Source organism: Pipistrellus kuhlii, unplaced genomic scaffold (assembly GCF_014108245.1).
Source record: "Pipistrellus kuhlii isolate mPipKuh1 unplaced genomic scaffold, mPipKuh1.p scaffold_m20_p_10, whole genome shotgun sequence".
NCBI lineage: Eukaryota > Metazoa > Chordata > Mammalia > Chiroptera > Vespertilionidae > Pipistrellus > Pipistrellus kuhlii.
The window spans coordinates 304,356-448,534 of NW_023425405.1; the positions used below are offsets into that span (position 1 = coordinate 304,356).

The window sequence follows — 144,179 nt, forward strand, 5'->3', positions numbered from 1 at the left end:
TATATCTTTTTCTTTGCCCTTAAGATAGTATTTAGTCAAATCAAAGAAAACAGTATGGTAAAAGAAGTATTACTAAAACACATGCTTTTTTCTTTCTTTTAGGGGAGCTACAAAACTTGACCTGCAGTGCTTAACTGGAAAGAAAAGTCAATCTTAATTATTAAAGAACCTATTAAAAGCTATTGAAAGTAAAGGAAAAATTTCAAGTTACTTCTTGCATATTTGAGCAACCAATATTTATTGCATTTAGTTAACTGACTTTTTTAGGTTAATTACAATCTTATTACTTTGATTCAGAATGTGAAATTTAATTTGAAATATCAGATACACACATTCAACCATTTGTATCTTAAAAGATACATTTGTACTTCTAAATAAAGTTTGACATTCAAAATTAACTATGGCGATTCACAATAAGCACAAAAACATCAGTTTTATCAGAATCAAGAAGTGCATTTTATGAAATTTAGGATTAACTATTGAAAATACAAGTTTCTTTAAACACAAACACACACACACCCACAGGCACACACACACACACATACATTAACCATGAAATCTGAAACTGATATTTCAGTGCAAAAACCTCAGTATGAGGTAATTTTAATGTAAAAACCACTTGAAAAAAAATCCACACAGTGGCACTCTTAAAAATGATAATTTACATGACAATTTCTGGCTGATAAGACAACATAGACTAAATATTCTTATCTATTTAAACTAAATCTTGTCTTGTTTGGACATATATTTCTCCTTAACCATTTGCTTCTGATTCAGAAACACAGAAAGATTTATCAATGTGGAAAGGGCAAATTTCCACAGCCAATGAATGATTTATATTTTCAAAGGAAAATTTTAGTTAGCATTTATATAGAAATGCTATATAAGAATACCAAAAGCTCAAAACCATTTTATGAGACTACCAGCAGAGGTTACTTTTGATTTTTTTTTTTCTATATAATTTCAGACTTATAGTGCAGTATACCTCCTTAGTGGAAAGGTGAGGACCCTTTACAAAAAGTTAGTCTAGATAAAACATAAGCTCTCTTACAAGTGCAAACCCTTTCATAAAGGTGTTTTAGGTCAATATTGAATATTATATTGTCCCTTACTTAAATAGAATAATTTGTAAATGAATTCTAAATTTAAAAAAACAGAAGTGAACTTGCACAGTTAAATATATTTAACACCAAAGTTCAAATCAACAAGAAAGTTATGAAAACTCTACTTTGGCAATGGTTTTTGTACTGTGCTAATCAAATTACAATACATATTTAGGGGGAAATCTCTCCCCCAGAGTCTGATGTTGCCAAATGAGCAAGAACAAGGACAAAAATTACTGTCAATTCCAAAAAGTTCAGGAAATATTGGATCACCAGATAAAACTGAAAAAAGAAAAAAGAAAAAAAAAAAGGCTTTATGTAACAAAAATTTAGTTAGAAAAAAGAATAAGTGCATCACAAAACAACTACATCAACCTATTTCTGTGATACACTTAACTGGTTAACCATCAAAGTGCAATCTATCAATACAATTTTCTACACATCTCAAAGTTTCATATTGCAATGGTTTAAAGTCAACATTGAAAATATGAAAAAAATACATAGCAAATTATGCTTCATTTTTCACAATACTAAGAAAAAGATATCTTTCTATGATTGACATCTGAGTGCTAAATGCTAATGTAACAGTGGTTTCTGCTATGGCAAGAGTCACACTCTGCATGAAACTTTAAGATTTTTATATAAGAATAAATTTTAAAATCCAAAAGTAGAAAAAAATAGCAAACTCTGTCAACCTTTGCATTTCTCCTTTGCAAACCAGGTTTTAAGTACTGAGTTCATGCTAGTATTTCCCATTAGTGTAAGCAAATAGTTTAGGAGTCTGGAATGAAAGGTTTTCTGTTTATATATTAACTTAAAAGCAATATGGGATCTTCTAGCTCATAGAAAGGAATGGAGCTGGCTTGACTTTCTCCAGAATCTGAGTCGTAGGGAGCATCAGGGAGCTCTGTAAACCCATATGCCAGTTGTTCATCTTCTATGTCTGACCGAACATAGCAGGAAGTGTTAGAATAGTCCTCATCTTCTATACTGTTGAAATCTTGAGGAATATATAACATCCCAGGGTAGTTCCTACTTACCAAGTCACTTGTAGTTTTTAGGGATATTTTTCTAAATGCCATCAGATGCATATGTGAAAACTTTGAATACTTGAAACGTTTAAAGCCCAGGGACTCTATAGCAATCTTCCAGCTTTTCATCATCATGGCATGACGATTCTGATGGGAGGAATCAGGTGTGATGATAAGCAATAAACCATTTAACATTAACAGTTCATGGGCTTTCTTGCAACAAATCCATCTCTGGTAAGGTGATGGGAAATAAGAAAGAAGGAGAGAGAAAACAACCACATGGAAAAGTTCTCCAGGAAGAGAATCGATAGGGTTTTTCAGCTGCTTCAAGAAGGCATCTATAGCATCCTGCGCAAGCTGGAGTGGTTGCTGAAGCTGCAAGTTGAGGAAGTCACATTTGTATACACTCTGCAGAAGGAGAAAAACAAGGCACGTTAGAATTCCAAAATTACTTCCACCTTATTACATAGAGTTTATACCAAACTATTTCAAAGCATTTCTATAATTCAAACTTTAGTTATGTACCTTTCCCTTCTAAATTATTCCATCTGCACAGTTATTTAATCAAAACTTTTAGTCAAAATAATCACAGAGTAATGCATCCTAGATAATTTCTAGTTGCCATTTAAAAACATGTAATTTGAAATCAGAAATATTTTAAATATACATATCTTTAAAAAATAAGGGCTTATTTGAAATTTAATTGAGGTAAGATTTAACAGAAATGTTTTCTTTATGTTAAGTACTTTTTTACTTTTCAATTACAGCTGACATACATTATTATATTAGTTTCATGTATACAATGCATCAATTAGACATTACATAATTTATTAAATGATCACCCCAATAAATCTAATACCCACATAACACCATACTTATTAAAATATACTGGCTACATTCCCTAGGCTGTACTTAATGCACTCAGCACAATAACCTCTAAGTCCATCCATGTTGTTGCAGATGGCAAGATTTTATAGTTTTTATAGTGGCAGATGACAAGATTTTATACGTTTTTATGGTGGAGTCATATTCCATTGTATACAAGTTGGGGCAAAAGTAGCTTTACAGTTGTTCGTATAACAATAATACAAGAATTAATAATATACGAATAAACTGTCTCACGTACTCACATCTGTAAATCTACTTTTGCTTTACCGTGTATATACACACAATTTCTTCTTTATCCATTCATCCACTGATGGACACTTAGGTTGTTTCCACATCTTGGCTATTGCAAATAATGCTGCAATAAACATATGGCTGTCTCTATCTTTTCGATTTAGTGTTTTGCTTTTCTGTGGATAAATAGCAGAACTAGAATTGCTGAGTCCTTCTTTGTCTCTTATTATATAGCCTTTGGTTTAAAGTCTATTTTATCTGGTATAAGTATTGCTGTCCAGCTTTTCAATTGTTTCCATTTGCATGAAATATCTTTTTCATCTCTTTATTTTCAATGTGTGTGTCTTTTGATCTGAAGTGAGTGTCTTGTAGACAGCATATATAAGGGTCTTATTTTCTTATCTATTCAGCCCCCATATGCTTTTTGATTGGAGCATTTAATCCATTTCACTTAAAGAAATTGCTAATAGATATGTACTTATTGCCATTTTATTATTCTTTGTCTTTAACCTCTGCCATTTTAACTACGATGTGCCTTGGTGTGGGCCTCTTTGAGTTCATCTTGCTTGGGATTCTCTGTGCTTCCTGGACTTGTATGTCTATTTCCTTCACCAGGTTAGAGAAGTTTGCTGCCATTATTTTTTCATGTAAGTTTCCAATTCTTTGCTCTCTCTCTTTACCTTCTGGCACTGCCATGATATAAATGTTGATATGCTTGAAGTTATCCCAGAGGACCATTATACAATCTTCATTTATTTGGATTTTTCTTATTTTTTGCTGTTCTGATTGTGTGTTTCTGCTTTGTTATCTTCCAAATATATGATTTGATTCTCTGCTTCATCTACTCTACTATTACTAGTAATTCCCTATAATACATTCTGCATTTCAGTTAAGGTATTCTTCATTTCTGACTGGTTCTTTTTTATACATTCTCTTTGTAGAAGTCCTCATTGAGATCACTGAACATCCTTATAACCGTGTTTTGAACTTTGCATCTGGTAGATTGTCTTCATTTTGTTTAGTTGTTTTATTGGAGTTTTGTCCTATTCTCTCATTTGGGACATGTCTCTGTTTCCTCATTTTGGCAGCCTCCCTGTGTTTGTTTCTATATAACCTCCTGTGCTTGGTAGAATGGCCTTATTTAATAGGTATCCGGTAGGTGGCACAACATACCCAATCACCTGAGCTGGACATTGCCAGTATTTGAGTTTTGGCCTGTTTCTCCCTTTAGTTCTGTTAGTAGTTGCTTTATATATTTCAGTGCTCCTAGATTGGGTGCATATATATTAAGAAGTGTTAAGTCTTCTTGAAGTCTTGTCCTGTTTAACAGTATAAAAGTAAATATTTGTCTCTTTTTACTCTTATCATCTTGAAATCTATTTTGTCAGATATAAGTACAGTGATACACACTTTTCTCTGGATACCATTTCTTGGGTTATCATTTTCCACTCCTCATTCTGAGTCTACGTTTGTCTTTGTAGCTGAGATGTGTACCCTGAAGGTTGATAAACAGAGTTCTTTCTTGTTCTCCAGTACACAGTGCTACAGTGCAAATTTTGTTTTCTCTTATCTGCAGTACTGCAACTTGTGGGACTCTGTGGGGCGATGCTGCTTCAGTGTGGAAAATGGCCTGTGTTCTCCAAGGAGGTGGGCATCCCTTCTACAAATAGTTGCCCGAGTCCTGGGCAACACATCTGTGGTGGTGTGTGGCCAGTGATGGGAATCCAGGTCTGAGTTCCCCGCTGTTTTCCTGCAGCCAGAGGCAGTCAGCTGCCCCGCACTCTTTGAGGTGTCCTGTCTGCCTTTACCAGGTTCCACCGCAATGGGTGGGGTGGCTTAGGTAGGGAAGGTGGGTGGGTTCATTTGGAAATGAACATCTGCAGCTTTATGCTTTCTACTGGGTTTAGCTCAATGAGAATAGGCCACTCCTTTAAAACGTTGCCTCTGCTCCTTCACAACTTTCTTCTGCTGCTGCCTCCGCTGGAAACGGCAGGCTACAGGAGGGCGGGTGCCGGGGGGGCTTTTTACTTTTCTTTGGTGATGGTGGCTGCTTGACAGCAGTGCTACCCTTGGCACCATTTCCCCACTGTCTCTATCCCGGGGCTCAGCATCCATGTGCGCCAGCCCCCAGCCCTCAGAGAGGAGGCTGCAACCCTACTGCACCTCTATCCCACCTGCTGCGGCTGCTGCAATCGCCGGCCTGTTTCTGCAGCTCCCGTCTCTGCCCGCCCTGCCCCCATGCCCCTCCTGCTCCCTTTACAGCCCGCCTTCAGGTGACTCAGTGTGCGGTCACTCAGACATTTCGTATTGATCAGGGAATCCTTTCATGAATTACAGTTGTCCAGCCTGCTGTGCCTTTAAGAGAGGAGACTAAGAGGTTTTCTCATGCTGCCATGATGCTGACATCACTCTCAATTTCCCCCCCCTTTTTTTTTTTTCCATCTTAACATATTTTTTTAAAAATCATTTTCAGAGAGGAAAGCAGGAGAGAGAGAAATATCAATGATGAGAATCATTGATTGGTTGCCTCTTGCATGCCCACAACCCGGGAATGTGTCCAGTCTGGGAATTAAACTGTTGCAACAGTGGTTCACAGGCTGACTCAACCATTGAGCCACGACTTGCTGGGCTGTTTTCTCTTCTTTTTCTGTATTTTCCTATTTCATTCATTTAGATAAGATTTCTGCTCTGATTTTTATTATTTTCTTTCTTGTTCTTTGGATTTAGTGTGGTTTTTTTTTTCTAGTTGAAAAAACTGATCTCATTGCATTGAGATTTTCCATATTCTATCTAATAAAGAGGGAATATGCAAATTGACCATTATGCTATAACAAGATGGCTGCATCCACAACAGAGGTGGGGATACAGTAACACAAGATGGCTGTGCCCACAGCAGAGGTCGAGTTCCCATAACGAGCCATCAGCAGGGAACTGAGGCTGTGCCTCCTGCCTCTGGGGCTTGACAGGAGACCTCAAGCCGCACCTCCTGCCCTGGTGCCAGGCCAAGGGGCCTCAGGCGGTGCCCCCACCCCGGAGCCAGGCTGGGGGACCTCAGGCCACACCCCCCGCCTGGAAGGGCTTGATGGAGGACCTCAGGCCACGCTCTGTGTCCCGGCACTGGGCTAACGGACCTGAGGCCACGTTCCACACTCTGGCACCTGGCTGTGGAACTTGAGGCTGCACCCCCCCCCCCTCCCGCCCTGGTGCCGGGCTGGGAGACCGGAGGCCGCGCCCCCTGCCCAGTGGGGCTTGATGGGGACCTCAAGGCATGCCCCTGCCCTGGCCTGGGGGCCTCAGGCCATGAATTCCACCCTGGTGCTGGGCCAGGGGACCAGAGGCTGTGTCTCCTGCCTGGTGGTGGGGCTTGATGGTGAACCTCATGCTGCGGCCCCTTCCCCTCTTCCCCCCACGAGGGGCTTGATAGGGGTGGGGCTGGCCAGGTCTGGAGCTAGCCTAATGGGGGTGGGCCAGCCAGGTCTGAGTCGGACGCAATTTCGAGACACGTGGGTGGGCAGGGACTTGACTCTGGGTCCCGTGGTGTGCCCTAGACTCTGACAGGAGGATAAATTTCATATACATTTTACTAATTTTCTTTTATTTCTGACACTTTTATCATAGAGAAAGGGCAAATACTAATATTAAAATATTTCCTCTAATCAATTCCCTCTCAATGTGCACAAATTTCATGCATGGAGTCACTAGTTTTCTACTAAAGGTGTTTAGTACTGAAAAGTTTCCACAAAGTGCTACTTTAATGATTTCCTCAGGATGTTAGTATCTTATGCTTCTGTTTATCTTCATTCCAAAATGTAGTCCAATTATCCTGGTGAGTTCTTCTTTGACTGATGTTCCAACTGTTCTATCAATTATTGAGAGAAAGGTATTAAAATCTCAAACTATAATTTTATAAATATCTATTTTTCCTTACTATTTTTGGTTTGTGTATTTTGAAGCTGGTATCGGATGCCTAAATGTTTAGGATTGGTTTGTACTCTGGATGAATTAACCCTTTTATAATTTTGAAATGAACATCTTCATTGCTATTAATATTCTTTATTCTGAAACCCATTTCGTCTGCTTATAATATAACCATACCAGCTTTCTTTTACCCATTTTCCTGCTTTCAATCTATTTGTGTGTTTATAATTGAAGTGCATCTCTTATAGGCAGCATACATTTGGGTGATGAATGCTTTTTTATTCAATCTGACAATCTCTGCCTTTTAATTGAGGTATTTATGCCGTAGCTTTACAGTGATTATGGATACACTTAGGTTTAAGTCTATAACCCTGCTATTTATTTTCTATTTGTTCCATCTGTTCATTGTTTCCTCCCCCTCCCCCCCTTTTTTTTGCCATCTTTGGAATAAGTTGAATTTTTTATGATTTGAATTTATCTCCTTTGCTGGCTTTAGGACTTATAGTGTATATCTTTAATGTATTATAGTATACCTTCAAATAATATTTCATGTATAAGAATCTTAAAATAGTATATTTCCATTTCCCTTTCTTATTCTTTGGGCTGTTGTTGTTATATATTTTATTTTTACATACAGTATAAACCTCACTCTGTATTATTTTTGTATAAATGGTTATATTAGTTTGCTAGAGCTGCCATAACAAAAACTGGGTGGCTTAAATGACAGAAATGTCATAGTTCTAACAGTTAGAAGTCAGTAATCAAGCTAACTGCAGGGTTGGTCCTTCTAAGGATTGTGAGGAAGAATCTGTTCCATGCCCTACTTCTAGCTTGTTTGCTGGCAATTTTTGGTGTTCTTTAACTTGTAGATGCATCGTCCCACTGCCTTCATCTTCACAACATATTCTTCCTGTGTGTGTATTTCTATGCCAAAATTTCTTTTCATAAGGACACTCAGTCATCAGGGCGTACCCTAACGACCTAATTTTAACTTGATTACCATTTAAAAGATCCCATCTTCTAAATAAAGTCGCACACCAGGGGTTACAACTCTTTCACATTTTTGGGGGGGATAGAATTTGACCCATAACAATGGACAGTTACCTTTTAAAGACCTTATATGATTAAAAAAAAATTATATATATATTTTTTTGATTTTGTACAGAGAGGAAGGGAGAGAGATAGAGAGTTAGAAACATCGATGAGAGAGAGTCATCGATCAGCTGTCTCTTGCACACCCCCTACTGGGGATATGCCTGCAACCAAGGTACATGCCCTTGACCGGAATCGAACCCGGGACCAACACTCTATCCATTGAGCCAAACCGGTTTAGGCAAGATTATATCTTTTTACTACCTATAAAGTTATTCTTTCCTATACTCTCCATTTTTGTGTGTAAATCTATATCTTCATCTGGCTGAAGCACTTCTTTAATATTTCTTGTAATGTAAGCTTGCTGATAGTCTTCAATTCTTTCAGCTTTTGCTTGTTTGAAAAAAAATATTTTGTTTTATTTTTGAACAATATTTTCTCGATTTGGGATTCTAGGGGAGAGATTTTTATCTTGTAGTCCTCTAACATGTCTTTTTCCAGAGTGGCTATTTCCAGCCTGAGTGAGTGCCAAGCACTGTAACCTCTAGTCCTTTCAGGTGGTGCTTCCTCCAGTCTCGGTTAGTTTTCTGCACACACACTGGCAGAACTCCACCGTGTACTGAAGGCGGACTCTGCAGGCCTTGGAATCTTCCCTATGTGCAGCCCTCCTTTCTCTGGAACTCTGCCCTGGGAATCCTAGCTGTTTCAGTCTGCTGGAACTCTCAGCTCGTTCTCCACAACTCGGGAGGATCAGCTGGATTGTGATCAACTCTTTGTGCCATGTCCTGAAAATGATCTGGAGGCTATATACTGGTGCAATTTTAGGGCTCATATAATTTGTTTCAGTCCCTTGGGGATCACTGTCCTTTATTATCTAGCATTGTCTAATGTCTTATAAATTATTTTGAATATTTTGTTCACGTTTTTATTGCCTAAGGCAGGGGAAAAAAGGATCAGTCTGGTCCCCGTTACTTCATCTTGGCTGGAAGAGCAAGTCTCTTCCTTTTAATTATAGGGTTCTGAAACTGTGGAAGTCTGATTGTACTACTAAACTTACGTACAGCAGTTGTTTTAGTTGAAAGTTTATAGCCCCTCTGTAAACAAATAAAGATATTTTAAGAATAATATTTAAGCCTGAGGTTCAGATCAATGGTTGTCATGTCTTAGCAGTCCCTGAAGGTCAGCTCTAGCAGTAGTATGTGTCTTGAGGAAGGAAGGCCAGAGTCACCAGCTCTTTAAAACTATGGCTCCTTAGAGCACCTGCAGTGAAAAGCTAAGAAGAACTATTTTAATATAAAGCAAACATTTGTCTATCTGTAGGAAATAGAGATAACACTAATGGTTTTAGAATTTCCTTGTTCCTCAATGTTAACTCATAGAGATCTAATCATCATAAAGACCCATACAAAAGTTAAATCTTCAATTACAAACATTTCAATAACGACAGAATACATTTCTTTAGCATTCACTATTTAACAGGTATTTTGCTAGGTGCTTTAAATATTTTTCCTCAAGTAACATTAAAAAATAAATAAATAAAAAGGTACTTAATGTACCAGGCATGTTTCCAGGTGCTGATAACATAGTAGTGAGAAAGGGGGGGGGGGGAATTCCTAAGCCAAAGAATTTGTATTCTAACAAGTATTCTCTTTATAAAAATAAAAAGTTAATTTGTAATTTTGTTTGTGCCTGGTGTTGCTTCAAAAGTAAAATGGAAGACATTTTAAATTTATGTCACTAAAAAAATTCTCCTGTTAAAAGTAGAAGATACATTCTATGTAAAGGTAAGCAGTTTCATTTACTAAGTACATATAGTGGAATTAAATAAAGTTTTGGTTAACCCCAAAGCCCTTGCTATTTCCACTATTCCATAATGGCTCTACATCACAATACATTTTAGAAAGAGATGCATTAAAAAATAAATCAATCAAAAGCCCAAACACTACAGCTATCTGAAAATCTGTCCAATTTAATAAATATTCTTTTTTAAAAAATATATTTTATTGATTTTTTACAGAGAGGAAGGGAGAGAGATAGAGAGCCAGAAATGTCGATGAGAGAGAAACATTGACCAGCTGCCTCTTGCACACCCCCTACTGGGGATGTGCCTGCAACCAACGTACATGCCCCTGACCGGAATCGAACCTGGGACCTTTCAGTCCGCAGACCAACGCTCTACCACTGAGCCAAACCAGTTTCGGCTTAATTTAGTAAATATTCTTGATTGCAAAAATAAATTATAAACAGGGAATAAAAACTGAGAAAATAAATACAAATATGGTATACGTCAAGTTAATATTGGTTAAATAAATGCTAAAAATTTTTAATTGAATGTATATTTATTTTTGAATAGAAAAAAATATCAACATGTACACACTAAATATATTTCAAAAATGTAAAGACAATGCTTTTCCTTTGTAAATATGCATGTAAAATATTCAAGTCTCAAAACAAAATAAAACCTAATTATACATACCTCTACGGCAGGTACAATGTCTATGCCAACAGTTAGAAATTCTTCAAACTTCATAAATGGGTTAAAGCAGCTGCCAACATCAAGTAATCTGATCTTCCCTGAGGTTTGTAGTAACCTAAAAACAGATTATTTTGTCTCATAACAAGCAAAATAAAATAAATTATAAGCAAAATTCAAACATCTAAAAATTAAGAAGTTCATATAGATTTTTAGCTTTTCTTTTTGGTCTTGAGATGCTTTTAACACATTTAAAAATTACTGAGGACCTTAAAGAGTTTTTGTTTATGTGGGTTATATCTATCAATATCACATTTGAGAAAAAAAAATATTTGAAATTAAAGCCAAATAGTTTAAAAAACACTTATTTATATAACAATAAACCTATTGTATATGATATTATAAATTTGATATTTATAATAAAAAATCTAGGTTAGAAAGACAATAAAAAGTGAGGCATTAGTTTACATTTATTCAAGTCTCTAATGTTTGGCTTAATAGTAGAGTGATGAATTTTCATTATTGCTTTTGTATTCGAACTGTTCCAACATCACATGCCATGCAGACTCTAAAAAAACCTACACTGGCCTAAAACCAATAATTCTAATATTCAGACAATACAGCAATAATAAAAATCAACTTCAGACATATGCCATTTCACTAACTTAAAAAAAAAAAGATTATAAGTGGATGTTGGAAAAATAAAGAAAATGTAGAAAATAATGGGGTAAAAACACAATCCTAGCTCCTTAAATTCTACAGAGCAGAGAGAACCTGTCTAGTTTCTCTCCTTTATACATTAGTAGAGGCCCAGTGTACGAATCTGTACACCAGTGGGGTCCCTCAGCCTGGCCTACGGGATAGGGCTGAAATCAACTCTTTGACATCCTCTGAGAGGTCCCAGATTGTGAAAGGGCACAGGCCAGGCTGAAGGACCCCACAGAAGCTGTGGCTAAACAGAGCAAAAGACCAGTAGATAGGGCCACAGAAATGGCTGGCATATGGCTGACATTTGCTGCTGAATTAATACAAATTTGAATACCAAGTGGTAACCAGTTATGATAAATTAGAATTTATAACAATATGTAACACTATATACACTACTAGATTGTCATTCTATTTCTTACTTGGGATTAAAAATGAGAGTTCTGGCATTAGAGAAACTGGCATCAAATCCTTTACTTGTAATGTGGGGACAATAATGGCACTCACACTTAAGAGTTGTTTTCAGGACTAAATGAGATAATGCATTAACACTACTTGACCCAATATCTGGTCCATGATAAGTGTTTAAAATGTGCTAAATATTATTGCTAGTTGTTAAAATCATTTTATAAATAAAACCGTTTTGTGGTTCATTTATTAATGCTCTTCCTGAGCACAATAAAAGCAGAATTTGCCTCACACTAAATTCTATACCAGTAATCTGGTTAGCAAAAATTTTATGATAGTCTTGATTTTTAAAAGTGCATATTACAAATGAAAGTTTCTATGTAGATGGAGTATTTTAATCATTCAACATAATTCAACATCATGATACAATCACCGATAGCTTAATATCATGGACTAACTAGAAACATTAATTCTTAATATTACTAACAATACTTAGTCCATTTCAAAATCTTTGGTTTAGCTCCTAAATTTTCTATTTATACCAAGCATATATCTACAGTTTAAAGAGAAATTACAGCCCTAGCAGAGCTGGTCTGACTCAGTGGATAGAGTGGTGGCCTGCAGACGTAAGGGTCCCAGGTTTAATTCTGGTCAAGGGCACATGCCAGGGTTTTGGGCTTGATCTCCAGTGGGGAGCGTGCAGGAGGCAGCCAATGTACTGATGTTTCTATCTCGCTCTCCCTTCCTCTCTGAAATCAATAAAATAAATAAAATAAAGACTAATTACAAAGTAAACAAAGTAATTAGTACAAAGGCCAAGAAATATATCACTGCCTGCACTCTGGAAGCAGGACCCTCCCTGCTGACATCCACTACCCCTATCTGTAATTGTATTCACTAACTGATTTAAATGATAATGATGTCCTTTTATAGTCTTACTACCTATGACTGAGTGCTTAAATAATACAGCTTTGTTTCACATACTATACATTTGCTTTTGTGACTTTCTTTTTTCATTTAATATTAATTTTGTGAAAGTCATGTGTTTGTATACAATAATTGCTATTAATTTGCATTCATTGCTGTATAGTATTACCTTTATTTAACACATTCCATTGGGATTTTAATTATAGTGGCATTGAGTCTAAAGACCATTTGGGGAGAATATCTTTACAACACTGAATTTTCCAGTTCACAGAAATGGCATAATTGTCCATCTGTTTAGGTTTTCTTTTTTTTTCTTTCTTTCTTTTTTTTTTAAAATATATTTTATTGATTTTTGTACATAGAGGAAGGAAGAGAGATAGAGAGTTAGAAACATCAATGAGAGAGTCATTGATCAGCTGCCTCTTGCACACCCCCTACTGGGGATATGCCCGCAACCAAGGTACATGCCCCTGACCGGAATCGAACCTGGGGCCCTTCAGTCCCCAAGCCGACGCTCTATCCACTGAGCCAAACCGGTCCCGGCTAGGTTTTCTTTTAATTAGTCTTCCAATAACTCTATAATTCTCTCTTGAATGGTTATACATCTTTTGCTGGCAATATGTTATTTTATGCTATTATTGCTTCCCCCCTATGGATAAACTTATTAAAATTTCATTTTTCATTGTTGGTTACAGAAATGGAATTGATTTTTATATAATGATTGTATATCTAGCAACTTGACTAAGTTCCTGTTACCTCAACTGATTAACTGAGTATTATTTTGGGTATTCTAATCTAGATATATAATTATAGAGTCTGTGAGAAACGACACCTATATTCATCCTTTCCTGTCTTATCCACACATCCAAACTTCCATCTACTTTTTGCTTCACTGCTTTGCCCAGGAATTCTAATACAATGTTCAACAGAAAACTAGCAGTCCTGCTATTTTGTCCTCCTCTCTCTCAGAGAGATCATTCCAGTGTTTTACCATTAAATATGACTGTTGTAGGTTTTGTATACTTGTTAAAGTTTGAAAAACTTTTTATATTTTAGTGTTTTTTTTTTAATTTAACACAAATCTATTGGATTTTATCAAATGCATTCTACTCAGCTATTCAGATAATGACTTTTTTTAAAATCTGTTTATATGGTAGAGTATACTCATTAATTGTGTAGTGTTAAATCAACCTTACATTATTGGGAAAGATCTAATTTTGTTTTGATATTTTATACTTTTCTTAAGAGTATTTGTTTTATGTATGCATAAATAGTAGTGGCAGTTACTGAAACATGGCACCTAAAGGATATATAGGCCTAGGCTTCTGGTTACAACATTTGTCAACGGATCAACACATAACTTGGATTTATGTGTGTTTTTGTTTATAAAGATATTTTATTTAGTATATATATTATGATGCTTTAATGCTGAATTCATAGCCAATACCGCTATAGCTCTTGTCTAAAGGAAGTTTATCTAACACTGGTATTTTTTCTGTAAGGCATTAATAGCATATGTGCTTAAGACACCAGACAGAACTTCAACACTAAGTTTAGAGACCATTTTAAAAGTGAAATCATAAACTAAAATGCAAAAACTATGACACTAAATAGACTGAAAATGGCTTCCGTATACAGCCATGCTCTACATGACATTTCAGTCAAAGTTTGGATTTTTATATATGACACAAATCTATCCCATATGATTATAATGGAGCTGAAGAATTCCTATTGCCTAGTGACATCATAAAGTAGCAATGCATTACTCATGTGTTTGTGGTGATGCTCGTATAAACAAGCCTATGGTGCTGCTAGTCTTATGAAAATATAGCACATACAACTATGCACAGCACGCCATACTTGATAATGATAATAAACAATGGGTGCTGGTTTATGTATTTACTATACTACACGTTTTATCATTATGTTAGAATGTATTCTTTCTACTTATAAAAAAATAGAATGGTATACTGAATTATAGTGGTAGCAGCTGACAGCAGGCTTATATGTCCGCCTTATACATCTCATGCTGTTTTATACATAAACATCCGGTACAGGCTTGTAGCCTTGGTGTGTAGTAGGCTATATCATCAAGGTTTGTGTAAGTGTACTCAGTGATGTTTGCACAATGAGGAAATAACCCAAGAATGCATTTATCAGAACGTAATCCTGATATTAACTGGTGCATGACAGGAGAGCTGAAATAAGACAGCTTACCTTGTTGACTTCAATTGGGAAAGTTTGTGTCAGACAACACACTCTGAACATGTCCACAAATAACTCTAAAAATGCCATTAATACCGATATTGGGGTTACAAATACATTTTAGTGAATGGGTGAATTTGCAGATATGTGAATAATGATTGAGTGTATATATATTTTATGATGTTTGCATCTCTTCATGAGTGACCAGACTATAATTTTCCCTTCATGTACTGACTATAAAGAGTTATATCAAGGTCATGCTAAACTACTAAAATGACTGTGGGAAATCTCCTTTAATTCTGTTTTCAAAGATCTTTTAACAGGGAATATCTGACTAATCATGAAATGGAATTAGAATAAAATGTGCTAACAAAGAGATAAAAGGAACTCATACTGACAGTTTCCTTATAAGCATATTGCAGGCATCAGCAGTTTCAGTTCCTGCTTGTACAAGAAACAGTCTTGACCATGACTTCAGTTGACGCAGATGGGCCAACTGCAGGAATTTGGCTAGCAGTGACCAGTTCCAGCATGCTGACATTACAGATCCATATCGGGACCAGCGAGGACACTGCCTGCATGATCTCAGCCCCTCCTCCTGATGATGGCTTTGTTCTGCTTCCCCCCTCCCGCCCATAGAGATCCCTGCCTGCACTGAGGTGCTGAGATGGGCTCTGGTCAAGAGTCCCTGAACTACTTAAGAAGCAGGTGCTCAAATAAAACATTCCCTTTCTGCCAGAATCTGTCTCAAGACTTTGGTTTTCATGGTGCAGGCAGCAAACCTTGGTTCCAGTTACAGTTTGTGTACAAACATAATCATTTTTGCTGATGAAGCCATTGGGACCTGTCCTTTTATTTTTGAGATTTTAAACCACTGATTTAATTTCTTTAAAACTATACTATGTTGTTGTGTAAAATTTATGAGCACAAAAATATTAGTTTTACTTTTGTTATCTTTTAAGTGTCTTCAATATATATAGTTCCATTCCCCTTTATAAATTCTGAAATTATTTGTGACTTTTCCTTTCTGAGGTTTTAAATTTTAATGGTTTTAACAATTCTAACTTTTACCTCTGTTGATTTTTGTTCTTTCCTCCTACTCTTATCTTTATTATTTTCTTTTCACTTTTGTGGATGGGGTGGAGTGTGCTTATTTGCTGACTTACATTCTCGTTCATTGGTTTCCAGCTTTTCTTCTTGATAATATATGCATTTAACCTAAAAATGTCCCTCTAAGTGATGCTCTAGCCATATCCACAAGTGTTAATATAAAGCTTTTTGGTAACATGTTTTTAAAAGCTTCACTCAAGGATATGCTTTCATTGATTTTGAGAGATACTTAAAATTAAAAATAGAGAGGAGGAAAAGGGGAAAGTTCTTTACAGAAGAATGCTTCAGCAAGATAGGAAAAAAAAAAAATCACCATTTCAAACCAGAATAGTAAAAATGAAACAAAATTAAAAAAAATAGATACCCTCTATTCTGGGATGACCATTAATGGATGCTAAAGCCACAGGGGGTGGGGGTGGGGGAAGTCAAGGAACAGGAAACTCACTCAGTCTTCATGTATAACCCCACAGATTAAAGATTAAAAGTACCTTTTACAATGGAGGAGTCTGGTAGACACCATTTTCGTAAAAAAAGAAAAAATGAAATTTAACATTGCCAATAATGAGATTAACTGTCCTTTGCCTTCATAGTGATACACGAAGAACATGACATCATCTATTTATTATAGAACACCTATCAAAAGTGTTTAATATGGCCTGGCCAATGTTGCTCAGTGGTTGAGCATTGACCTATGAACCAACAGGTCACTGTTAGATTCCCATTCAGGGCACATGCCCTAGTTCCGGGCTTGATCCCCAGTTTGGGGTACACAGGAGGCAGCTGATCAATGATTCTCTCTTGTCATGGATGCTTCTCTCTCTCTCTCCCCTCCCTTTATCTCTGTGATCAATAAAAATAAGTATAAAAAATGTTTAACATGAATCTGATGACAGGAATTTTCTAGATTATGAAGCCTATACAACTAAATACAATTCATAATTTTTGAATGGACCTTGAATCAATGGAAAGTCTGAGTAAGAACTGTGTATAACATAACTATATCAGTTTCTCGAGTATAACGAAAATTGTATTGTCGCTATTATAGGCAAATGTCCTTGATTTTTGGTGATATATGCTAGAGTATTTAGGGTTAAACTAAATCAATTGGTTCAGAAAATAAACAAAAAGTATACACACACACACACACACACACATAGATGTGAAGCAAAGTAGCAAAATAATAACTACTAATGAATCTTAGATGATGAATATAAGGGTATGGATTATATTACTCTTAGTCTACTTTCTCATGAACTTTTGAAATTTATTCAACTATTTTGGGAAAAAATAAAACAAATCTTCCACCAAACTACTGTAGACTTACTATCTGTCAGTTTTGCTTTATATGCATTGAAGCTATACTAGTAGGCATATATAAATTAAACATTTTATTTTCTTGTTAAGTCACACCTTTTATTGTTATGAAAACTCTTCCTTTACTTCTAGAACTGATATTTATTCTAAAGTCTTACATTTTGGATATGTCTCTCATAAGCAGCATAATATGGAGTTTTAAATACAGTCTGACGATCTTTTAACTAGAGTGTTTAGATCATTTACTTTTAATGTGATTTAGTGATATATTCTGATTTAGTGCACTTTGCACTATCTGCTCCATATGTTCAATGTTTTCTTTTCTCCCTCCTTCATACTTTCTTTAGAATCACCTTAGGAGCTTTAAAATCACTCAGACATTCTGATTTAATTGGTGTGGCATGAAATACAGTTCCCTAAATAAGTGTATTGTATAGCCAAGGTTGAAAGCCAGTTTTAGGTTTTTTGTTTTATATCTTAATAATTCATGTTTTTCCATTTTATTATTTGAAAATTTAGTATCCTTTTCAAAATAATGCTTTTAAGTGAATAAACTTAATTATAAAAAGAAATACAATTATCAAAATAGTATTTTTTTAAAGTTACAACATAGTCACATGTGTTTCTTTAAGTAACACAATAAATAATGAGGATCTAGCAATGAATCTAGTAAGATAATTTCAAAGTAGTGATATGAATCAATGTTTACATATATAGAATCTATAATATAATACCTAAGTACCTATGACTCCTATAAATGACCAAGTCATAGATACTGAACTTTGATACCTAAATTCCTAAAAGAGGGAAGTGCTACACTTTAATTAGAAGTGAATTTATAAAAGATTATTTTTATCATTCAAGTCTATAAATTCTCTAAATTCTATTTTTGGGTCTAATATCATGTAAAGAAATAACTGGTGGCTGCCAGAGGGAAGGGAGGGGAGGGTGTAAGGGGTCCTAATAAATGGTGGCAGGCACACAATGCAATAGACCGTTCTTGTAACATAAAAACCCACACTTGAAACTTACATAATCATATTCACCAATGTCACCCCCAATAAATTTAATTTAAAAAAGGAAAAGAAAAAAAAAAAGATTTGTACCTGAGTTCTGCCATTGTGGGGAGGGAAAGTCGGGTACAGTAAAAAGGCTTCGGAGATAATCAACAGAACTCTATCTTGACTTGTGCTTTACTACCAAGTAACCTTACAAATTATATTTATCCTTTTTTTTGTCTGCTTCCTCATCTATATACTGAAGAAGTTGGAGTAGATGTACTCTAATGTCAATTATAATCTTAAAATTTTAGATCAGTCCCTGACAGAATAAAATACCACTCTCTTACCTAATTCAAACCTGTCTATATCAACTTCCAGCTGGACATACTCAAATGAATAAAAGTTACTACCTAGTAAATTTTCTCAATGGCCATATTTCATGAAAAATGTTTTTCTGTCGGATTGTTAATATATATTTAACAGCAGAAAGCTCTAAGGGACACCTTTTTCAATGTGCCACATACAGGATAAAAACTGGCATAGTCATGGGGCTGTGACATATCTGATAAAATCTATGGCCCTTTCCAAGTAGAAAGCAATGCACATATCACATACAAATCAAAATTTTATGTGATTTGGGATGGTTCACATAACCCACTTGAAGCATCTGACTTCCCCTGTATAGGCAATAATGATAAAGACAATGCTTTATCTTAGTCTGGTATAGTCTAGTTGCAAGAGAAAAAAAAATCACTTAAAGTAGCTTAAGAAAAAGGCAGATTTCTTTTAAATATGAAACGATATCTCATTGACTTCAATTTTAAGAAGTACAGCTTGTCCTCATGGGAACAAAAGTTAACTAGCAGACACTCTTCTGCTTACCTCCTTTACAGAAAGCTGCTTCAATTGTCTGCCCAAAATCCTAGACTCTAATAACCAAAAATAGATACAGTCCTGTATCCCTGGACTATACTATCAAAGTAAAATTACCTATTAATTCCGTTTAGGTATTAGTTAGTAATTACATACACAGGACACAAACTAGAAATATCCTATCTAATAAAAAAGTAGTATGCAAATTAACCATCACTCTGTGACAAAATGGCAGCACCCATACCCACTAGATGGCGGCGCCCAGTCCTCTCAGCCCCACTGGAGTCCCCCAGTCTCAGGGAGGGCTGCTGCTGAGAGCCTGCAGAGTAAGCGGCCTGGTGAAATGCTGTCCAGAGGCCCTCCTGACCCTTTATAAAAAAACAAAAACAAATTCACTCCCCATGGCCTGATCCCCTCCCAGCGGCAGCAGGCTGGGATCTCAGCCTGGGAGGGGTGTGCACCCCCATGGCGTGATCCCCTGCTAGTGCACCCCCACAGCGAGTTCCCCTCCCAGCTATGGCACCCTGGGGTCTCAACCACTGAGTCACACCAGCCAGACAGATATGGAGGAATATTAAATGTTTCTTTTTTAAAAATAATATATTTTTATTGATTTTTTTTACAGAGAGGAAAGGATAGAGAGCTAGAAACATCTATGAGAAAGAAACATCGATCAGATGCCTCCTGCACACCCCACACTGGGTATGTGCCTGCAACCAAGGTACATGCCCTTGACCGGAATCAAACCTGGGACCCTTGAGTCTGCAGGCTGATGCTCCATCCACCTAGACCACACGTGTCAAACACAAGGCCCACGGGCCAAAGCCTTGATAGCATGTGAGTTGGTTAACAGCACTGTTAAGGAAAAGATTGTTCCACTCATTTTAAATTCACATTTCTGGTTAACATTGTCAGTTTATGACTGTTCAGTAAACCATTCGGCCCGCGATTTAGGCTGGATTTTAGATTTTGGCCCCTTCTCTGATTGAGTTCGACACCCCTAACCTAGACAAACCAGTTAGGGCTATCCAATACGTTAAAGAAAAAACCCTATCTAATAAAGAGGGAATGTGCAGGGCAGGGCATTTGTGGGTGACTGGGTTGTCAGGGGAAGGCAGTTGGGGATGATGGGGCTGGCAGAGAAGCAATTAGGCATCGATCAGGCTGGCAGGAGAGTAGTTAGGGGGTGACCAGGCTGGCAGGCAGAAGTGGTTAGGAACAATCAGGTAGTCAGGTGAGCAGTTGGGAGCCAGCAGTCCTGGATTGTGAAAGGAATGTCGACTGCCTGTTTAGGCAGGGATCGAGCCTGGGTTATAACAGCCATTTTCTATTAGAACATTTCTCCAAAAATTAACATCAAATTAAAGCACAGTTTGCCACCATTAAGAATGCTCAAAAGGAATGTGGTGTAGCATTAAACTTCATTAAACAGTTTGAATAAATTTTGTGTTTTATGGCAGCACTGTTGGAATGTTTGTATTTTTCTGGAGAACACTCTGGGGCACTTGAACATATTTTTCTAAATGTGCACTAGGCTGTCATTATACTTTATAAGAAAAAAAATGACTGAATTTACTAATGTTGGTAAGGCAAATATTTGGGAAAATTCGTTTGTTCTAATAAGGAAAATCTATATAATAGGCCAAAAAGCTGATGAGTAAGAAAGCCATTCTGTAAAACGATAAAACAAAATTTGGCTAAAAAGGTTCTTATGCTTTCTCTACATTTTAGTGACTCTTTGATATGTTCATTTACAATCTTTTGCAAATTTTAATTCTTTTTCTTTAGATAAATTTACACACAGAATCTTAAAAGTTTTATATAAAAATTTTTAAAACTTAAGAACTCATTGTCTTTTTTCTAACGTCACTTGCCAGTTTTTCCTTCTTTAGATAATATAAAAGTGTTAGGAAAAAACCCATATTATATGTAAAAATATATAGGCTGTTCAAATAGCACAGAAAATTTAAGTAGAAAATTTTTCACTCAATACTGTCTTTGTTCTCTTTTCCAAAACAGTTACATTATAAGATCATATTTCTTTCTTCTCCCCTCCATCTCACCCTACTGGTAACTAGTTTAGTAGAAAATACAAGATTTTATTTCCTCCATAATTTCCTGTCTGGTATACTGCCAGTGTAAACAACAGCATCTTGAACTTCTCAGGACTTATTAAAAGAGCTATAAACTCAAAGTAAAATTTTTTACTCATTACATAAAAAACTTGGCAACATTTGCCCAAGTGTGTAGTTTACAACAGTGGTTTTTAAAATGCTTTCTACAGAAATTGGTAGAGTTCATTCAAGGGTCAACAAAGGCAGATATCTTTATACTGGGAGGCTGCACTTCTATACCCTTAACCAGACCATAGAATGTTTCCTCTGAAGAAAAAGTCCTATCGTTAAAAAGGTTAAAATCAGTAATCTAAGCCTTATTTATTAACCCTGATAGTTTGAAGGGGAAAAATAGATTTCCATCTAATCTTTTTGAGGAAAAATTTTTTTTTGCTATCCCTGAATTAATTTCTTTAAAGAACAGCAAAAAACTAGTTAAAACAGAATCTTCTGACTTCGATTGAAGACTTGGCCTTTAATCATTTTACTTAGCAAACCATTCTTAGTACTTTTCGTATAATTCATGTAGTTTTTATATGTATCACAAATCCCTGAAGTTCTGAGCGCTAAACACTATTGATTTTGATGGCAAGAGCCTTCCCCTCCACATATTAATAAAAAAACAAAAAATGTACTGGAAAGAGATTAAATGTGGTGAGTAAAGGTTATTTAATCTTCATCATCTAGATCACATGTGTCAAACACAAGGCCCGCGGGCCAAATCCGTCCCGCCAGGCCTTGCAATGTGGCCCGCACAGCGCTGTCATCACTGCACTCCGCTGCGTTTCCATCACAATGACAGTTTATGACTGTTCAGTAAACCATTCGGCCCGCGATTTAGGCTGGATTTTAGATTTTGGCCCCTTCTCTGATTGAGTTCGACACCCCTAATCTAGATGAAGTTAAGCTTTAACAAGTAAAATATAGGCATTGGCTCATGGAATTAATGATTTATATCTGAAGAGAGAGTTTTTTTCCAAATGCATTTCACAAGAGTCTTACAGGATGCTCTTGTTAGCAGGTCAATGAATGTGAATAATATAGTTTCTTTTTGAAGAGCTGCAGGCATGTAATCTATTGTATATATATAAAAGCCTAAGTGACCATCACAACCAAACGGATGACCAAATAGGCTGCTTGGGACAACCAGGACGGCAGGGGGGTTAGTGAGGGGCGATCAAACAATTGGGCAGCAGGCTGTGTGAAGCAACCAGGCTGGCAGAGGGGGGCAGTGAGGGGTGATCAGGCCGGTGGTGTGTGGGACAGTTGGGGGCTACCAGGCCGGAAGGGGAGGCAGAAAGGGGCAAGCAGGCTGGCAGGGGTGGGCAGTTGGGGGTGAACACGTCAACAGAGGCGCAGTTAGGGGTGATCAGGCAGGCTGGCAGGCAGGTGAAAAGTTAGGAGCCAGTGGTCCCAGATTGTGAGAGGGATGTCCTCCAAGGGGACCTGAACTGGAGAGGGTGCAGGCTGGGCTGAGGGGACCTACCCCGTGCACGAATCTCGTGCACTGGGCCTCTAGTCATATAATAATAGCTCTATAATTAGGAAACTCAATTTAATTTTTTTCATTCAGTGTTTTCCAAAATTAATTTTACTGTCAAACTTCTTTTTTAATTACGTATTATTTTATAGAACTTCTCTGGGAAACACAAAAAGGGAAATAATGGATGAGAAACTAGAGAAAGGCATGGATATATAGTTTCTAAGCAAAGTACCTGAAAAACCTAAATGCATAATTCTAAAACTCCACATATAGAGATCAGAGAAGGGTATAAAGAATTAAGTGAAAAGATCTCACCCATGGCTTCACACGAATGCCCAGATCCCTGTTCTTTTTGTTTGTTTGTTTTAATATATTTTTATTAATTTCAGAGAGGAAGAGAGAGGGGTGAGAAATAAAAATATCAATTATGAGAGAGAATTATTGATCAGCTGCCTCCTGCACATCCCCTACTGGGGATGGGACCCATAATCCAGGCATGAGCTCCTGACCAGAATCAAACCCAGACCCTTAAGTCTATAGACTGACACTATCCACAGAGCCAAACCGGCTTGGGCCAGATCCCTGTTCTTAATAACAACATTCTTTGTGTTGCCGTGACGGTGATGGTTGTAATCATGTAATAATGGGGCACTCCGTTTTCAAAACCAACAGCAGCACGTTGAGTCCTTATGCTTCAAACCTTCCTGAACCTTCTTTTACTACTCTCTTCTGTAGCATTTAGAGAAAGCTCTCCACTTTTAAGAGCTCATGTGTTTGATTAAGCCCACCCAGATAATCTCCCCATTTTAAGGGCAGCTGATTAGTAGCTTTAATTGTATCTTCAGAGTTCCTTCATAGAAGTACATAGATTAGTATTTGAATAAATAAGGGAATGGAAATTTTGGGAGCAAGTTGTAGGTGGGCATCTTCACAACTCTGCCAACCACATCATACTTAGGAAAAAAACACTTTTATATTAGACACTAATTTCAGACGTTTATTCAGAATATTTGCTTGTATGGTTACAGAGAGGTATGAGAAAGTAGAGTTGTGTGTCCGTATGTGTGTACGTTTGTGTACCCAATGGCTAATGATCACTTCTTTGTGTTCTAGTTATTTATTTTTAATTGAATTTAGTGGGGTGAGATTGGTTTGCAAAACCATACAGGTTTCAAGTGTACAATTCAGAAAAAAATTATCTCCACAATGCACCAAGCGTCCACTGCCCCAAGCAAAGTCTCTTTCATCTCCATATCTCCTATTTACCCCTTTTTGTTTTCCTGCAGCCATAAAAAATAAATAATTATATAACTAACTTGGAAATTCAGTTAATATGAATGCTCTCATTTTCATTACTGTTTTAAAAAATGAAGAAAAATCATAACGGTGGTAGAAATTATTAATACCTGAATCATGGACTTTGTTAAAAAGGAAAAAAATAGTTTGTTGCTTTTAAGAATACAAAGGAACAAAAACCAGCATGGCAAAACTGGTCTCTGTATGACAACATATTTTTTATCAAAGGATAGTTTTAAAGTATTTGGAAAAGTTGCATTCAAAGTTAATTGTGTTTGCATAGAAGGAATAGAACACATAATGAAAAACTATCCTATTATCTAAGAACAAAACGCTTGACAAAAGAAAGCCAAAAACTAGATTATGACTGTCTCAATATGCTGCTACACAGGAAAACTAAGCGATGTAAAAATGTTTGTTGTCCAAACTTAATATTTAATCCAATTGAAATCAATACCTCACAAAAAGATTCTTTTTGAACTAAAAGGGGGGCGAGAAAATGAAAACTTAACTAATTACTATAAATTAAAACAAACAATAATATTCAAAATTACATGAATAGACATTTCTCCAAAGAGGACATATAGATGGCCAATAGACATGAAAAAATCTTGGATGTCACTAATTATCAGAGAGATGCAAATTAAAACTACAGTGACGTATCACCTCACACCTGCCAGAATGGCTACCATCAATAAATCAATGAACAACTGCTGGCAAGAATGATGGCAAAAGGGAACTTCAGGGCACTGCTGGTGGGAATGCAGAGTGATGCAGCCACTGTAGAAAAACAGTATGGAGTTTCCTCAAAAAGTTAAAAATGGAACTGCCTTTTGACCGGGTGATCCCACTTCTGGGAATATAATCTAAGAATCCTGAAACATCAATCAGAAAGAATATATGCACCCCTATGTTCATGGCAGCATTATTTACAATAGCTAAGATCTGGAAACAGCCCAAGTGCCCATCAGTAGATGAGTGGAATGCTATGCAGCAGTGAAAATGAAAGAACTCTTACCCTTTGCAACAGTATGGATGGATTTGTAGATTGTTATGCTAAGCAAAATAAGATAGTCAGAGAAAGACAAAAACCATATGATCTCACGTATATATGGAATCTAATAAGCAAAATGAATTGATGAACAAAATAGAACCAGAGGCCTGGATACATAGAATAGACTGACGTATCAGAGGGGAGTGGGAGTGAGAGGAACTGGACAAAAGAAGATGAAGAGATTAGCCAAAGGACATATGTGCATAGCTCAAGGACACAGATAATAGTATGGTGAGGCCTGAGAAGAGGGGGAGGGAGGCGGGCACCGAGTCGAGGTAGACAAAGAGGGAAAAGATGGAGGAAATCTCTAACAGTGTCAATAATCAGAAAAAACAGTAAATAAATACTGAATGAAGAACAAAGAAATAGACTAGCTTTAACTACATATAAAAACTTATTTAATGTTAGATTCATTCCTTGAATCAGATTTTTAAAAAACACACTCAGATCAACTGTCACTGAATCATATATAATATGAATCCCACCCAGGTAGGTTAGATCGAGTTTGTATTAAAAAAAAAAAAGCTGAAAATAATCTAGTTTGAAGAAAGATATCTTTTTAAAAAGCTCTGAAGTACTAAAAAAATCATAAAGAAAATAATGATTTAAAAAAATGTAAACAAAGAATGAGAAGAAAACAAAGGTCAATAATAGTCTATAGGAAAATGACATAACATTTTATAACATTAGGAGAATACTAAAAATATACAGAAACTTAATTTAAAAGAAAAAAGTCAAGACCTTTACATATAAATGAGAAAATGATATAGAGAGATGAGGACAATGCTAAAAGTAAACTAAAAGCCATTAATATTAACACATACTAGCAATCACACAATATACCCAAGTATACACCTAAAGTTGCAAATTGAAAAAATATTATTTTATTTTTACTGAGGTCAAAGTAAACTTTATGAACACAAATGTCACACCAATGACAATGAAAACATGATAAAATTCCAGAGCTATACTAGTGTATATGGTGTCTTTGCAATTTAGAGAAAAGGTACCCATTCTTCAAATTAATAAAACATTAAGTTAGTATATTACTGCATATATTACACAACTGAATGCCGGCGGTGGCCCAGCCTGCCTCTCCTCAGAGAGCTGTTCAGAGCCCATGAGAAAAAACCTGGCTGTGCATGTGGGTCACACATATCCTAAACCCTGAAGTGCACACACTGCTAGCCTCATACTACAACCCCTAGAGCACCTCCAGTGAGATGAACTTATCAGTGTCAGAGTAGGAAGTGAGCAAACACTGCGCCTCCAAGAACAGCATGTAAACAAGGGGAATGAGGGAGTGACTCAAAGGATGCCCAGTAAGGCTGGGATGGAACAAACAGGAGTGGGTACTGTTCTATGAATGATGATATTCTCTCTTGCTGCTCTAAGATAGGCAAGAGACAAGATTTACATTATCTGACTCTTCCTGATTCAGCTTTGGAAGACCGTATGTTTGTAGGAATTTATCCATATCTTCTGAATTGTCCAATTTGTTGGCACATAGTTGTTCAGAATATTTTCTTACAATCCTTGGTATTTCTTTGGTGTCAATTGCTACTTGTCCTCTTTCATGTCTGATTCTATTTATTTGGGTACTCTCTCTTCTTTACTTTATAAATCTGGTTAAAGGCTTGTCTTGTTTCTCTTTTCCAAGAACCAGCTCTTCCTTTCACTAATATTCTGTATTTTTTTTGTTTTGTTTTGTTTTTAGATTCTATTTCTCCTTGATCTTTAATATTTCATTCATTCCATTTTGGGTTTTTGTATATTGTTCTTTTTCAATGTATTTTAAATGTAAAGTTCAATTTTTAAAAAACTTTTTATTTGTTGATTTTAGAGAAAGAGGATGGAAGAGAAAGAAATACATCTATTTGTTGCTTCACTTTTGATGCATTAATTGGTAGATTATTGCATGTGCCCTGACTAGGGATTATTGCATGTGCCACAACTTTCACATATTGGGACGATGTTTTATACCAACTGAGCTACACATCTAGGGCCTAAAGTTAGATTTATTTGAGATTATCCTTCTTTCTTGAGATAGGTCTGTATTACTATGAATTTCACTGTGTCCCATAGGTTTTGGGTATCATTTGTTTCAAGGTATCTTTTGAATGCTTCCTTGATGTCATTGCTAACCCAAGCATTGTTTAGTAACATGTTATTTAGTTTCCATGTCTGTGTGTTTTTCTTCTTTTAATTGATTTCTAATTTTTCACAATTATGTCAGAGAAGATGCTTGATATGACTTCAATCTTCTTGAATTTATTAAGACTTGTTCTGTGTCCTCTAACATGTGGTCTAATCTAGAAAATGTTCCACATGCCCTTGAAAAGAATGTATATTCTGTTGCTTTTGGGTAAAATACACTTAAGATATCAATTAAATCCATCTGATCTAATCTATAATTTAAGGTCACATTTTTTTAATTGATTTTTAATTGATATCCACTGATGTCAACGGTGTATTAAAAATCTCCTACTATGACTGTATTACTGTTCATCTCTCCCTTTATTTCCATCAATGTTTGTTTTACATATATAGTGGTTCCTATGTTGGGTGCATAAAATATTTACAAGGATTATATCCTCTTATTAAACAGTGCTCCATTTATCATTATGTAGTGTCCCCTGTCTTTTACTATAACCTTTGTTTTAAAGTCTGTTTTGTCAGATATAAATATTGCTACCCCAGGTTTTTCCCCCCTCTCCATTTACATGAATTATATTTTTCCATCCCATTACTTTGTGTGTACGCCATGCTTCTCAGGGGAAAATCTCACAGCTGAGATATTCTTTCAGAACCTCAGATGCTGTCCATGGGAACGGGGCCTACCCCTTTCATGCCTCCGCCCTTTTTAGCAGTTCTTCTGTAAATCCTTCATTATAAGTCTTCTCTTCAGCTAGTCTTCTATTGATTATCAGGATGATTGTTCTATATATAATTTAGTTCTAATTCCAGTTTGGTTTTGGGAAAAGTGAGTGCAGCTTCCATCTACTCTGCCACCATCTTGGATCTCATAAGAAAGTTGTTTTAAATAGTAAATTGCTAATAGATGTGAACATAGTACACAGAACTACATTAAGATCTGATAAACTGAGGTCAACAAATAATTTTTTGGGAGTGCTTTAAACCTCAATAAAGAAAAGAAAGTACATTTACTTTAAGAATACTTCCAGGCAGAATTTCTTTTGGTAGAAAGTTTTTTGCAGTTATCATTTTCCTTTGTCACATTATAGAAGCCTGGATCATGGTATTCTTCTCATGACCGTCTGCTCACTGAGCTTTTACCCAAATGATGTTTGAATCTATATAATCATCACTACTTTCATTATCAACATCTAGTACTTTGAGTCACTATCTGAAAATTCAGAGCTGTGGAGCTTTTACACATAGTTCTATTTTTTAACACCTAGAAGACTATAAATTATTATTTTTAATAAAGAAGAGATTCAGGAATATTAGTTATTTCACCAAGATTATTCCCAGAACAAGTATTAAAACTGAAACTATCTTTCTCACTTATTAGAAAGTAGTAACTGCTAAGTATGGATTATTTGCAGTTTGTTCATAATTTTCTGTATTTTAAACCAAAAATACTTATAAAGCAAAACGTTATATTTTGAAATTGGCAATATATATTGTTTCTGTAGAAATAGCATTTAAAAATTACAATATAGATGGCTTAAATGGGCCTTAATATCTTAATAATATCACTAAAACTCCAGACCTGATATTTGTAAACATAATTTCATTCTATTAACATTTCAGAAGAATACATGAAAAACTTTATTCATATTTATACATATAATTAGAATAATCAGTACATTTAAAAATATGTTTTTATTGATTTCAGAGAGGAAGGGAGAGGGAGAGACATAGAAACATCAATGATGAGAAAGAATCATTGATCGGTTGCCTCCTGCATGCTCCCTACTGGGGATCGAGAGCCCACAAGCTGGGCATGTGCCCTTTACCAGAATCGAACCCGGGACCTTTTGGTCTGCAGGCTGATGCTCTATCCACTGAGCAAAACCAGCTAAAGCAGAATAATCAATATATTTAAAACTAAAAGTAAAACACTATTGAAAACCACTGTCATATATACTGAATTATGTTCAAAAGATTTTCTCTTTTACAACTGTTAATATTTTTTAGTTACTAGGATAATCTTTAATATCAAAAAGACTGAGAAAATATAAAGAATACAAAAACTGAATAGAAATCAACTGCTAACTAATACTTTAAACTAGAGAACAAAAATTACATTCAAAATCACTGTTTGTTTATTATAAACTGAACTGTTACAACTGGCATTAATGCCCTAGTCAGTTTGGTTGAGTAGATAGAGTCTTGGTCTGCAGATCAAAGGGTCCTGGGTTCGATTCTGGTCAAGGGCACATACCTTGGTTGTGGGCTTCTCTCTGGTCTGGGCCCTGGTACAGTTTGTGCAGGAGAAAACTGATCGATGTGTTTCTCTTACATTGATGTTTCTCTCTGTCTTTCCTTCTCTCTTCCACTCTCCCTAAAAATCAGTGGAAAAAATATTGTTGGACGAGGATTAACAAACAAAAAACAAACTGGCATTAATATGTCTAATTAGGGAAGTTCAATATGAAGGAGGATGCTGAAATCAACCCTTCCCATGATCAAAATAAAAAATAAAGTATATAGGTAACATTTACACCTGCAAGAACTGAGTATGGGATGAATAGCTTTTAATACCAAATAAGAGAAGAAGAAGAAAGAGAGAAGGCTGGGAAGCTGGGGGACCCTCCTGGAGCAGCAGGAACTCTCCAGGTCCAAGGAACCTGTGAGCAACATTGTTTGTGTTCCCCTCCTCTTTAACAGGCGGGCAGGAGCTGTGTGTGGGTGCTCTGGCTTACCTGCAAGATCAGTACAGTGCTTTCATAGCTACAGTGTCTGAAAACTTTTGCCTCAAAACAAAGGGAACAAACAGGAACAATAGGGTGCCACCACATCCACCTGGCCTCCTGGCCAAGAGCTGCTCAGGGCCCTGTAGGCTAGGGCCCCAGGTGCCATAACTGTCTTCTGGGCTTCAAGCCTCTTCCCAAAACTTTCAGACACATGGAACCTACACAAAGGTCACTTCTATACAAGACTACTTTCAGTACAACAAAGAGACTGTTCAGTGAAGAATGGTGAGTCACTGGAGCTATATCGGGCGGTGGGAATTCTCCAGGGTTAGAAGGGTTGGTGAACACAATTGATTAAGTCTCCTTCCATCTCCATAGAGTGTGTAGAGGCTCTAGCCAGGTGATCTGGACTGCCTGCCAGATTACGGCAGTATGTTCCTCAATACATTGCCCAAGCCCATTTTGGTCCAAACAAAAGAAGCAAGCAGGATCAAGTACTGCATTATTACACACACCCGGCCTTCCCAACTGAAAGTGCTCTGGTTCAGTAGACCAGTGCACCTTAAGCAACTGCTTAGCACCTTGCCAAATGGCTTGTCAAAACTAGCAGGCATAATTTATGTAGGGTCTACTTCTATATAAGGCTGCTTTTCCAAGGCTGGAAGAGAACCTACTTTGTCTAATTCATATATACAAACATAGAAAATCAAACAACAAGATAGAAGAATATCTCTCAAATGAAGAAACAAGAAAAAACTCCAGGGGAGAGGGGAAACCTAAGGAAATAGAGATAAGTAATTTCCCTGATAAACAATTCAAAGAATTGTTAATTATAAGAATGCTCACCAAATTTGAGAATTGAATAGAGGAACTAAAGAGAACTTGAACAAAGAATTAGAAAGCATAAAAAATAACAAAGCAGACTTGAATAAAACAATAACTGAAAGAAAAAGCAAATTAGAAGGAATCAATAGCAGATTACATAACAGAGAATAAGAGATTGGTGGCTTGGAAGACAGACAAGTGGAAATCAATAAACAAGAATGGCAGGGGGAAAAAAGAATTTTAAAATGAGGATAATTAGAGGACTTCTAGTATAACATCAAGCAAACATCCATGATATGGGGATCTCAGGAGGGCAAAAGAGAAAGGAAAAGAAACTTTATATCTAAAAAAAAAAAAGGAGGGGTGGAGGGTGAAAACTTTCCTAACCCAAGGAAAGAAACAGATATCCAGGTCTAGGAAGAACAAAGAGTTCCAAACAAGGTGAACCCAAAGAGACCCACACCAAGTTAAAATGGCCAAGTTTAAGGATAAAGAGACAATCTTGTAGGAGGCAAGAGAAAAATGAGTTACATACAAAGGAAATCCTAAAAAACTTACCCAATGATTTCTCATCAAGAACTTCTCATGCTAAAGAGAATGGCAGGATAGCTTTACAGTGCTAAATGAAAGAAATCTACAACCTAGAATTGAATATTTATAGTTAAAAGTAAAGAGTTTCCTGGGCAAAACCGGTTTGGCTCAGTGGACAGAGCATTGGTCTGTGGACTGGGGGGGTCCCAGGTTCGATTCCGGTCAAGGGCATGGATATTGGTTGCTGGCACATCCCTGGTATGGGGTGTGCAGGAGGCAGCTGGTCAATGTCTCTCTCATCAATGTTTCTGACTCTCCCTCTCTCCTCCCTTCTTCTCTGTAAAAAATCAATAAAATATATTAAAAAAAGAGTTTCCTGGACAAGCAAAAACTAACGAAAATCATTACCATTAAACCAGCTTTAAAAGAAAGGTTAAAAGATTTTCTTTAAGTAGATATGAAAATGCCAGGAACAGAAGTAAGTAGATAGGAAATATCCATTGCAAAAAAAAAAAAAATCTAAAATGTGACATAAATAACATAAAACATGGAGGAAAAAGTAAATATGCAGTTCTTCTGGAATTTATTCAAACTTAAACACCTATTAGCTTAAAATAGACAGCTATAGATTAAGAATGATACACACAAACCACATAAAAACCACAAACAAAAAACCTATAGAAGCTATACAAAGAATGAATTTCAGTCAAGATGATGACATACATAAACACAATACTTGAATCCTTCCACAACCACATAAAAAATACAACTAATCTTCAAAAACCATCATTCAGAACTGTCTGAAATCTACCTGAATGAAAGTCCTACGACTAGAATTTAAAAGAAGTCACTTAGCGAGTGGTAGGAGGGGTGAAGGGATGAATGGGCTGATCCCACACCCACATGTGGTGGTTTTTAATCGGGAGTAATATTGTGGCTGCAGACATCCCCCACCTCAGGAGGGGTGAAGGGCCCGAGCTCCATACTAGACCCCTCAGCCAAGGGTTCCAGTGCCAGGAAGAGAAGTTCCTGTAAATTTGGTCTATAAAAACCAGCAGGGATTGTGCCTGAGTAACATGAAGGCTGTTGGAGTCCCAGGCAGTTCCTTTTAAAGCAGTGGTTCTCAACCTTTCTAGTGCCACAACCCTTTAATACAGCTCCTCATATTGTGGTGACTCCCAACCATTAAGTTATTTTCATTGCTACTTCATAACTATAATTTTGCTACTGTTAATGGATTGTAATGTAAATATCTGTTTTTTCCGATGGTCTTAGGTGATTCTGTTAGCGGTTCTCAATCTGTGGGTCATGAAACCACTGCTGTAAATATCACTTAATTAGAGAACCAAAAAGATAAAACAATTAAAAAACAGGAGGACAGCTTAAAGGAGCTGTGGGACAATGTGAAATGTAACAATATTGGAATAGTAGGTGTGCCAGAAGAGTCAGAAAAGAATAGAGAAGGTGTTTGAAGAAATAATGGTAGAAAACTTCCCTAACCTGGTAAAGGAAAACGTCACACAAGTTCAGGGGATACACAAAATCCCAAAAGAAGAACCTAAACAGACCCAAGGCCAGACACATCATAATTAAAGTGCCAAAAATTAAAAACAAAGAGAGAATCTTAAAGGCAGCAAGAGAAAAGCAAACTGTTACCTACAAAGGAGTTCCCATAAGGTAGACACCTGATTTCTCATCAGAAACTCTATAGGCCAGAAGGGAATGGCATGAAGAACTGAAGGTAACGGAAAACAAGTATCTGAGACCAAGATTACTATATCTAGCAAGGCTATCATTAAAAATAGATGGTCAGGAGAATCCAAGATGGCTGCTCGAGTAGGCAACTAGCCGCAGCCGCACACAACAATTTCAATAAAATACAACTAAAATATAAAATGGACATTACCCAGAACTACAGGAAAGTTGACTGACTGGAAATTCTACAACAAGAAGCAAGGAGAAAACCAGAAGGAAGCGCGGAGGAGCTGTAAAAGCCCAAGGTACGGAGACACGCGGCGCGCGCCGAGAGGACAGAGCCGGAGAGGAGGGAGGCCGAGTGCCCGGCTGGCGGTCCCAAGCGGGAAGGAGAGAAAAGCTCTGACTGTGCTGGGCCCAGCACCAACTGCTCTGAAGCACCAACTGCTCTGAACCCCAATTCTAGACCAGACCCCGGAGACCCAGGCTCATCCATAGGGAGCTGGGCTGTAAGGCGGGACTCCGGGGAAGTGGCGAAAGAAGGTCCCGCAGGCTCGCACACTGCGCGCAAGGAAGGGCCGGCCGGCTGTGCCGCGGGATTGCCCTGACGGGAAGGAGACAGGGGCTCCAGACTGCTCTGAACGCCACCTCCAATCCCACTACCAACTGAACTGAACCCCAATAACGGACTCATTGGGGGAGAGCATAGACAGTTGGCAGCAGGCGAAAATCGAGGGCACCTTTCTCTCAGAGGCACTTGCAACAAGTACTGAAGGACCCTGAGTCTCAGGAGTCGCATAGGGCGGGGCTGATGGAAGCCAAGGCTGAAGGCTCCACCCTGAAACCCCGCCCCATCAGGAAAGCTGCCTGCGAAAATGCCTAAACCAAATAGATCACAAACGAAAGAAATGGAGGACAAAAAGCGACTGGATATAGAGTTCAAAACCACACTTATAAGGTTTTTCAAGAGTTTCCTCGAAAAGGCCGATAAAATAAATGAGACCTATGAGGATATGAAAAGGGATCAACAAGAAATAAAGAATACATTGTCTGAAATAAAAAATATTATACAGAGTCCTAAAAACAGAATGGAAGATCGCAAGAATCAAGTCAAAGATTTGGAACATAAAGAGCCAGAAGACACTCCTCTGCAGAAGCTAGAAGGCAAGAGAATCCAGAAAACTGAAGATGATGTAAGAAACCTCTGGGACAACTTCAAACGATCCAACATCAGAATTATGGGGGTCCCAGAAGATGAGAGAGAGCAAGATATCGAAAACATACTGAAAGAAATCGTGACAGAAAACTTCCCCCACCTGGTGAAAGAATTGGACTTACAAGTCCAGGAAGCACACAGAACTCCAAATAAAAGGAATCCAAAGAGGACCACACCAAGACAAATCATAATTAAGATTCCAAGAGCAAAAGACAAAGAGAGATATTAAAAGAAGCAAGAGCAAAGAAGGTAGTTACCTATAAAGGAGCACCTATACGATAGTCAGCTGATTTCTCAACAGAAACCATGCAGGCCAGATGAGAATGGCAAGAAATATTCAAGGTGATGAATAGCAAGAACCTACAGCCAAAGATAATCTACCCAGCAAAGCTATCACTCAGATTCGAAGGTCAGTTAAAGAGCTTCACTAATAAAAAAAAGCTAAAGGAGTTCATCACCACCAAACCAGAATTATATGAATTGCTGAAGGGGGTTCTTTCAGAAGAGAAAGTAAATAAAGATAAAAATTATGAACAACAAATACGTAACTATCAACAAGTGAATCTAAAAACCAAGGAAACTAAAAAAAAAAAAAATCTGAGGAACAATATTAACTGTTGAATATAATAGAATCAGTAGTATGGAAGGGGAGTGAACTGTTTATTCTTGGGTAAAAGGGGAGAGGGGGATGTGGGAAGAGACTGAACATAAACTGTGCACCTATGGATGAGGACAATGGGGGGTGGGGAAAGGGCAGAGGGTGGGGTGATAAGGGGGGGGAAAGGAACATTTGTAATAATATGAACAATAAAAATTTATTTAAAAAAAAATAGATGGTCAAATAAAGGACTTCCCAGACAATAAAAGGATAAAGGAGTTCTCACCACCAAGCCTGCATTATAAGAAATGCTAAAGAGACAGCTGAGAAGAAGAAACACAGAGAGAAACCTAGCCATACAGAATTAAAATAGCTATAAGTACCTCTCAATAATAATCCAAAATGTAAATGGATTAAATGCTCCAATCAAAAGGTGTCAGGTAGCTGAATGGATACAAAAACTATATGCTATCTATGAGAGATCCACCTCAAAACAAAAGACACACAGGATGAAAGTGAAGGGATGGAAAAAATTTTCCATGCAAATGGGGGAAAAAAGCTGGAGTAGCAATACTCATATCCAACAATATAGATTTTAAATGCATCATGCTAAGTGAAATAGGCAAGTTGGAGAAAGATGAATATCACATGACCTCACTCATTTGTGGAATAGAAAGAACAACAAAACTGATGAACAAAAATAGAACTAGAGAGGAAAAAATATTCTAAAATATAATAGAAGTAATCCTGTTATTTTCAGATTTTTAATATTTCCTATACTTTTGTAGTATATTAGTACAGTTTTGGTAATATTATACTTAAAATCCTTTTATTCTTGAAATATTAATGTTTATTGCATGTAATATTATTACATGTAAGATCATTTTTCTTGAATGATTGGTTTATTGCATGTAACATTATCATATTTAACATAGTTTTTCTTAAGATATTAATGTTTATTGCATGTAACATATTTAAATCATTTTCCTTGAAATTAAAAAAAAAAAAAACCTGGAAAAATATTGACAGGTAAGGCAATGTCCTCTCAATGCATGTGTGACCTCCAAAATAGGTTAATAGCTGGCATGGCATGGGCACTGACCAATCGGAACATTGGTTGATGATTGTAGCAGTGGCAACTATCTAAAAAGTAGCCTGGCCTACCCCCACCTCAATGGTAGCCATACTTCTTGATAGTCTTTCTGCCAAAACCCTTATATAAATCACCTCTTAGCAATCCAAACCCACCAATTTGCCAGATATGCCAAGACATGTTTGAACCCAGGGGTGGACAGAGCTTCCCAGGTTGCGATCACCCCAAGTTGCGATTGTGTTATATTTGAATACATCTAATTTGAAAAAGTAGATATGCAAATAAATTGTAGCAATAATGGAAACATTTTAAATGTAAGAAAAAACATTCAGAAAACCAACAAATGAATAAAAACAATTATTTGTATTTTTGGACATTTCCTCTGAGTCCTTATCCATATGCAAATATTTTATAAAGTTGTCATTATAATGGTATTAATTAGGTTTTTAATCTTTCAGTTGCAATCATATTGTTCATTTTGCCAACATTTACTGAGTTCCTACTATATGCCCTGCATCAACTGAGATCAAGAGAAACACTTTATATCTCTATGTAATTCCATGTAAGCAGGAAGAGAATTAGAGATAAAGGCAAACTAAAAAAAAACACACCCAAAAAACAAAAAAAAAACAACACTCAATGAGAAACAAGAAAACTCAGGAAGGCAGTTCAACGAGTTCAGGAATAAAATCAATGAACAAAGGAGAACTTTACCAAAGGAACTATAAAACAGAACCAAACTTAAATTGTGGACCTGAAGAACTCAATAAATAAGAGAAAGGAAGAATTAAAGAGTACAAGAGAGAGTTGGGAAGCCTTTAGTCAGAACTCTAAAAATGACTCAGGAAGAAGAGAGGGAAGGGAGAATTAAAACAAAACAAAACAAAAAAATGAACAAATGCTATCAGAACTATCTGATTTTCCATTAGAAAGGTCAATACAAGTATAATTGATATATAAAAAGGAGAAGAGTAGAAGAATGGAACAGAGAGTCCATTCAAACAAATAAAGACATTCTTCAATACATTAAAACTGTTAAAAGTTAATGATGAAAAAAATTCTCAAGGTAGCCAGGAAAAAATAAAGACTATAACATATAATCATTACACGATCATCAGATATTTCAGCAGAACCTTACAAGTTAGGAGACAGTGCAATGAAATATTCAAAATATTGAAAGAGACAACTCACCAGCCAAGATTAGTATATCCAAAAAGTTATCCTCTAGATATGAAGGAGAAATAAAGGCTTTTCCAGACAAATAAAAGATAAAGGAATTTACCACCACAACACCTGTAACATAAGAAATGTTGAAAGGAGCTCTTCTAACTAAAACAAAATGGTAAAATTGTATAAAACTGAGTAAGATGACTAGCAGAAAGACAGAAGCAAAAAACTGCAATTCTAATTCAGAATAAGGTATTAAATCCTTAATAATAACACGAAGGATAAAGAGGCAAAAAGCATTTAAAAAATTATAACTTCTGTGATTTGGAATCACATACAAGCCAAAAAAAGCACCCAGAAAAACAAAACATAAGAGATGAAAGAGGACAAAACTTGCATCAGTGACTGCAGATGCAATTAGAAGAATAAGGACTTTCTATGTATGAAACCAAATTTTTACAGGAACATAATAGTAACCATGAAAAGAAAAAATTTAGAAATGAGATATGTAACATAAAAATAGAGAAAAATATCTTAGAAAACAACAAAAGTAAAATAAAAAATAAAAACATAAAAGAATATAAATACAAAACAACCTGAAAATAATATATAAAATGACTATAATAAGTCCTCATGTATCAATAACCACCCTCACTCAACACAAATGGACTGAACTCAATAATTAAAAGATATATTTTGTGGTGGGAAAATAATGCAATATCACAACATGTACAATATAATAGAAATGTAGCCTTGAAACCTATATGATCTTATTAACATGTGATCTTATAACAATGTCATCCCAATACATTTAATTTAAAAATAAGAAAATATACATGGAAAATTAATTTTCAGAGAGGAAGGAAAAGAATTGTGAAATATTTTTATGATTGCAAAAAAAAGAAAGAACTCTTACCATTCACATAACAGCATGGATGGACCTAGAGAGCATTATGCTAAGAGAAATAACACCTTTGGAGAAAGATAAAATATTACATGACCTCACTAGTTTGTGAAATAAAATGAACAACATAAAATGATGAACAAAAATAGATCCAGAGACAGAGAAGCCTGGAATAGACTATCAAACCTCAGAGGGAAAGGCAGGGGAAGATGGAGATGCGGGGGTAAGAGAGCAACCAAAGGAGTTGTATGCATGCATATAAGCATAACCAATGGACACAGACAATAGGGAGATGAGGGCCTGTGCTGGGGGGCAGGAGCAGATGGGGAGAGGTCAATGGGGGGAAAAGGAGACATAAGTAATATTTTAAACAATAATGAATTTAAAAAATATATATTAGCAAATTGCATCCAGCAATATATTAAAAAGATCATACACCATGACCAAGTGGATTTATTCCAGGGATGTAAGTCTGGTATAATACTCGCAAATCATATAAACATAATACACCGTATAAGCAAATGCAAGACAAAATTCACATCTTCATATCAATAGATGCAGAAAAAGCATTCAACAAAATCCAACACCTATTTTTGATCAACATTCCCTGCAAAGTGAGAATACAAGGATTATTTCTCAACCTACAGCCAACATCACACTCAATGGTCGAAAACTAAAACCATTTCCCCTAAGGATAGGAATAAGATAGTGATGTCTGCTTTCACCACTCATATTAAACGTAGCACTGGAAGTCTTAGCCATAGCAATCAGACAATAAGAAAACATAAAAGGCATCTAAATTGGAAAGGAGGAAGTTAAAACTCTCATTATTTGCAGATGTCATGATATTGTACATAGATAACCCCAAAGACTCCACCAAAAATACATAAAATTTAATAAATGAATTTGGTAATGTGGAAGGAAAGAAAATGAACACCCAAAAATTGATGGCATTTTTAAACCCTAATAATGAATTCTCAGAAAGAGAAACTAAGAGACGTCATTTTCACACAACTAAACCAAAGGTAAAAGACTTGTATTCAGAAAACTATAGGATGTTGGGAAAAAAAAAAAAAAAAAAGAGAGAGAGAGATAGAAGATATAAACAAGTGGAAAATATACAGTGTTCATGGATTGGCAGAATGAACATAATAAAATGTTCATACTACCCAAAGCAATCTATACATTCAATGCTATCCTTATTAAATATCTACAGAATATTTCACAGATCTAGAAATAACACTCCAAAAATTTATATGGAAATAAAAAGACCCCAAATAGCCACAACAAATTTCAGAAAAAATAACTAAGTTGGATGGATCACAATACAGACATAAAGTTATACTACAAAGCCACTGTAATCAAAATAGCCTGGTACTGGCACAAGAAGAGGCACCTGGGTCCAGGGAACAGAACAGAGAACCTGTAGGACTCTCTTTCATGACCCTCATGGAAAGAGTTCCAATTCAGGTTCGGGTTCTGGAGAAGGGCCGCACACAACTGAAAAGACTTGAGACTTGAAGAAATTCAACTTGGTGATATGGGGGGCCAGGCGGTAGTCCAACTCTAGTGGGAGAACTACTGCTCTGGCCCTGCCATCCCCTTTTATTGAGGCTTTGGGGAAACATCTTAGGCAACATAAACAGAAATTTACATGTAGCCCTTAGGCAGGAAATAACAGAAACTTACACGGGACAAACATGCTGGTAATCATTGCTCCTTGTTCCCCACTGGGCTGATCCACGTCTTGGGCCACTGAAGAACCTCATTCTCCGCAGGCTAGGCAGATCCCGGCCTGCCAGACCCCGGCCCCTGTCCAAGCCCTCTTCAGTGCACCCTGCCTTGGCGCTGCTCTGCACCCCCTTGGCTGCCTGCCTCCTGGATGGCTACTTCACTGAAGCCACGAAACTCACCCGGGAGCCACCCACAAGCAGAGGCCTCTCTGCGCACCTGAGGACCCCTGGCTAGGGCCATTGCCCCGCCCCCACGCCCGATGCTACAAGTCCTGCCCATCCGTGCCTGCAGCCTGCTGATCAGTTGTTACTGTGACAGCGTCCCAACCAATTTGCATATTATTCTATCTACCTATTAAAAGAATAACATGCTAATTGACCATACCTTTGTCCCACCAGCCAATCAGGAGTGAGTATGCAAATTAATCCAACAAAAATGATGGGATGATTTGCATACTTAGGTGCCAAATGGCTGAGATGGGATGGGACACTTGCGTCATTACCATGGTGACAACACAGGTATCCTGCACCACCCCAGCCATTCCAGAGCAGAAAGGCGGTTCTGGGCTGGAGGGGAAAGGCAGTTCTGGTCAGAGCGAAGGCGGTGCCAACTGCCTAGGCGAAGGAAGGCCCATTCTTGCATGAATCTTCGTGCATCAGGCCTCCAGTTATTATATAGGACTAGTGGCCTGATGCACGAAATTCGTGTATTTGGCGGGGGGGTATTCCTCAGCCCAGCCTCCACCCTCTCCAATCTGGGACCCCTCGAAGGATGTCCTACTGCTGGTTTACAGGGATCGAGCCTAACCCAGCAGTCGGACATCCCTCTCACAATCCAGAACTGCTGGCTCCTAACCACTCACCTGCTTGCCTGTCTGCCTGATTGCCCCTAACTATTCTGTCTGCCAGTCTGCTCGCCCCCAACTGCCCCCTGCCACCAGCCTGCTCACCCCCAAATTGCCCCCCTGCCAGCCTGATCACTCCTAACTGACCCCTGTTCCAATGTGCTTGTCCCTAACTGCCTCCCCTGCTGACCTGCTCACCCCCAACTGTCCCCTGTGCTGGCCTGCTCACCCCTACCTCCCCTCCCCACTGGCCTGCTTGCCCCCAACTGCCCACCTGCTGACCTGCTCACTCCAAACTGCCCCCCCATCCTGATCACCTCCAAATGACCACCACTGACATCCTGCTCACCCCCAACTGGCCCCTCTGTTGGTCTGCTTACTCCCAACGGCCCTGCCCCCTACCAGCCTGATCACCCACAACTGCTTTCTCATTCTGGCCTGATCACCCAAAACTGCCCTCCCCTCTTGGCCTCTAACCACCTTTATCTCGACCCCACCACCATGGCTTTGTCCAGAGGAACATCCAGAAGATCTCCTGGAAGGTCTCCCAGTCTAATTAGCATATTACCCTCTTATTAATATAGAGGCCTGGTGCATGGGTGGAAGCTGGCTGGTTTGCCCTGAAGGATATCCAGGATCAGGGTAGGGGTCCTACGGGGGTGCCTGGCCAGCCTGGGTGAGGTGCTCATGGCTGTTTGCAGGCTGGCCACAGCACCTTCAGGGTGGGAAGATCCCTCTGGAGTCCCTGGCCAGCCTGGGTGAGGGGCTGATGGCTATTTGCAGGCTGGCCAAGGCTCCTTGTGACCCAAGCTTCCAAACCCTCCATTTTTGCTTTTTTTTTTTTTTTTCAGTGACTCCTTGAGTGGAGGCCAGGTCCAGTTAGAAGCAGGTATTGGGATTTATTTATCTCCTATAATTGAAATGTGGTAGCCTTGAGTGGAGGCCAGCGCCAGCCAGGGCAGGCGGAAAGCCTGGCTTCTTCCATCACCAGGGGCAACCCAAGACTCCTGCTTGCTGCAGCTCTGTGGCTACCACCATCTTGGTTGGGTAAATTTGCATACTCATTCCTGATTGGCTGGTGGGTGTGGCTTGAGGGTATAGCAGAAACATGTTTCTGCTATATTAATTTGCATTATTCTCTTTTATTAGATAGGATAGTTAAGATCTGGAAACAGCACAAGTGCCCATCAGTAGAGGAGTGGATAAAAAAGCTGAGTTACATTTACACAATGGAATACTATGAGGCTGTAAAGAAGGAGCTTTTACCCTTTGAGATAGCATGGAGGGACCTAGAGATTATTATGCTTAGCAAAATTAGCTAGAGAAAGACAAATATTATATGATCTCACTAATATGTGGAATCTAATGAACAAAATAAACTGACAAACAAAATGGATGCAGAAGCATAGATTCGTGGAACAGACTGACATACCTGAGAGGGGAAGTGGTGGAGAGTATGGGAAAAAATTAACCAAAGAATATATTGGGTATAAGCATGTATGCATAACCCATGTTTATAGATAATAGTGTGGAGAAGGCCTGGGGTGTGTTGGGGGTTGGGTGGAGTGGGGCAAGCAAGGGGAAAATGGTGATATTTGTAATACTGTCAATAATAAATTTTTAAATAAAAGCTGTCTTTTGTGAACATCAGAACTTCACATGCAATCTTTTTAAAAACAAATTTAATAAACTTTATACTGTTTGTAACACTTAATAAAAAGAAATTCTTGAGTTGATATTTTCTATATTTATCAATTTTTTAACCAATATAACTAATTTCTTATGTTGGTCAACATTTATAAATATTCATAATGCCTGAATTACAGAATATTTAGTTTTTATGCTATCTAAGCTTTGTAAATAAAAGTCAAGATGTGCTATCTTCCTTCTGAACTAATAAAAAGGTTTGTTAATTTTTCAATACAGTTGCTTTTAAGTAAATAATTTCAAATTGTGTAAAATCAAAATAACCAAAGGCTATTTTGTTAATATCTACAAATTTCAAACTATTTTAAGAGGGTACTTTAATTTTATTTTCATGATTATCTTTCAGTGTCTATCAAGAATATTTCTAGAATTACTCAAGTTTTGCATCTTCAAGAGATTAATAAAATATAACTTGAAACCACAAATGTATTCCTGTACTAGAGTGTTTAAATAATTATTACACTAACTGGATGATAATACTCGTGTACTTACATGTGTGTATATATCAATATATACATACTCTACAGAGTACTATTTAGCCATTGAAAATACGATTATCCTACATTTGTGATCACAGGGATGAATCTTGAAGGCATTATGCTAAGTAAAGTAAGTCAGACAGAGAAAGACAAATACTGTATGATCTTACTTCTATGTGGAATCTAAAAATATTAAACTCAAAGAAACAGAGATCAGATCTGTGGATGCATGAGACAGGGGGTGAGGGATGTAAAGAACAGATGGTGAAAGGTACAAACTTTCAGTTTTAAGGTAAATAAGTTCTGGGGATGTAATGTACAACATGACTATAGGTAACAAATATTACATATTTGAAAGCTGCTAGGACAATAGACCTTAAAAGTTCTCATCATATGAAAAACATTTAAAATTATGTGAGGTCAGGAATATTAATTATTTTAAGAGATGGATGTTAATTAAACTTATTGTGGCAATCATCTCTCTCTCTCTCCCCCCCATACACACACACACACACACACACACACACACACACACTAGAAGCCCAATTCATGAAATTTGTGCAAGAGTAGGCCTTCATAGCTGTGGAAGCTGCCTCGATCCCTCCCTTGCAGCCAGGATGGCTGCCTCGATCCTGTGGCTGCAGCCCTGGCTTTGTCTGGAAGAATGTCTGGACGGTTAATAGGCTGATCTGCATATTATGCTTTTATTATTATAGAAGATAGCTATTATGTCATATACCTTATCCTATATAATAAAAGGCTAATATGCAAATTGTCCCCTTGATCGGGAGTTCAACTGGTAGTTTGACCAGGGGGTAGGGCCAACCACCCACAGCCCCTCCCCCTGACTGGCCCTGCCCTTGATCAGCCCCTCTCCCCACACCTGATTAGTACAGGCCAGTCTCATGCACCAGGACTTTAGTACTTATATGCCAATTATATCACAATAAAACTAGAAAACCACTCATGTACTTAATAAATCATTTTTGTACCTTTACGCATACATTGATTACTACCAGATTTTCCTACAAACTGTAAAATAACAACAACTGGTTCTATTAATAATCTTTCATTATTCCCTGTGATCTTTTAATAGACAGCAAATTTAAACATAACTTAATTGGATTTTCCTGTTTTGCCTCTGTATTACCAAATTATCATTATACTATTTAATAAACTAGTCTTTCTCATTTTTGGTGAGGACAACCTATGTTACAGAGTCATTAGTTTCCCAGATATCCTTTACAACAAAATCCTTTACAATTTTATGCCAGTTTTCTACCTAATAATATTACAAATCTGCACTTCTTGACCTAATATATTACTAGTGGAGCAAGTGTAAACCATCACACTATTTTACAATATTTGGTGTAAACCATCACACTATTTTACATAATGAACACAGTTACCCAGGATAATGTTTGCAATTGAAGTAGAAAAAGCATACTTACTCAGTTATAATTTCAGAATCTGTAAAGTTGAGGTTGGTTAAATGACCTTCAAGTTTCGACTGTTCATGTGCATTTAAGGCTGGAGCGGTCTTAGTGGCAAGTACAGCTCTTTTTTTATCTTTTTCAAGCGCTTTTCTCTTTCCACCATTCTGAAAATATTCTCTGCATATACTACAAGGAAAATAAAGTTATATTTAAAAACACTGAGTACAAATATAAAACAAAATTAAAAAATTAGGATTTATTACTCAAAATGGGACTTTTTAAAATTACAGATTACTATTTTTAAAATGCCACAGAGAGGTTAAGTTTGAGAATCCTGTCGTAATTTCACATTTATAAAATTGCCATATACAAAGCACAATCATAGATTATGTTGAATACATAAAAAGTATGCTTGCCCTGGCTGGTTTGGTTCAGTGGATAGAGCGTCAGCCTACAGAGAGAAGGGTCCTTGGTTGGATTCTGGTCAGGTACATGCCCCAGTTGCAGGCTCAATCCTCAGTGGAGAGTGCACGGAAGGCAGCCCATCGATGATTCTCTCTCATTATTGATGTTTCTATCTTTCCCTTCCTCTCTGAAGTCAATTATACACACACACACACACACACACACACACACACACACTAGAGGCCCTGTGCACAAAATCCGTGCACTGGGTAGGGGGGGTCCCCTCAGCCAAGCCTGCACCCTCTCGCAGTCTGGGAGCTCTTGGCGGATGTCTGACTGATGCGGAGCAGGCCTAAGCTGGCAGTCAGATATCCTTATCACTGCTGTGGAGGCAGTACAGGCTTGCCAGCCGTGAGCCTGGCTTCTGACTGATTGGCGCTCCCCCCCCCCCCTTTGGGAGTACACTGACCACCAGGAGATAGTTTCTGCATTGAGTATCTGCCCCTGGTGGTGAGTGCATGTCATAGCGACTGGTCGTTCTGCCATTAGGTCAACTTGCATATTAGGCTTTTATTATACAGGATACATATATATATATGTATATGTATATGTATATGTATATGTATATGCGTATGTATATGTATATGTATATATGTATGTATATATATTTATATAAAGTATGCTTTTTAGGAACACAGATGTGTCATATATATTGCTGAACTTTATTCTTAACTGAAACATTAAGTTCTTCCAGAAAAGCTTAAATAATTCCACTATTCACGCTATTAAAAAAAAAAAATAGTAGTCACAGTTAATTATGAGCCAGTTATGCTGGTACTAGACAAATATCCCAACAGTTATTTTTCAGGTTCCTTCTGGTTTATGACAGTCAGGCTGTTAACACATTCAGAATCACTTCTTATTTGCTCTGAAAGGAGGGTATAAAAACCTGGTTTAGGAAGAATAGCATCATTTCATAAAGGTATACATTCAGAGAGAACAAAGGCTTAAACACAGTAGTGGTTTTTATAACACTTGAAAATTATTTCTGTGTATCAAGAGACTATTCCTGATATTTCCAATTCCTATACTATTAAAATGCAGACTTTCCAAGACGCATCCTTTTAAACTCATATATTGTAGTATAGCCATATCAGGTTGCTATCCAAAATCAGAAACTGGTGACTGACAAACCTTAAACAACTTTTTGTATCTAATATAATTTTAGGGTGAATACAGTAGGACACCATGCCTGGGCATATAATAGAATAACAAACATGAACCAGAAGAACAACTCCAACACTTATTAGCTATTAAAGCCAAGAAATCTAACAGAGGGGAGGAAAAAAGAGTAGTAAGACTTATTTGACAGGAGATACACACTTAAAAACAACTAATACATATACTTATCAAAGCTATTTAAGTGAAGGAGCATGGAACCTACAATATTCTTTCTTTTTAATTTCTTAAAATAAGTCACATTATAGCTACTATAGCTCATTCTTTGAACAATGCTGGACTTTTTGTTCCATAGACACTCCCTGATTAAGTTCCAAAAACACATGATAAGAAAAGTAATCTGTTTGGCCCCAGAGGATGGATGGTTGGCCAGTGACGGGTAAGATTCCTCAGGGAAGGAACAACCTAAGACAGGCACAGACAAAGAGGGGCCATCAGGAGAGAACTTGGGGATCAACTGAGGTGGGGCACAGACCCTCACCCCTCCAACTTTGCAGGGGCCTGAAACCTCACCCCTGCTGAGGGAGTCTCCTGCCCCCATGGCTGCTTAATTTCCCATGCCCAGCTCAAATCGGGATCCTGGTGAAAGACAGAGACTTGGCTGACAGCAGCTGCCTTCGCATACAACAAGACTTGTTTGAGTTGTCTTGTAAACATGGGAAGTGGGTTTTTGATATCTAAATCTAGCCTACCACTAGGAATGCTCAGGACCTACTCAGGAAGGCAAATAATCCTTTCCCCTAATATTTATGTGGTAAAATAAGATTGTTTTAGAGTAATAAATTTGACAGTAAAATAGTAGTCAAGTTTTCAGGCTAATTTAAATTGGCTAATTGAAATAAGCGAATATCCTAGAAAAACTAATTGCACTTTACAAAAAGCTGTTCCTAAAGTGTTAACTAAAATTTTTATTGGTAGTTCATCTAAGGATAAAATCTCACAACAGGAAATTAACCTAAAGCAGTTACATTATAGTGCAAAAAATTAAAATTTAAAAGCTATCAAGACTACATTATAAAATTTTCAAAAGCCTCCTAATATTTAAATCAAAAAAGGGGAAAAGTAGAATATCATGTAAGAAAAAATTTCCTGAAAGTAAATTACATCTAGAAAATTTGTACTTTAGAAATTAATTATAATGCTAGGGAAAATATCCTGAAAGTAAATTACATCTAGAAAATTTGTACTTTAGAAAATTAATTATAATGCTATCAGCAAGACACCCATGAAAAACAGACATGGTGTCAAAACAAGAAATTAATTATATAAAAAAAGAAAAGTGATAATTGAGGAATTAATTTAAAACTGATTTCTGCAAGTAGAACTATGGTCTGCATGGAACAATGCCCAGTTCTCCTCATATTAACAGTATGCTATTAGTTGAAATACAATTTTTTTAGGTTTCTATTACTTAAGACTTTTTTAACTTGTCTCACTGAGATTTAGTTTTAACCCTAATTACATACAGGAATCGAAATATATTCATCACTATTCAAACCTGTATTAAGTACTTATCATGTGCTAGGCACATATATGACAGGACAACAAACAGAAGAAGGCATAATGCCTTCAAGAAGCTCACACTAGTAAAGGAGACAATTTATGTAACTACTAGAGGCCCACTGCACGAAAACCCGTGCAAGCAGCTCAGCCCTTGCAGCCCCGGCTTCGTCCCGAAGGTCATCCAGCAGGTTGTTTGGCTGTCTGGTCGAATTAGCATATTATGCTTTTATTATTATTATAGATAAAGAAAATACAAGTAATAAATAAATACTAAATCCACTCTAAAATCATTAATATAAGATAATTTTTGAAAACTGAGTAGGAATAAATCAGGCAAGGAAGAGCATTAGTTAAGGAGAGAGGTACTTTCCTGGCAGAGAGAATAGCATGAACAAAGTCATGAAAGATAAAGCAGCCTGGATCCTGAAGAGATGAACATCAGTTCCAAGTATGTGAAATTTAAAGTGACAGGCAGAAAATGGGTGATTGGATGGATGAATGGATGGATGGACAGGTGGATGAACTCACAAGTGAAAAGGCCATGAGGTCAGCACACATGAACAGAGAAGAACGATAAACAAGCTTCAGATCATGCAAGATCCACAGGCCAATTTAGGAATGTAGTCTTTAGAAATCTAATCTAACTACAGAAAGTGGTTAGTGGTTTTCTGTAGTTGAGGATGGCTCTGACTACAAAGGTATACAATGGAGCTTATTAGAGTTATGGAAATGTTCTATATCTTCATAGTGTTAATAGTTACATAAGTATAAACAACTGTCAATATCAACTAAATATAAATCAAACTTCAGTAAAGTTGATAAAAAAAAAAGTGTAGCCATTATCATCTTGGAATTAATACTAAAAATAAAGCCTCTAGCACAAGCATGTCAAACTCAAAGGCTAACATGGGCCAAATAAACAAGGGTGACACTATCCACTGAGTCAAATCAGCTGGGGTTAACAGCAAATTTTTTTTTTAATTAAATAACTCTGGGGCTAAAGGGGAAATACTGATTTAAAAAAAAATCCACAGGATTTCTAAAAACAAAGAAATAACCATGAAAATACCACGTCAGAATCAAAGGAATGTAACTGAAATAATGACCTGAGGAAAATTCAAGCTCTTTAACGTTATAGCAATACAAATGAAAGAATAAAAATAAGTGAAATAAATATTCAACAGAGAATTAGGAGGAAAAATGTAAACTAAAAGAGAGCAAGGTATGAATGAATTAAAAACAAAATAAGACCAACAAACATAGCTTTTTGTAAACAAAGCTGAAAACAGAAGAAAATTTTTCTAAGAATATATACTAAATATATGTATATAGGAAAATTTATTAAATTTGTGACTCTTGGTTATTGGTGGGAATGGTAAGTTTAAAAAAAACACAAAACTGATATATGAATTACAGACTTTAAAAAAGCACTAGTAATCCAATGAAGAATTCTACCAAGCTTCTACAATATTAAACCAGATAATACCGTGTTAATCATGTTTTTTATTTTTTGTATCTTAGGACGTTTTGATATCTTGGGAGGGCCTATATACCTAGGGAGAAACTGCCTCTCATAAGGCTAGCTAAAGATATTAGCTAACTTGGGAGCATGCCTCTCAAATGCAAGACATTTCCTTGTGTTACTTTCACACACCAGCCTATTACTCCCCCTGCCCTAACCCAATCCTGGTTCAGGTACCACACAGGACAAGCTCTTACTCCCCAAAGCCCACCAGAATTATTAAGACTAGCCAATCCTAAACTGCTTACTCTGTCCTGCTTTGCCTTTCTCACAGAAACCCCATAAAGTCTCTGGGCTGTCCTTTCCCCTCACTCCTGCTTCTGCCTTCTGACCAAATCTGATGCTTCCCTGTGGACTTGTATGGCATGGCATGCACCCTTCTCTCGGGATGTAAGTAATAAATGGCACTTTCAATGGCACTGACATCTCTGTGTTGTACTCAATCACCTCTATAAAGTAAACTCCCATGAGTATAAATGATACAACTTCAAAATTATTTAATTAGTTTCAGATCATAGCAACAAAGAGAAATTTTCTAAGGTCATTTCTAGGAAGCAAACTAAAAATGATAATTAGATCTGATAACTTCTACAAAAAATACAAACAAATATCACTTATAAGTATAATTATAAAAATGTTAGCAAATAGAATCAAACAGACCAAAGAGTATGCATTCCAGGAATGCAAGAATGATTCAATATAAGAATATTCTCACTATATTCATAAATCTAAGAAGAAAACTCAAATTCATTATCATGGATGCTAAAAGGGACATTCAACAAAACTTCAACACTTACTCTTAATAAAAACACTCAATATTTACTCTTTTTTATTTTTTTATTTTTTATTTTTTAAATATATTTTATTGATTTTTTACAGAGAGGAAGGGAGAGGGAGAGAGAGCCAGAAATGTCGATGAGAGAGAAACATCGACCAGCCGCCTCCTGCACATCCCCTACTTGGGAATGTGCCCACAGCCAACGTACATGCCCTTGACCGGAATCGAACCCGGGACCTTTCAGTCCGCAGACCGACGCTCTACCACTGAGCCAAACCGGTTTTGGCTCAATATTTACTCTTAATAAAAACACTGGTGTACACTCTGCCCAAAGCCAGTAACTTAATGAGGACACATCACACATATTACTAAATGAATAAGACACAGCTACATAATAGACAAAAGAAAAATAATTAGCCAAATGAATTGGGGGAAAAAGAAAGAAAACTGTATCTTCACAGATGATATGATAGCATACATAGACAAGCCAAAAGAATCAATCATAAACTAACACAAACAGTAATAGAATTCAGTAAAACATACAAAAATGAAGTCCCCAGATATATACAAATAGCCTATTTGAACATATAATCGAAGGAAAGATCACATTTATAGTAGCAACAATAAGATAAAATACCTAAGGATAAACTGCTGGAAGCCAATTCCGCGATGTCATAATTGCAAGAATTTCATCAAAAGATTGATGAAACTTGGGGGCTCAAGAAGGGCTGAGTCACATATGTAATTAGCTGCTGGAAGGGCACTTCCCCCAAACCTGAACAGGATGATTGTTTGCTGCCAGACAGCTCAGGGCATTTCAATCTACATGTTATAGCCTTCTGTTGGCCAACCATCTGAACAGCTGTGGCTATATCCCAATCTGAAAATGCTTCTGTAAACCCTATCCTTCCAAGTGTATTATGTCCACCTTGCCTTAGGACAAATTGTGTCAATAAAAAACAGGGATCCGGAGACGAGGAAAACAAAAAACTAAGAACTTGGAACTTTAGCTCCTCTAGCTGAAGCTCTTCTGACCCCCAATGCCTTTATAAATCATCTTTAGTCTCTGGACTCCTACTTAATCTATGCACAGCCTTTCTGCAGATTGCTAAACCCTTCTTAATGCTTGGACAAGAACCCTGGCAACAAACATAACCAGAAATATGCATAATCAACATATGCAAAACTTTAAAACACTACTGCTCAAAAGTAGACTAGAAAAAATAAAATGATATATACATTTTTCATTGATACAATTATTCAGCACTATGAAGATATCAGTTTTCTCCAGTTATTAAAAAATTCAATGTAATCTCAATAAAAATACAAAATTAAAAACTATTTAGTCCAGTTGATTCTGAGGTACACTTAGAAAAAAAACAAAAACAAAGGCAAGAATAGCCAGGATGCCCAGCTGGCATGACTCAGTGTTTGAGCACTGACCTATGAACCAGGAGGTCAGATATCAATTTCCAGTCAGGGCATATGCCTGAGTTGAGGCTTATTCCCGGGTGTGTGGTGTGCAGGAGGCGATCTATCAATGATTCTCTCTCATCATTGATGTTTCTATCTCTCTCTCCCCCTCCTTTCCTCTCTGAAATAAAAATATATTTTAAAAAATAAATAACCAGGAAAACTCAGGAGAACAGTGGTCAGGGTGGGTAAGATATGTTTATAGAATAACAATGATTAAATCACAGAGACAATGAAGCATAACAGAAGGGCCTAAAGCAGAACCAACTATGTGGTTATTAAAAAATAACCGTGTGTGTGTATATATAAAAATATATATAATACACACACACACACACACACACACACACACACACACACACTCTAGAAGCCTGATGCATGAAAATTCATGCACTGGGGGATGGAGATCCCTTAGCCTGGTCTGCCCCCACTCACCGAGTCTGGGAGCCCTCAGGGGCGAGAGGCAACCCAGTGATCAGGGAAAGGCGACACCCCAGCAGCACAAGCCTTGGCTGGCCCTGGTTACCTGAGTCTCAGGCAGCCTTGGGTGGCTGGGATGCCGCCATCCAGGCTTGCCTGGGCCTCGGGTATTAGCTGGGCAGTCAACATCCAAGGCTTGCCTGCACCTTGGGCCAGCCCTGGGCAGCTGGGGGATTGAGGGAATCCCAGAGGCAGACGCGTGGAGGGGGCGGGTCCGGACGTGCCATGCTCCTGCCACCCAGGAGGGGCTGAGGGGGCTGGGTGACACCATTTGGTGGCTGTGGGCGCTACCATCTTTGAGGGCGTGAGTCAATTAGCATATTCCCTCCTTATTGGTTGTGGGTGCTGTCATCTTTGTGAGGGTGTGACAGTAAATTAACATATTCCCTCTTTATTATACAGGACTAGAGGCCCAGTGCATAAAATCCGTGCACAGAGCCCGGGGGGTGGTCCCTCAGCCCAGCCTGCACCCTCTCCAATCTGGGACCCTTCGTGGGATGTCCGGTTTAGGCCCAATCCAACCGAGATTGGGTCTAAATGGGCAGACATTCAACCCTCTCACAATCCAGGACTGCTGGCTCCCAACTGCTCGCCTGATTGCCCCTAATCATTTCTGCCTGCCAGCCTGATCACCCCCTAACCACTCCCATGCCAGCCTGATTGATGTCTAACTGCTCTCCTGCCAGTCCGTTTGCCCCCAACTTCCCTCCTCTGCCAGCCTGGTCACCCCTAACTACCCTCCCCTGCAGGGTTGATTGCCTCCAACTGCCCTTCCTTGCAGGCCTGGTCTCTCTCAATTACCTTCCCTTGCAGGTCTGGTGCCTCCCAACTGCCCTCCCCTGCTGACCATCTTGTATCCACATTGGGGCAGCCATCTTTGACCACATGGGGGCAGCTGTTGTGTGTTGGAGTGATGGTCAATCTGCATATTACTCTTTTATTAGATAGGATAGAGGCCAAGGATGGGGACCAGCTGGTTTGCCCTGAAGGGTGTCCCGGATCATGGTGGGGGTTCCCTTGGGGCATAGGGTGGCCTGAGCAAGAGGCCTATGGTGGTTTGCAGGCCAGCCATGCCCCCTGGTGACCCAAGTGGAGGCCCTGTAATCTGGGATTTATTTACCTTCTACAATTGAAACTTTGTAGCCTAGAGTTGAGCCACGCCTCCTGCTGACTCCATGGCTGCCGCCATTTCCATTTAGATTTGTTTACCTTCATTAACTGAAACTTTGTAGCTTGGGGAGTTGAGGCCTAGGACAGCAAAGGCAGGCATAAAGCTTGGCTTCCTTCATTGCCTGTGAAACCCAAGCCTCCCTTCTGCTCTCTGTGGCTGTAGCCATCTTGGTTGGGTTTATTTGCATAATCGCTCTGATTGGATGGTGGGCATGGCTGGTGGTTGTGGGTGTAGCGGAGTGGTGGCTAATTTGCATATTACTCTTTTATTAGGTAGGATAAAAGCCTAAGCGACCATTACAACAGAATGACCAGTGGCTATGATGCAAAGTGACCACCAGGGGGCAGATGCTCTAAGTGGGAGCTGCCTCCAGCCTGCAGGCCCTGATCGCCTGATCGGCCAGCCAACCTCCTGGTTCTCCTTCCTGGTCAGCAAGCCCCGATCACCTGATTGGGACTGCAAAACTAAAAGCTCATCTTGTACTAAATGTAAGAAAGTGTGGAAGGTGATTTCAGAACATAGAAGTCAGCTTTGAAGGGCTCCCACTGACTAAATATGGAATAATGTGAATAGGAAAAACAAAAATCTAAAAAAACACCAAACACTGGTGGAAAAAGTTAAAATAACAATCCAGGAGTCTACAGGGATATTACAAAAATTAAAAAAACAAAAACAAAAAAACTTGTCATAATTGGAATTGACGTATTATATCAACTCCTTGTGAAAATTGATAATTAAACAGAAAGATCTACATGTATGCATGTATATTTTTTACCCAGCCTTTCTAGAGAACATGTTATTATTCTTTGTTCATACTTTAAAGCTAATAACAGCTAGTAAATGCAAAGAATAATTTTAAAATTTTAACAAATTTTAAAAATCATTTTGCAGTCACAAATGAAATAATTGATTTAATAAATGGAATTATATCTGTTAATTGAAAGATTGTTGGGAGACAGGACTGATCCATAAGCCACCATTTTACTTACTAATTGCAAAGGAAAAACATAATTTTTACAATGGAAGGACCCAGGAATAGATACCATATTAACCAAATGGCAAAATTTAGCATCTCTGGTGGTGAAATAATCCTATATAATAAAAGCCCAATATGCCAAGTGTCCGGTTGACTGATCGGCAGTTCAACCAATTCAAGTGTAATATGCTAATGATATGCTAAGGCCATTCAACTGCTCGCTATGACGTGCACTGACCACCAGGGGGCAGATGCTCTGACCAGTAGGTTAGCTTGCTGCTGGGTTCCGACTGATCTGGACTGAGCGAGATGGGCCAGACAAACCCTGGAGCTCTCCCATGGTCCCTCTCAGGCTGGCCAACCTCCTGTGTCTCTCCATGGCCTCGATTGTGCACCGGAGGGGTCCTTCAGCCTGGTCTGCAGCCTGTCGCAATCCGGGACCCCTTGGGGGATGTTGGAAAGCTGATTTCAGCCCAATCCTGCAGACCAGGCCGAGGGACTCCCCTGGTGCAAGAATTCATTCAGGGCCTATGGTGTGACAATAAGAATCTGCTAATGTAATGCAATATAAATTATGTAGTTTCACCTAATAGGTATTTTTGGCAAAAATATGTCACCTGAATCAAAAGTTTAGATTCAGAAATAAAGATAGAAATAAATGGCACCATGAGAAAACAATCAAATAAATCCAAAACATAGGGCATAAAGCTAGTCTTGGATAAGGATACAATCACAAAAGACACCTGGTTGTGCTGTAAGTAGAAAAAGAAACTATTCAATCTAGCCTGGTCTGTGTGACTCAATGGTTGAGTGTTGATGCATGAACCAGGAAGCCCACTGCTCAATTCTGGGTCAGGGCACATACTGGGCTTGTGGGCTTGATCCCCAGTAGGGGCCATGCAGTAGGCAGCTGATCAATGATTCTCTCCCATTATTGGTGTTTCTCTCTCTCTATCCCCCTCTCTCCCTCTCCCTCTCCCTCTCCCTCTCCCTCTCCCTCTCCCTCTCCCTCTCTGAAATCAAAATATATATATATATAAAAAAACAATACATTAAAAGGAAATTGAGAGAACTGAGGATGCAAGGAGGCCTATAAATTATTCAGGGACACAAGCCTTTCCTAGATGGGAAAGGATCACAGGCACTTGGGCATTTGTGCAAGCCTTCTCTGTTGTATTAAATGGAAAACAGCTGAGCTTTTAAAGGCTGCTTAAAATGGTGTGACTGAGAATCCTTAAGAATACCAAATGCAGATGTTGTTCTCACCATTCTCCTGCTTACTGCCATAGCTCTTTTTTTGAGTCCTACCTGGTGTGCTCCTTGCTGTTTCTCAAACAGGCCAGCATGCTCCTGCCTCAAGGCCTTTGGAATTATTAGAGCTTGTTCTCCCACTTCCTTCAGGTCTTTTATACACATTATTTCAGAGAGGACTTCTTTGTCTACCTTATTTAAAACTATTTCATTTTTCCTTACTTTTTTTTCTCATTGTACTTAACCATTTCTGACCTATTACATATTTAATTTACGCATTATTTGTTGCCTCTAACCCCCACTAGCACATAAGCTCCATGAGAGCAAGGATTTTGCCTTTTTGGTTGGTTGTTGTACTCCCAGTGTCTATAATATGACTAATAGACAGTAGACAACACTAAGTATTACTTATTAAATTAATTAAATAACTAATTTAAATACATCTTTTTCTCTAGATTATTTTTTGAATGAATGAAATAGGCACTATTACATAATTTTTAAATGAGATTAACACTGAAATTTTAAATAAAAAATTATATATAAAATACAAACCTGAAGTTATCACAAACTTACTGGCCATGTAGAAAGATAATGCTTTGTTTTCTAGAAATTCATTTTAAAATTCAGTCAAAATACATATTCATTCCTATAATTTTATCAACTTTTGAGAGAACTGATGATCAGTATTTCAATTTCTGATGTTTTTAACATTAGAATCGATACTATGAGAAAATAAACATTACCCAAAGTCAATATAAAAGTTGGAATGCTCTGAATCACACAAAAAAATCAGGATTTTAAAACTTTTAAGATGTCTTCAAATTTTAAATTATAGAAAAGTACTCACTTTTACTTGAATCCAACTGTGAATATTTATCTAAAGAAATTTCTATACTATAATTTATTAATGAGGAATAATGTTAAATTTTATATATTAACATATTAATAAATGTATCTTTAAAGCTATTCTTTTTTTAAAAAGTGAAGCAGAAAATTTTAAGTTATGTCAAAGAAAAACATTTTGATTTAAAAAGAGGAATGAAATAAATCTAGAGAAAGTAAAGAAAGGGGCAAGAAGTTGTTTAAAAGACATCAACTGTTTTCAAACACTTCTATTTTGGTAAAATAAATTATGCATAGCATTATTTAAATTGGAGCATGTCAACAAAACATTAGAAGCCAAACATGTTAGTTCATAAAAACACTCACCTACAACACCATTCAATACGTCCTTCACCTTCACAACTTTTTGCCCAGTGATTATCTGCCAAATTTTTCATTGCAACAGCATATTCACAAAGTGTTTCCTCATCCTCGCAATGTTCTCGCCAGATCTTATCAAAATCTCCCACTGAAAACAAGGAAAAAATGAATTAAATTAACTATACTTTTAGACATCTTCATATTAATCAGTTCCCTATTTTGAAAGGGGCTGGTGGATGACAGGGCCATATAAGTTAGCAAGCAAGTTAAATAATTTTATCTATACATTTGAGGCCCGGTGCATGACAGTCCTGAGGATGGGTCCTTCCCTCAGCCTGGCCTATTCCCTCTTGCAGACCAGTACCCCTGGAGCATGATGCCTGTTGCCAGCAGTCAGACATCCCTCTCGCAGTCCGGGGCTGTCGCAGTCCTGGACCCTTTGCTCCTTATTGCCTGCCTGCAGCAGAGGAGGGAGAGGCTCCCACCGCTACCACTGCGCACTCCACCCATTACCCTTCAGATGTTTAGAGGATCTCTAGTTTTTCACACGTAACAAAATTCTCTTTAAATAATGTCAATTTCTTATATGATAGAATTTTAAGGCTTGCTATCTGCTCCTATGAAGTTCTGAAGAAGGATTCAAATTTTGTCTGTAAATCTATTCAACTGATGGCAGACAACTTCAACTTAATGTTTTCACTAAGGAGTCTCCAGACCCTCTCCATGTATACTGATACTGCAATTAATGTGATTAATAAAGTGTGATATACTTAGAGACAAAACAATGCAACTCTATATACTTTTTACTCTTTCAACCAAGTTGCTGAAAAAATACTTTATTTCAAACACTTTAATAATAAAAGTGCAATATGCTAATTAGACTGGTTGTCCTTCTGGACAACCTTCTGGATGATTTGTGGTGAGTGGGGACCGAGGCAGAGGCGGCTGCAGCAGTGGGGAAGCCAAGCCCCTTGCACGAATTTCGTGCATCAGGCCTCTAGTAAAAAATAATAGAGTTGATGAGCAAGCACTGACATAAAGGAAGGGGAGAAGATGTAATAAAATGTGGTAAGTGCTACAGTAGCCATAGGAACCTGATAAGTTCACTATGTTCCATGCGAGGCACTTCCCTAGTATCAGAACTTTTAAATCATATATTTATTAAACGAAAATGTATGAAACTATCAGGTTTACAAGTTAATAATGCAGATTTTGTAATCAGAGAAAACCTGACAAATTCAAGAAAAACATCAAAAGTGCTTTACTCAAAGTAATGTCCATCGCTAGCTACACATTTCCCCCATCTTTCAGGTAATTTGTGGATACCATCCCAATACAACTTTTTTTGTTTTGAGGCAAATCATTCAAAGACACAATTTTCCAATTCTTTGTATGTTTTGAAGTGCTGCTCAGAAAGTGCGTGTGCCATAGATCAGAATAAATGGTTATCTGAAGTAGCAAGGTCTGATGAATATGGCGGGTGGGTTAATACTTTCCAGGCAAGATCTTTTAAAGTGTCTTTAACTAGTTTTGAAGTGTGTGATGGTGCGTTATCATGAAGCAAAATTACTTTGCCTTGTCTCCTGGCACATTCTGGTCGTTTCACAATCAAATTGATTATTTGTTGTTAGTAGTGATCATTATTAATGGTTTCACCTGGCTTTAGAAGCTCATAATACACCACACCTTCCCGATCACACCAAATGCATTTTCGAAGCAATTTGGCCTTGCAGTCAATGTTGATGGTTGACCTGGATCAACCCATGTTTCTTTGTGTTTACAATTCTCAAAATAAAACCACTTTTCTTTTTTTTTTCTTTTTCTTAATATTTTATTGATTTTTTTTACAGAAAGGAAGGAAGAGGTATAGAGAAGCTAGAAACATCGATGAGAGAGAAACATCGACCAGTTGCCTCCGGCATATCCTCAACCGGGGATGTGCTTACAACCAAGATACATGCCCTTAACCGGAATAGAACCTGGGACCCTTCAGTCCGCAGACCGACGCTCTATCTACTGAGCCAAATCTGTTAGGGCGAAAACCACTTTTCATCACCAGTCACAATTCAATGCAAAAAAGACTTCCTCTCCTGCCGTGCAGTTGAAGCAACATTTTACTGATGACTTTTCGGTTTTCCTTTGTCTTTCATTCAATTGATGTGGCACCCATTCCCTTCCTTTAAAATCTTTCCCATTGCTTATAAATGACTGGAATTGTTTGCTGAGCAACGTTTAATCTTTCTGCAAGTTGTTTTTGAGTTTGACACCCATCTTCATCCAAAAATGCTTGTACGTAATTGTTTGTTTTCAAACTTTTTCTGTTTACCTGGATGTTCTTTGTCTTTCACATCAAAATCATCACTTTTATAGCATTTAAACCAGCGTTCACAAGTATCTTGAGATGGAGCATGTTCACCATAAGCTTCCCGAAGTATTCAGCAGCACTTTTCTTCAAAATAAAGTAATGATTTATAACTTCCTGCACATGTTCTCCTTTTGCCACGAAAATCGACATTTTTAAGTGTAATAATATCTATGATGTTAATACCTTCAGAAAATTTGATATGTGAAGTTCTGAAGTTTGTTGCCAATACAACAAAATATAGCATACATATCAAATCGCATATATATCAGCATATGCGTAACTCCATCTACTGAAAAAAATCCGCACTATTAACTGATACACCTAGTAGACTACCAGGTATACACTATGTTAAATGTATGGTGGTTTCAAAGTTAAAACAAAAACATACTTAGCATTTGGTTATGAGAAAATTTCACTTTCCAAAATATCCATAAAAGCTTATTAAAGTATTTAAAACTAAAGTTACTAAACAAAAATAGAATGAAAAAATTCAGCTTATTTTTCATAACAGCCTGTTATGTTTTTAGTATTCAAAATAAATGGCATTTACCCTTTAAACAAAGTATTTTCAAAATAATTTATAATTTGAGCTCTAAAAATATTGAGGTCAAGAAATATTAAGGTCAACCTGTATGCAATATACATATTCAAACTTCATACACACACAAAATATGTTAGAACTAGAGTCTAAGAATTTTATTATCATTTAGTTATTAAGTCAATCATGACTTAAAAGACTGTCCTGTTTGAAAGGGTAGTTGTTTTTCATTATCAAAAAGAATAAGATCTACATCAAACATGTAGTCAAAAGAATAAGAAGTATATTCAAGTTCAATCCATCAGAATACTCAATAGACATCTGCCCTGACTGAATGTGTTCTTTGCTCTTCCCTTTCTCCTCGAATGTGTGTTGACCTGAACTCCATCCATTAATCTCAAGTTACTCTTTTTATTTTGTTTTTGTTTTGGGGTTGAGATTCAGTTTCAGTGTTTTGGATCTAGGTTTCCAATTACATATTAGTCAAGTATTATTAACAGCACAAGTAATGGGTTTAAACTAAGAACTGGCTTGTGGGGGATGCAAAAATCTTTTACTTTTATCTATTCTATATTAAACATTCTTGCTGCCGTGCTGCAAAGCCATAGCAGACTTAAGGCGCTGTTGAGGGCAGAACTATCCAAGTTGAGAGATGTCTTTAGGTTGAATTAAGAGCCCTGCCCAAAACTGAAGTGAGGAGGGGGCAGCCCTGGCCTCCACTGCCCCATCCCACTCTCCCCTTAAACCTGCTGCCTTTTAGCCGAGGCCGGTTTGGCTCAATGGATAGAACATCAGCTTGGGGACTGAAGGGTCCCGGGTTCGATTCAGGTCAAGGGCATGTACCTTGGTTGCGGGCATATCCCCAGTAGGGGGTGTGCAAGAGGCAGCTGATCGATGACTCTCTCTCATCGATGTTTCTAACTCTCTATCTCTCTCCCTTCCTCTCTGTACAAAATCAATAAAATATATATTAAAAAACAAACAAACAAACAAAAAAAACCCTGCTGCCTTTTAAAAGCAATTGTTTCACTGCGACGTTGGACACGACAGGTATCTCTCCCCGGGCCAGCAGGGGCCTCTGAAGCCTTCTTCGTGGCCTAACTCTCCCCCACTCACTACTCCATCCTGTGTGTTTTTTTCTAAGAGATATTCAGGACTTTTATAATGTCATAGCTACCTAGGCTCCACTCCCAAAATTTAAGAACTTCCATAGAAAGTTTAAATTGAAGGTGCTGTTGTTTGTAGGTACTACTTAAAACCCAATGAAAAATCCTTTGAGCATTGTCTTAAGAAAATGATGCTGGTCATCACAGCTTCAGCACCTCCCGTTTTTTGATGCTCACCTCCCCCTGCTGAATTCAGTTTCCGGCTTTTTCTTCCCTCCTCTCACTCCTTTGCTGTCCTGTGTTGTAGTGATTTGGTGAGAGAAATTATTGCTGCCTATCCCCAACCGCCTCCCCGGCACTACATATGTGTTTCAAGTTTTATTATTGCAATAAAAGTGTTTTACACTGGCTTTTAAAAAAAAAAATGCAACAACAAAAAATAAGTTACCTAGGAATAAATTTAACCAAAGAGGTAAATGACCTTTACTTGGAAAATTATAGGGCCTGGAAAAAAGAAACTGAGGAAGCACATAGCATGTTCATGTATTGGAAGGATTAACATCATTAAAACGTCTATACTATCAAGCAATCCATAGATTCCTATCAAAAAGCAATGAAATATTTCACAGATCTAGAAGAAACATGCCAAAAGTCTATATGCAACCACAAAAGACAAGAGCCTGAGCAATCTTGAGAAAAAAGTTGGAGGTACTAAACTATACTACAAGGCCATAGTAATCAAAACAGCATGGTATTAACATAAGAACAAGTATATTGATCAATGAAACCGAATAGAGAACACAGAAATAAACCAATGTCTCTATGGTCAATTACTATTTGACAAAGGAGGCAAGAATATACAATGGGATAAACGATGTTGGGAAAATTGGATGGATAGAGCAAAGTTATGAAACTAGACCACAACTTACACCACACCCAAGAATAAATTCAAAATGGATTACACTTAAATGTTATTTGTAAAACTATAAATACTCTAGGCACTACATTTCAGACATTTTTTTTCTTTTAAATATACTTTTATTGATTTTAGAGAGGAAGGGAGAGGGAGAGGGAGAGATAGAAATATCAACGATGAGAGGGAATCATTGATGGCTGCATCCTGCACACCTCACACTAGGAATCAAGCCTGCAACCCAAGCATGTTCCCTGACCTGGAATTCAACCTGACCTCCGGGTCAACACTCAACCCTTGAGCCAAGCCACCTGGACCAGACATTTCTTGTAGCAATATTTTTTGCCCATATGTCTCCTAAGGCAAGAAAAACAAACAAACAAACAAACAAACAAATGGGACTTCATCAAACTAAAAAGTTACTGCACAGCAAAAGAAGCCGTCAATAAAATAATAAAGGGATCCACTGAATAGAACACATTTGCCAATAAACAACTTGTACAACTAAATACCAAGAATACAAACAACTAAATTTTAAAAAGGCAAAGGACCTGAATAGTCACGACTCCAAAGAGGACACAAAGATAGACATAAGAAAATAATGCTCAATGTCACTAATCATCAAAGAGGTAAATTAAAACCACAATCAGGTATCACCTCTCCCCTATTATAATGCCTATTTTCACTACATCAACAAACAGGTGCTGTTGAGGATGTGTAGAAAAGGAAATCCTATTGCATTGTTGGTGGGAATTCAGACTGGTACAGCCACTGTGGAAAACATGGAGTTTTCTCAAAAAATTAAAAATGTAACTGCCTCTTGATACAGTGATCTCTTCTGAGAATATCCTATATAATAAAACAATAATATGCAAATTAACCATCATTCCGCTATACCCACAAGCCATACCCACTAGTCAATCAGAGCAAATATGCAAATTAACTCAACCAAGATGGCTGCGGCCACAGAGAAAGCAGGAGGGAGGCTAGGGTTTCCCAGGTCATAGAGGAAGCCATGCTTTCCACATACCCTGGCTGGCCCAGGCCTCCACTTAAGGCTACAAAGTTTCAATTATAGAAGATAAATAAATCCCCTGCCATCACAGAGCCAGTAGAAGGCTTGGCTCCCCTCCAGGCTACAAAGTTTCAATTGTAGAAGGTAAATACATTCCAGATACCAAGGCATCTGCTTGGGTCACTGGGGGCGTGGCTGGCTTGCAAACCAGCACAGACCACTCTCCCAGACAGCCCCACACTCCAAGGGAACCCCCACCCTGATCCAGGACACCCTTCAGGGCAAACCAGTCAGCCCCTACCCATGCACCAGGTCTCTATTCTATCTAATAAAAGAGTAATATGCAGATTGACCATCACTCCAATACACAAGATGGCTGCCCCCATGTGGTCAAAGGTCCTGCCCCTAATTGGACACAAGATGGCCAGCATGGGAGGCCAGTTGGGAGGGACCAGGCCTACAAGGAAGGGCAGTTGGGGGCAATCAAGCCTACAGGGGAGGGCAGTTAGGGGTGACCAGGCTGGCAGAGGAGGGAAGTTGGGGGCAAACAGACTGACAGGGGAGCAGTTAGACATCAATCAGGCTGGCATGGGAGTGGTTAGGGGGTGATCAGGCTGGCAGGCAGAAATGATTAAGGGCAATCAGGAAGGCAGTCAGGCGAGCAGTTGGGAGCCAGCAGTCATGGATTGTGAGAGGATGTCTGACTGCCTGTTTAGGCCTGATCCCACCAGGTAGTCGGACATTCCTCGAGGGGTCCCAGATTGGAGAGGATGCAGGCTGGGCTGAGGAACATCCCCTAACCCCCACCCTTGTGCACGAATTTCATGCACCAGGCCTCTAGTATCTTAAGAAACTGAAAAATTAGAAAAAATATATGCATCTCTATATTCATTACAGCATTATTTATAACTAGAGGCCCAATGCAAGAAATTCATGCAAGAGTAGGCCTTCACAGCCCTAGCTGCCCCAGCCTCGCAGCCCCAGCTTCTTCCAGAAGGTCATCTGGTCGGTAATTCTGGTGTTCGATTGATTTGCATATTATGCTTTTATTATTATAGATGCCTGAGGGATTGGGCCGAAACCAGCTCTCCGACATCCCCCGAGGGGTTCCAGGTTGCGAGAGGGCGCAGGCCAGGCCAAGGGACTCCACCAGTGCATGATTGGGGTCTGGTAGAGACACACGAGGTTGGCCAGCTGGGGAGGGACCATGGGAGGGCTCCAGGGCATGTCCAGCCTGTGTCATTCAGTCCCTATCAGCTGGACCCCAATAGCAAGCTAACCTACTGGTCAGAGCATCTGCCCCCTAGTGGTCAGTGCACATCATAGCGAATGGTTGAGTAGCCTTAGCATATTACACTTTAATTGGTTGAAAGGTCGACCAGTCACTGGTCACTTAGCATATTAGGCTTTTATTATACAGGCAGTCCTCGAGTTACGTAGGACTTAACTTACCTCATTTCGTGGTTAGTTGCCACCTCCCATTTACTTATATATTAAAAAAAATCCATCATTTTGATGTATGTACATACGTGCTTTATGTTTTTTATTATTTATTTATCACAAGTAAAGGTCGGGAATTGTTATCTTTCCTTAATTTTTTTTTTTTTTTTTTTTTACTGTTTCACTTCATTATTGCTATGTATGTGCTATATGTGAGTGATGTAGGCACTATGTAGGTGGGTTCTGACTTATGGCGAAAATTGCATTACGCTGCACCATAGGAACAGATCTCTGAAGTAACCTTAAGACCCACTGTATAGGACAGCCAAGATCTGGAAACAGCCCAAGTGCCCATCAGTAGATGAGTGAGTAAAAAAGTTATTGTATATTTACACAACGGAATACTACTGGACTGTAAAAAGAAGGAAATCTTACCTTTTGCAATAGCTTGGATGAATCTGGAGATTATTATGCTAAGTAAAATAAGCCAGTCAGAGAAAGACAAATACTATATAATCTTGCTTATATGTGGAACCTAATTAATAAACTGACAAAATAAAAACAGAGGCATAGACAGGGAATAGATTGAAAGCTGTCAAGAAGAGGGTAGGGGCTTTGGTGGGGCTGGATGAAAGAAGGCGAAAGAATTAAGAAAAATATCCTATCTAATAAAAGAGTAATATGCAAATTGACAATACCTCCACTATACCCACAAGCCACACCCACTAGCCAATCAGAGTGAGTATGCAAATAAACCCAACCAAGATGGCTACAACCACGGAGAGCACGAGGGAGGCTTGGGTTTCCCCAGCAATGGAGGAGGAAGCCAAACAGAAATGGCTGAAGCCTCAGAGCAAGCAGGAGGCTAAATGGTCCCAGATTAGAGAGGGTGAAGGCTGGGCTGAGGGACACCCCGTCCATGCACGAATTTCATGCACTAGGCCTCTAGTCTATACTAAGAATAATATGCTAATTAGACTAGAAATTAGAGTAGAACTTCCAGACCTACTGGACAAAGCCATGGTAACAGGGCCAAGGCAGAGGTGGTTAGGAGTGATCAGGCCAGGAGTGGAGGGCAGTTGAGGGTGATCAGGCCAGCAGGGTGGGGGTGGTGGTGTGGGGAGAAAGTAGTTGGGGGCAAGTAGGCTGGCAGGGAGGGGCAGTTGGGGGCAATCAATCCAGCAGAGGGGGGGCAGTTGGGAGCGAGCAGGCAGCAAGCAGGTGAGCGGTTAGGAGCCAGTGGTCCCAGATTACAAGAGGGATATCCCCAAGGGGTCCCAGATTGGAGAGGGTGCAGGCTGGGCTGAGGGACACTACCCCCTCCCATGAACAAATTTTGTGCTCTGGGCACAAATTTTGTGCTACTACATATATAGGGATATATGACAAGAGTGTGGTCACAGCCAGAGGGAAAGGGGGATGGGAATAGATAGAGGAGAGCAAAGGGCAGATACATGGGGATGGAAAGAGACTTTGCTTCGGGCAATGGGCACCTAAGGCAATATAATGATGATGTTTTATTGAACTGGACACTTGAAACGTGAAGATTTTATGAACCAATAATAATTAAAAGCATGTCACCCCAACAATTCAATTAAAAACACACACTGAAAAACAAAAACAAAACAAAACTGAACTCACATATTAATCAAGAGAATTTATCTGCTTCCTCCTTGGTCTTCTTATAATTCACCCATATATGCAACTGCCATAGTTACAACAGTACTGTCATTTATATATACTGTCTGTTAAAACCAGGCATGATTCTCCCATTAGAAAGGCAAAGACTACTTTTGACTTATAATTTGTATAAACTATAGAATTTAATCATGGTTCCCCATTAATGGGAAAAAAGTATTTATATTTTCGCCATGCCCAAATAATATAGGAAACACCAAAATTACAAACAAATCCAGTAAGTTGCTAGAATTAAATTCAAACTACAGTTGGTAACTGTCAACAGATAATAGTGATGAAAATGCAGTAAAACTTGAATACTTCAAAATAGTGTTCTCAAAAAAAGTTACAAGGTTTAAAAAAGCAATAGGTTCAGAGTCAATATTCTGGAGACTTTATTCACTGTTTTAAGATGATTTAGAATTGTTTTTTTTTCTTTTCACATTACAGTCAAAGAAAAACTTGCATTCCAAGTGCAGTCACTTCCACTAAATTCTTTGATAACAGTACATAAATCTTTTTGGAAAATCTATATGCTTAAGGTAAAATTATTGGTAACAACGCTAAATAAGTAAGGAAGTACTTATATGTGAAAAACATAAACAGGCTGTTCTAAGATTAATGTTTTTACAAAAACTCTATTCTAATTCTCATTTTAAAAAGATGTGAAGCACAGAAGGTAAAAAGATGTGAAGCACAGAATAAATGTGAGGCCAGTTTAAGATAATAGCATGTTATTATTCTTGGTGATTTAAAGCCTTATGAATCATGATACTATAGATTAACATTGTACTATTTTAGTTCTTAAAAGGTATACAATGCTATATAATAGATACTACATAATTCCATGCAATAGAATTCTAAAAAAAAAAGACAAATTTATAATAACAAGAGATTAGTAAAACTGGAGTAGAGACAAAGACTGACTAACTGGAGCATGAGGAAATGTTCTGTACCTTTTTTAAAAATTATACTTCTATAGATTTCAGAAAGAAAGAGAGAAAGAGAAACTTCAGTGATGAGAGAGGACATTGATAGGCTGCCTCCTGCATGCCCCCCATTGGAGGACTGAGCCTGCAACTGGAGTATGTGCCCTTGGACGGTCCCTTCAGTCCAAGATCAATGCTCTATACACTGAGCCAAAGCAGTTAGGGCAATGTTCCGAATCTTGATTTTGGTAATGGTTTTATAGGCGTATACATCTGGCAAAACCCACTGATTTATACATTGTAAATGGATGCAGCCTATCCTATATAATAAAACCCTAATATGCAAATCGACTGAATGGCAGAATGACCCATCACTATGACCCACCCTGACCACTAGGGTAGACGCTCAACACAGGCGCTGCCTCCTGGTGGTCAGTGCGCTCCCACAGAGGGAGTGCTGCCCAGCCAGAATCCGGGCTCGCGGCTGGCCAGCGCTGCGGTGGCAGTGGGAGCCTCTTCCACCTCTGCTGCAGGCAGGCAGTAAGGAGTGAGGGGTCTCAAACTGTGAGAGCCCTGTTCTGTGAGGGGATCACGCCCAAGGGGATCACGCCTAAGCCTAAGCCGTCAGTCAGACATTCCCCAAAGGGTCCTGGACTGTGAGAGGGCGCAGGCTGGGCTGAGGGATCCCTCCCCCACAGTGCAGGAATGATGTACACAGGTCCTCTAGTTGTACCTAAAATTGTACCTCAATAAATTTAATTTTTAAAAATGATGCATTATAAAAGTTATAAACTAAAAACTGTATTTCATTAAATTTGAGGGTCATCAAATTCTCTTTTAAAAAATTAAAAGATTTACCTGAGTATCACAAATAAGTCTTGAACTTTTATAAATTCAGAACAGTTTATATGATTTTTATTTAGGCATATTACCAAATACAGGCTGCAAGATACATTATCTATAGATGACCAGATTATCAAGTTCAAGTTTAAAGAACCTTTAAAAGTCATTTCCTCTAATATTAGGTAAACAGAGAACCTCATAGCCAAGTAGAAACAAGTTCAGCAGCTATCCCAAAGCATTAAAACAAGGGTTCAGGACCAGATTGTCTCATAACATAGTTAAATCACACACAGACCAGCCTTCTTAGCATTCTTGAACACCTGATATAGTGACACACTTCAAGGTGGGACAAAATATCCAAGGTGTTTTGTGTTGAAGCAGCTCTTGAGAATCAAATGAAGAAACCACCTGAATATCTACCCACTTCTTACATCCAGTCATTTCTCTGACGGGCGGGGGAGAAGGGGTGGGGATAACCAATATTCAAATGTATTAAAAAGGTCAGACCTTTCACATAAAAACTTATAAATGTAGGAAGCAAAAGGGGGCAAAAAAAAAAAAAAATGTGACAGTCATTCTAATACTAGAGAGCAGACTACAGAACAGTCCTGGTAGAAATTCCAGAGATCACTCAGTCTTCAATGTTATAGTCCTTAAATGCATCCCAGGCTTCCGATACACCTGTTTTCTGTGGGTTTTTTTAATCTTCATCTGAGGATATGTTTACTGATTTGAGAGAGAGAGGAAAAGAGAGGGAGAGAAAGTAACATTATGTGCCGCAAACGGGATGGAACCTGCAACCTAGGTGTGTGCCTTTATCGGGAATCAAACCTGAAACCTTTTGGTATACAGGATGTCACTCCAACAAGCTAAGCCATTCCCTCTGTTGTTTTTTAAATTGTATATTTAACAAATTTAACGCCAGATGCTGCTTTAAATATGTGAATCCTGAGAAAGAAGCTGCCTAGTAAGAAGGGCTCCTGGTGGCTTAATTGACCTTAAGTTAAAAACAAAACAAAAACCAGAGCCTAGCAGCTCTAAAAAGGGGCTCTCACCCAAACCACACTTCAGGGAGAAGCCTGCACTAAGCTGCCTTCCTTCTGCTCAGAACTGCCTTCCTACACTGTGTTTCTGCTTCTGAGCCTGCCCTTGGGGAGTTCCTGGAATCCTATTTCAACCCACAGGATTGAGACATACCTTGTCTAACTGGAGCTGTGCAACTGTATCCCCATTAGCATCTTTACTGACCAATCGGAGCAGCTCCGTTCTGACCAATCAAGACATTGCCGTTTGGACCAAACTGGGAAGATCTGAAGTCTTCATTTGCATGAGAATGGACCAATCAGGCACCAGCGACAGGGACTTCTGTCTATATAAACCAGCTCCCCTCTGGTTCAGAGAGCACCCTTTCCCTTTCCACCAAAGACAGAAGACTCCCTAAGTGAAGAGCAGTGCAGAGTGAGGCAGGGCAGAAAAAAGCAGACCAGCACAGGGGACAACAGAACAGACCAGAGCAGAACAAGGATAGCTAACTGAAAAGGGACCTGGACCCAGAGCCACCTCACGGCCATGCTGTATCACAACTGAGCTGTTTTACACTGAATCAAGTTTCCTTCTTTGTGGTACTGCAGAGGGGAATTTTGACAAATTCTTAACAAGCATTAACTCACTTAATGCTAAAACCAACCCATTAAGGTACAAACAACAGATAAGGAAGTTGAAGTACAAAGAGATTAAGTCACCTTCTCAAGGGTACTCATCAAACTTGGCAGTCAAATTCCAAAGTCTATGCTTCTAAACATTAAACCACTTTGCATCTCTTTGAGTTTTTAATTGATAAACTTCCAAGAATATGAACAAAGCTTTGCACTATAGCAAAATACACTAACTCCACTAGCCACTTGTTTAGTGGTCTTTTGTCAGTGAAATGCAGTTATTTAATCCCTGCAACAGTATTATTTGTTAGATTTCTAGCAATAGTTTCAATTCTGGCTGCACAATGGAATCATCCAGAATTTCCATTTAATTGAAGTGGGAACTGATCATTTATTTTAATACTCCCCAGTTGAATGAATCCACTTTGTAGCCATGGTTCACAATCACAGGTCTATAGTAAGGTTGTAAGCGCTAATATCTGGTGAAATAATAAAAGCAATGAGGCGAGAGACAACTTGAAGAGTCAAATTTAATTTTTTTAAAATACAAAAAAATACTGCATTGATAAAACTTAGTATCTACAAACACAATTTGGCTCATGATATATCTTCCATGTTAGGAGCACTCTTATTATATACATATTTATGATAAAAATCATTAATTCAACATGTAAAACTCTTTGAACACATTCTGTATGAGAAATGAAAAGAATCAAGAAAAGCAAGAAATCAATGGCATCAACATCTGTTATACCCTCGTGAAACTTTACCAATATGTGTACAACCACACAAATCACTTGTTTAATGTAAACAAAGGATTTATGAACAATCCCTGGGACTTAATTTCGGTATAAATAGGAACAGGAATTTCTATAGAGTACAGGAATTTTTATCTTAATGGGAATAAGGGATACTCAGACACCCCTCCCTCTAAAGTAACGGGGATTAGCCATCTATTCTAAAATAACCCTTACTTCACGATATCTGCACGTAAAGCAGAATAAATTAGTACAGTTTAAACAAACTGTTCTCAAGTGTTTGAATTTTACAGTTAATATAAATTTCATCTACAACATTTAGATTAATATTGGCGTTTCAATTTCTTTTTTGTTAAGTTAGAATGTAAGTAAATTTACATATATTCAAAAAACTATTGCCATCTTCTAATACTAACACACAGAGACACACATTGTACCATTGTTTTTATCTCATTTTTAAAGCAGATATTTTACTTTATAGATAAGGAAATTGAAGCACAGAGATTAACTTGGCAAAACTTTATTTTTAAATCTTTGGCTGACACTGGTATATAGAAACCAATGGTTAGGAAAGGGGGAATAGCAGATAAAAGAAGAAATAAAATTCACAGTATACGTAAAATAAGGCAACAAACATTTATCAGAAATTTATTAACAAAGTATTTTATTATATCTATATTCTCAAAATTTTAGTTTTATATACAGAAAATTGAATATTATTCATAATGATAATGTGGGCCATTTTAAAAAGGGTAACATTAATCTAACATACTCAATTTAAGGAGACATAACCATAAATTTATTACAAAAAATGATATCCAAATGTTAAAACCTAAAAGTTATGAATATAAAAGATTAAACTATAGGAAATATCTATGTTAACCTCTTTCTTTTACGTATGTGTGCCTTAAATCTATGAGGCATGGCTCTAGGTACTAGGAATCCTATAAAATCCTATATAATAAAAGCCTAATACGCTAAGTGTCCAGTTGTCCATTCAACCAATCAAAGCATAATATGCTAATGATATACTAAGACCATTCAACCGCTCGCTATGATGTGCACTGACAACCAGGGGGCAGACGCTCCGGCTGGTAGGTTAGATTGCTGTTGGGGTCCAGCTGATCAGGACTGAGCTAGATGGGCTGGACATGCGCTGGAGCCCTCCCACAGTTCCACCCTGGCTGACCTACCTCCCACGTCCCTCTCTGGCCCCGATAGTGCACTGGTAGGGTCCCTTGGCCTGGCCTGCACCCTCTCACAATCCAGGATCCCTTGGGCAATGTCAGAAAGCCAGATTCAGCCTGATCCCGCAGAAATCATGCACTGGGCCTCTAGAACAACGATAAAAGGCAGAGTCCTACTCAAGGAACTAAGTTTAGGGGGAAAGACAGACAAATGAACTGGTAAGAGATAAAAACAATAAGAATAGCTATGCTATGAGAGCACAAGGTAGAAAAAGATCACTTATTTATATAAAATTGGACACTGGTGTCTTCTAAGGATCTGTCCTTAGTTATATGTCATTATCACTTCATTGGTCAGTTCATCTGTCTTCATCAACGCTTCAACTTCCAAAGAGAAGGTTTCCAATACATTTCTAAGAGATACTAAATCATTACCACTTTTCTTAGGACAGGCTGATTTGCTTTCCACTCTGTTCTCCTTGCCCCCGTCCCAACTCACACATTTTCAAACTGGATGGTGATGGCTACTTGTATTTTCCCAGGCAAGAAATATTGACATCATCGTTGACTCTTCCTCTTTACTTTAACTAAAACACCTCATTCTGAACTTCAGAAAGTCTTTTTGTCTATTTTCATGATCACTATTGTTATTTATTTATGCTATAAACTCTAAATCATATTTCTGTCTCTTACCTGATCTTTCTTTTAGATTCCTTCTCTAATATACAGTCCTTTATTAGCTCAGTGTTCCTTAATACCTCCACTGTATAATCTACAAAACTTTTAAAACAATAGAGATACATGTTACACAAAGTTCTATAGTTGATATTAAGATGGAATTAAAACTGAGATCCACTACGTGTTGTTACTTTTTCCCCACAAAACAAAGGATCTACACCAATACTTTTATTTCTACTGTATCTTTTGAAATGTAAAACATTCCCTAAAAAGATGCCTTAATACAAAGAAAACTAAAAATAACAAAATCAAATTTAACTATAATACTTTGTGCTCCTAAATGAAGTGACAGTTTATCAGTCACATTTCCCTTTATCTTTTATTGTTATTGATTATTAAACTCGTTTCATTTTTTTAATCTGTTAGAATGGCAGTTCACTAACATTACATTCATTCCTTCATTTTTAGACCTTTTGGGTTTAGTTTAAAAGTATCTCTAATTCAAAAGATTTTCCCTTTCTCCAACTCTCGTTTTAAGTGTCTGCTAAAGAATAATCAATTACAAATATATTTTTCTTCCTTTGTCTCAAACTATGAAAAATAATTTTAAAAATCAATAAGAATTAAACATCTAAACTTGGTTATTTAGTTGTTGAGTCTTAAAATGCTGCTCAAAATGGGTAATCTTGCCCTAGCTGGTTTGGCTCAGTGGATAGAGCATTGGCCTGTGGACTAAAGAGTCCTGGGTTCGATTCCACAATTTTTTTCTGGATTTAGTCTTTAGAACCAACCAATCCTGTGTTTCCCTTTTCTGCTTCAGTATCAGTCTTATTTAACTATTTTTGTATTTTCAGTGCTATAAAAAACATGATTTTTTTAATGCAGAAAAGGAGAATAAAGATCAGCCATAATCTCATGACCTTGAGAATACTTATCACTGCTACCAGGTTAACATGTACTTTTATTTCTCTCTGATTAATTAATAAACTGCATGGGTTTATGTGATGAATTGATTTTATCAGTTAGGCATATAAAATGAGTAAATTCAGAGACTAAATAAATTGATGAAATTTGCTACAGTAAATATATTCTTAAGACAGGTTAAAAAAATCAAAACTAAATGGAATCAAGATCATACTTTCATTTCTAACAACCACAGCTTTTACATTTTCTTGAAATTTTTACTTTGGAAAAAGAGAAGGTGCCAAGCATAATAACATTCATTACATTAACAGAATTATGTGACTAGCGTTTCAGGATAAGAAGCTAGAAAAATTCCAGGGCACAAGGACTGGGGACTCTGACAGGAAAGTTAAAACAAGGCCAGACAGTGTGGGGAATGTGCAACTGGCCTACAGATAACAAGCCATTATCCTCCTCAGCCAAGTACACTGAGAGCAAATGGTTAAAAAAGCCTCTGTAAGGAAAGAATGAAGGAAAGGAGAGCGAAAGGAGAAAGGGAAAAGGGAAAAGAAGATTTTATCTTCTCGTAGTATGGGAAGATAAAATCGCCAGTTGCCTCTTATGAATTTTGGGAATAAAAAGGTATTTTGAGACTTAATCTATACCAAGATATTCAGCAAAAGAATCTTTGAAACCTATAGACAGGAAGATATATACCTCCTTGAACCTGCACCAGACATCTGTTTTTCCGATTAGCCGGAGCAGTCCATCTGCGCTCTGAGCTGGATGAAATAAAACAGATTTGCTTGCCTTGCTTCTTTAATAATTTTGCTTGCTTAAATTGTTTTAATAAATTGGCTTTTCACAATGCAATCAAATGGAGTTTTGTCATTTAAATTCATTTGTACAAGAGGACAAGAAGTTGAGGACAACCCTCTCCCTCCAGTTCTGGATGCTGTCCCATAGCACCTCTCCATTTCTCTGGTGTCTGTGAGAGGTGCCTGTAACTAGGATTATGGGGGGGGGAATCATACAAAAACAACTGAAAATATACTGTCCCCACTACAGTTCTCAATTAGTTATGAAAAGAAAAACTAGCTGTTTCTTATTAAAAAGCTATCCTATATAATAAAAGGCTAATATGCAAATTGACCAAACAGTGGAATGACTAATTGCTATGACATGCAATGACCACCAGGGGGCATACACTCAATGCAGGAACTGCCCCCTTGTGGTCAGTGTGCTCCCACAGGAGGACTGCACTCAGCCAGAATCCAGGCTCACAGCAGCACTAGGGATATCTGACTGAAAGCTTAGGCCAGCTCCCCTAAGCTGGGCAGTTGGATAGCCCTGAGGACTCCTGGACTGTGAAAGGGCACAGGCCAGGCTGAGAAATGTCATGCACCAGGCCTCTAATCTTTTTAATAAGACAGCTTTTTAATAAGAAACAGCTAGTTTTTAATTCTATATATATCTACATATATAAACTTATATTTAAAATATTTTTTATTTACATGGAGGTCTTATTTTTAAATTCTTCATAGCAAAGATAGAAAACACATATCTGTATACACTCAATCTAAAAGACTGCCCCTTATCTACAAATGGCTGACACCAGAAACACTCCTTCTCTTCACTACTGCTAGACATTTCCTTACCATTTCCTCTTGGCAACTACTTCAGATAACAGAACTGACTGAAACACTAACTTTACCTCCAATTCTCACTTTACCCTGATACAGACAAAGGACCTTTAAGTAGCAACACAAGACAGGCAGCAATATGGAGCAGAGAGGGGGGAAAAGGTCAAAGAAGAGTGCATTAAACCTACTTGCTAGTCTTTACCACCAGTCTATCCACTATCCAGTACCCCAAGACTGCTCATTACATCAATAAGCATCAGTTGCACAAATGGATTGGGAAGGGTGGAGGGAAATCTTTTCCTACCACAGCAGGAAAATCTTATTTTCATTCTTATTCCTGCTTCATTTTCAATTCCACTACCAGAAATAAGAGAAGGGAAAATTATATATCTAAGCCTACACTCATTATTCAGTTCTCGTTCCTGTCCTTACTATCCAGGAAATGTTTTGCTGCCTTCTTCATTCTATCCCAATTTATTTCCTTCCCTGCAATCTCTTCCCAGATTGCAATCTCTCCACAGCCTCAGCTAATCACAGCTATCCAATGGATTGCCCCATACCCATCAATTTATATCTTTTTACCTAACACAAATTCTAGGGCCACTTTCCTGCTTCCCATTTTCCCTCCCATTCCACCAACATTTGGAGTCACAATTAGGTTTGGAATTGAGAAGACAAGGCTATTATTCTCATAAAATATGTACAGTGTTAATTATGTGCTATTCAGACTTCAAGCAAGTTATTTGAATATTTTGGGGATTCAGTTCACTCACACAGGGGAAGGAATCAGTTTAGATCACCACCCCAAAATATGGCTGACAAATTTCCAGGCCCCAAAAACAAGGATTCTGAAAAAGTACATCTGAAATGGAACACAGGTTTCTAAAAGGCACTCAGATGAAGTTACTGATGAGCCATTCCTGAATCAATAACAAATGCTAAGGTTCCTTCTAGTCTAACATTCCAAGATTCTAAGCTGGAATTTTCACTGCATTTTCTGGTAGGATTCTATATATATCTACATATATAAAAGCCTAAGTGACTGTCCGACCAGTAGCTATGACACACAGTGACTACCAGGGGGAAGACACTCAACACAGGAGCTGCCAAGCTGCAGTGACCTGGCAGCTGAGGTTCATGGGTAACACACCCGGAACCAGAGAGGAGGGAGCCCGATTCTGGGGTGCATCACATCACCCGAGATCCGCCCTCTTGCAATCTGGGACCCCTCAGAGAGCCGGTTTCAGCCCCGCAGGCCAGGCCGAGGGACCCCACTGGTGCGTGAATCCACGCACTGGGCCTCTAGTATTGTTATAAAAGGAGTGCAGTTTCCAGTTATTGGTAGTAGAGGTTCATGTATGCTACTGATTAAGTAGGCCTGTGTAAAGCACCTAAGCCCCATTTATATTACTTTATGACCATAGCTGACTTGCAAATGAACATGTACAATATACGTTCAGACTGGGGACCATCAGTATTATAACAATAGTAAGACCTCAAAAAAAAACACTGAAAATTGCCATCAGACTTTTTCAGATTTTTTTCAAATCATAACTGAGATTTGGCCTACATATCAGAAATAAAGGAAGGAAGGCATGCTCATTGGGATCTTTAATGTTGCTAAAGTCACTCATGGGGCTTTGTACACCACTGGGATAAAGCCTGGAGAAGTCTAGATCCCTGGTGAAATTCAGGGCATTACGATACCTAAAGAACAGTCTCAAAGGTTTACAGATCGCCAGGACTTGACCTCCTCAGAAGCACACCAGATCATTCACTTATGAACTACACTAGAGGCCCAATGGCACGAAATTCATGCAAGAGTAGACCTTCCTTCCCCAGCTGCCAGCACCAGCTTCCCTCTGGCACCTGGGACCTGGGCTTCCCTTGCAGCCCCCGCTTGGTCAGGAAGGTCATCCAGAAGGACTTCTGGTCTAATTAGCATATTATGCTTTTATTATTACAGATGTACCTTTTTTGTTCTAGTAACTTCCAATTACCAATTGTCATTGTAACCAGTGTTCCCTTGGTTAATATTCAAGTTTATAGACATGTCTCAACATGTGGAAAATAAGTATAAACAACACTTGAAAACATTAAACATTAGCAGTTTGTTAAGTGAAACCTATGCATTTATGAATATACTAGAGTCCTGATGCACGAAGATTCATGCAAGAATGGGCCTTCCTTCCCCTGGCTGCTGCCAATACCTTCGCTCTGACTGGGGCCGCCTTTCTGCCTTCCCAGGCTGCCCAAAGGCCCAGAGTGCTGGGGTTGTGCTGATTGCCCCAACCCCAGCCACTGGGTGCTTGCAAATGCAAATTAACCCACCGTCTTTGTTGGGTTAATTTGCATACAGTACTTGCCCCTAACTGGCTGGTGGGCATAGTGAAGGTACAGTCAATTAGGGTGTTACACTTTTATTAGATAATAAAATTATTATAAGGTAAACATGGAAACTGAATTATATGCCAGACATTTTTTCTTTAAAAGATATACTTTTTAAAATTTGTACAAAATAGCATTATAAGTAAAAGAAGTGTGTCCATTTATTTCCTTATTTCTCCAAACATAAAAATCTGTGCTGAATCTGTACTGACATTTTTTTTTTTTTAATTAATTTCAGAGAGGAAGGGAGAGACAGAAACGTCAATGACAGAGAATCAATTATTGACTGCCTCCTGCAGGCGTCACAATGGGGATGGAGCCCACAACCCAGGCACGTGACCTGGCCCAGAATCAAACCCTGACCTCCTGGTTCACAGGTTGATGCTCAACCACTAAGCCATGCTGGCCAGGCCTGAATGCCATTATATAAGTTCATTCTCTGAATATCAAGAATGGTTGCTTTGGTAAATAGTCATTTTATTGAATAAATGTGGGTTGTCGTTTAAAACATTCTTTAAAAAAACAAATTCCAAAAGAACTATACCTGATGTTTCTATTGCTATCTACTAAACAATAACTGTAGGCCTTCTTTGAGACTATTATTCAAGTAGCTACATAAAATGCGTGGCTTGAGTTGCCCAGGAAGGAAACTTTGACTTTAAAGAGTTTGAAAATAGAACATATCTCAACTATATTCAAAGGAACAAAGACACTTAGTATTAATCTTCTAGATCAACATGATCTTTCATTTGTTTCCTCAACTCATAATTTTGCTCCTAATGCTAAATTAAGTATAAGATCAACACCAAAAGACTGCCAACTTTTCAGTTTGCAATTAAGCTAATCCATAGCAAGTAGAGAATTATCCCTCATTTTGATCTTTAAAACTTCTCCTGAGCATACAGAAAATCTGGGAATTTTCAGTCAGTATATTATAAAACTAGAGGCCTGGTACACGAAATTTGTGCACTGGTGGTGGTGGGGGGAGGTGTCCTTCAGCCCGGCCTGTGCCCTCTCGCAATCCGGAAGCCCTCGGGGGATGTCTGACTGCCACAGAGGTCGGAGAGGCTCCCGGCACTGCCGCTGTGCTCGCCAGCTATAAGTCTGGCTTCTGCTGAGCAGTGCTCCCCCTATGGGAGCACACTCACCAGCAGGGGGCAGCTCCTGCATTTAACTGACCATCTGGGTCTGCCCCCTGATGGTCAGTGCATGTCATAGTGACGGATCTGCCATCCTGGGAAACCAGCTCTCCAACATCCCCCTAGGTAGGGGGTCCGGAATTGCTAGAGAGCCCAGGCCAGGCTAAGGGACTCCACCAGAGCATGATCAGGACCAGGGAGAGACACAAAAAGTTGGCCAGCCACAAAGGGACTGCGGGAAGGCTCCAGAACATGTCCCGCTCATCTTGCTCAAGGCCAATCAGCCAGAACCTCACAGAGCAAGCTAACCTATCAGTCAGAGCATCTGCCCCCTGGTGGTCAGCGCACATCATAGCAGCTCAGCAGCCTTAGCATATCACTAGCATATTACCCCAACTGGCTGAAGGACTGACTGGACACTTAGCATATCAGGCTTTTGTTATATAGGAGGATAGCTCTGTAAATTAGCCTATGTTTAAAACGCCAAGGACAACTGTGGACCCCCACCATACACACTCCTCCGGCACAAGCAAAGCTACGAAGACTTCTTCCTTCGCTTACGGTGTCCCCCAGGAGAGTCCCCGCCTGCCAGCTTCTCCAGAGCACGGTCCTCGGGATGCCGAGCCAAAAGCTAAGCCGTGTTGAGAACCTGCCCAAGAGCTCTTCGTCCTCCGCCTAAACAGACACGAAGATCAGGCACCTGAAGTCCAGGGAGCAGCTAGGCGGCGGCTGCCTCGGAGGCCCGGCCTCCCGCAGGAGCGGAGCCCGGGAAGGCGGCTCCGGCAGCGAATCCACAGGCTGGCCCGGCGCGCGGCTCCCTCCGGCCGCCTCGCTAGAGGGACCGGACCTGCGGCCCCGGCTTCCCTTCTCTCAGCGAGCCCTCCAGCTCCCCGGTGAGGGTGCACGGGAGAGGCGAGGAGGATCGCGGGCCCATTAGGGGCTGGGGTGGGGCGGGGGGCGGGCTGGGTTCCCACCAGGCCTGGAGCTCCCCAGAAGGGCCTCGGGGAGGGGGTCCGGGCCTGGGCGAGCGGCGTACCCAGGGGCGGGCGTTCGGATAGGAATGGGGTCCCCTGGGGGCGGGGGAGGGCAGAGGTGGTAAAGGGCTGGGGCGACGAGCTCCCCCTTTTCCCCCCCGTCCTCCCCCGCCCCCGCCGTCCCCCCTCAGCTGTTTACCTTCCCGGTACTTCTTGCGGAGCCGCCGGTGCACGCTCTTCACCACCCCGGACAGCTTCTCCTGCTCCCGCTTCCGCTCCTGCTCCTCAGGCGGCGGGGGGCTCCCGGGCCCTGCCCCGTGTTTGCGAACGGCGCCGCGGCCGCCGGCCCCGAGCTCCATCCCGCCGCCGCCGCCGCCGCCGCCCCTCGGCCGCGCAGACGTCCTCCCGCCGCAAGAGGAGGGGAAGGCGGCCGCAGCGGGGGCGGCGAGCAAAGAGGCCGCGGGGCTCCAGCCGCGGCGCGAGTCCGGCCCCAGGGCAAGGCTCGCCCAGACGCGCAGAGCTGATTGGTGGGCTGCGGGGGGCTGGGTGTGACGGACAGGGCCACGAGCCAATGCGGAGGCGCCAGGGCGCGGGGGCGCTGCTTCGCGTCGGGGGGGGGGTGGCGGCTGAAGGAGGCGGGGCTGGCGAGCCGAGAGCAGCTGAGGGGGCGGGAGCAGCGAGCCCCGCCCCCGCCCCGCCTCTCTCCCCGCCCCGCCCCCGGGTTTTGTGGGCATGCGCCGTGAGGAGACCGCGGAGAGGCGCTTGGGGCCGCGCGCTTGCGCGTCTGCGTGTGCTTGGCTTTGACGTCACTCTGACGTCAAGGTTGTCACGTCCACCGCCTGCTGGTTGTGTTGGGGTGTGATGAGGCTCTAGGGTCCTCTGCCCGAGTCCACGCCGCACCCTGTCACTGGCTGCGGCAGTTTGCTTCGGCGCCGGGAGAGGGATGGCTTCCGGTGCTGACTGAGTACACGGGCCGGCCACAGCCAGCGCCTCCGGGGATCAGTGCTGGGGGAAAGACAGAAAACCAAAACGGGAAAGGAGTGGACCAGGAAAAGCCATAGACCATGAGGGGAGCGAGGGAAAGGAAGTAGAGAAGCAACAACAGATGATGCCCTCAAGAACTTTTATGGCTGAAACCGGTTTGGCTCAGTGGATAGAGTGTTGGCCTGTGGACTGAAGGGTCCCAGGTTGGATTCCCGTCAAGGGCATGTACCTTGGTTGCAGGGTACATCCCCAGTGCGGGGTGTGCAGGAGGCAGCTGATGGATGATTCCCCCTCATTGATGTTTCTAACTCTCTATCCCTCTCCCTTCCTCTCTGTAAAAAAACAATTTTCTTTTTTAAGAACTTTTATGGTGTCTCTGGAACCACAGGAATACTGTCATGCGCTAATTTGCATCAGAACTCTGACACTTTATTTTCTCTTTTCAGTTTTATTTTTTATTTTTAGAGAGGAAGGTAGAGGTAGATGTGGACAAAAACGGCCACATGCTGACCTGACTAATCAGGGAACGCCTGCGTGGCGGCTTGGAAATAAAACTTTTAAACTAAAGGCAGTCTATGGCTGAATAGTCACGTCCTTAGCTAGCTTCTTCCCTGATAAGTCAGTCTTCACTGTAATTAGGCCAGCCAATGTCAAGGTAACTTGTAACTTCCCTTTTTCCAGACCCCTCAGGGCACAACCAAAGTCCTTGGCACCTGGACTGGTGACCACAATTTCTTTCATTGCTATTGTTATCGTGTTAATTGTTGGCTGTTACTCTCTTGGACTCACCTGTGTGAAGAAGCCTGTATCTATCATTTTACTTTTTATCAAATCCCAGAGGCCCCGTCCCCCCTACCTCCCCTTTGGTGACCTCCCTAATCGTCACCAGTGGATTTCATGCAGCCCACTTACCTCTCTTCCTTTTATTGTAATGTAGAGAAGTAGGTGAAAAAAAACCACCATTCTCCCGAACATTATCCCAATGTGTTGAGATTCTGCTTTCCAGCAGTTGTCAACAGTTTGGCTCAAATAAACTCACAAAAATTCTTTACAGGTTTGTAGATGTTCTTACGTTAACAGAGTGAAACATCATGTGAGAATGGAACATTGATTGGTGGCCTTCTTTAAGCCCCCTACAGAGGACTGAGCCTGCAACCCAGGCGTGTGCCCTGCCTAGGAATCAAACCTGCAACCTTTCATTGCATAAGGGACGGGGGATGCCCAACCAACTGAGCCACATCACCCAGGACAGAACTCTGAACCCTTTTAAAGTTGACTTGGGTGAACCCCTGCCCTTTAATTTGGTGGGTTAATCTCTGTGGAGTGTGCCTAAGTAGGTTTGGCAACTTGTTCCTCCCCACCCCCCGCTTCTTGCTTAGGAAGCTCATGGGGAGTGTGGTTGCTTACTCCTGTGCCAGAAAGGTGGAACACCGCTCTGCAAAGAGAAGTAGACTCTGCAGTTAGTTCTTCAAGTGGTACTGAGGTTGCTGCAGAGATTGGATGGCTGAGAGCTCTTAATGAATTGTGTTCTCCACTGCAGTTGTTGGTTACATGTGTGAGACCTGAAAACGAGGATGCCTGCTTAGAAGGCCTCCGGGTGGCTACCTGGGTTCCAATTAAAACAAAACTAGATTTGTACCATCTCTGTACAGGGTCCTCTCATGCATTTGGCACCTTAGGGAGAAGCCTACGCTGTGTTTCTGCCATCTGAGCCAGCCCTTCTAGAGGAGTTCCTAGAATCCTATTTCAACAAATAGACCCGAAACATTCACAGCTGTTTTATATGGAAACTTCTGAATAATGAAGACCTTGAAGAAAAAAAGCATTACATACAGACTCCAGAACATGGATAAACAGGAGAGAGGAGGTGAAGGGAGAAGATTGATGGAATTTATTTATTTTTAAAATATATTTTATTGATTTTTTACAGAGAAGAAGAGAGAGGGATAGAGAGCCAGAAACATCGATGAGAGGGAATCATCGATCAGCTGCCTCTTGCACACCCTCTACTGGGGATGTGCCCGCAACCAAGGTACATGCCTTGGCTGGAATCGAACCGGGTCCTTTCAGTCCGCAGGCCGATGCTCTGTCCACTGAGCCAAACAGGTTTAGGCAGATTGATGGAATTTAAAAGATGGAAGATGTTTTCCTACAGGCACAGTGAAGAATTCATTATAATTGTGAAGAGAAATTTCACAAATGGGCTTACTAAATTGAGAATATGGTGGTCTTATCTGAGATTTCATTTGGGGGGGGAAAAGGGACTTTTGGCTCTTTCCACATTTTAATATATATGGGAGTCAAGAAGAGGTGCAAATATTTATATGTTAAAATTATAGTAAAGAAAACATTAAATTTCATTTGTACTAAACTGTAATTTTAAAAAATATGTTCCTCCATGCTACTGCCAGCAAATGAATTTTTGAGTGCTTTTTACAAACTAAAGGGTACACTGAAGGAAAATTGGAAAATACAGAAAGGCATAAAGAGGGTAAAAGTGCTAAGACAGTAGATCCTAAATCTCATTACAAAAAAGGAAGGGTAACTACTGACTCTGTAGGTGATACTATGGTGGCATTCCCTTTGCAGTTTATAAAGTTTCCAACCAACACATGCACACCTTAACCTTACACCATGTTATGTGTCAATTATATCACAATAAAGCCACAAAAAAAGTAAAACTCACCTGGAGATTCACCACTGAGATATAGCAACTGTTAGCATTTTTTCCTTTGCTTTTAAGTACAATATTTCAAATGGGATTTTTCTTCATGGCTGTATAGTAATCTCTTATATAAGTAGCCTATCATTTCAATAACCAATTCCTAGCTATTGAATATTTATATTGTTTCCAGTTTGTCTATATTCCAAATAATGCTGGATGAATACCCTAATGCAAAAATATCTATTTCTCATACATTTTAGTAAACTAAATTCCTAAAAGGCAAAGTTTTGAGTCAGTGTAAAACATGTTAAGGTTTTTTATGTATACTGTCAAATCACCTTTTCTGAAAGATGGTACCTGTTTATGTCACCCTCAGCAGTATGTGTAAATGTCTGTTTCATTGCACCTGTACCAAATATGAGTATCACAATTTATAAACTCATTAATGAGATTTTATAAAGGTCTCCATTTTTAAGAAATGTGGGAATTTTCTGTTGTTTCTTATCTGGATATTCTGGTTGGCATAATATTTAGCATTAAATATCAATACTATAAGAGTAAGTGAAAAAAACTTAAGACTAGTCAATTTTAAAGCAAATTGAAGAGCTCCATATTTTACATTTGTTTTGTTTTTTAATTTCACAGCTTCTTGAGAAGTAACTTGATAAATAGAAATTACATAGCTGGTTTTTTATTTTACATTTGCATTAATTCAAATAGGGCAAGAGTTAACATGTCCTGAGAAACACCAAAACTTTTTTTCCTTAGGAGAATTATGGCAACTGGCCATAGACCACAGTTCATACTTATAACCTTCCTCCAGTGTAATTAGTAATATTGGCAAAAGACTTCTGTCAAGGCAGTAGAAAAAACAGTAAAGGGATTATCTATTTAAGTAAAATAATTGTCTTAATTGATGGTAAGAGGGACTCACTGTGGGAAGGAGACTTGGTGCTGTATTCAGTGAGTATATTATGTGCCCTGGCTGAGTGGCTCAGTTGGTTGGTTGGAGTGTCCTCCCATGCATCAAAGGATTGTACCTTTGATTCCTGATTGGTGCAATATCTGAAAATCAATAAACATGATATATCACATAAAGAATATGAAATATTAAAAAATCACATGATCATATCAATAGATGCAAAAAAAAAAACAACATTCAACAAAATTCAGCTCCTTTTTTTTTTTTTGACAAAAACTCTCAGCAAAATGGGAATAGAGGGATCATACCTAAACATAATAAAATCCACATATGAAAAACTTATAGCCATCATCATACTCAATGGGCAAAAATTAAAAGTGTTTTTCTTAAGATTCGAAACAAGATAGGTATGTCTGCTTTCACCACTGTTGGTCAACATAGTACTGGAAGTTCAAGCCATAGCAATTAGACAAGAAGTAGAAAAAATGTTTCAAAATTGGAAAGGAGAAAGTAAAACTGTCATTATTTGCAGGTGGCATGATATTGCATATAGGAAACCCTAAAGACTCCCCAGAAAAACTACTAGAGTTAATAAGTGAATTTATAAAAGTTGCAGAATACATAATCAATATCCAGAAATCAATGGCATTTTTATATACCAATAACAAACTATCAGAAATGGAAATTAAGAAAACAACCCCATTTACTATTGCAGCAACAAAAAGTAAAGCACCTAGGACTAAATTTAACCAAGGAGCTAAAAGACTTGCACTTTGAAAACTATGTGATATTGAGGAAAGAAATTAAGGAATATACAAATAAGTGAAAGCATATATACATGTTTGTGGGTTAGAAGAATTAACATAATTAAAATTACTACCGAAAGCAATCTATGGATTCTACACAATTCCTATTAAAATACCAATGGCATATTGTACATATCCAGAAACAATATTCAAAAAAATTCATATGAAAACAAAAGGATCCTGAATAGCCACAACAATCTTGAGAAAGAAAGAAAAAGTTGGAGGTATCACAATATTAGATATCAAACTTTATTACAAGAACATTATAATCAAAATAGAGTGGTACTGCCCTAGCTGATTTGGCTCAGTGAACAGAGCATCAACCCACAGACTGAGAGTCAAGGGTTTGATTCTAGTCAAGGGCATGTATGTACCTTGGCTGTAGGCTCCATCCCTGGCCCTGGTCTGGGCTTGTGTGAGAGGCAACCAATCGATGTGTCTCTTTCACATTGATATTTCTCTGTCTCTCCCTCCCTTCTACTTTCTCTAAAATCCAATGGAAAAATATCCTCAGGTGAGGATTATCAACAACAAAAAAATCAAAAACAAAACACACACGCAAAAAAACAGACTGACACAAGCACAAGAACAGGCATGCAGACCAGTGGAATAGAAAGGAGAGCCCAAAAATTAATCCATGCCTTTATGGTCAATTAAGTTTTTACACAGCAGGCAAGAGCATACAGTGGAGCAAAGGCAGTCTCTTCAATAAATAGTGTCGGGAAAATTGGACAGGTATATGCAAAAATTCTCCTCAACCCAAAGTATGCTCACAGAAAACACAAACCAAGGCCCACGTCTATGTCAATGTCCCTTATGTAATATGTGCTAAATAAATGTTTGATAGATATGGTGGTTGTACACTGGGGCATTTTAATTCTTTTTAGGCGATATTATTCTACTTATAGTGATGTATGTCTTGAATTTATGTAGATGCTTTTAAGAATCTATTTGAGGTCTTTACCTATACCACCAAAGAAGAATTTAAATTACTCATTCTCTGGTCTTGGTCAGGTACCTCAGTTAGTTAGAGCATCATCCTGAAAAGCCAAGGTTGCAGCTTCAATCCCCAGTTAGGGCACATATAAGAATCAACCAATGAATGCATAAATAAGTGGAACAACAAACCAGTCTCTCTCTCAAAGCAATAAAACATTTAAAAATATTTATTATGTGTTATGAGTTCATTTATTTTATTACTTAGAAATATTTTTCTATTTCATATCTTTTGGCTTTTCTCACTGATTCAAAGAAGCAAAGGTTCGTTTTAGGATGTTCACCAGCAGTGATGTAAACCTAGAAAATGCAAAGATAAAACTAGTTAGCATGAAAACAATGATTGGAAATGTTTACTAACCAAATTGTCTTCAATTGCAGAGGAAACTAGAGGATCGGTAATCATATCCCTTTTCTGATTCACATTAGCTCTATCAATACAGAGACCTGTAATGAACACATTAACTCATTTTGTCTTTTACTGCTCTGTATGGTTGCCACTATTATGACTCAGAGAGTAATAAATGTACCATGACAGTGAGACAGGAAAAATGGTGCAAATAATAACTTGACAAGGAATAAATTGGATCTGGAAAACAATGAATTGAATTTAAAAAATATCTTGGCTTACAGATGTGTCAGCATATTCAAAAGTAATTTCTTTTTAGGCCACTTCAGTGATTACAGTTTGAAGAAGTTTCAAAACCTTTATCTCAAGGTAATGAGCCAGTTAAGAGGAGACTGGCTTTTGTGTAGAAAGCAATTACCCCAATTGATAGGAAATGAGAAAATGAGCAAAGGCTTTAATGAGTTTGTATTGTTTTTCCTGAGGGTAAAGAATAAAATCATAGGTTCTAAAATAGTGTCAGATTAAGTGGAAGCTATACCGATACTCTCCCAAGGCCAAACTGGAATTACAACTAAAATATAGAAAAGCCATACTAAATAATCAACTAAAGACGAGCTGGTGAGAACCCTATGACCAAGGACACAAAGTGGAGACCACTTAGAGACTGGGAGAAAATGCAGAGGCACAGGAAGGCTGGCTGGGTTCCCACAGACAGCAGCTGAAGCTCCAGGGGGATACCTCAGCTGTGGGGAGTTCTCACTGAGAACTCTAAACCCTGAGCTGGGCTCCCCATCTCAGAGCACCAGAGCTCAGAAGAGGGTGCCCACATTACAGTGGATTTGCTGTCTGCCAGGGAGAGATAGCTAAAGATGCAGGCACCCTCTAAAAGGGCCAATGCACAAAATTCTGTGTGCAGCCACTCACCTTGGGCTCTGGCAGAGTGACTAGAGCTGTGTGAGGAGAATCTAGGGCTGAGGGTTCTTGGGTTCCACCCCAGTTTCCTGTGCTGAGTCGTTCCCCCATACTGCATCATTCCTCCATACTGCAGAGGACATCTTTCTCAGGTAGACCTTTCGCATCAAGGCAGCTTTTGCCTAGGGAGGGAGTAATTGCCCCATTCTGTGGGAAAATATCTTGTGCCTCCCTGTGGAATCTACTCCTTGCTATACTATATAGCCTGATGATCGTTAAGAGACTGAGAATAACAAACTAGAGGCAGAGGTGGTTCTCTGTATGCTTTGAGTCCTTGCCTGATTTGCTTCTGGACCTGGGATAGAAAAAACAGATCTTGGTAAACATCGTGGTCCTTTCCAAAGGTACTTAGACACAGCTGTGGATTACTAATAGCTCTACCCAAATGGTATTCCGGGACAGTCAGGAACAGTTTCTGACATTGCCTTGTACTAGAGGCCCTACAAAGAAGACTGGGAGTTGGAGCAGATCTACCGAATACATAGAAATAAACCCAGAGAGGCAGACAAAATAGGGAGATAAAAAATAAGACCTAAATGAAAGAACAAGAGAAAAAAAGCTAAATGAAATAGAGATTAGAAATTTTTCAGATATAGAGTTTAGAAAAATAATTACATGGTTGCTCAGCAGCATGAGAAAAGATATAGAAACTTTGAAAAATGACCAGTTAGAAATGAAGAATGACATAGCTGTAATAAAGAAATCATTGGAAGAAATAAACAGCGGATTAGGGGAAGCCATGAATTGGATCAGTGGAGTAGAAGACAGGGTAGGAAAAATCACTCAATCAGAGAACCAAAAAGAAAAAAAAAAAAAAACAATTAAAAAACAGGAGGACAGCTTAAGGGAGTGTGGGACAATGTGAAACATAACAATAGTTGCATCATAGGAGGGCCAGAAGGTAAAGAAAGTAAGAAAGGGCTAGATAACCTGTTTGAAGAAATAATAGCAGAAAACTCCCCTAACTTGGAAAAGAAAAAAAAAGCCACAAGTTCAGGAGGCACAGAGAGTCCCAAGCAAGAAGAAACAAAACAGACCTCATGCCCAAACACATAATTAAAATGCCAGAAATGAAAGACAAAGAGAGAATCTTAAAGGCAGCAAGATAAAATCAATTTGTTACCTATAAAGGAGCTTCCATAAGATTATCAGCTGATTTTTCAGTGGAAACTCTGCAGGCCAGAAGGGAATGGCATGAAGTATTCAAGTTAATGAAAAGCAAGGATTTGAAACCAAGAGTACTTTATAGAGCAAGGCTATCATTCAAAATTAGATAGTAAAATAAAGAGCTTCCCAGACCCCCAAAAAGCTAAAGTAGTTTATCACCACCAAACCAGCACTGCAAAAAATGCTAAAGAGACTGTTGTAATGAGAAGAAGAAATAGCGCAAGGGAGAAACATAGGCATGAAGAATTGAAGTGGTAATACATAAAAACTGATCAATACTAATCTTAAATGTAAATGGATTAAATGCTCCAATCAAAAGACATAGGGTAGGTGAATGAATGAAAATCATGGCCCTGATGTTTATTGTCTACAAGAGATCCACCTCAGAACAAAAGACACAGGATGAGATTGAAGGGATGGCAAAAAAATTTTCCATGCAATGGAACAAACAAATAAAAAAAGTTTGGGTAGCAATACTCTAATACGACAAAATAGACTTCAAAATGAAGGCCATCACAAGAGACAATAAAGGTCACTACATAATACGAGAGGAATTGTTCCAACAAGAGGCTATAACCTGGTAAATAAATATATATTTATTAATTATATATATATATATATGCACTTAATATATTTTAAAATTCTGGAGGACTTTAAGGGAGAGATTGACAACAATACAGTCAGAGTAGGGTACTTGAACACCCCACTGACTTTACTAGGTAGATCTTCCAGACAAAAACTCTAACAAGGAAACAGTAACTCTAAATGACACACTAGAAAGATGGATTTAATTGACATTTAGAGAACATTTCACTCCAAAGTTGCAGAATATACATTCTTCTCAAGTGCACATGGGCCATTCTCAAAGACAAACCACATCTTAGGATACAAAACAGGTCTCTACAAGCTCAAGATCAAAATCATATTAAGCGCTGAAACCGGTTTGGCTCAGCGGTAGAGCGTCTGTCTGCGGACTGAAAGGTCCCAGGTTCAATTCCAGTCAAAGGCATGTACATTGGTTGCAGTCACATCCCCGGTAGGGGGTGTGCAAGAGGCAGCTGGTCGATGTTTCTCTCTCATCGACGTTTCTAGCTCTCTATCTCTCTCCCTTCCTCTCTGTAAAAAATCAATAAAATATATTTAAAAAAAAACATATTAGTAAGCATCTTCTCAGATTACAATGGCATGAAATTACAAATTAACTACAATAAAAAAGACTCAAAAACATTCAAACACATACAGGCTAAATAACATGTTATTAAACAATGAATAGGTTACCAATAAGATCAAGGAATAAAGCAAAAACTGCCTGGAAACATGGAAATGAACACACCACCCAAAATTTATGGGACACAGTGAAAACAGTCCTGAGAGGGAAATTCATAGCACTACAGGCCTATCTCAAAATACAAGAAAATTTTTAATAAACTATATCAGTGTTTCCCAACCTTCTCTCATGATGAGAATCACCTGGTGGAGTTGTTAAAACACAGATTCCTGAATCCCAACTAAGAAGTGCTAAACTAGAATTTTGGGGAACATATAGGTAAAATTGTATACTTAACTAGTGCTCTAAGACAGATTTTATATACAGAGCACTAAGTTAGGTATGCAATTTTACCTATATGTTCCCCAAAATTCTAGTTTAGCACTTCTTAGTTGGGATTCAGGAATCTGTGTTTTAACAACTCCACCAGGTGATTCTCATCATGAGAGAAGGTTGGGAAACACTGAACTATATAACCTTACAGCTTAAAGAATTAGAAGGAAAAGCTCAGAGTGAGTAGAAGAAAGGAAATTATTAGGATCAGAGCAGAAATAAATGATGTAGAGAAAACTAAATAAAAAAATAAATACAAAAAATCAATGAAAAGAAGAGCTGGTTCTTTGTAAAGATAAACAAGATTGGTGAGGCTTTAGCCAGATTCATCAAGAAACAAAGAGAGAGGACTCAAATAAATAAAATTAGAAACAAAAGCAATGAAGTAACAATAGACACAATAAATATTCAAATATTGTAAGTAAGTACTATGAAAAACTATATGCCAACCAGCTGGACAATGTGACAAAATGGACAAATCTTAGAAAAAATCTTATTAAAATGAACGAGGAAGAATCAGAAAACCTGAATGAGCCAATAACAATTGATGAAATTGAAGGAGTAATCAGTCAATTAATCAAACAAACAAACAAACAACTGGTAGCAAACAAAAGCCCTGGCCCAGATGGCTTCTGAGGAGAGTTTTACCAAACATTTAAAGAAGAACTAACATGTATCCTCTTTAAACTATTCCAAAAACTTCAAGAGAAAGAAACACTTTCAATCTCTTTTTATAAGGCCAGCATTATCTTATTTCCAAAACCATATCAAGACAATACATGGAAAGAGAATTACAGGCCAATATCCCTGATGAATATAGATTATTAACAACCTCATACAGGGAGAAACTGGACTGTCTGACATTGTGCTGGAACATGAGGGCAGCTTTCTCTCAGAGTTGCTTGCAGTGATGATTGTTCCTGCACAGTGCTGAAGGACACAAAGACCTGGGAACCTCTTTAGGGTAGGACTGACAGTCAGCCATTGCTGTTTAATCCACCTTGGTAATTCTCTGAGACCCCGCCCCACCCAATTTACAACCCCACCCAAACTGTGCATAGAGACTTTGCATAAGAATGGCCCAACCCTTTGCAATCTGAAACCTAATGTATTGCAGCTGGGTCAGAGGGACCCAGAACCTCCAAAGAAGACCCAAGGCTTGACAGCAGCTTGCATTGCTTCACAGCTAGTTCTCATCTGGGCACCTCCAAACCCCAAACAAAGAGAAGGAATCTGAAGATATCTCTGTAGCTCCTTCTGAGTGGTCTCAGTCAGTGGCTGACTTTGCACCTCCTTGGAGATTCAAGAGCCAGTGTACCCAATGGTCAGAGTGAGACCATCCAGATTACAACTCCTCAGATCCATAAGAGACACACGCAGGGGGCAGATTCAGTGAGCACCAAAGCCCCACTGAAACAAGTCTTCCCCCATAAGGGTGTCCCCAGCCCATAAGTTCTCCCATCATAGACACAACTGATCCTCACAGCTAATTGGCCTGGAGGTCAGTTCCTCTCAGTGATACTAACAACAATCAAGGCTTAACTACTACAAGACTGTGCACACAGCCCATAAAGGGATGCACCAAGAGTAATTAGGGAGGTTTAGTTACTGGGCCTTATAGGACACCTAGCACACAAAGCCACTCTATCAACACAGGGAAGCAGCCAAAGTGCAGAGAAAGAGAAACAGGTCACAAATGAAATAAATGGAGGAAAGCAAACTACTGGATATAGAATTCAAAAACACAGTTATAAGGCCCTCAAGAATTTTCTAGAAACCTCCAATAAATTTAGTGAGACCCTCAAGGATATAAAAAAGACCAACTAGAAATTAAACATACATTGACTGAAATAAAGAATAATATACAGAGATACCACAGTAGACTAGAGGATCTGAAGAATCAAGGCAAAGATTTGAAATACGAGGAAGCAAAAAACAAAAAACAAAAAACAAAAAAACAAAAAACAAAAAAACCCACGCAACTGGAAAAGCAAAAAGCAAAAAGAATCCAAAAATATGAATCGTGAAAGGAGCCTCTGGAACAACTTTAAGCATACCAACATCAGAATTATGGGAGTACCAGAAGAAGAGAGAGAGCAAGATATTGAAAACTTATTTGAAGAAATAATGACAGAAAACTTTCCTACCTGGTGAAAGAAATAGACTTACAGGTCCAGGAAGTGCAGAGAACCCCAAACAAAAGGAATCCAAAGAGGACCACACCAAGACACATCATAATAAAAACACCAAGGGCAAAAGACAAAGAGAGAATCTTACAAACAGCAAGAGAAAAACAGTTAGTTACCTACAAGGGAGTACCCATATGATTGTCAGCTGATTTCTCAACAGAAACTATGCAGGCCAGATAGGAGTGGCAAGAAATATTCAAAGTGATGAATAGCAAGAACCTACAATCAAGATTACTCTACCCAGATAAGCTATCATTTAGACTTGAAGGTCAGGAAAGAGCTTCACAGACAAGAAAAAGCTAAAGGAGTTCATCACCATCAAACCAGTATTAGATGAAATGCTGAAGGGTATTCTTTAAGAAGAGAAAGAAGAAGAAAAAGTTAAAGATAAAAATTATGGACAACAAATACATATTTATCAACAAGTGAATCTAAAAATCAAGTGAATAAAAAGTCTGATGAACAGAATAAACTGGTGAATATAATGAATCAGGGGCATAGATAGGGACTGGACTGACAATTCTCTGGGGGAACGGGGTGTGTGGGGGTGCGGAAAGAGACTGGGCAAAAATCATACACCTATGGATGAGGACAGTGAGAGGGGGTAAGGGCAGAGGGTGGAGTGGGAACTGGGTGGAGGGGAGCTATTGGGGGAAAAAGAAGAACAACTGTAATAATCTGAACAATAAAGATTTATTTAAAAAAAGAGGAAAAACAAAAAAAGACTTTGCATGCTATCTTTCCTTAAGTTTTATAATATGGATAATCTTATTTTTAAATATATATTACTTTAGAGCAGGGTCCAATATTCAGGAATTATTTAGAAAATCATTTGGAGGGTTGGCAATATAAACATATTTTTAATATTTTAAACTCTGTACTATCTTCATAATTGTTAGGATGTAAACTCTGGAAACAGACTTTTGCTAATGTATTACTTTACCCACAGAGTGTAGGATAGTGCTGAAACAGTGCTTGGCACATAGTAGGAATTTAGACATAAATGAATTAACAATATTTGGGAAAACATATATAAGTATGATTTTATTTGTGTGAACTGGAACCTTATTCAGAACAAAGTATACAATTTGTAGATTTTTTGTATAATTAAACTTCAAGATCCTAGTGTCAACTTTGTTCTTTAAAACAAATTCATATGAATTATTTTAGTAATTCTTTTATTTAAAAAATAAAATGCTTTAATATATTCATTATATGAACTCAATATAATCATATTCTAATATATTAATTTCCTCATTGACTAAATAGTCACAAAAACAATTTCAGAATTAAAAAAAGTAAAATACAAAGTTGACTTTAATGCTAACATATACAAGTTATTTACTTATGCCATGCATTGTTCTAAGTAAGAAAGTATAAAATTGAAGGTGTCCTGCTACCTGATATCAAAGTATACTACAAGGCCTAAGTAATTAAAACAGCATGGTACTGGCATAAAAATAGACATATTTTTGGATCAATGGAACAATATAGATATTCAGTTAATATATGACAATTAGTATATGACAAAGGAGACAAGAACATACAGTAGGGTAAGGACATTTGATTTAATAAATCATGTTGGGCCGAAACCGGTTTGGCTCAGTGGTAGAGCGTCGGTCTGCGGACTGAAAGGTCCCAGTTTCGATTCCGGCAAGGGCATGCATCTTGGTTGCGGGTACATCCCCAGTAGGGGGTGTGCAAGAGGCAACTGGTCGATGTTTCTCTCTCATCAACGTTTCTAGCTCTCTATCTCTCTCCCTTCCTCTCTGTACAAAATCAATAAAATATATTAAATAAATAAATAAATAAATAAATAAATAACTCATGTTGGGAAAATTGAACAGACACATGCAAAACAATAAACCTAGACCATCTTATTACACCATATACAGGAATAAACTAAAAATACATTAAAGATTTAAGTGTAAGACTTAAAACTAGAAATTTTTTGGAAGAAAACACAGACGGTAAAATCTCTGACATTTCTCTTAGCAATATTTTTTTCTGATGTCCTCTAGGGCAAGGGAAGCAAAAGAAGAAATAAATAAAACTAAATAAACTAAATGGAACTGAAAAGCACAGGAAAGGAAACCATCAACAAAAAGAAAAGACAATGTACTAAAGGAGGGAAAATATTCACTAATGATACATTGATAAGGGTTTAAAATCCAAAATTTATAAATAACTCATTAAACTCATCACCAAAATAACAAACAATCCCATTAAAACATCAGCAGAGGATCTGTATAAACACTTCTCCAAAGAGAACATACAGATAGCCAATAGTTATGTGAAGATGCTCAATGTCACTAATCATCAGAGAAATGCAAATTAAAACCACAATGAGATATTACCCCACACCTGCCAGAATGCCTTTCATTAATAAATCAACAAACAAGAAGTGTTAACAAAGCCCTGGCTGGTTTGGCTTAGTGGATAGATTATAGGACTGTGGACTTGTTTTATTCCCGGGTTTGATTCTGGTCAAGAGCACATGCCTGGATTGCGGGCTCCATCCCCAGCAGGGGGTGTGCAGGAGGCAGCTGATAGTTGACTCTCACTCATCATTGATATTCTATCTCTCTCTCCCTTTCCCTTCTTCTCTGAAATCAATTGAAGGAGAAAGAGAAAGAGGAGAAGGAGAAGGAGGAGGAGAGGGAGGAGGAGAAAGAGGAAGAGGAGGAGGAGGAGGAGGAGGAGGAGGAGGAAGAGGAGGAGGAGGAGGAGAAAAGGAGGAGAAGTGTTGGTGAGAATGTAGAGAAAAAGGGATCTCTGTTGTATTGTTGATGGGAATGCATTTTGGTGAAGCAAAAATTATATTGAGGTTCCTCAAAAAATTAAAAATAAACCTGCCATATGACCCAGTGATTTCACTTCTGTATATCTATCCAAAGAAACCCAAAACACTAATTCGAAAGAATATATGTACATCAATGTTCATTGCAGCATTACTTATAATAGCCAAGATATGGAAACAACCTATGTAGATATTAATAGATGAGTGAATAAAATAGCTGTGGTACATATAAATAATGCAATATTATTTGGCCATAAAAAATAACGAATTTTTACCATTAGGGACAGCATGGATATCCCAAATATAAATTATGCTAAGTGAAATGTCAATTATGCTAAGTGAAATAAGTCAGAGGAAGGTAAATACCATATGACTTCAGGTATATGTAGAATATAAAGAACAAAATGAATGAACAAACAAAATAGAAACAGAATGATGGTTGCCAGAGGGATAAGAAGTTGGGAGAAAAAAATGAAAGGATTAAGAAGTACAAATTGCTGGTTACAAAATAGTAATGGCAATTAAAGTACAACATAAATATTATAGTCAATATATTGTAATAATTATATACTAAAGGTCCGGTGCACAAAATTTGTGCACCGGGGAGGGGGGTTGTCCCTCAGCCCAACCTGCACCCTCTCCAATCTGGGACCCCTTGGAGAATATCCAACTGCCAGTTTTGAGCCCTTGGATTGGGCCTAAACTGGCAGTCAGATATCCCTTTCATAATCCTGGACTCCTGACTCCTTAACTCTCACCTGCCTGTCTATCTAATTGCCCTTAACTGCTTCGGCCTGCCAGTCTGATCACCCCCTAACCATTCCCCTGCCAGCCTGATCGATGCCTAACTGCTCCCCTATTGGCCCAATTGCCCCCACCTGCCCACCCTTGCTGACCTGGTTGCTCCCAACTGCCCTCCACTGCTGGCCTGGTTGCCTCCAGCTGTTCTCCCCTATAGGCCTGGTTACCCCCAACTGCCATCCCCTGCAAGCCTGACCCTTCCAACTGCCCTCCCCTGCAGGCCTAGTCATCCCCAACTGCACTCTCCTTAAGGCCAAATAGCCCCCAACTGCTCTCCCCTGCCAGTCTGGTCACCCTCATTTGCCCTCCCCTGCCGGCTTGGTCCCACCCCCACCTCATCAACTGCCTTCTCCTGCAGGCCTGTTTCCTCCCAACTTCCATCCCTCCCCTGCAGGCCTGGTCGCCCCCAACTGCCTTCCCCTGCAGGTCTGGTTGCCCCCAACTGCCCTCCCTTGATGGTCATCTTATGGTGGCCATCTTGTGACCACATGGGGTCAGCCATCTTGTGCGAGGGTGTGATGGTCAATTTGCATATTGCCTCTTTATTATATAGAATGATGCCAGGTGGTTATTTGAAACATTAGGGGAATAACTTTTTAAAAATATATGATTGCTTTATCCCTTGAAACTTATACACTTGAGACTAATACAAAATAATATTGAATGTCAACTGTAATTGAAAAGTAAAACTTTAGAAGTGTACACTTTATAAAACCTGTTTCAGACCTCCTAAAGAATTCAACCACAGGGGCAATTCTACTTCAATATATAGTATTGAGAAAGTTTAAGCAATGCTTTATTCCACTTTATTATTTAAGAAACTCATTATATAGGGAGGATCCAAGATGGCTGCACAGGTAAACACCTAACCGCAGCTGCACACAACAATTTCAATAAAATACAACTAAAATATAAAATGGACATTACCCAGAACTACAGGAAAGTCGACTGACTGGAAATTCTATGAGAAGCAAGGAGAAAACCAGAAGGAAGAGCGGAGGAGCTGTAAAAGCCTAAGGTACGGAGACATGCTGCCTGCGTGGAGAGGACGGAGCCAGAGAGGAGGAGGAGGCTGAGTGCCTGGCTGGCGTTCCCTAGTGGGAAGGAGATAAAAGCTCTGGACTGTGCTGAGCCCCAGTTCTGACTGCTCTGAATCCCAGTTCTAGGCCAGACCCCGGGGACCCAGGCTCATCCAGAGGGAGCTGGGCTGTAAGGCAGAACCCTGGGGGAGCGGCGAAAGGCAGAGCCCCCGGAGGAGGCGCGCACATTGCACGCAGAGAAGGGACGGTTGGCTGTGCCTTGGGATTGCCCTGGCGGGAAAGAGACAGGGGCTCCAGACTGCTCTGAACACCACCTTCAATCCCACCTCCAACTGAACTGAACCCCAGTTCCAAGCCCATTGGGGGAGAGACTAGACTGTTAGGTAGCAGGCGAAACTCTAGGGCACCTCACTCTCAGAGGTGCTTGCAGCAAGTACTGAAGGACCCTGAAGAATACTGAGACCCAGGAGCTGCATAGGGCAGGGCTGACAGAAACCAAGGTTGTAGGCTCCACCCTGAAACTCCGCCCCACCAGGGAAGCTGCGAAAATGCCGAGACAACGAAATAGATCACAAACAAAAGAAATGGAGGACAAAAAGCGACTGGATATAGAGTTCAAAACTACACTTATAAGGTTGTTCAAGAATCTCCTAGAAAAGGCCGATAAAATAAACAAGACCTGTGAGGATATGAAAAGGGATCAACTAGAAATAATAAGGGATCAACAAGAAATAAAGAATATATTGTCTGAAATAAAAAATATTATACAGAGTCCTAAAAACAGCATGGAAGATCACAAGAATCAAGTCAAAGATTTGGAACATAAAGAGCCAGAGGACACTCCTCCGCAGAAGCAAGAAGGCAAGAGAATCCAGAAAGTTGAAGATAACGTAAGAAAACTCTGGGACAACTTCAAGCGAACCAACATCAGAATTATGGGGGTCCCAGAAGATGAGAGAGAGCAAGATATCGAGAACATACTGAAACAAATAGTGACAGAAAACTTCCCCCACCTGGTGAAAGAATTAGACTTACAAGTCCAGGAAGCGCACAGACTCCAAACAAAAGGAATCCAAAGAAGACCCCACCAAGACACATCATAATTAAAATTCCAAGAGCAAAAGACAAAGAGAGAATATTAAAAGCAGCAAGGAGCACCCATACGATAGTCAGCTGATTTCTCAACAGAAACCATATAGGCCAGATGGGAATGGCAAGAAATATTCAAGGTGATGAACAGCAAGAACCTACAGCCAAAAATAATACCCAGCAAAGCTATCACTCAGAATCAAAGGCCAGATAAAGAGCTTCACTAATAAAAAAAAAAAGCTAAAGGAGTTCATCATCACCAAACCAGAATTATATGAATTGCTGAAGGGGGTTCTTTCGGAAGAGAAAGTAAATAAAGATAAAAACTATGAACAACAAATACGTAACTATCAACAAGTGAATCTAAAAACCAAAGGAATTAAAAAAAAGTCTGATGAACAATATTAACTGGTGAATACAATAGAATCAGAGGTATGGAAGGGGAGTGAACTGACGATTCTCGGGGAAAAGGGGAGATGGGGATGTGGGAAGAGACTGAACATAAACTGTGCACCTATGGATGAGGACAATGATGGGTGGGGAAAGGGTAAAGGGTGGGGTGGGAACCTGGTGGAGGGGAGCAACGGAGGGGGGGGGGGAAGAGGAACATCTGTAATAATATGAACAATAAAGATTTTTTTTTAAAAAAAGAAATTTATTATATAAAAGAGGAAAAAGTCCTTTACTTTTTTTTTCTCCACATAATAAACTATTCAACTTTTTAATTTGCTGGGTACCTCTCTAAGTAAATAAGTAGGAATGATTCACTTCCATATTCTCAAAAGGTATCATTTTATATTTTTTCATGTGATATGCATTTGCCTTAAACCAAGTATTTCTATGTATTTTTTGGAACCAGGATAAACCCAAACTTTAGGTAGTTTAGAATCGAATAAATGAAAAATTGAAGAAGAGTCAAGTGATGATGGTCTTACTGGTAATTGAGCCAGAACAAACTATAATGTGAAAAAAATCAGAAGAGGATAATTTAAGAATATTTTCTTTTATACCTCATGACTGGCAAGTTAGAACTCAACTGATTTTTGTTTTTATATGCTAGTAGTGAGGTAACCGAGGAATCTTGTTAATAATGCATTACTGAAAAACACCCAATGTATAAAGAGCTAATATAACCTGAAATATATCTACTTGATAAATATCAGAGTTTCAAGATCTTTAAACACTTTCTTTTTTTTTTTTTTTTTTTTTTTTTTTTTTTTTTTTTTTTTTTTTTTTTTTTTTTTTTTTTTATATATTTTTATTGATTTTGTACAGAGAGGAAGGGAGAGAGATAGAGAGCTAGAAACATCGATGAGAGAGAGTCATCGATCAGCTGCCTCTTGCACACCCCCTACTGGGGATATGCCCGCAACCAAGGTACATGCCCTTGACCGGAATCGAACCCGGGTCCCTTCAGTCCCCAAGCCGACGCTCTATCCATTGAGCCAAACCGGTCTCGGCTTTAAACACTTTCTTAAAGCAGGAGTTGTATTTGTTACTTGAAAGGTTGAACTTTTAATAGTATCTAGTTGTGTTGAATTCTGCCATACAACTGGAGATACAATTGAATAGGCTGTGTAACTTTTTTGAAATGAATACTAAGGTAGGAAAAAAGATCCTAAAGAATTATTAAATAACTAGAGGCCCAGTGCATGAAATTTTTGCACTGGGGCTGGGGGGTTTCCTTCTTCTTTGGATAACCTGACAATGGGGGAGGGGACATGTGGGAAGTAATATGGGGTCCCTTTTATAATTTAAAAAAATATATATTTAAAAATATATTTTATTGATTTTTTTTACAGAGAGGAAGAGAGAGGGATAGAGAGCTAGTAACATCGATGAGAGAGAAACATCGATGCAGCTGCATCCTGCACACCCCTACTGGGGATGTGCCCGCAACCAATGTACATGCCCCTGACGGAAATCGAACCTGAGACATTTCAGTCCACAGACCGACGCTCTATCCACAGAGCCAAACTGGTTTCGGCCCCTTTTATAATTTTATTCATGATCTAATCACCTTTCCAAAGCCCCATCTACAAATACAATATTATCACATTGGAGATAAAGTTACAACATATGAATCTGTGGGGACACAAACATTCAGTGTATAGAAATAGCATTAACAGAATGTATTTCCATCCAGCAGACTTCAATAAACTGTTTCTCAAGCCTTATCCTGGGCAGTAGACAAATGGCTGTGTGTTAGGCTATGTGAAGTGGGTGTGGTGGGATCAGGGGTCGGGGGTCATCATTGCAGGTGGAGAAATGGAGGAGAGAGCCTTCAACCAAAGTTAATTTAGGGCATTACAAATAACTCAATTGTGATGCTAATACTTGCTCTAGTATTTGAAGTAAAAAGAAGGCAGGAGAGGAAAGAAGAGAAGAATGTGAAGGGAACAAAAGGAGATTATATGTTCTCACTGGGTGCTTTTATTTAGTAACCCACGGTATTTGTGGTGTTTGCCACCTTCCTTTATGACCCATTGGTACTTCTGGAACCCTTTTGTAGTCCCCAGACATACACGTTTTCTACTCTACAGTTCAACATCTTGTCACCTTATACTTATAAATGATATGTTTTTACCTCTTCTCAGCAAGCTTATTTTTGGCTGGCTATTATGATGACATAAAATTAAACTAAAATTTACTAATAGTGGATAGTACTTTACTTTCTCAAGAGATATTTTGTATTTTAAAGAAATATGACCAAAACCGGTTTGGCTCAGTGGATAGAGCATCAGCCTGCAGACTGAAAGGTCCCAGGTTTGATTCCAGTCAAGGACATGTACCTTGGTTGTGGGCACATCCCCAGTAAGGGGTGTTCAGGAGGCAGCGGATTCTCATCGATGTTTCTAACTCTGTATCCCTCTCTCTTCCTCTCTGCAAAAAAAAAAAATAAAAAAAAAATATATATATTTTTGCTAGAAAAAATATATATATATTATATATATATTATATATATATATGTATATATATATATATGTATATATATATATGTGTGTGTGTGTGTGTGTGTGTATGTGTGTGTAGGTGGGGTGAGGGTCCAAATGATGGGAAAAGGGGCAGAGATAGGAGTTAGGGAAAGGAATTAGAGAATCCTAGTAAACATTGTTTCTCTAAGTCAGAAATTGCTTCAACTGAAAAGCAGCATTATTTGACATCTGGTCAGAAGTTTCAATAATTAGTTTTTAAAATTATACCTAACATATGACCATTGTAACCATTTTAAACAAAGAAGTTAAAAAGGGAAATACATGAAATAAAACATAATTCTTCTCTTTTCCCATGATTAGAGGATATCAGTTTGGAGTACATATTTTCATACTATACCATGCTCAGTTAATTTTGGCTCTGCATAATTCTGATTTAGCTTTTCTAGCGTTTTCATGGGCTATCTTGTGCAAAAAGGTAGATCAGACTTAAAAAAAATCTTTATTGTTCATATTATTACTAATGTTCCTCTTTTTCCCCCTCCATTGCTCCCCTCCACCAGGTTCCCACCCCACCCCCCATTGTCCTCATCCATAGGTGCACAGTTTATGTTCAGTCTCTTCCCGCACTCCCTATTCCCCCTTTCCCTAAGAATTGTCAGTCCACTCCCCTTCCATACCTCTAATTCTATTATATTCACCAATTAATATTGTTTATCAGATTTTTTAATTCCCTTGGTTTTTAGATTCACTTGTTGATAGTTACATATTTGTTGTTCATAATTTTTATCTTTATCTTCTTCCTCTTCCTAAAGAACCCCTTCAGCAATTCATATAATTCTGGTTTGGTGGTGATGAACTTTTTTAGTTTTTTTTATTTTTATTTGTGAAGCTCTTTATCTGGACTTCAATTTGGAGTGATAGCTTTGCTGGGTAGAGTAATTTTGGCTGTAGGTTCTTGCCATTCATCACCTTGAATATTTCTTGCCATTCCCATCTGGCCTGCATGGTTTCTGTTGAGAAATCAGCTGACAATCGTATGGGTGCTCCTTTATAGGTAACTACCTGCTTTGCTCTTGCTGCTTTTAATATTCTCTCTCTGTCTTTTGCTCTTGGAATTTTGATTATGATGTGTCTTGGTGTGGTCCTCTTTGGATTCCTTTTGTTTTGAGTTCTGTGCACTTCCTGAACTTGTAAGTCTAATTCTTTCCCCAGGTGGGGGAAGTTTTCTGTCACTATTTTTTCCAGTATTCTTTCATTATCTTGCTCTCTCTCTTCTTCTGGGTCCACCATAATTCTGATGTTGGTAAGCTTGAAGTTGTCCTAGAGGTTTCTTACACTATCTTCAACTTTCTGGATTCTCTTGTCTTCTTCTGCAGAGGAGTGTCCTCTGGCTCTTTGTGTTCCAAATCTTTGACTTGATTCTTGTGTTCCTCTAGCGTGCTGTTGGGTGTCTGTATAATATTTTTTGTTTCAGTCAGTGTATGTTTAATTTCTAGTTGGTCCTTTTCCATATCCTCAAGGGTCTCTCTCATATGCTCGAGGGTCTCGCTAAATTTATCGTTCTTTTCTAGGAAATTCTTGAAAAACCTTATAACTGTGGTTTTGAACTTTAAATCCAGTTGCTTGTTGTCCTCAATTTCTTTCATTTGTGATCTGTTTCCTTGTCTCGGCATTTTCGCTGCTTCCCTGAGTTGGTAGGGTGGCTTTGTGTTCTAAGGTGTCCTATATAGTTCAGTGGGTCAGTCTCCCAGTTACCTGAGGTGGACACTCTTGGTGCACCCCTTTGTGGACTGTGTGCACAGCCTTGTTGTAGTTAAGTCTTGATTGTTGTTGGTATCACTGGGAGGAACTGATCTCCAGGCCAATTGGCAGTGAGGATCAGCTGTGTCTATGCTGGGAGACAGCCTTATTCGACTAGACTTGCAAAATTGCAAAAGCCTCTGTGCTCAGCTTGGATGGGGTAGAGTTTCAGGGTGGAGCCTACAGCCTTGACTTCCTGTCAGCCCCACCCTATGAGGATCCTGAGTCTCAGTGTTCCTCAGTGTCCTTCGGTACTCACTGAAAGTACCTCTGAGAGAAAGGTGCCCTTGAGTTTCGCCTGCTACCAGACAGCCTAGTCTCTCCCACAATGAGCCTGGAACTGGGATTCAATGCAGTTGGAAGTGAGGTTTAGTGCAGTCCGAAGCTTTTGTCTCCTTCCCGTTATGGCAATCCAGTGGCACAGTCAACAGTCCATCCTCTGCGCGCATTCACGGGCACTCCTCTGGAGTTCTGCCATTTGCTGCTCCCCTGAGTTTCTGCCTTACAGCCCAGATTCCCTCTGATGAGCATTGGTCTCCAGGATCTCACCCAGAACTGGGGTTCATTGCAGCCCGGAGCTTTTATCTCCTTCCTGCTAGGGAACGCCAGCCAGGCAATCAGCCGCCCCTCCTCTCCAGCTCCGTCCTCTCCACACGTGTGCACTGTGTCTTCATACCTTAGACTTTTACAGCACCAATGATTTTCTTTCTGGTTTTCTCTTTCCTTCTAGTTGTAGAATTTCCAGTCAGTCAACTTTCCTGTATTTCTGGATAATGTCCATTTTGTATTTTAGTTGTATTTTTGAAATTGTGTGCGAGGCTGCAGTTAGGTATTTACCTATGCCACCATCTTGGTTTCTCCCCTAAGGTAGATCAGACTTACATCTAGGATATGGCACATAATCTACACTAATTAAAGAGAAACATGCAAATTGACCATCACTGTGCTATGCCCACCAACCAATCAGGAGGGAATATGCAAATTAGAAGGAAAAAATGGTGTAACCTAGCTGCTTTAGGTGCTGAGGGGCCAGATGGGACAGGATGCTTGTTATGAGAGGAAAGGTAGGGGTGGGTTGGGGAGGGAAAAGGGATTTATAGGAGTGGCACTCTGGTGCAGCAAAGACAAAGACTGAAGCCTCCTGAATCTGCAGCGAAGACCAAGATGGCAGACTCTGGCCTGAGTCTGCAGCAAAGATGGCAGACTCTGACTGGAGTCTGCAGCAAAGGCAAAGATGCAGACTCCGGCTGGAGCAAAGGCCTGGGTCTGGGGTGCTGGAGGAAAACTGGTGCTGGAAGCCAAGGGAAGGAAGGCCTATTGCACGAATCTCTTTGTGCAATGGGACTCTATTATTTAATAAAGGGCATAGTGCTATAAAACTGAAGGTTTTCCATAATATATTTTTTAAGTTAGCTATTGAACATTTAGGTCTTTGTACCCATATAATGGTTAATCATCTTTCACAAAATTGTTGCTTTTAAACATGGCTATGCCTAAGTTACTCAGTTATATGTTTCTGTTTTAGTCTTATGTCATTTTAACTTTAGGCCTCCCTTCATGTTCCTATTCATTGCATTCTGTTTATTTGTGGATACATTTGAATTGGAGAAGTAGAATACTGGTTAAAGAATAAGACCCAAAACAAACAAAAACCGTCCTCAAATTAAAAAAGTTTTTTATTCTCCCTGAATTGACCAGTGATTAAATGACATTTCATTTTTTTAAAAAAATTATAATTAAGAATAAATTTTTGGACAAATTTGCTGTTTGGTATACATTTTAGAATAATCCCTTCTATTTTAAATCTGTAATTGTCTGTCTTCTGTTTTTTTTTTTTTTTTTCTCCAAATGGAATAATTCAAGTAATTTCCATGCCAGTTTTCTGTCACCTTCTGTAATCGTTAGTTTCAAGTGTGTTCAGTTAAAGACTATTTTTTTATATGTGAAATTTTGCTTGAGAATAGAGGCAGCTTTTGGTTTTTTACTTATAGCACACATTTGAGATGTTCTTTAAAAAAACAAATTTACTTGAATTGTATTGATTCTGCAACTGCTCTAGATTTCAGATACTATTTTAAAAATCTAAGACTGGCAGGTACCAACAAAAATCAGTTATAGGCGTAGAATACCCAATAGTAATGCTGGAAAAGAAATGTATAGGCTCTGGGAATGTTAGCATACATTCTACTTGATGTGAGTCAGCCATGAAACACTGTTACTGAAAAAGAGACGGCATAAGTGAGACAATTATCTATGCAAATTTGACAAGTATGTGTTGAATTTGTTATTTAATTTTAAAGGATTAAATGAGCAACATAGTATTAAAATAGGAAATCAAAGCCTGTTCAATTATATTTTAAACCCAGAGACATATGAACTCTGTAGAATCCTGAAGGAACAGACCCATGTGGAGATAAGGCAACATTAAATGGGAAAACAATTTTTTATCATAAATCATAATTACTTTTGTAAAATCTTTACTGAACCCTAAACTCTATGTTAGCAGCTACGGTTTAAGAGCAATGTGCTATTTATTAACCCCCACTCCCTTTTATTCCAGGTATCTGTTTTAAAGGTTGAAGCAGAGAAATGCTATGTGCTTCTCATTGAGATGTCTCTATCCAGATCTCTCTGCATAATGCTAATCCAATATTATGTTATCCCAAACACAAGAGTTAGGCTGGCTTCCATCTTAATTATCAGTGTGGTGGCAAGATTCTTTCTTCTCTCTGTGCCTTTATAGGCATTTTAGTGAAAGGCTTCATGTAGGGCTGCCAAAGAAATGCTTGAAGAACCCATGTCAGTGCCCTATACTTAGCATGGGCTTAGTAAATAGCTATTGTATGAAAAACTGCATTAGCAAAGTTTAAAGAACAAAGACAGCTCTTTGCTAGCAGAGCAGGCAGCTAATCACTTGACATGACTTAAAAGGAACTAAAAAAGACTGTTCTTTTAATTTGGCAAATATAATACAGTGCCTGGGATGTTCACCTTAGATTTAAGAATACTTCATGTTTGAGCATTGAATGCTATTCTCAAATAGAAATTATTCTGGAGATAAATCATAACCAACCATCAAAACCTAGTATAGACCATTATGGCAGTTCAGCTAGCTTGTCATCAGTCTGAAAGCGTGCAGAAAAAGCTTTTGACTTCAGAGGGATGAGAAAGGGAGGTAGCGAAGGTTAAGAACCTGGTGTGTTTGTATTCAGAGCATATGGAGTAGTGAGGAGGTCCCTTCTGGAAGTGAGGCCAACACTAAGAAGGTATTAATGGCAGAGATTGTGTTGGTTAGTGATGTATGAGTCCTATGAAGAAAGATTTGACCTCCTTTACAGTTTAGTCCATCTTTGATTAAAGGGAAACAACCCTACTTACTACCTTGGTTTTCTCTTTATGGCCAGGAGGGCAAAAAAGGAAAATAAATCACCAAAAACATTTCTTCCAAATAGCTGTCTTGTTGAATTCTCTAGGGAAGGGCTCAACTGTCAGTGGTTGCCACTGGGGCCTTGAGTAAAAATCATTCCCTCAATCTTGGTTTTTGTATTCATGAAACTTTCCCTCTAGATTCTGGAGAAAAGGAAAGGAATTTGTAAAGAGGAGAGGCTGAGCGGGGAGAGTGAAGACGAGTACTGGGATAAATAATCATTCATATATAACCACTAGTGATTCAGTGCACAAAATTCATAAACAGGGTTATGGGATGGTTTGTCCCTCATCCTGTCCTGCACTGGCTCTAATCTAGGACCGACTGCTGATTTAGGCCTCTCACAATCTGGGACTGCTGGCTCCTAACCATTTGCCTGCCTGATTGCCCCTAACTGCTTCTGCCTGCCAGCCTGAACAGCTCTAACCTTTCCCCTGCCAGCCTGATTGACACCTACTGCTTCCCTGCTGGCCTGATCGTCCCCAACTGCCCTCCCTTGCCGTCCCAATCACCCACAACTGCCCTCCCCTGTTGGCCTGATCACCCACAACTGCCTGCCAATCTGCCGGTCTGGTCGCCCCATGCAGCATACTTGTTCAGGTGTTTGGTTGTCCCTCTCTAATCCCCCTGCCAGCCTGGTCATAGGAAGCCATCTTGTGAGGATGTGAGGGTCAAATTGCATGTTACCTCTTTATTATATAGTATAGGGTCTGCTTCTTAAAATTGCCCTCCACCTTGTGTTCTCAGTGGGTTTATTTTTTTTCTTCTACTTTTAAAAAAATGTCTTTATTGGCTAAGGTATTAATGTCTTTATTTAATGGCTAAGGTATTAATTATCCCTTCATTAATTCCCCAACACCCCCTCTCCCCGACTCATACCCTCACCACCCTTGTGTTCATGTCCTTTGGTTGATCTCTTTTCCTTTCTTCCACCCTCCCCTATCTTCCCTCTGAGGTTTGGCAGTCTGATCAATGCTTCCCTGTCTCTGGATCTGTTCCTATTCATCAGTTTATGTTGTTAATTATATTCCACAAATGAGTGAGATTATGTGGTATTTATTTTTTCCTGACTGGCTTATTTCACTTAGCATAATGCTTTCCAGTTCTATCATGCTGTTGCAAATGGTAAGAACTCCTTTTTTACAGCAGTGTAGTATTCCATTGTGTAGATGTACCAGTTTTTTAATCCACTCATCTGCTAATGGGCAATTAGGCTGTTTCCAAATCTTAGCTATTGTAGATTGTGCCACTATGAACATAGGGGTGCATATATCCTTTCTGATTGGTGTTTCTAGTTTCTTGGGATATATTCCTAGAAGTGGGATCACTGGGTCAAATGGGAGTTCTATTTTTAGTTTTTTGAGGAAGCTCCATACTGTTCTCCACAGTGGCTGTACCAGTCTGCATTCCCACCAGCAGTACAAAAGAGTCCCTTTTTCTCCGCATCCTTGCCAACACTTGTCATTTGTTGATTTGTTGATGATAGCCATTCTGACAGGTATGAGATGATACCACATTGTTGTTTTGATTTGCATCTCTCAGATAATTAGTGACTTTGAGCATGTTTTCATATGTCTCTTGGCCTTCCTTCTGTCCTCTTTGAAAAGTGTCTATTTAGGTCATTTGCCCATTTTTTGATTGGATTGTTTACCTTCTTTTTGTTAAATTGTATGAGTTACCTATAAATGTTGGAGATTAAACGCTTATTGGTGATGATGTTGGCAAATATGTTCTCCCATATAGTGGGCTTTCTTGTTGTTTTGTTGATGGCTTCTTTTTCTGTAAAAAAGCTTTTTATTTTGATGTAGTCCCATTTGTTTATTTTCTCTTTGTTTCTTGAGTTTCACCCATTGCCAGAAAGTCTAGTCTCTCCCCCAGTGAATCTGGATTCCCAGATTCTTGCCTAGAACTAGAGTTCAGTGCAGTCTGGACCCTTTGTCTCCTTCCCATTAGGGCAATCCAGTGGCATATTCAACAGTCCATCCTATGCGTCTCTGGAGCTCTGCTTTTCACTGCTCCCCTGAGTTTCTGCTTTACAGCCCAGATTCCCCCAGGGTCTCACCTGGAACTGGGGTTCAGTGCAGTCTAGAGCTTTTATCTCCTTTCCCACTAGAGAACACCAGCTAGGCACTCAGCTGCCCCATCCTCCTCGTGTCTCCATACCTCAGGCTTTTACAGCTCCTCTGATTTTCCTTGTGGTTTTCTCTTTCCTTCTACTTATAGAATTTCCACTCAGCCAGCTTTCCTGTGGTTCTGAATGATGTCCATTTTGCCTTTTAGTTGTATTTTTGAAATTGTTGTGCGAGGCTACAGTTTAGGTGTTTACCTATGCTGCCATCTTGGTGTTTCCTCTTGCTTTTTAATTTTTTCTCCAGTTGCTGTTCAGATTGGGCTTGTTTCTGTACCTGATCTTCTAACTCACTAATTCTGCCCTCTGCTTGTTCTAGTCTACTGCTGAAACTTTTCATGGTTTTTTTTATTGTAGCTAAATCACTTTTCATTTCTTCCTGATTCTTGCATAGGTTGTTGATTTTCTCATCCATCCAATGTATGAATTCCATGACCATTACTCTGAATTCTTTTTTGGTCATGTTGTATCTCAATGTTGCTGTAAATCTAGAATCCCTCTAAAAATATATTTAGATTGATAAACTTAAATAAGATAAATTTTATATTATGTGTATTTTATCACAATTAAAAATAAAATCAGTTGCCTTATAAAATTTAACTTCTTAGAATAAAGAATTCTGTACTGGTTTGTTATTTATAGTCTTTGGTTTATTATCCCAAAATATATAATAAAAATATAACAAAAATATAGAGTTATTGATGTATTTATATCATTTATATGGAAAATTCAGTGTAGCCTTAAAATGTTACAACTCTGTTTCTATTAAATTTATTCCCAGACTGCACTGGAGACATGAGCAAGTGGAATATTTCAAGAAGAGAGAATATTTTCTCAATGAAAAGGAGAGCTCAATTTCTGTTTACCAACCTAGTTATTTTGTCTGCCGGTCCGAGGGAGCATACAGAACATAATACAGTACTCAACATTGAAAATCACTGAGAAGGGGATTGGAAGATGGTGACCAGCAGGAAGGTAGGGAGAGAGAGAGAGTAGGGAAACCATAGAGGACAGTGTAGATGTGTGTGGTGTATCCTTGCCCCTACACATGCCTAGCCTCCTCCAATAATATCAATATTCCCCCTCCTACCCCAGTGTAGTACATTTGTTGTAATTGATGAATCTACACAGATACATCATTATTATTCAAAGTTCATAAATTACATTAGGGTTTTCTCTTGATGTTGTACATTCTAACTTATCATTTATAATGAAATTTATCACATTTATAGTATCACACAGAATAGTTCCATTGCCATAAAAAGTCATTTGTGTATCATCTACTCCTTTCTTCCTCCCCTTAGTTTCTGGAAACCACTTATCTTTTTATTGTCTCTACAGTTTTGCCTTTTCCAGAATGTCATATAGTTGAAATCATACAGTATGTAGCCTTTTCAGACTGGCTTCTTTCACATAGTAATATGCGTTTCATGGTTTGATAGCTAATTTCTCTTGCACTGTAAGAAATAAGGAGAGCCTCTTAATTCAGGGGTCCTGGTAGAACACAAACATACTCGGGAGCCAGGTAGGAAGGCAAATATCTTTACTCCTGCAGGATGGTGCATAGCACATGGCCTGGGAGCACATGTACACTGAGCAGGTGGTCTGCTTGGCTTTATAATCCCTGACTCATGTTACCTGTCCCTCACTCTTGATTGGAGCTCAGGCGCACAGCCTTTCGCAATTAGCTAGTTTAAAGGGATGGCCTTTGCTGTTTCAAGATGGTGGCCTCCAGGTGAGTTGCAAGTCATGTGGCCAATATGGTGGCTGCCAAGTCACATGAGCCAAAATGGAGGCTGTCTAAACTATTCTTTGACAGAAAAGATGACTTGTTTATTCTCTCAGTACTAAAAAAAATATTCCATTACTGTGAGTACCATCATTTACCCATCTACCTATTGAAGAACATCTTGTTTGCTTTCAGGTTTTAGAAAATATAAATAAAGCTGCTATTAACATCTGTATTCATATTTTGGTGTGGATATGGATTTAAGTTTTTCAGTTTCTTTGAGTAAGGACTGTGATTGCTGAGTCTAGATGGTAAGACAACATTAGTTTTGTAAAAAACATCCAGCGTACCATTTTTATTCCCATCGGCAGTGAATGAGAGTTCCTGTTGTTCTGCATCCTCGGCAGCATCGAGTGATGTCAGGGTCCTGGAGATGGAACATTCTAATAAGTGTTTAGTGCTATCTCATTGTTTTAATTTCTTAACTGTTTTTCAGTGCACAGTTCAGTAGAGTTAAGTATAATATATCCACATTGTTGTGCAACCATCTCCAGAACTTACTCATCTTTCAAAACTGAAACCCTTTCCCCATTGAATAACGACCGACTCTCCACCTCCTCCCCTTACCATCTGGCAATAATTATTCTACTTTCTGTTGTAATGAGTTTGATTGCTTTTGATACTTCATATTAATAAAAGTATACAACATTTGTAATTTTGTGACTGGCTTATTTCACTTAGTATAATGTCCTCAAGGTTAATTAATGTGTAGCATGTATTAAAATTTTCTTCCTTTTAAAGGCTGAATAATATTCCATTATAAGTAGCAGTTTGTTTTTTCATCCATAGACCTTGGGTTTCTTCCGTCTTTTTCTATTATAAATTATGTTCTTAGGTATAGGAATATGCAAATAGAACTTTGAAATACTGCTTTTGATTCTTCTGAGTGTACACTGATAGTAGTATTGCTGGATCATATGGTGAGTTTATTTAAATTTTTTGAGGTACTGCCATATTGTTTTCCATAGTGTCTGTACCATTTTACATTCTCATAATCATGGTACAGGGTTTCTATTTTCCACAACCTTGCCAACACTTGTTACTTTTTTTTAATAGCAGCCATAGCAACTTACTTTTTAAAACATCGCTTATACTAATCTATCATCTTTCCTTTAAAGTGTGCAAATGTCAGTTCAAAGGAGAAGTGGTTGCTTTAATAGCAATGAAAGAATTAAAACCCAGGTTTTCAGAATCCAAGTACAAAGCTCTTTGTATTACAACAGGTTCTTCACAACCTATCAGACAAAAACTATTAGAAACAGCAATCAAAATTATCTTAAAATAAAAGAGCTCATCAGCGTAGGTAACTAGTTAAGGAAGAGAGAAAATGGAAGCAGACCTTAACCGATTCACTAGGAAGCCACAGTGTTCACAGGCTCCTCAGGGGACAGACACATCCTCTGCTAAGGGTACTTAACCCCATAGCGGGCAGGCAGAATCAGCTACCTGCTGTTAGTGGAGATTACCAAGGGAGGGATAATATAGGGGGAAATTCCTTTGCTAGGCACATGTACAGCAGAAGCCAAGACAGTGGAGGTAAGTACATGCTCAGTAGAAAACAGATGATGCAGCAAAACTTGGCATCTTGCACAACTGAAGCCAAATGGTGACATAAAGTGGCAGAATCTAGCCTGGAAACATTTTGGAAAAGAATGAGATTAGATAAGGGCATGAAATCAAAGAAAGCCCAGGAAAAGGATTGCTTAGGGGGAGGGTCCAGGACAAGCCCAGGAAAACCCAGGAATCATGTTGGATAGTTTGAAAGAAAGGCTGCTCATTCCCTAAAACCAAGAAAATATATGAAGGATTATCAAGGATCTTGGAGCAGTTGCTGCTAGAGCCGGCTTCCTCTCAGTATCCCAGAGGGTGTATTTCTCTTCACCTCAATAGATCTTGTCACTCTGCTTAATCATCTCCCATGCATGTGCCCCTTGAAATTACTTTCTTGTGACACTGCAAAAATCCATTTTCACCACAACAAGTTGAAGCACTGGAAGCATGATGAAGGAGGTTTCTATTTTTTAGTGTTTTGCTTGGATCTGTTGCTAATATTGTTGAAAGGAGGAAATCAGTTGTTTTGTTTTTAATATATTTTTATTGATTTCAAATAAAGGAGAGGGAGAGAGAGATGAAACATCAGTGATGAGAGACAATCACTAATCAGCCACCCCCTACAGGCCCCACACTGGGCATCGAGCCCACAATTCAGGCATTTGCCCTAAGTGGGAATGGAACCATGACCTCCTGGTTTATAGGTCAGTACTCAACCACTGAGCCATGCTGGCTGGGTAGAAATAAGTTTTTTCTTTAAAAAAACAACGGCAATAAAGTTTTACCTTTATTAATATGCACACATTAGCATTATCTGATTTACATAAGTGTTGGGTAAGGTGCTTGAGTAGCCAGGGGAATAATATCAGGTCATTATAAAACTGGAGACATCTTCTGTTCCCCTCTGAGGATTTCCAAATAAACATTAATTATAACAGCACCAATTTAGAATGATGAATACAGAATTTCAGCAACCCTGTCATTATACATAATCATTTCATAAAATTCAGAATAAAGTATTTTTTTTATAGCTTCTTGAAGATACATTTTGTGTGTGTGTGTGTGTGAGAAAAACCATACAACTGCATTCTTTCTGTAATTCTCAGGTATACTTCTACAGCATAGAATTATACCTATAGTTTCACATATCACTTTGTTTATATCATTTGCATGAGTGTCCTAGATTAGTCCTGGCACATATCAATATTTATCAATCTCCCTGGATTTATATTTTTAGTACAATGTGAGAGAAACTGCTAAATGTTTACCTGATGACAGGCTTTCTGTTTTTAATTATAGAGATAAATAAGATGATAAAAGTGTCATGCAGGCCTCAATACTTCAACATCCTAGAGTTTCTTTGTGCTTTTCTTGCTTGGTATGCAAGTTAATTTTAAGCATCCTTAAAAACCACTGATCATGGGAAATTTAAAAATAACACTGTGAAAATATTGTGCTGAATAAACAGCCACAGGTCAATGAGTGTCATGTTCAATTCATACCTAATGCCTCTTCACAACATTACCTCAATTTTGTGAATGACAAATATGAAGGAGAGAGAAGTCAGGAGAAGACAACACCAAACAAATCCTAGATACTATTAGCCAATCAATGAATTCATTCATACGAAGAATATTTATGAAGTGCCCATTATGTGCCAGGATTGGTATAGGACACTCTAGTACATTCATAGAAATAATATAACGATGAAAAGACACCATTCATGTTCTAAAAGACCTTAAAAAATACCTATGATGCAATAACTTTTAAATTTTAGCTTGCATTGGATTCAAAATAGAGGTTTTATTCAAAAACAAATTGCTATTATAGAATCCACCCCTACAGTTTCTGATTCAGTAGGTATGGGTGTGAGTGGGAGGAGCAAACATTTACATTTCTAAAACATTCCTGGAGGATGTTGATGCTACTGATCCTGGACCCAATATTGAGATCTACAATTATGAGGGAACTTTAATAGCAGCAAAAGGAGAGCCTAAAGTTTAGATATCTTAATTTGTTTCCTTATATGTGAAAAAAAAATTAAGTTTAAGACAATCAGCTGAGGCTATACTTAACATAATCCTTAAAAGGTAACTTCAAAGGAACATAATAATTAGGCTTCTAAGATTTATATGTATCTAAGTGACCATTCAACCATTTGACCGCTATGATGTGCACTGACCACCAGGGGGTAGATGCTCAATGCAGAAGCTGCTCCCGGTGGTCAGTGTGCTCCCACTGCGGGAGTGCCAGTCACCTGACCGATGAGCACCAGACACTGGGCTCATGGCTGGTGAGCGCAGCTGCGGGACTGACTGGGCATCAGCCTGCAACTGCTTCTGTGGCCGCTTCTTGGTCATGGGCATGCCTGTATTGCCCTCAGAGTGACAATGAGCTTACTGAGTGGCAGCAGCAGCAGGTGCAGTGGGGCCGGGATGAGCTGGAGTGGCATAGCGCCCAGCCGGGGCTTGGGCTCTTCTCTGGCTGCTTGCCACTTTGCACACTACTACGTCCTTTAGGGCAGCGTTTTTCAACCGCTGTTCCGCGGCACATGTTGCCTGGTGTGCCGTAGGTGCAGACAAGACAAGAATTTTATAGTTTTTCACTATTTTGTTTACTTAATATTTCACAATAAAGTAATTATAAAATACTTTCTTTGTGTTTATTTGATTCCTATTCAAGAGAATTACTTTATATATAGTCAATATAGGCACAGAGTTAAATTTTTTAACATTTTCTAATGGTGGTGTGCCTCGTGATTTTTTTCATGAAACAAGTGTGCCTTTGCCCAAAAAAGGTTGAAAAACACTGCTTTAGGGGATGTTGGACTGCTGGTTTCAACCTGATCCTTGCAGGCCATGCGGAGGGACCCCACTGGTGCATGAATCCGTCCACTGGGCCTCTAGTTATATATAAAATTTAAAAGACAGAAATAAAGAAATGGAACTTTGCTAAAACCGGTTTGGCTCAATGGATAGAGCGACGGCCTGTGGACTGAAGGGTCCCGGGTTGGATTTTGGTCAAGGGCATGTACCTTGGTTACGGGCACATCCCCAGTAGGGGGCGTGCAGGAGGCGGCTGATCGATGACTCTCATTGATGTTTCTAACTCTATCTCTCTCCCTTCCTCTCTGTAAAAAATCAATAAAATATATTTTAAAGAAAAAAAAAAAAGAAAAAAAAGAAATGGAACTTCATGAAACCATTTAGGAGATTATGAATATTTAGTATGCTGTCAACAAAAAGAAACATCTGGTAAGGAAAGTAAGACACAAATAAAATTATTCAGTGAAAAAATTAACATTTCAGATTAAAATATATGTATAAAAAAACAAAGGCTTATGTACAGATGAAACTGTTGTTGGAGAACTGCACAGGTGAAATTTCTCCTTTGCTGGTGGAAGTGGGATTGCTACAAATCTTGAGAAAAATAATTTTCTAAGATTCACACAGAAGAATGGTTGATTTTTATTTGCATAGAATTATATCCCTCGTGTTGCAAAGTCCCATTTCTCTCACACCAGTCCTGGAAAATGTGCAGCTGGAAATTCAGCAGAGCTAGAAGCAAAGCCAGTGCCTAGAGTTTCTAGTCTATGGTAGAGTTGAGTCCGGCACAGCATCAGGCTAATTCCAATCCATCAGTCCATTGTGTGTGGGGTCTACATGGCAGTGGGCCATGTGGCTGTGTCCAGAGTGTGAGAGCACACCCCCTGCAACAACAGTCTCAAGAGAGAAAGAGGGCCAAGAGAGAACTCCCTTTGTTCAGGAACTAATGTGTCTCAGATTTTGTGCCCTTGTGGTGGCCACACCTATTCTGGCCAATGACCTGCTCCCAGGGGTGACTGACAGATAATCACCTTTCCTATGCCGTTGAGACCTTACTGGGCATGCGCCTATTTTTTTTCATCCAATCCCTCTCCTCAGGGAACTGACCTGGAGATTGTTAAACTGCAGCTTTCTGGCATAGCTGTACAACTTGCGAGTTTATATTATTGGCCTTCCCTTTGCTCCTTTCCTGTTAATTAATTAATAACTAGGCTAATAACAATTTATATTGAAATCACATAAATATTAGAGAAATAATAAAAGGAAAAATTTATTGATTATTCTGTAATATTAAAAAAATAACACTCCATGACCAAGTTGGATTTATTTTGAGGATATAAGGTTGGTACAATATCTGCCAATCAATAAATGTGATACACCACTTCATAAACAAAATGAAGGATAAAAAACACATGATCATATCAATAGATACAGAAAAATGTTTGGTAAAAACCAGCACACACTTATGATAAAAACTCTCAGCAACATGGGGATACAGGGAACATGCCTCTATGTAATGACGGCCATATATGACAAACCCACGGCCAACATCACTCATTGGGTAAAAATTAAAAGTATTTCCTCTAAGATCAGTAACAAGACAGGATGTCTGCTTTCATTATCTTTATTCAACATCGTGTTGGAGCCCTGGACACAGCAATCGGACAAGAGGAAGAAAAAAGGCATCCAAATTGGAAAGCAGGAAGTAAAACTGTCATTTTCGCATATTGTACATAGAGAACCCTAGAGACTCAACCAAAACAGGTACTCGATCTAATAAATGAATTAGGAAATGCCGCAGGATATAAAATTAATATTCAGAATTCGGTGGCATTTTTATACGCCAATAACAAGCCATCAAAAAGAGAAACTATGAAAATGACCCATTTACTATTGCAACAACAACAAGAAAGGTACCCAGTGTTACTGGACGGGCCAGCCTGGAGCAGGTCTGCCATGGGAGCCTGTACTGTGTGGCTCCTTGACTTTGCCCAGGAAAGATGTCACAACACGGGCATGGGAGCACGGGTATTAAAGCTGGGACAGTGAAACAAAGGAAGGAATTAGGGTAGAAGAAACAAGAGGGAGAGCCCAGGCGGTGCTCTGCTTTGGCTCTAGAGATGTTACAGGAAAGAAGTGAGCTGAGGCGGGACTGCTGTCAGCTCACTGGGAAGTCCCGGAAAAGGGGGCCTTGGAGACAGGATTAAGGGGTGAGCCCGGGTCGAGCTGCTGCTACCCCTTGTTGCAAGTCTCATGGGGACCCTTAGAAATAGAAAGTTCCTGCCTGGGAAGGGAATGGGCGTACTCTAAAGCAAGCCAGTATTGAGACTTTGCTCTGAGGGCTTTTATCCATTTTTCTTTTCTTTTCTTTTTTTTCTTTTCTTTTTTTTCTGCAGGCAAGAATCTTAGGGGAGGTTTTGGGAGAATATTCATTAGGTTCAGTTTTAATATGCTGATTCATTGAAATGAGTGTGTAGGAAAGTTTGGGATTATTCTTTGGTCTGTGTTACTATTATTTTAGGTCTCTGGCTTTAATGGATTTTTGTTATTTGTTCCCCACTTAATCTGTCCTTGGGTTTAGCTGGCACAATGGCATGAATTGAATCTTTGTTCTCTGTTTTTCCCAGGCCAGGGTGATTCAAGGTATGCATTTTCTGGTTAGAGAAGAAGGTATAAAACTTGTTCTCAAGTGTCTTGGTTAGGGCAGATAAGGTCTTGCCATTCACAAGCTGGCTGTAAATTGCCCAAGTGTTTGGCCTTGTTTAATTTTCTTTGTCTCAATTTCCCCATCTCACTTGCCCAGGAATTTTCCTAACTTCTGACCATCTTGCCACACCTAGGAACAAATTTAACCAAAGAGGTAAAAGAGATGTACGCATAAAACTACCAGACATTGAAGAAAGAAATTGAGGAAGGTACAAATAAGTGGAAGCATATACTGTGTTCATGGATTGGAAGAATTACCATAATTAAAATGAATATACTATACAAAGCAACCTATAAATTCAACACAATTCCTATTAAAATACCAGTGGTATATTTCAGATCTAGAAAAAAATATTCCAAAGCTTTATACGGAAACAAAAAAGACCCCAAATAGCCTCATCAATTTTGAGAAAAATGAATAGAGTTGGAGCTATCACAATACCTGATATCAACCTATCCCATAAGGCAATTTTAATAAAATAATCTGGTACTGGCACATAGAACAATGGAACAGAACAGAGAGTCCAGAAGCATACCTATGCCTTTATGGTCAATTAATATTTGATGAAGAAGAAAGAGCACAATGGAGTAAAGACAGTCTCTTTAATAAATGGTGTTGGGAAAATCAGACAGGTTCATGCCAAAAACAAAAATAAAAAAATAGGAATTAGACCACCAGCATACACCATACATAAAAAAAAACTCAAAATGTTTAAAAGACTTGGATGTAAGTCACGAAACCATAAAAATTCTAGAAAAAAAGCATTGGTAGTACAATCTCAGACATCTCTTGTAGCAGTATTTTTGCCAATATTTCTCCTAGGGTGAGGGAAACAAACAAACAAAAATAAACAAATGGGATTACATGAAACTATAAAGCTTTTGCCCAGCAAAATAAACAACCAAGAAAATGAAAAGAACTCACTATAAGGGAAAATATATTGTCCAATGCTACATCTGATAAGGGGTTAATTTCCAAAATATGTAAACAATTTATACAATTCAACACTAGAAGACAAGTAATCCAATTAAGAAATTGGCATAAACCTCAGTAGACACTTCTCCAAAAAGGGCATAGAGATGGCCAATAGACATATGAAAAAAATTCTCAATGTCACTAATCATTAGAGAGATGCAAATTGAAACCGCAATGAGATATCACCTCACACCTGCCAGAATGGCTGTCATCAACAAATTAACAAATAACAAGTTCTGACAAATATGTGGAAAAAAGGAACCCCTTTGTATTGCTGGTGGGAATGCAGACTGGTGCAGCCACTATGGAGAACAGTATGAAGTTTCCTCAAAAAGTTAAAAATGGAACTGTCTTTTGACCCAGTGATTCCCCTTCTGGGAATATATCCCAAAAATCTCCAAACACCAATTTGAAAGAAAACATGCCCATCTACATAGCAGTGTTATTTACAATAGTCAAGATCTGGAAACAGCCCAAGCGCCCATCGGTGGATGAATGAATAAAAAAGCTGTGGTACATTTACAAAATGGAATACTACTCAGTCATAAAACAGAGTAACTCTTACCTTTTGTGACAACACCAATTGACCTGGTTTTATAATGCTAAACAAAAGAAGCAAGTCAGAGAAAGACAAATATCACATGATCTCACTTATATGTGGAGTCTAATGAACAAAATAAACTGATGAACAAAATGGAAATGAGAGGTATGGATACATGGAACACACTGACAGCTGTCAGAAAGGAGGGAAGAGTAGGGGACTGGATCAAAGAAGGTAAAGGGATTATTCAAGGAACATATATGTGTAACCCATAGATGTAGAAAACAGTGTGGTGATGGCCAGAGGGCAGGGATGGGTGGGTGGGTGGGAGCTAGATGGAGGTACACAAAAAGCTGGAAAATGGGGACATATCTAATAGTGTCAACAATAAAAATAAAGTTATAAAAATGATATAACAGAGGACAAAATACCGTAATTCACATGTATTCTTATCTTATAAAAACAGCAGTTGTATTTGATTTTAAGAAAATGTTCTAGTTTTCCATGGGTTGTTTTTTTTATGGAATCTTTTCAGTTGTTTAAAGATAAAATTCATTGAGTGGTAAGTTATGATGGATTCACTTCTGTATTTCACTTACATTCACATAGTCAAAGTATAAGCAATGACTTGCAGTGATCAAGAAAGATTCTAGTATAATACAATCAAGTGTAGAAATAGCAGGAGTGCTTAAAACTAAGCAAAGTGGTGGATTCTGTAACATTCTTTTTTTTTTTTTTTTTTTGAAGATTTTAAGGAATATTGACAATTAAAATTCATTAATTTGTATTCATAATGTCACTGAGATGGAGTAGCCAAGTATTTATCACTATATATTTAATATGAATATAAAAAGGTATGGAGATTTCCTGATGCCCAAAAGACTTGATGCGTAGAGGAGATTTAGAATCAGTATGCATGCCGTAGCTATGTTGGCTCAGTGGTTAGAGCACCGGCCCTTGGCCTGAAGGGTCTCAGGTTTAATTCCCAGTCAAGGGTTGCAGGTTCGTTCCCTGCTCTGAGTCAGGGGGCATCCTAGAGGCAACCAGCTGATGTCTCTCTCACATTGATGTTTCTCTCTCTCCCCACCCCCCACCCTCTTCCACTCTCTCTGAAAAACAATGGAAAAAACATCCTCATGTGAGGATTAACAACAGTTAAGTGTCCAACGTCTAGAAGTGACAAACCCAACCAGTTCAAGCACAGAGCAGAAAAGAAAGTTGTACTAGCCTTGTAATAAAGGGTACATGTCCAACTGTAAAAAGCAGACAGAAGCCAACATGCAGCCTTAATTAGCTGAGTTTGTAATATTTGTGATGGAAATGATAGGGAACATGGGAATTTTTTTTTTTTTCTGGGGGGGAGTTTCTGTGTGTTTTTATACTGAAAGAAAGCTAAGGTGTTAATGTGTCAATTATAAAAGTAAACTTATTTCTTAATTAACAACATGTAGGTTCAAGTTTGCATATGATTGTGTTAATTCTTAGGTGTACAAAAAATAAAGGTTTCTTGAGGGGTTAATTTTTCTAATAAGTTATGAAATAGCACAAATGAGCACACTCTCACTTGATTGACTCTTATAGTGTGCTCATTAGGAGAGTTATCTTTGAAAAATAGTCAAGGCCTTCTTCAAAACCTCTTTTGACGGATTTATTTGATCAGATCTTTATTTCTTAATAGCTTAGCTGTTTTTTAATTTCCCTTTTATGGATTTCATGAAACCTGTATTTTTAAAAAAAATCAGTTTCACTGATAATTATCATATCTTAATTTTTATAAGAAAATGGAAAAGAAATGAAAATGATGCATAGGATAAAAGCTACTGTGAAGCAGAAATTAGTTTTTGAGTATGAACTGATTTTATGTGTGGTCAGTTCCTTATTTTTGTGTCATATAATAGTATTTTGCTTGCCTATGAAGCCATGTAAAGCAGAGATCTTGAATAATAAATACATGGTTAACAAGGATGGTCTGTGGAATGTTATTGTCCATTCCAGCAGGAGTTTTGTGCTTTTGTCCTTCCTAATGTGATTATTTTTTCAAACCAAATATTTCTAAAAGAGAAAGAATATCTACAGTCATAGATAGTGTTCCCAGTATAGTCATTTGCCATATATTATAGAGTCCATGCCTTTGGAGAGTGAGGACACCCAACTGGATGCATCCCTAGAATGGTAAATCTGTTCAATGGCTGCCCTGCTATGGTGGACAATGGATTTCCTCCTCTGGCATATTGGTCTGGGGACACTTGGTAGAGCAGGTTTTACCTGGGATCATGAAGTATAGATTTCCCCCCCCCCCCCACCCTGTTTTTTGCTTCCTCTCTGCCAGGAGAGTCAGAAGGAGCTCTCAAAGACTTCAGCGGCTCCTATAGAGGGTAGATGCTGGGTGTCTAAGCAGAACTTCTGACAGTAGCTGCCCTCCCTCTGTAGGCATTGGTGGATAAAGCTCCCTCTAAGCAGACTTAGTCACTCTTCCCAGAACAGAATTCCACAGGAGAAAATTGTTTTTAATGTAAGCTTTGAGAACATTGGGTTTTTCTGGATTTAAAATCCAGAATGGATATTGCTAGAGTCTGTATTCCTTTGTGGGCATGATGTTAACTTGGTGTCAACATTTTAAAAGTGTGCTCTCCTAAAGCACAGAGTAGAGAAGATGTCAAGGTAATGCTCATATTGCATCCAAGGCAGGGTTTCTCAGCCTCAGCATAACTGACATTGTGGACTTGACAATTCTTTTTTTTTTTTTTTAAATATATTTTATTGAGTTTTTATAGAGAGGAAGAAAGAGGAATAGAGAGTTAGAAACAACGATGAGAGAGAATCATCGATCAGCTGCCTCTTGCACACCCCCTACTGGGATGTGCCCACAACCAAGGTACATGCCCTTGACCAGAATCAAACCTGGGACCTTTCAGTCTGCAGGCTGACACTCTATCCACTGAGCCAAACAGTTTTTGGCTTGACAATTCTTTATGGTGGGAAATGGTCCTGTGCAATGTAGGATGGTTATCAGCAATCTTGGCCTTTGTTTACTAAATACCTACAACAGACCGTTAGTCATGACAATAAAAAATTTCCAGATGTTGTTGAATGCCTCTTGGAGGAAAAATGGCCCCTTGCTGAGACTCATGCTAGACAAATATTGGGAAATCCTTTTGGTTGTATCCTCAAAATATGTTGAGATTCCAATCACCTCTCATCACTTCCATTTTCTTTTTTTTTTTCTTCTAGGTTAATTATATTTTCCCCATCACCATTTACACTCTCTTTCACCTCCACCCACCTCCTCAACCCCACAATCACCACACTGTACTCCATGTCCATGAGTTTCCTTTCTTTTTTTTCTGTTTTGTTCAAATCTTTCACCTTCCCCCTACCCACCAGAGCTATCTGCCTGTTCTCTATCTATGAGTCTGTCTCAGTTTGTTCATTAAATTCCACAAATGAGTGAAATCATATGGTATTTGTCTTTCTCTAACTTGATTATTTCACTTAGCATAATGTTCTCCAGGTCCCATCCATACTGTTGCAAAGGGAAACATTTCCCCTTTTTTTATGGCAGAGTAATCTATACCATCGTATAAATATACCATAGCTTTTTTTTATCTACTCACCTACTGATTGACACTTGAGCTGCTTCCAAATCTTGGCTATTGCAAATGAGGGTACAGATATTCTTTTGAATTAGTGTGTCATGTTCCTTCAGATAAATTCCAAGTCGTAGAAATGCTGGATCATAAAGCAGTTCCATTTTTAATTTTTTGAGGTAACTCTATACTGCTTTCCACAGTGGCTACACCAATCTGAATTCTACCAACAGTGCGATAAGGGTTTCTTTTCTCCACTTCCTCACCAAAACTTATTGTTTGTAGATTTACTGATCATAGACTTTCTGAAAGGTTTGAGGTGATATCTCATTGTGGCTTTAATATGCATTTCTCTGATGATTAATGATATTGAACATCTTTTCATATGTCTATGGCTATCTGTATGTCCTCTTTGGAGAAGTGTCTATTCAGAACTTTTCCCCATTTTTAAATTGTATTATTTGCTTTTCTTGATGTTGAGTTTTATAAATTCTTTATATATTTTGGATATTAACTCCTTATCAGATGTACCATTGGCAAATATGTTCTCCCATTCAGTGGGTTGTCTTTTCATTTTGTTGATGGTTTTCCTGGCCTCACAACAACTCTTTAGTTTGATGTAGACCCATTTGTTTGTTTTTTTCTTTTGTTTCCCTTGCCTGACGAAATATATCAGAAAAAAATTGCTGTGAAGTTAAGGAAAAGCAAACTTGGGAGTGAAATACCACAGAGAACATTTTGATGACAATTGGTAATGTTCTATTGAATAATAAGAGCCCTATAACACCAGAGAATTTGAATGTAAATCGGGACTACTCAGAGAGGTTCTGAAAGGTACAATTCTTTTCCAGTGAAGAGAGATAGTGTCCTGTTCTTTATTCTTTTTGCTATATTACGAACTTCTCATTTTTTCAAGGATTCTGTGAAATATCATCATTATTTTTCTTTCACTGTCTGCTTTTTGGGAGGGAATGCAATAATCTGACAGCATATAGGCTCATACACTCTTAACTTCAATCTCCTGTTGGAGACCAAGTGTAGCTTTTTCTCTAGGCTTTTGGCTTGGAATAACTTTTGCTGCCACAGGAAATAGTGCCATCTCTCATAGATTGTTGCAAAGGTAAACCTCCTCTAATAATATTAAAAAATTGTTAAAGAAAAATGTAATCTATCGATAATAAGAAGCATGGACCATAAGTCATTTTTTAAAGAAATTCATGAATGAAGTACATTTTCCCACATTAGAGATTCCATAAGTTGTGATTATGGTCTCTAGTCAGATCTCCAAGTTTATTTAATTCACAATTCAGTTGAAATTGAATGTTCTATAAATCAGACATACTATAGGTTTATAGGATCCTTGGAGATACCAAGATTGGTGGCAGTGAGAGGATGAGTCGAGATTCTGACTGCCGTTATAAATTATTTCAAAGTTAATTGATTTCCAACTCACTGCTTAAGATGCCAAGACAGCATCTATAATATGTCCTAGGAAACTGAGAGAATGGGACATCGGAAAAGGAATAAAAGGAGGTGGAATTTTCTTTTTATGAGGTCACAAGTGGCAGTGGAAGCTCACCCCAAACTAAACTCCCACCAAAACTACCCAGTATGGAGAGGCCTCATCACCCTCAGAACCAGAAAAGGTCACCATAAGGGGATTCTCTCTCTCCCTCCAAACTCTTTCCCCAGAAATCACTCCTTAGAATTGTTGGGTGATTGGCACATAATGCAACATACAGCTCATGTGTCATAAAAATATATACTTGTGCCTGGCCAGTGTAGCTCAGTGGTTGAGCATTGACCCATGAACCAAAAAGTTACCAGTTCAGTTCCTAGCGAGAGCATATGCCTGGATTTCTAGCTTGATCCTCAGTAGGGGGGCATGCAAGAGTTAGCCAATAGATGTTTCTTTCTCATCGATATTTCTATCTATTTTTTGCCCTCCCTCTCTCAAATCAATAAAAACATATTAAAAATGTATACCTAAAACATATTAAAAATGTATACTTAAAAGCTATTGGGGTGGCATTGGTAATTTTATTAACCAATGCCAACCCAATAAATTTAATTTAAAAAAACAAACAAAAAAATAATTGTTGAGAGCCAGTCCTTCCTTACTCTTCTGCATGTCTTACAAAGCAAGGCCCTTTGTTCTCAACTACTTTTTCAAGGATGTTTGGAAGATAGAGATATTATTTCCCCCCCCCCCCCCCCCCCCCCCCCCCCCCCCGCAAAAGAAAAGGGTAGCATTGCTTTCATTCTTGGAACAAAGAGATGGTATCTCAATCTGGAGCAATGGGCAGGCACTCTTACTGGGTTTTCTAAGCTTAGGGTTTCTTTCTTATCATGTTACCTTATGGGAATTGGGGCTCTGGGTATAAGTGCAAATGCTGATACTCTGGGAATTGTTATTGTTCTGAGTAATAAACTGCCTTTGTCTCTGATCCAAGAGGTTTGTCTTCTACCAGTACCCATGAAACTGTGCCAGGCTAATTTGTTAACTTGCAAGTAGTTAATGTGCTAGTCAGTGGCAGCTAGCTTAGTTTACCAATAGAAGCAGCATATTTTGATTCTGATTCTGATAAATGTATATGTCAAAATCTAAAGAATTATCAATTATATCATTTATTTTATCCAGATAAAACTCTATTATTTATATACTAAATAATTTGCTGTAAGGAACAAGATGTTTGGTGTAAAAGAAAACATAATTAATTGGCCAAAATTTTTTTGAGGGGATTAACTCTGAATGTTAACTTTTTTCTACCTAAAATATTATTTTCATTATAAAACAAAGTTTTATATGTACAGTTCTACAGTTTTAAGCACTATTCATTCCTTTTCTTTTCTCATCTAAGCATTTGTAGCAGAAAAATAGAAAAATTAAATTTGCTCAATGGCCCAAAGGACAAATACAACTGAAGTGTCCTTTCCCTCTACTAACTTTAGAATTTATTCTGCTGCTGGATAGCTTGTTGTGTTTCCTAATGTTTGTGGCAGAGGATGGTCCCGTCCTGCTCAGTTGTGGTCAAAGGTAGAGCCTAACACTACTTTAAGGGTTAAAGACAAAAATAAGACCAACATTTTATGCCTTTAAAATATTTCACTATTAGCTTTAAAATTAGATTTAGATTTTTTTGGTGGTATATTCTCAATATATATTCATGGATTCATTCTCCTTGATTTATATTGCAATAGTTTATGTGGAGATTTAAAAAGCTCTCTCATTATCTACTACCTTCAGGAGCTGTATAAGCAAGATGTACAGAAAATGCAGCTGCTTCTCTTGCTTCTTAGTGACTTAATTATTGTATTTTTAGGTCTTTGCACATAAGAGAAGAACAATGGATACTAGTTAGAAACTGGAATTGGATGCAAGTTTATCATTGTTCTTTAAGACTATCCTTACTGAAAAAGAGAAGGGTGTTTCTAAGCCAGAAGAGGTGGTTGTCCAGAATAAACAGATATCGCAGAAGAAACAAGAAACAAAAACTTATGGCCCAGGAACAAGTTCAGCATCAAATACATGCAAATGTTGCCAGTTGAAGCAATGAGTTCTTTTGTGGTGTCCTGAGAAAAGAATTTCAAAAGCACACCTGTGGAGAAGTTTAAATGTGAGGGCAAGAGTTTCTTGTGAATTAAGGGGAATTAATACACCCTCTGGATGCAGAGGGTAGGCAGGCTCTGAAGTACTGCCCTGAGGTTCCTGTTAATCCTCTATGTCTCTTCTTGTTTCAGGTAAAGAACAAAGCACTATTCCAACTAACCAATGCAAGTCCCTTCCCTTTCCTGGACCTGGATTCGGCCCTCCTCCCAGTAAATTTTCTTGGGGTTTCAGTCCCTCAAGACAATGCATTATGTCACCCTGACTCTCATTGTATGTGTACAAACGTTTCTTACATAATCTAGTTCCTATAGTGAAGCACAGTAATTCCTCCTTTAAAAAAACTGCTGTGTGAAACTGTTGTGTGAGCTACTCTGTTATTCTTAGACAGTCTCTTAATCTGTAGGTCAACTCTGTTGCTTTTAGATAGTCCCCTATTCTGTAAAATAACTGTTTTAGTTTGAATAATAAAAAAAGATAAAAACTTAACTGTCTGACTTTGTAAGCTAGCCTTTGAATGAAATAGGCAAATACTGATAATAATTCCCACATTCTCATGCCAAGTGTTTGTTCATTATGTATTCAAGGTTACAAGCTGTCTGCAAAAATAACTTACACAAAACCTCCTTGTAAAGTCTGCAGAAGGTTTGGAAAAAAACATATTTGGAAGACAAAGAACTGGAAGCATATAAATAAAAAAAGCTTCCTCCGTGTTTTTGGGCTCAGAATTTGACAGAGATATTCTGCTCTGAATCCATGTGAAATAAAAGACGCCCAATTAATTAGCTTGGTAAGGTGTCTTGTAACTAGCTCGCTGATTTACAATACAAAAAGAGCACATGTGCCCGGCAGAGGAATCTCCTCTTCCTCCCCTGTTCTGGGCCTTTAGCATCCCCGGGGAGGCTTTTTATCCCTGTTCCAAGGATTAAGTCTCCTGGGGGTTTCCTGGAGTGTGTGAATGAGTCCATTTATCAGTAAACTAGATGGAATTCCGCTCATTACCTGCTTTTGCTTCCCAGTTTATTAAGATTATTTAGTTCCCTTTTGCTTTTTTTCTTATATTAATAACTAGCTATCTTCCTCATATAGCTACTTATGTTGATACTGGTAAAAATTAAAAACACACAAATGATGTATATATCAGAAATAGCATGTTAAAAACATTTAACTATCAAAATTTTAATCACTTAAGAAAATCGTCAATGCTCCCCAAGGGAGGAAATTTACTTAATTTAATGAAGTTAAGACTACAAACTCTACAACTAGATGATACACACTTTAACAGCACTAATCAATTAAGCCACATAATCCTGCTGAACTGAGCTCTAGCTTTCTGGAGAGACCACATCGGCAGATACCTATAACCTTCAATGGCAGATACCCCAATAGGTCTTTATTCCAGACAGCTGTGCGGCTGCTGCTGGATCCTGTTAGCTTCCTGGGCAGTGCAAGTGGCAGCACATTTCCAGATTACCCAGGTCTGAGTGATAGAAATAAGGCGAGCCTCCCAAGTGAGGGGTTCTGGTAGAATACAAAACACTAGGGAGCCAGGCAAACATCTTTACTTCTGCATAGAAGAGTGCACACACATGCAGACTGTCTGCTTGGCTTTATAATCCCTGAAGCATGTGACCTGTCCTTTGCTCTTGAAGGGCAGACCCCAAGGGAGCTGCAAGCCATGTGGCCACCATGGTGGCTGCCAAGTCACGTGGTCCAAAATGGCGGCTGTCTAAACTGTTCTTTGGCAGAAAAGATGACTTGTTTATTCTCATATGAGGAACCTACAGTTCCATTATTGGTCAGGAGAGGAGATTAAACATTTGCCCTTGGTTTTGCTCTACTCTTTCTCCCCAGCAGTTCTACAAAGTATATAATCTCTTCAAACAATGGTTTCTTTATTCACCAATCAGACCTAAGGTAGCCTTGTTTGTAGTTAAGGGAGATAATTGCTTCTGTCCTGTGATTTACAAAACCCTCCGCAGAGGACCTTGCAATACCTTGTCCCACTCTCTCATTCCCAGCCCGGTTTCTAGTGATGGACTTCTTATAAATGTGGCATGCCTAGAAAAACCTCACATTACCTAATTCAAAGATGTAAATGGCTTCGGGAGGCACACATATCTTTCCTGGATGAAATTCAAACTTTTGCTTACTCAGCCCCCGACTCCCTTAGATTTTACAATTCCTTGTTAATCAATATCAACCTCTCTTTTCTGATCGCTGCTATCTAGGCTTGGTGTTTTAGAAGGAGATTCATGATCTGTGAAAGAAAAGAGTTACATGCTAATCTGACAAGCTCAGGGAATGCCTGCTTGGCAGTCTTGCAAACTTAGAGACCTAAAATAACCACAAAAGATGGTTTGAAAATTAAATATCTAACTACAAACACATTATAGTGGGTAGTCATGTCCCAGATATTTCACCTGACAAAGATCAACTTAGATCCTCTTTACTGAGCCCATCTGCCTTCCTGACTCTAAGATAACATATCTGTGAGATGTCTGGGTAACTTGTAACTTCCTTTTTACCCCGGATCCCTCAGGGAACAACAAATGACCTCAAGACATTCCCTCATTGTTATTGTTATCAAGTTAATTGTCAACTGTTAATTACGTTAGAGAATCCTGTATCCATCTCTGTAAAAGAAGCTCATGTCCATCATTAACCTTTTACCCTATCCCAGAGGTTTCCCCGCTTTGCTCTGTCCCACCTCCCTAATCTATCACCAATGAATTTCATGTAACTCACCTACCTCCCTTTCCTTTGACTGCAATGTATAAATATAGAAATGTAACCCGCCATTCTCCGGAGCATTATCTCAATCCGTTGAGGTTCTGCTTCCCGGCATATGTCGACAGTTTGGCTCAAATACACTCACAAAAATTCTTTACAGGTTTCAATGTTTTTTTCGTTAACAAATATATTCTAGCCTCTGCTCCTGCCTTAACCAAATGAGCCCCCAATAAAGGCTCTGAACTTTGAATTCTCAGTTTTAATGCGAATCTACCTGACCAGAATCCCATCCTGTGACCCTGTCCAAATTCTGATTCAATTATTAATGAAATGCCATTTTTCTTCTGGGCAGGAGGCAAAGGTGACTTCTCGGGTTCTTGACCAGAGGGATTCAAAGAATGAAGCCATGGACAAATGGTGGTATAGAAAAAGGTGGAAATTTATTGGGAAACAAGCACAGACTCCCATCTGGGGGGAAGGAAGGGAGAGACCCACTAAGTCCCTCTTTCTAAGGCTTATAAAGGCTGCAGTTCTTTGTGTCCTAATATCCCCTCTGATTGGCCACTATAGCACCTTCAAAGCTCAAAACCCTTCTTTTTCTCCCTTTTGTTTTTCTATTCCCTGTGGCCTTCCTCTTTATTCTGTGAATGGGTGGATTCCTCTCCTTTATTCCAGAAATGGTATCTTTCTCCTTTATTCTGTAAATGTATATCCTTTGGCAGCTCCCAGCCCCCTTATTCTGTGGATGTATGCCTTTTGGCAGCTCCCAGCTTTGCAGCCCTGTGGTTCTCCCCCATGGACCTCCTAAATCTGTGTAAGGTGACCAGAGGTCCTGTTTTGGTGGGACAGTCCTGATTTTTAACAATTTGTCCCACGTCCAGCGCCGTTTAAAAAAAGTCCTGATTTTTTTAAAGAATGCATGACAAGCAAGGGAATGGTGGGAGAAAGGGAAGGGACTATATGGTTTTCAGCAGCCATGTTGCTATTTAGCCAGGATATGAGTTTTATATTATTTTTGTTAATTTTATAAAGTTATACTTTAATAATAAGAAATAATTGTTGAGAACTGATTATTGAAAACTGCTTATCAGCCGAAACCGGTTTGGCTCAATGGATAGAGCATCGGCTTGGGGACTGAAAGGTCCCGGGTTCAATTCCGGTCAAGGGCATGTACCTTGGTTGAGGGCACATCCCCGGTAGGTGGTGTGCAAGAGGCAGCTGATCGATGACTCTCTCTCATCGATGTTTCTAACTATCTCTCTCTCTTCCTCTCTGTACAAAATCAATAAAAAAAAATATATATATATATATAAAAGAAAACTGTTTATCAAAGTTCGCATTGTTAGTCAGTTGTTAGAATTCGACACCATTGTTTGGACTTAATGAACATTGGCATTTTTTGAGATTGGCAACGACAAAAACATTTTGTAACTGTCTCTCAGACAATACACATCGTACTTCGTGCTAATAAGCTAGTTAAACAAGTGATGTCATTACCAATCAGCTATTCAGATAATTTAGGTAATAATTTATTTATTTATTTCATAAATACATAATTTTCTTGAATTTAGCAGGCAGTACTTGTATTATTTATATTTTATAGTGGTGGCAAAAAGTCTTGCACCGGCCTTGAAAGTGACACTTATGACTATACATAATTTTTATTTATTTATTATATTTGTAAATTGTACTTATGTTGAAATTTTTAAAAAATATATTACAATACTATTTTTTTGTTCTATGTAAATTTTTATTGCTCCATATAGACCCAAATTTTTAAAATATATATATTTTATTGATTTTTCACAGGGATGAAGGGAGAGGGATAGAGAGTTAGAAACATCGATGAGAGAGAATCATTGATCAGCTGCCTCTTGCACACCCCCTACTGGGGATGTGCCTGAAACCAAGGTACATGCCCTTGCCCGGAATCGAACCTGGGACGTTTCAGTCTGCAGGCCGACGCTCTATCCACTGAGCCAAACCGGTCCCGGCTAGACCAAATTTTTAATCAAGACCCTTCCCCCCCCAGTCAATGGTGTCCCACTTTACCAATGTTAAAATCTGGTCACCTTACCCTAAACCTGCCTTTTTTTTTACCCCTAAAAACTCCTTTCACTATGTTTGACCAAGCCATAACTGATACCTCATTTATAACTATTAATAAATTGCCCCAGCTTCATAGGTATAATCTTCAAACCTCTCAAGGCTACCCATTGCAAACCGACCAATACTCTAGTCATACCAGAAGTCAGCTCTTTGTGCTCATGCACCCACTGTTAGCCCATCTGTGAGACACTGCCAAGGGACATTAACGCTAGAAACATTGCCTCCAACTCACCAAAATTGGATTGATTCTTGCATGTACAATTCTGACCACTCTAACTGCAGTAGTTTCCAACCTCTGTTTTAATCAGAAGTGTTTTATTCCAACAAGATTTCATCAAAATCTCAGTATGGGTTGACATGTTCAATAACTATTGGGCATGTATCATGTGCCAAACACTGAATACTTGCCTCAGTAATGGAAATGACATTCATCCACTAAATAGTTTCTGAAATATGGTAGCAACAATACTTGGGTAAAAACTGCTGTTTGAATTTTAACCCTGCTATTCTGGCTTTTGCACTTGCTTAAACATAGGGTAGTTGCCTCAGCTTCCAGATTGAGACCTGGAGGCTAAGGCAATTTCTTGTGCCTGTGGACCACGACCACAGGAGATTGGTTCCTACTGACTCAGTAGCTTCAGATAAACTGTAGATAACCTTTAGAGATTAACTGCTCAGGTATGCTTCTGGACTATCTGCTTTTGCAAGATAGAGCCACATTCCAATGTCCAGCAGGATGTGGCTGGGAACGACCCTGCGGGCTGTTCCCAGCACTTAGAATTTAGAATTCAGAGCAAAGGAAAATTCTTGTGGTTTGGACCTTTAAAAGGACTGCCTACACCTGGAACTGTGTGGTCCTGAGTGTGGCCACCTGCATGTGGTGCTCTTGTGGCCATCCTGGCCAGTTCAATAAGTCCTTGCCTGCTTAATTTTAATTCAGTTATCAGCCTCCGGTGGTCTTATTTTGAACACAGGGTACGACCCCAAGACAGTTTCAGCCCAAAGTTTGGAGTCATGCTGGATTCCTCTCTTTCCCTCACAGCACACATCCAGCCCATCAGCCAAGCTTAAGTCCACCTCTAGATATCTCTTTATTCCTTCCACTTCTCTCTATGCAGACTACACGCACCCTGATCTAAATCACAGTCATCTCATATCTATCAGGACAAACCCTCCCTGCTGGTTCTACTCTTGCTCTTCTATCATCTATTTTTCACACAGGAGGTTTTAGCATCATCTATAATGCCCGATGGTCTGACCCTGCGAGCCACTCTCATTTCATCTCACCCTGTTATTCACAAACCAATAGACACAATGAACTTTCTTATGTCCTTTTATATAAAAAAAATTTGCCTTCTTACACATTGTGCTTCCTCTTCCTGGAGTGCTCAGCCCCCGGGCCCTCACACAGCTGCCTCTATCATATAATTCCCACCTCACCTAAGTGTTACTTTCTTAGAGAGGACTTTCTTGGCCAGCCAGCTTAAATTAACCTGTCAACTTTTAGTTAGACTTTATCATATTTCCCTGTTCAATTTTCTTCAAAATGTTGGCTATCATCTGAAATATGTTATTTTAGTTTATTGTCTGTCTTTCATACACCTCTTTATAATGTAAACTATTATATATTATTGATTTTTTACAGAGAGGAAGAGAGAGGGATAGAGAGTTAGAAACAACAATGAGAGAGAATCATTGATCAGCTGCCTCTTGCACACCCCCTATTGGGGATGTGCCTGCAACCAAGGTACATGCCCTTGACTGGAATCGAACCCGGGACCTTTCAGTCCGCAGGCCGATGCTCTATCCACTGAGCCAAACCGGTTTCGGCATGTAAACTCTTTTTTTTTTTTTTTTTTTTTTAATCACAATGCAATATTGTTTTTTTAAAAAAATCTTTATTGTTGAAAGTATTACATATGTCCCCCTCCCCTCCCTGCTTTGATCTCTTCTAGCCGGCCCCTGCCTCCCCCCCCCCCCCCCCGCTCCCCCCCCCCCCCCCCCCGCCACCCCAGGCCTTCACCATCCTATTGCCTGTGGCCATGGGCTATGCATATATGTATACAAGGTCATTGGTTTATTTTTGCCTTCCCATCTATCCTTCCCTGCTTTCCCTCTGAGATTTGACAGGTCATGCTTCTATGTTGCTGGACCTATTTTTGTTCATCAGTTTATTTTGTACATTAGATTCCACATATGAGTGAGATCATGTGATACCTTTCTCTGACTGGCTTATTTTGTATAATGTAAACTCTTTACACAATTGTGTCCCTTGAAATGGTGCTTGGTACATAATAGTTGGTACTGAATTGTTATTTGTTAAATAGACAGTGGGGAACAAAACAAAGTCCCCACCTTCACAGAACTTTCAGTTAGACAAAACAAGTAAATGATGAATATTATAAAAAGGAAATAATATTAATAAAATAATAATATTTTGGAGTTTGTGCCATAAAAGAATAGATTGCTCTATATGGTCAGGAAGATAACTCCATGAAGGTGGCATGAAGGAAGTGAGCTGGGAGGAGTTAGCCATGTGGTTATCTGAGGGCCTTTGTTATATTAAGGCCTTAAAAGCTTTCTTAAGGCATGTGTGGCCTGTTTGAGGCTGGAGTGTAACAGACCAGAGGAGGGAGTAATGGGTGAGGTCAGAGACATAATGGAGTACAGTACCAGGGTTGTTTCATTGAGTATAACTCCTGATAATTAGGTGGTAAGGCTCATGTTCCTCTGAAGGAGGCAGTACACCTGGCAAGTGTTTCTGGCCTCATGGAAGGTTCCTTGTGTGTGATTTAATTGGTTCCATTGATGTTGATAAGATATCAGACTGTTCTCATATATCCGATCACATAAGAACCCCAGAATAGGATGTGAAATTGTGAACAATTAAATATTAATCATACTGGACCTCCAAAAATGGATTTTTTAATTCTAAACAGTCACTTACTTATACTTTGGCATTTTGATATAAGGTAACAATGAGGGGTTCAGTTTTATTCCAATGCTTGAGTCCAAAGTAATCTGATTGCTTTTGGCAACTTGTAGGCAGAGTGAGCGTAAACAAGAAAAATAAATGTTTTTAATTTTAATTTTTAATTTTCAGAAGCACTTTTAAGTTTTGGGGGAAGTATTCCACTTCAGAAGGTAAACTTCTATTGAAAAGGTAAACTTTTTTGAGATGTAAAATTGCACATAGCTTAAAGTATGGTTGGTATACAGAAATTAGGTAAATTTATAATTTATTATTGAGTACAAATATAGGGAAAACCCTGGTACGTAACTTCAAGGTGTTCATAGTATAATTGATAGATAAAGCAAACATATGTGAAGAAAAGAAATTCTGTAGAAACTATATGTCAGTGCAAAAATGAATATTTCCATAATGCTCTCTGCTTGTCTTTCTTCTACCATGATTTTCCAGACCCTGAAGCGTATCTTAGTACCCACCTGTGGTCTGGAAATAATCATATTTCTAACCTAGAGGGATTTAATATGTAGTTGCCTGATTGAAGTGGGATTCAGGTTTTGTCTAGCTTTGGACTCCTACACTTATTCAGGATCTATCGTTGCCATAGAGCCAATCAATCTCTCCTATCCTGTTTATTACTGTGCTCTGTCAGCCTCATACCTCATTTCCAGTGATAAAACTACTTCCCAAATCAAAGGTAGACATTTGTTACCTTTGATTATCTGTCTTAGGCTACCTGCTTGTCTTCCCACATGCTGTCTGCTTCCAGAATACCCTGTAATGGAGTCCAGTTCTGAGACTCAGGAGTGATATTATTATAGCAGTAAAATATAATTAGCAGACACTTCTTCTAACTCACAGGACATAGAACATGGGAAAGGAGGATTTTTACTTGACTGACTTTAGAGTTTGTGTATTTCACTATAAGGGGATGGCATTTGAGAATTTTTATGAGTCTATTTGAGACTAATCTGACAATTGCCAGGAAGCAAGATCTCAAATGCTCCTCTCCATATGGTATTTTAAAAATAATTTAAAATAAAAGAAGACTTAAACAGCAACAACTTAGGAAACTGAAAACATATTATTATTATTTTTTAGTACAGTAGATATCTGAATCTTGAAATTTCTTATGCTCAAGAGCACCAAGGGAGCAATTCACATAAAGGAAGCAAGGTAAGCTAACCTTTGATTAAAAAAATGAGGGTTTCACATTAAACTTCAATATCCAGAGCTAGGCCCTCAGAAGCTGGACTCAAGATTACTTGCAACTCCAATGTGGTTGTGAGCCTATGCAACAAGGAAAAACAGAAGAGTGTAAGGAGACCAAGAATTTGTCTTAATGCCCAGGTGTGGGTGGGGGAAGATAGCACTTCCAGGCCTATCTTCCTAGTTGCATGGGGACACAGAGGCAAGTTAGGGGCCTGACTTATCAGTATGTTGGGGGAAAAAATCCCCAAAGGACTATCTTTACATTTGTATAATCTTTCAGTCCTTTCACTACCCTCTTGTATTATAGGCTAAAAATTGAGATAGAATGCAATGCCTACAAACTAACCCATTTTTAGGAAAGAGGATAAAGAAGGAAAGAGGCCTTTAACTCCCTTCCTAGGAAGGAAAAATGATTAGACAGATGAGTTCATGATGAAAAAGGAACAGATGTTGGTGAAGATAGAGTAATTTGAGGTGAAGGTGATTAGGTAATATCAGGTAGATTATGGAGAGTCTGGAAGTCATGATGAAGGGATTGGACATTTTTCTTTTAGTTTATTTATTTATTTGGTAAAATTTTTTTAGGTTTCACATGCTGCCAGGCCCGCGTTGAGGCTGGGGTGATAATGATGGGCAATATAGTCCTTTGAACTCAACTAGGCTATGTTCTCAGTGGTCAGCAAAATCATTAGTCAACAAGGCCAAATATCAAGAGTACAACGATTGAGATTTCTTTTGAGAGCCAAATTTTTTAAACTTAAACTTCTTCTAACAGCACTTCTTCAAAATAGACTTGCCCAGGCTGTGGTATTTTGTAGAAGAGCCAAACTCAAGGGGTCAAAGAGCCGCATGTGGCTCGCGAGTTACAGTTTGCCGACCATGGCTTAGAGAAAAATAGAGAAGAAAAGAGGCAATTCAAATAACATAATAAATTCTCCCTGTGGTAGGCTTCCATTTCATTTTGTTGATTACATCTCTCTCTGTGCAGAAGTTTTAAGTTTGATGTAGTTCCATTTGTTGATTTTTGTTTTTATTGTTTGTGCTTTTGGCACCATGTTAAAAAAACATCAGCAACCATGATATGGATGAGTTTCTTTCCTATGTTTTCGTCTAGGAGTTTTATAGTACTAAGTCTTAGGTTTGAATATTTGATCCATTTTGAGTTAATTTTTGAGAGTGGTGGGAGATAGGGGTCCAATTTTATCATTCTGCATGTGTTTCTCCAATTTTCCCAATACCTTCTGTTAAAAGAGTCTATTCTTCCCCCTTAGGTATTCTTGGCTCCCTCGTCAAATATTATTAGTGCTATACCTGGGTTACAGGAAGACATAAAACTTCCTATTGGAGTTAGTACTAAGGAACTAAACCAGCAGAGAGTGGCAAAGGCACTTAGAGAAGAGGATCATTATGCAGATGAATCAGAAGTTGAACATGTCATATTCGACCTATATTACCTTCAATTTGTGAAGTGTATGACAAAGGAAACAGTAAATAATAAGACTGGAAATATCTTCAAGGGCTATATTGTTAAAGGCCTTGTAAAACATATGTTTCTTAACATATGCCTCTTAGTTCAAAATTTGTCCCAAGAACAACAGGGAGTCACTGAATGGCTTTAGGTAGAAAAGTGACATGATCATATTTGCACTTTTAATAAGATCATCCTGTCTAGTGTGGAGAATAGACTGGAAGGCGGCAAGAATGGAGGCAAGGAGACCAGTTAGGAGGATATTGCAATAATCCAGGAAGGAGCTGATGATCACCTGTAGTTAAATTATGATACTGAAGGATAAATTTGAATTCTTTTGCTGCATCTCCAGATCTCCTCTTTACATTTCTCACTGCTACACTGGTCCTTGATGCCCTATGTAGACTGTATCAACTTTGCCCTCTAGCTTCCAGTGCGAGATAACTATCGGTGAACTGATTCTCTCTTTCTCTCCATTCTGCTCTTAAATCAATAATATATCTATATTAATAAAAGAGTAATATGCTAATTAGACTGGGAGACCTTCCAGAGACCTTCTGGACATCTTTCCGGACAAAGCCTGGGGTTTGGCTGGCCTGCAAACTGCCCCCAAATGGCTCTCAGCCCCTCACCTAGGCTGGCCCCACTCCCCAAGGGAACCCCTATTCTGATCAGGATCCCCTTCAGGGCAGACCAGCCAGCCCCCACCTGTGCTGGCACCAGGCTTCTATAGTAATAAAAGAGTAACTAGACCAGGAGACCTTCCGGAGACCTTCCAGACATTCTTCCGGAAAAGCCATGGTGGCAGGGCTGAGGCAGAGGTGATTAGGGGCTATCAGGTTGTTGGTGGTGGGGGGACAGTTGAAGGCAAGCAGGCTGGCAGGATGGGCAGTTGTGGGTGAGCAGGCAAGCAGGGGTGGCATAGGTGGGGGAGAGAAGGCTGGTGGGGGTGGGCAGTTGGAGGCCAACAAGCCAGGAGAGGGGAGCAGGTCAGTTGGGGGGCATTTGAGGGGGAGCAGGTCAATGGGGGGCAGTTAGGGACAATCAGGCAGGCAGGTAGGTGAGCAGTTAGGAGCCAGCAGTCCTGGATTGCAAGAGGGATATCCCCTGAGGGGTCCCAGATTGGAGAGGGTGTAGGCTGAGGGACTCCCCCTTACCCCCCTATGATGGGTACATAAATGTTACAGGCTTATACCCTCTTGTTCATTTGATATCTTTATAATTATGTGGTGTCCTTCTTTGTCTCTTATTATAGCCTTGGTTTTAAAGTCTGTTTTGTCAAATATAAGTATTTGACAAAATACTTATATTTTGCTACAAATATAAGTATTTGTCAAATATAAGTATTTGACACAGTTTTTTCCCCTTCCTATTTGTATGAAATATCTTTTTTAATCCCTTTACATTTAGTCTGTGTGTAACTTTCATTCTGAGGTGGGTCTCTTAAAGACAGCATATATATGGGTCTTTTTTTTATTTATTATTGATGTAGCTACCTTATGTCTTTGATTGGAGTATTTTAACCATTTACATGTAAAGTGATTATTGATAGATTCAAATTTTCTTTTTTTTAACAATGTCCCTCTGTTTTTCTTCTTCTCCTTATTTCTTCCCCTTTTCTCCTCCCTCCTCCTCCTCTTCCTCCTCCTCCCTCCTCCTCCTCCCTTCTCCTCCTCCTCCTCCTCCTCCTCCCTCCTTCTCCTGCTCCCTCCACCTCCTCCTCCTCCTCCTCCTCCCTCCTCCTCCTCCTCCTCCTCCTCCTCCTCCTCCTCCTCCTCCTCTTCTTCTTCTTCTTCTTCTTCTTCTTCTTCTTCTTCTTCTTCTTCTTCTTCTTCTTCTTCTCCTCCTCCTCCTCCTCCTCCTCCTCCTTCTTCCCCTCTTCCTCCTCCTCTTCCTCCTTCTTTTTCAACTTCTTAGAACAAGTCTTTTAACTTTTCTTATAATACTGGTTTGGTGGTAACAAACTCCTTTAGCTTTTTCTTGTTTGGGAAGCTCTTTACTGGAAAATACAGTAGTTCTCATTTAATTTTAAATGATAGCCTTGCTGGGTAAAATAGCCTTGGTTGTATTAATATATCCTTGTTTTTCATCACTATATCATGCCAGTCCCTTCTTGCCTGAAATATTTCTGTTGAGAAATCAGCTGACAGTCTTATGGGAGTTACCTTGTAGGTAACTGACTGCCTTTCTTTAGTAGCTTTTAAGATTCTCTCTCTGTTTTAACTTTTGCCATTTTAATTATGATGTGTCTTGGTATTGACCTCTTTGAGTTCTTCTTCTTTGAGACTCTCCTGCTGGAAGTATATGTTGTTTTTCTTCACCAGATTAGGGAAGTTTTCAGTCATATTTTCTTCAAATATATTCTTAATCTCTTGCTCTCCATTTTCCTCTTCTGGTTCCACTATGATGTGAATTTTGTTACCCTTTATGTTGTCCCAAAAGTCCCTTAAACCAGCAGTTGCCAACCTTTCAGACCTAATGGACCACCAGTGGTCTGCAGACTACTGACTGGCAACCACTATCTTAAACTATTCTCATTTTTAAAGTCTTTTTGCTGCTCTGATTGTTTTATTTTTCCTTCCGTCCTTTTCAAAATTTTTATTCAATCCTCTGCTTCATCAGGCCTATTGTTTATTCCGTCCAGTGTATTCTCTATTTCAGATATGGAATTCTTCACTTATGATTCATTCTCTTTTATAGTTTTGATGTTCTTTTTCATGCTATTGAGCATCCTTATAATATCACTTTGAACTCTATATCTGATAAATTGCTTACCTCCATTTCATAAAGCTCTTCTGGAGAATTATCTTGTTCTTTCATTGGAACCTGTTTCATTGTATCCACGTTTTAGCTGCCTCTTTGTTTCTATGTATTAGATAGATCTATTATGACTCCCAATCTTGGTAGGGTTGCCTTATAGTAGGGGTGTCGAACTCAATCACAGAAGGGGCCAAAATCTAAAATCCAGCCTAAATCTCGGGCCGAATGGTTTATAGAACAGTCATAAACTGTTTATAGAACAGTCATAAACTGTCAGTGGAGTGCAGTGATGACAGCGCGGTGCGGGCCACATTGCAAGGCCTGGCGGGACGGATTTGGCCTGCGGGCCTTGTGTTTGACACATGTGCCTTATAGAGTAGATTACTGTGACACTGTCTTCCTGTTTACCTAAACTGGGTTGTCTAAGAATGTTCTCTAAGAATTAGAACAGGAGAGCCTTGTGTTGACACTTGATTGTAATTGTTTGTTCATGGGTGAGATCGACCTTCAGGCAAGCTGACAGTGAGGCTCAACACCTAACACAGTGTGCTAGCTGCTGTGCAGGTGCTGATCATATGAATCAGAATTTGTTTTAGCAGGGTTCAGTGCCTGCCAAGATCTTCCTGTGGATATACTACTTGTGAAGCTTATTTGAACCTGCTCTGTTGTTGTCCATTGAGTGTGTTGATTCTGGGCCTCTTCAGAGGGGCTCTGATACAAATCAATGTTATATGTCTATGACTGGCCTGGGTGACCTGTTTGGAGCTATCAGTGATCCACATGTTGTGGCTCCCTCTGCTGGGCCTGGGTGTATAGACCAAACTGCACACTGGGGGCAGCTTTTACTAGCATCTGGCCCATGGGCAGGTCAGCAAAACTCTCAAAGCATCTACAGATTTGCCTCTTTCTTCAGGCTTTCTGTCAGGCTGTCATTAAATAGCCTCTGGCAGTAATCCTCAGAAAGGCAAAAACTCCACAAGGTAGGGAGAGAGGGATTCCAAGGGATGGGACTTTCCCCCAGGCTGATGTTTCATGGAGGGTTGTTATATGCCTGAGAAGATGGCTTCTGCAGTATAAAGGAAAGACTAAGCACAGGGATCCTGTTAGCTGACCTCTTAGCTCTCTCTCCGAAGAATCACCAACCCCAGACTCTCCTCATGCAGCTCTAGTCTGTTCTGCCCATCCTCTGCTGAGTTCAGGGTGAGTGACTGGGAACAAAATTTTGTTTATTGGCCCTCTATTAGGATTCCTATGTTTCTAGCTCTCTCTCCTTGGTGGCAGAAACCCTCCTGCTTTTAAAAGTCCAATGTTATGTGGGTATTTTTCCAGATTTTGGTGCTCTGGGCTGGGGAGACTGGCTTTAGACCCCACACTCCTTAAAGATAACACCCCCATAGTTGATATATTTCTCCAGAACTTTAGCTGCTGCCCATGAGTACCCAGCCAGTCCTCCTACACCTCTGCATCTCTTACCATTCCTTTTAAAACATATATATTTTATTGATTTTTTTTTTTTTTTTTTTTTTTACAGAGAGGAACAGAGAGTTAGAAACATCGATGAGAGAGAAACTTTGGTCAGTTGCCTCTTGCACAGCCTCTACTGGAGATATGCCCGCAACCAAGGTATATGCCCTTGACCAGAATTGAACCTGGGACCCTTGAGTCTGAAGGCTGATGCTCTATCCACTGAGCCAAACCGGTGAGGGCTTTCTTACCATTCTTGATGTGACCTCCTCTTTTAGTCCTTGGTTATAAGGCTTTTCTCTAATTAGTCTTTAGTTGGTTATTCAGGATCAGTATAGAACTTTTAAAATCCTGTTTTATAGGTGAGGAGGTAAAAATGTACAGAGATGAAGTTACTCATATCTTATAGGCAGAGCTGTCAAATAACTTACTTTAACAGACCAATCAAAACTATTAACATAGATGTACACATATGTTATCATTTAAGTCATGATTACTTTTCCATGTTATATAACTCAGTTATCTTGTTAAACAAATCAAGATGCTTTTTTATCAGAAGATATTAAATTACCCTTACTACCCATCTTTTATATTAATATATTTACTGTTATTAAATATTTTTTCTTGGAAAAAGATTTATTTCCCCATATATCTACATAATGTCTTTACTCAGCAGTAAGCTTTGGTGTACTGATGTGATCCATAGAGATATAGGTAAATTTGGATGGAAGGGGGAATCCTCTTCTATTTCACCATTGCAATTAGATGTGGTATTTTGGAATATTGAGATTACACACTTAAGATTCTAAGTGTGTTTGCATGACTATCACTTGAGAAGTTGCATCAGGAGTACTGTTCTTCATTTTAGTGATCTGTGCCTCATCACTCTACCTCAGATGTTAGGTCTTTAAATACATTGTCTTGTTTAATCCTTAAGACAGTTTCATAAAGTAAACATTCCATGTTATGAGTGTGAAAACAGTGACTCACAGAAGTTAGGTAAGCTAGTTGACATTAACTATCCATCTGATGACAGAGGTAAAATCCAAATTAACCTGTGAATGACTATATTATATTTGTATGAAGCTCTGAAGATATTTTTTAGATGTTGATACTTAGTTTTTCTTAGACTAAGTTTATATATGACTATGCATGGACTCTTTTAAAGAATTTGATGTTGAAGTTTTGGACTTATTTAAAAATTAATTATTTTAGTATTTTTATATTCTTGTTTGAATATTAAAAGTGTGCATAAACTATTTGACATAATTTACCAGGCTGATTTTTGGCAAAGAGATTCAATCCATCTCCATATTGATTAGCTCATCATTTTTGACAGCTTCCAATGGTCACATCAGATTATGGATAATATCAACTAAGATGGAGAAGAAAACTTCAGACAGGAGGGAAAGAATCATTGACTTTATAAAGTAGGTCCTTGGGTTATGTTGGAGATTCGTTCCTATGGCACGACATAACATGATTTTCACCCTACGTCGGAACCCACCTACATAAGCACCTATGTCACTCACATGGAGCACATACACAGCAGTAACGAAGTGAAACAGTAAAAAAAATTAAAAGAAATATAACAATTCCTGATCTTTATTTGTGGTAAATAAATTATAAAAAACATAAAGCACATATGTACATATGTCGAAATAATGGAATTTTTTTGAATAAATATATGGGAGATGGTGATGTAACCATGAAACAACATATATTGAGTCTGACATAACCTGAGGACTGCCTGTATGTATTTTCTGAAAAAGATAAACATTCATTCTACATTTGTCACCAGAGGGAGCCATATGAATAGCACCACATATTAATAAAGGAAAAGAAAAATCAAGTATTTTCTTCCGTTTTAATGACATTTCAACCATTATTCAGAATTTGGTTAAACTACTGTAACTATGGGAAAGGACTTAAATATCTCACTGTAGGATTGAAAACAGAAAAAAATCTTGCTTAAATTAATCATGAGGATGAAAGATAAATATCAAGACAAAGTAATAGACATTCCGGATTTTAGCAACTCAAGCCTAATGTTATAGTGAAACTAAAAAATCAAGTCATGAACTCTTTTGTTTTCCAAATAACTCAAAATGATGTTTGTAAAATTTTTCTAGACTGAACAATTTCATTGATGTTTTAATAAGTACATTTCATTTTACCATATTATTGCCTATACCAGGATAACTGCTTGTTCCATCAATATTCAAAAGTGCATTGAAAAAAAGTTATTAGATAGAAAGGTTCATCATCTAAAGACCATTTTATATACTATGATATCTGAAATCTAGGCCAATATTTTCTCAATTGACAAACTAGAGGAAAAGATGTATTGCTTAATAACTGCTAGATTTGTAACCCAATTTATTTTACATCTAATTTTAGAATTGATCATTCAACAGCATTTACTGAAAACTATAATATACACAGCACTAAATTGCCTATTAAAGTTGAGATCCAATGACAATAAATCTTAGAAAGATATGTCCAAAGTGATGTTTAATGCTCTTATGCAGATCATCAGTTCTCAAAATATGATCCCTAGACAATTGCCTTGGACTTTGTTCAAAATACAAATTCTTCTCAGTTCAGATCTCTTGATTCAGAAAATCTAGGTAGAGATGGGGGCTTAGTAGTGTGTGTTTTGACTAGCCTTGTAGGTAATTCTGGTGCACACTTAAAATTTGAAAACCTCTGATAGATCTATTATATGGTCTCTTTAAACTAAGTCCAGCAATGTATGCAAATTAAAGCATGTGCTTTCTGTGTTTTATTGTAATAGTTATTTTCTTATTAGTAAATTAAAAAATATAAATAAAATGAATGGTCATAAAAAATGATCTTTTGTAACAGCAAATAGTCGTAGATTAAATTAATTGAATTTAGTAATTATAAGCACTTTTTGTCAGATGGCAGGGAAATTTGTTTTTTTTCCCTCTCACAAGCATAGCTTTTGTCTAAAGGTAACAACTTTTTAATAATTTTTAATCTATAATTTTGAGATTATATGATTAGAAACTTGGAAAGAAGATGCTTTGAAGATTTTTTTGAACAGATAATGTTGCAAAGTGGGGATGAGGCTAATGAACATAAATTATATTCATTATTATTTATGATTTAGGAAACCCCTGCTATCAAAAGCTGTGGTTACTGCTACACGGCATCCAATATTTACATGAACTGAATTAGGATGCCTGTAATGATGAATCATTAAATTTTCTGGCTTTCTCCTGTGGCTTTAGGTTTTGATTTTCAAGACCAACATGTTAGACTAAGTCTTCCATCTAAAATCACAGATTAGAGTTACCTAAATGCCCTTAGGGTCTTTTTAAAATTTTTAAAACCTTTAAACAATTTTATTGTTGAGAATATTACAGATGTCCCCCATTTTCCTCCCTTTGCCAAACTTCAATGCACTGTTTGTGTCCATGTGCTATGCATATCTATATATCGATATATAAAGAGCCAGGGTAGTAACATCCACAATGAAGAGGCTCAACCGAATGCCAGGCTGAATTGCTGACCTCTTGGAGAGAGAGGGAAGGAGAGAGAGAGAGAGAGAGAGAGAGAGAGAGAGAGAGAGAGAGAGAGAGAGAGCTGATCAGCAGTGGCAGGGGCTGGTGGCGAGGTCAGGGGAGAGAAGCAGTATGATCGAGGCCTATAGGGGGGCCAGCTGGCTGTGGGGAGAGACCCCGGGAGGTTGGTTGGGGGGGGGCGGGGGGAAGGGCCACGGGAGGCTGGCTGTGTGAGCACACTGACCACCAGGGAGCTGCTCCTATATTGATCACCTGTCCTCTGGTGGTTAGTGTGTGTCATAGTGACTGGTCAACTGGTTGTTCAGCTGTAATGGTTGCTTAAGCTTTTATATATATAGATAAGGGTTTTGAGCAGAAAAGTGGCATGTTATTATTTATGTTTTTCAAAGATACTCTAGCTGCTCTGTGAAGAATATCCTGTAGGGGTGGTAAGTGTGCCAATAGAGAAATCATTTAGTTAACTATTGCAATGATTAGATCAGAGAGTGATTATTTGGCTTGTTCTAAGGTGGAGGAATGAGTGAGGAGTAATTTCACTCTGTCTATATTTTGAAGGAAGAGCTCTCAAGATCTGCTGATATTATAGTGAAGTTTTAGCAGAAAAATCATAATAATTACATAATCAAAGCAAGCATGTTTGAATTGGTTCCTTGAGAATAGTGCCCACATTCAAAATCTGCATTTTTTTTTTTTAATCCTCACCCAAGGATATATTTTTCATTGATTTTCAGGCAGAGTGGAAGGGAAGGGGGAGGAGGGAGAGAAAAAGAGAAACATTGACGATTTCACACATATTGGTTGCCTCCCGCATGTGCTCCAACCAGAGTGCTGAGGTATTTGCCCTTGACAAGGAATCAAACCTGAAGTCCCTTGGTCTGTGGGCTGACACTCTAACCACAGAGTGAAATCAGTGAGGACAAAATCTGCATTTTTTAAAAACTTGAATGCTTCTAACATCTTCCTGCTGGTAACATTTTCTGTTTGACCTAAATAATACTGCCTAGAAATTATTCACTCAGCCTTCGTTTATGCAAAGAATGCATAACCAACATCTTAGACTCCTGCACGACATATTTGTGGAATATTGCATATCAATTTTTGTTGCAGCAAGCTTTACTGTGTTCGGTTATTTTTAGATAATGAAGTCATCTGAAGCCCTATTATCCACAAG

General features: G+C 38.6%; 1 protein-coding gene across 3 annotated transcripts; it reads right to left on the minus strand.

Annotated features, from left to right (window-relative positions):
• Positions 1-219: 219 nt before the first annotated feature.
• On the minus strand, positions 220-79,021 carry BMT2 (base methyltransferase of 25S rRNA 2 homolog). 3 transcript variants are annotated; one of them, XM_045576071.1, is made up of 6 exons: positions 78,690-78,828; positions 71,459-71,545; positions 56,346-56,487; positions 44,354-44,524; positions 10,740-10,854; positions 220-2,542 (listed from the first exon to the last, which is right to left on the minus strand). In XM_045576071.1, exons 3-6 carry the CDS (start codon positions 56,414-56,416, stop codon positions 1,913-1,915), a joined length of 987 nt encoding a protein of 328 aa, XP_045432027.1. In that variant the 5' UTR covers positions 56,417-56,487; positions 71,459-71,545; positions 78,690-78,828; the 3' UTR covers positions 220-1,912. The 3 variants fall into 3 exon arrangements, with proteins under 3 accessions (XP_045432027.1, XP_036280606.1, XP_036280615.1); XM_036424713.2 differs by lacking the exon at positions 71,459-71,545 and having other exon boundaries at positions 78,690-78,992; XM_036424722.2 differs by lacking the exons at positions 44,354-44,524; positions 71,459-71,545 and having other exon boundaries at positions 78,690-79,021.
• Positions 79,022-144,179: the final 65,158 nt, after the last annotated feature.

Bases quoted from the DNA above. Each gene is read 5' to 3' on its own strand.
- BMT2 (XM_036424713.2), bottom strand. From the start codon at position 78,849: ATGGAGCTCGGGGCCGGCGGCCGCGGCGCCGTTCGCAAACACGGGGCA. The intron at 56,488-78,689 runs GTAAACAGCTGA...CCTTGTTTTCAG, and splicing joins CCGCAAGAAGTACCGGGAAG to TGGGAGATTTTGATAAGATC. The intron at 2,543-10,739 runs GTATGTATAATT...CTCCTTCTGCAG, and splicing joins ACATTGTACCTGCCGTAGAG to AGTGTATACAAATGTGACTT.